The 144,179-nt window shown below is 44.4% G+C and overlaps 2 protein-coding genes and 1 pseudogene across 7 annotated transcripts; 2 read left to right on the top strand and 1 right to left on the bottom strand.

Annotated features, from left to right (window-relative positions):
• The first annotated feature begins 18,465 nt into the window (after positions 1-18,465).
• LOC147431379 (ran-binding protein 1 homolog b-like) lies at positions 18,466-19,307 on the top strand (annotated as a pseudogene).
• Positions 19,308-41,809: 22,502 nt separating this feature from the next.
• Positions 41,810-142,455, bottom strand: LOC147431377 (putative LRR receptor-like serine/threonine-protein kinase At1g67720). Of its 6 annotated transcripts, XM_086493985.1 has the most exons (17): positions 141,849-141,969; positions 141,635-141,763; positions 141,166-141,564; positions 139,416-139,680; positions 138,488-138,731; positions 94,742-94,868; positions 94,112-94,183; positions 93,961-94,029; positions 93,811-93,882; positions 93,639-93,719; positions 92,125-92,369; positions 91,644-91,855; positions 90,633-90,756; positions 90,246-90,308; positions 43,566-43,770; positions 43,297-43,435; positions 41,810-42,569 (listed from the first exon to the last, which is right to left on the bottom strand). In XM_086493985.1, the coding sequence occupies exons 3-17, from the start codon at positions 141,411-141,413 to the stop codon at positions 42,303-42,305; spliced, it is 2,433 nt and encodes an 810-aa protein (XP_086350111.1). In that variant the 5' UTR covers positions 141,414-141,564; positions 141,635-141,763; positions 141,849-141,969; the 3' UTR covers positions 41,810-42,302. The 6 variants fall into 6 exon arrangements, with proteins under 6 accessions (XP_086350111.1, XP_086350108.1, XP_086350109.1 ...); XM_086493982.1 differs by lacking the exon at positions 141,849-141,969 and adding an exon at positions 142,016-142,447 and having other exon boundaries at positions 141,166-141,763; XM_086493983.1 differs by having other exon boundaries at positions 141,166-141,763.
• Positions 96,460-99,166, top strand: LOC147431378 (uncharacterized). The gene is made up of 2 exons (XM_086493988.1): positions 96,460-99,003; positions 99,119-99,166. Exons 1-2 carry the CDS (start codon positions 97,051-97,053, stop codon positions 99,164-99,166), a joined length of 2,001 nt encoding a protein of 666 aa, XP_086350114.1. The 5' UTR covers positions 96,460-97,050.
• Positions 142,456-144,179: the final 1,724 nt, after the last annotated feature.

The raw sequence follows: 144,179 nt of genomic DNA, 5'->3' as shown, positions 1-144,179 counted from the left end.
CCCAAAATTGGCATTTGAACGGTTTCAATGAGATACGATATAACCTACATATCAAACACCTTCCGCAAACATGATAGATGTTCTTTCCAAGAAGAGTAAACACAAAGGTCGTCTAAGAAAGCTTCACAAACTCTCTCAAATATTCTTTAAAAGCAGTGTTTATTAATCGTTGGAATGTAGCAAGGGCATTTGTTAAGCCAAAAGCCATCACACGAAATGCAAACACGCCAAATTCTGTGATGAAGGCAGTTTTAGCTTGGTCCTCTAGCGCTATCGTGATTTGGTTGTAGCCTGAGTACCCATCTAGAAAGCTATAAGCTTCCTTGCCGGCAACTCTTTCGAGTACATGTTCGGAATATGGTAGGGGGTAATGGTCTCTTCTAGTAGCTGCATTAACTTTTTTGAGGTCCACGCACACCCTGAGTTTCCCATTCTTTTTTGGCACGATAACTATTTGAGACACCCATTCAGATTGTTCAATAGGATATATGAACCCACATTTGATAAGCTTTTCTAGTTCTTCTTGAATGATTTTTGTGTACTTAGGATTCATCGGGTAGGGTCTTTGTTGTACGGGCTTCGCAGTGCTAATCATAGGGATTGTATGTTGGACCACAGAAGGTGGAACACCTTTCATATCATGGTATGTCCAAGCGAATATGTCCTTGAATTCCTTGAGAAGCTCTTTGAGGACCGCCTCTTCAACTTCTGTGAGGTCTTGGGGAATAAAAACAGGTTTTGATTCTTCACCGGGGTCGGCTAATTCTATTTCTTTAACTATTGCCGGACCATCATAGATTCCATTATTCCCATCGATAGGTATTCTTTGGGCTTTTGTGTACACAACCTTTGCTTTCCCTGTGGTGTAAGATTTGAAATGTTCTGGTGCAGGATGGAAGTCTATGGATTCTGGTTGTGCTTTGGTCTGTGCTTCTATTTCTGCTTTCTTGTGTTGTCGAGCTAACTCTTGGTTTTGACGCCTCCTTGCAGTGCGGCTCAACTTTGGCTTGTCTATGATCTCTAATTGGGCTATGTCATGGGGTCGTGGTCTACACCACATAAAATTTTGGAGATATTCACCCCAATCGTCTACCAATTTTCGATGAGCATCACATGCTCCTATATAACTGAGCCATTCTGCTGAGGATCTCTTCTTTTTTATCCTAGCACGTACATTGGCTCGATATCCACGCCTCTTAAAGTTTTTCTTTTTCTTATTTGAGACCTGCTTTTGATTTGCATTTAGATCTGGCTCACTAAAGGAGTCCTCGTTGGTGTCCTCTTCACTCTCGAGGAGCTATCATCGGTTGATGTGCTCGGTCCTCTTGAATGTTTTGACTCTGAACTTGCTCCACTCTCTAATTCATGAGATTCAGAATCCGTTTCACTCTGGGAGTCCGTGTCTGAGTCGTGTTGGTCAAAGTCTTCTATTGAGCTATCGGTGTCACTGTCAGATTGGTCCACAATTGCCTTGCCCTTAGAAGATGCATGTATGGCACTTATCATGTTCAGAGGTGCAATTTGTGGTACCTCTTCCCCCTCTGGTGTGACCCAAGTTGTTCCTCTATTTCCCCCGGTATCTATGGTTGCAGCTAGGTGTACCCAGTCCACGTTGTCTGATTCCGTCATACCCGGTAACACATCCATGTAAGGAGAATCTTGGCCAATGTCTGTATCCTTCTTACAAGTGTAACAATATTGTAGTGGGGCCGAGTGAACTGTGGTGTCAGAGCGATGATCAATAATGGTTTTACTCCCTAAGGGATGTACCTTACCAGTCACCAAATCCACTCTAAGGACAGAGTCTTGGAATTGCAAATACACATGATTTTTCGACCAATCATGAACCATTTGTGCTTCCCTCATGAATGGTCGTCCTAAAATCATTTCATATGACATAAGGTGTTTAGAGAAATCCATTACAATGAACGTATGGCGTACCTTGTGTCCTAGAACTTTGATCTTAAGATCCTTGAGCATCCCCATAGGTTTGGCTATGGTACCATTTGCCATCTTTACCACAATGTTAGTAACACTGAGGAGGGGTTTTCCCATGGATTCCCAACAATCTTTTGTAACGATGCTACCTCCCGCACCACCATCAAGAATTCCCTTTATAGTTAATCCCTTGGTAGTGATGGGTAGGGTCGCATTAGACTCGTCGCCTTCAAAATACTTCCCTAATTCGTTAATGGGTACCTCGATCACAGACTCGTGTCCATCTAAGTCAAGTGATTGCACATGATTTTCCTCATCAATCATAATCGAGTCAGGCCTATTTGTTTCTGCAAACTGCGGTAATCCCGTTTGTAGCTCTCCGTTAAGGAATGCTCGAAGTGCAAAGAATAACTCAGGATCTCCATACAGCTTTGCTATGATCGTGGTTCGGAACTCAGAAGAAATGAAGTCCACTAGTTTGGCAACATTCATTGGCATTTTGCAGGGTGTAGGTCCTTGACTAGGAATTGGTGAGGATGGAATCTCATATTCCTCAATGGGATCAGGTATTCCTTCGTTAAACAACCTTTCCAACAAGAAAGGTGTATGCTCACTTTCTGATGTCCCGTCCTCACTCCCTTCTTGCATGATACTAGGTATGGCTAACGGTCTATGGTTCATGTGGGGTGGATGAACTTGCGTGGGAAACACTGTGTCATGAATTTTGACATGCATGGGTTCTGGTTCTAGTTTCCTTTGAGTCTCCTCCACTAAACCTCTTAGATGTTTCACCTGCTCAATCTCATCTACTGGGTTTGGGTACGTCCCAATCTTCTTTTTACGATTCTTCCCATTTTGCCCCTGCGGTTTATCTTGGGGCTCTTGGATTGGATTTGGAAACAATTGTGGTGTTTTCTGAGGCTCTTTATGATTTTCTTTTATTCGGTTTACATTTGGTTCCATGTTACGGTTTTCTTTGTCGAACTTTCCCTTTGTGGTATTGGTTCTAGTCTCCATTGTCTCGATTGAATCTGAATCATCCTCGAGGTCATTCATATACACGGGGTCATCTCCTGTTCCTATGTTTGTTTTGGAACTTGGCTTTGAGTTTCCCGTATTTTGTGACCTCTTCCTTCGTGTCTTCTTTTTCTTTCCTTGGGTAACTGACGCGGTATCTCTCTCTTCGAGGATATGGCCTGGCCCTTGAAGCATGGACCGTGTTATCGCATAAGCGAGTGCGACGGGTGGTATTGGCGATGTCACACTAGCAATTTCGACCAAATTTAGGGGTGTGATTTTAGGCGCATTTGGGTTATAGGGGCATTGGGCAATCAAGTGATCTATGCCACAACGATTACATGTGAGTATTGGCATTGTAGACGTGCTCCCTTGATTCATTTGCATTTTTGCAGCATTATTTTGCAGCCTAATAGGGCACTCCGCTGCCCGATGTGGTCCACCACACTCGTAGCATTGAAGAGGTGGCCTCCTAGCCTGGGTGTTGATATTTTGACCTATGGATGCAAGAGCAGCAGCTTGATAAACCGGCTTGACTTGCCCCCAACAATCTTCCATGTAGTATATAGGACACTCTTCCAATGTATCAAGTCCGTAGGCAATACTAGTGTCTATTTCCTCCTCACAACCATCTGCATAAGCATTAGATGGCTCGCAACCCACTTGGTTCATAGGGGCGACTCTTGGATGCGGGGGCTGCGGTCCTAGCACAGGAGGTGGTAGCGGTGTAGCTTGTACAACATTTTGAGATCTAGGGACCATGTGTTGCGGTAGTTTCTCAACAGGTGGAGCAGACATCAATACAGGAGCTCGAGGCGCATCCGTCCAGGCTATAGGTGGTCTATTTGCCATCATACGTTTGATCATTAAACAATCCTTAGCTTGGTGACCATACCTACCACATGCGTTGCAAGTTCCATTAAATTTTACTCTAAATGTAGGGCACTCACTAGTGCTATGTGGACCTAAGCAAATGGAACACCATTGTTGCTCCCTTCTTGGATACATGTGACTATTTTGAGGGGGTGGATTATCCTTAAGAGACTCTTGGATTGCCTTGGTGAGGTCTGTCAAGAATGTCTCAAATACCTTTGGCTCATTGGCAATGGGCTTTGCAGTCATGGATTCATACTCAATGGCTTGTGAGCTAGTGGATCTCGTGTTAGTAGACACCCTCATGCCTGCTATCATCAAGTTGTCGTCTAATTGGATTGCATTGGCAGTGACATCTTCCCAGGTTGTGATACCTCTAATCACTAGTCCATTATAGATTCCTTCATTGCTCAACCCTCGAATGAATGGATCAAGCAGTTGGTTATTGTTGAAGCGCTCATTTACAGGGTAGCGAGAGTTTAAGTGCTTTAGACGACTAATGAAGTCCCTTACTGACTCTCCTTCCTTACGTTCGGCCTTCTGTAGCTGAGATGCTACACCCCAAAGCACACCTTCTCGTATGTACTCCTTTAGAAACAACCTTCGAAGGGTAGGGTAGATTGTTTTCTTATCCACCCTTAGGGTTCTATACCAATCTCCAGCCTTCCCACTTAATGTCAAGCTTAAGGCATTTCACTTACGTAGTTCGTTGCGTTCCCCTAAGGAATCACATACTTGTTCAAACACTTCAATGTGTTTTCTAGCATCTTCGTCCCCATTGAATTTTTGCGTGAGTTTGGCAATTTGTACTGCCTTACTTCTAGGCTCTCTATCAGATGCATGACGCATATTTTCCGCGATAGATCGACCTATGATTTGAGCAAACGCTGCCAAGTCACCTATGTGTGGAGGCAGGGCCGGTGGAGGTACTCTTGGAATCATATGTGGGAGAGGGACGGGTACCGGTCTTGGCATATGTGTGGATGATGCAGGATATGGAACATAACCGGGCACAGGTCCACTCGGATAGGGGCTAGGGAGCGGCACTCGAGGAGCATAAACGAGTGGTACAATTGGAGGTGTGGGGGCCATGTGTGCATAAGGGGCTAGAGGCACATACGGTCGAGGCCCCATATTAGGTACTACGACACTAGGTAGTGGCACTGCGCTAATCGTAGATGTCATCGGTACATTCTCTGTCAGGTCTATCCCTGGAGTGAGCACTGTGTTTTCCTTAATAGAGGGTTGAGCCAAGTTAGGGAAGCTAAAGTTGTCGCTCGGAGGCTCAGATTGCATAGAGACCCCAGGTGAAATGACGTAAGATGCGTCCATGGGACTCATTAGAGGAGTCTCCATTTGTGATAGAGTAGGCTGTTGAGCCTTGCTCGTATCCAGAAATCTCATGGGGCCAGTTGAGAGTATATTTACCCCTCGGTTTTGCCTTTCTGATTGAATAATGCCATGGATAACATTACAGATCATTTTCTGTTGATCTTCGATGCTCGTGGCACTAGAGGTGGATCGTACAATCTCTATCCATCCTACATGGTAGGCGTGGCCAGAGTGTAGATCCGTCAACACCTTAGTGTGGAGGTCGTATGTCCAATGATCATTAATGAAAAATCCTTCTAGAGTCGACGTGTTAACGGTTTCTTGTGAGGTAGAAGCAATGTTGCTCCCCGTGGTTTTACTTGTCACCAACGGTACTCTAGAGGGAACTTCTGAAGAAGGCAGCTCAACAGGGCCTTCTTGGTAAGAAGTTGGCAGGATATCCACATGGACACTCTTTGGGGGTGTGGGGTCCATGTGCGATGTGAAAGGAGAGTCCACTTCCCCACCCCCTTCGTGTGCTTCATTTGCATCAGGTTCTAAGCGAGTAGCTCTACCTAATGTTTCCATGAAACGGCTAAACATACTAGTACTAGGCTGTGGAGCTTCGGGAGGTGCATGGCCTTCTCTCTCAGTGTTTTGGGTAGGGTATGCTTCCATGAGTCGGAGGAGGAATCACTAGCGGCTATTTTAGGGTCTTGGGTGGTGCTACCTTGTGTCCCCGCTGAGGGTCTAGAGCCTATCGTGGATGGGTAATGGGTGTCCGTATGAACAGAGGCACCCTCAATATGCCCGTGTTCTAGCACCCGCTTAGAGCATAAGTGCATGTGCTTTTGATACCCTAGGGTGTCAAAAAGCTGCTCTAGGAGGCCTTGTGACTAGTTTTTTCCGTGTTTTTTGTTTGTTTTTTTGCTAGATTTTTTAGAGCGTGTCGTGGAATGGGTCGTGTGATAGCTCGAAACAAGCGTATAGCTAGGAGGGACGCGCTGTGCTTTACAGCCCACCGTTTGGTTCTATTTTGCTCCAAAAAAGCCCGAAACAGTCTTTTCCTAACTGAGGAACTAGGCTCCAAATAGCAAGTCCTAGTGTGCAATGAAGGAGAGGAGAGTGTAGGACCTATCCCACATTCCTCACTCCCTCCTTGTGAGTCTAGCCTATATATAAAGGAGTGAGACTACCCTATATCATAAGACAGAGACAGAGCCTGGGCCTGGGATTGGGATTGGGATGGATTGGGATTGGGTCAAATGATCCCGATCCCGATCTCACTTTTATACAAACCAACCCGTCCGTTTTTATAACCTCCCCCTCACTCACGCTTTTATTTTTCGATTTTATATATATTTATTTATTTATTTATTTATTTATTTATTATTATTATTATTATTATTTGGTACGCGTTTTGGTGCGCGTTGACCTCACCTAACTATTTACTGTCTCACCTACCTACTGACCTGCTAATCAGTGGTTCACCTAATTACTAACCTACTTAATTAAATAACTGTGCACAAACCAGAAAATGCAGAAAATTGAAACTTGACAGAACTGTGCAGTGCAAACCAGAAAATGCAGAAAACACAGAAACGCAAGAAATGCTAACTGTGTAAGTTGAAATCTGAGGTTAATAGAACTAGCAAAACAGAGCTTAACAGAACACAGAAAACTTGAATGCAGTCAACAACATTGTGTCTTTCTCTACTGTTTTTGCATAACAACAATAATCAAACTTAAGCCGCGCCTTTCCTACATAAAAAATAGCTTCAATACAATTTACACGTCGCCATTGGAGCTTCACGTGCAGCAGCTCCCCGGCAGCGGCGCCAAAAATGTCATGGCTAGGGACTTGCTACGCGCCATGTGCGAGCCACAAAGGCTCCTAGCACACAGTCATACAACAGACAAGCTCACAAGGAAGAATGGTGTGCCACTCACCTTCCTGCGTAGTTGCGAATGAAGGATTCCCGTGCCGCGAAGAAGAGGGAGACGCCGCTACGCCGCGCTCAACCGCCTCGCGGCCGTCGTGCCGCCGCAACGCTTGATCACACACACACTCTCACTCTCTCTCTCTCTCTCTCTCTCTCTCTCTCTCTCTCTCTCTCTCACACACACACACACACACACACACACACACACGTACACACACACACACACACACACACACACACAAGGAGATGGTGAAGGAGAAGGTGGAGATGCAGCAAGAGCGGCTTCTATTGCACAATGAGAGAATGAGTAAAAATTAGGTTTAGTGGCTTTTATATGAGCTCACCCCATTCACACTTGGACGCCCATACTTAGCCAACTAAATCCTTGAATATTCCAGTTAGAGTGCGCCTGTCATCGACGATCACCCTTACTCTGTTCCTATTGGTCCGACAAGCTCGGTACCTGACTCTAAACAATACAACGTTTATAGATCATAGGGTGTTCGTGTTCCGTGATGGTTAACAAATATCTACAAAGAGCATCATATGGCCATTAAGCCATAGGCTAAAATGTGGGTTTCTTCTAAAACCTATTATCAACACCCTTGTATCAAAGCATACCATGCTATGGTTATAAAACCATACAAAGGGCACCCTATTGCCCTATGCCACCCTATGGCCAGAAGTCCATAGGGTTGTCTAACTAAAATAAAGGGAACCCTTTGGCACTATGATCTATGTTATGTTGAGTAAAAAGATCAAGGGGTTGTGGTGAGATCACCAAAATGTATGCTATGTCCAAAGGCTATATATTTCTGCTAGTTCTCTATAAGGTACCATATAGGTCCTATAGCCCTATGGCTATAGGGTGGTACATATATAAATCATTCTAAAATCTTAGGACTATAATTTCCTCTCCTTTGATACCTGTAGGAAATCCTTTTTGTATGGTCCTAGCTCTATAGGAAGAAATATTTTTGGCTTTCACAGAGTCTTAAAAATACCTACAAAGAGCATCATTTGGCCCTTAGGCCATATGATAAAATTTGGGTTTGTTCTACGAACCTATTATCAACACCCTTGTATTAAAAAATATAGAGTAATATTTATGGTCCTCGGCCCTTAGAGTTCCAATATACCAATACATAAAAATAAGGCCACAATCCCTTAGGCTCAAAACAAAGCATGTTATGGTCATAAAAATCATATAGAGGGTACCCTATGGTTACATGGCCAAAGGATTTCAATATAGATGCTCTAGAAGGACACCTGGTCCACCCATTACCCTTGGGGCCTTCAAATATATTACATTATTCTCTTAATAGGCACCTTAGCTACCCTATGGACTCAGGGAAATAAGTTTCTAACAAGCAGGCACCTTTGTCTTTAGGATCTACATAATGCCAAGTAAATAGGCAAAGGAATTGTTTCATTAAAGTATATAATTTGTTCCAAAGGATATATATTATTTCTCTTTATGTATAAAGTACTTCCTATGGACCTAGCACCATAAAATGGTACATGCAAAGACCACCCTATGGCCCTAGGGCCATAGGGTGCTACAAGAAAAAAGTACCCTACAATGTTGAGGTTATAGAGTTCTCTCTATTCTATACCTACAAAAAGTACCCTACAATTCTGAGGTTGTAGACTACTCCATACATGTCCTTTGGCCTTAGGGCCATAGGGTGACACATGCAAAAAGTACTCTACTACAATCCTAAGGTTATAGAGTTATCTCTATATTATACCTACAAAAAACCCTAACTCTATGGTCCTAAAACCAAAGATAGAAATATTTTAGTCTCCCATAGATTCTTAAAGATATCAAAAAAGATTCATAGTATGAAACATGGTTTTTATCCTATAGACCTAAGGATATAAATTTATCTCCATTTTATATCTATTAAAAATCCTATTCATATAGCCATAAGGCCATGGAAAGGTGTATTATAGGCTTCTGAAAACTCTTAGAGAAACCCATGATTAACATCATGTGTCCCAAAAAATATAGGAATATCAATCCAACAAATCTCTAAGAGCATTTAATCCATTCAAAGGCAACTCCATGGGCACCATGGTAGCCCTATGGCCCTAGGGCCGTAGGATCTCTCAATAAAACGAAGGGAAGCCTATGGCACTTGAGATTATGTATTGGCACCCTATGGCCCTAGGGCCATATGATCTTTCTTTTGAAATGAGGACAACCTAAAGAACTTGAGCCCTATGGATCTAGGGTCAAATGATCTCTCATTACAATCGACATAAATATATGGCCTTTGAGCTTATACATTGGCACCCAAGGATAGAAGGTGGCCTAAGTGTCAATCCAAAACCTCTTTAAAAGCATTTAGACCATTCTAGTGTGCCTACATAGTCACCATGGCAACCCTATGGACCTAGGGCGATAGGATATCTCATTATAATAGAGGACAACTTATGGTCATTGAGCTTATACATTGGCACCATAGGGCCCTAGGCCATATGATCTCTCATTGGAATGGAGGAAACTCTATGGACCTTGAGTCCTATCACCCTAAGGCCATAGAATCTTTCATTATAATAAAGGCTAACCTATGGACCTCGACTTTATACATTAGCACACTATGTACCTATGGGCCATATGATCTCTCATTAGAATAGAAGGCAACCTATGGTCCTAGGGACAAAGGGTGGCCTAGGAGTCAATGTAAAAGCTCTCAAAGAGCAAAGAGTAGTTAGGCCATTCAAGGGAACCTACGTGGGCACCATGTCACCTCTATGTCCCTTGGGTTATAGGATCTTTCATTGGAAGAGAGGGAAACCTATGGCCCATGAACTGGTAGCATATGGACCTAATTCCATAGGATATCTCATCAAATTAGAGCAACATATGGCCCTCTGGTGAGAAGTTTCCCTAGGTTTCAATATAAAAGGTCTCAAAGATCATGTAGGCTATTAGTTGGCACCTACATTGACAACATGGCAACCCTATGTCCCTAGGGCCATAGGGTCTCTGATTATAATGGAGGGAAACTTATGGCCCTTGAGATTATACATTGGAACCCTAGGGCCATAGAATATCTCATCAAAATAAAGGACAAACTATCAATCTAGGGGTAAAGGGTGGCCTAAATGTCAATGTAGAATCTCTCAAAGATCATTTAGGCCATTCAAGGGCACCTACATGGGCACCATGGCAGCCCTATGAGACTAGGGCCATAAGAATTTTGATTGGAATAGAGGGAAACATGTGGTCCTTGAGCTTATACACTTTCACCCATGGATCTAAGGCCATAGGATCTCTCACTATTACAAACGAGGGAAGCTCATGAAACTAGGGCTAGCAAATGGCCTAGGTGTCAATTTAAAAGATCTTAAAGAGCATTTAAGCCATTCAAGGGCACCTACATGGACACCATGGCAACCCTATGTCCCTAGGGCCATTGGATCTCTCATTACAATAGAGGGTAACCTATGGCCCTTAATCTTCTACATTGGCACCCTATGGCGAGGAATCCCAATTCTCGAGCGAGTACTTCCGAGCGCATAAGAAACCGAGCAAGCGTATAAAATGAAAAAGACTTGATGAAGACCTCAATCATTACTCTATAGAGGATAGTGTAGCAAAGTAAATACAAAACCCAACATAACCTTGGCACAGGCCCCCTATGGTTCAACCCGGATGCGGGGTATTTTTTGTGACCCCAAAAACATGGTGTGGAAACCCCATGCATAATATCACGTGAGCCATCATTAATGAATCATACATACCTCGTTCAATTCTTCTATTTTTCCATACCATCTTTGCAACCTTTACCTCGGGCCAATATTCTGTGTATCCCTATGCACAGATGCATATCCTCTCCCACCAATGGGTTCAATGAGCATAACAGACTCAGGCTTATAGCTATCCTCCTCCAATACCACACTTACGTTCACAAAGATTAGCCTCTTCTCCTTCACAACTTTCTCTCTTATATTTGACCTATTCATCTCTTGACTTTGCAAACCCATTTTTGCCATCGAGATATTTTTTCATATTTTTACACTATTTTTGTAAAATTCTAAGCAGGGATTTTCCTTTTCCTTTTGCTCTCAAGCAGCATTTTTTGCTTAAAGGACTTCCCACAATGTGTGTGTGTGTGTGTGTGTGTGTGAGAGAGAGAGAGAGAGAGAGAGAGAGAGAGAGGGAGACTATGAGGCACAACCAGCTAAGTACATATCTCATGAAGTGATTTGATTCCATTCTAGAGGTAGAGTGGTGAAGTGGTTTTCATCTTAGATTCCAAAGAATATAAGGAGAAAAAGAAATTTCTTCTAAATGTTGCAGAATATGTCCTCACGATTCAATGAAATCGTCAAAAGGCAGAATCTTGTGCAAATGCCTTTGTGAAGATTAATGTATCCTTTGCTCCCGGTGCTTGCGTTTTATATAGCCACTCATGCATGGTCCACACGCGCTTGTCCCGATGCCTACGTTTTATATAACAACTCTCTCTCCCTCCCCTCATCGTCTAGAATCTAGATCTTTAAGGTCTCTTGGGATAGTTTCCTACGACGTTAAAACTCTCTTCTTCTTCTCTCTCTCTCTCTCTCTCTCTCTCTCTCTCTCTCTCTCTCTCTCTCTCTCTCTCTCTCTCTCTCTCTCTCTCTCTCTCTCTCTCTCTCTCTCTCTCTCTCTCTCTCTCTCTCTCTCTCTCTCAGGTCGATGTACGCAGAGCGTTAGAACCCAAGACTAGTTGCAAAGAGTATGCCTTTCTCCATATCAGTGTTCGAGAAAAATCATTTTTTCAAACATACAAAATTCCCTTCCTTGAATTTAGCAAGAGAAAATTTCAAAAAATTAGGTTTGTTTGGCCGCTTTTTCCACTATTTCGTTGGAATCTTTCCTTTTCCCCTTGCCCTCAACTCGACGGCACACTATTAACCTGAGACACATTTTTCCCAGACACTGTTCCACATGGAGTAGCCTATGCTCTCACCTGAAGCCCCGGAAGTGGAGGGCATGAAGAGCTCTCTCTCTCTCTCTCTCTCTCTCTCTCTCTCTCTCTCTCTCTCTCTCTCTCTCTCTCTCTCTCTCTCTCTCTCTCTCTCGTTCTCGTTTTTGGGGCTACGTAGATGCAAATGGAACGCCTTTCTCAGTACCGGCTTCAGGTATCGTGCTAAAGCAGCGGTTGAAGAAAGGTGTCGTGCTTTGATCTGTAAGCCAAGGGGGAGGGTGTGTGGCAGGAAAAAATCCCAATTAGATTTTGAGCTTGGCTTGAAAAAGACCAGTAAAATTTTGCAACTTTTTAGTATTAATACCGGCAAACGCTTCAAATTTCAACCCGAAAACATTAAGCTTTCCCTTTCCTTCTTTGGTTGGGAAAAATGTTTTTGGTATGCCCTGCTTAGTAGCAAAACCTTCGCAATTTTCTTACAGTCTCTCCCTCTCTCTCTCTCTCTCTCTCTCTCTCTCTCTCTCTCTCTCTCTCTCTCTCTCTCTCTCTCTCTCTCTCTCTCTCTCTCTCTCTCTCTCTCTCTCTCTCTCTCTCTCTCTCTCTCTCTCTCTCTCTCTCTCTCTCTCTCCACCCCCAGCTCCCACCCAAAACACAGTGTACAAATGTAAACCTCTGTCATACATGATTATTAGGATGTTTGCTAGGTTTTCTGCCAGGAAGGTTTGAGTGGCTCTAGAGCAGTAGCATCAGGACGCTTTGTAGCATGAGAAGTTGTTGAAGATTTTAGGGTAGAGGAAGATGGCGCATTATTTCTTGTAGAGGAAGTGTTGGCCTGCACGATATCTTCCGTTGGAACTTGGCCCTTCTTTATTGTGGTAGTCTCAGTCTAGCAAGCACAGCGTCGTCCTACACTCGGCTTGAAAATGGACTCATTTTGTTGTCAGCGTCCTATAAATTCCAGCTAGCAGCTCCTCATGGTCATTTTAGCTGTCCTTTGCTACTTCTATATTGCAATGTCCAACCTCATCATCAGTTCCAGTTTGCGTAAGTTAGTGGTTTTGTACGTCATCAGTCCAAGTTTCTTGTAGCTCCTCTCAATTCTTACTCAGCCAGTCCTAGCTGCTTCCAACCCTTACAATCCCGCCCCTAGTTCTCCGAATATTTGGGTGCATGCCTGCAAAGAAAAAATCACGTTCTTGAAAGATAGCTCCAAATAACATATCGTCACAATAGGGTCCAGCCTCCAGGGGACAGCTCGCCGCAGTAGGCTCCAAGAAACTCTAGTCAAGTTTTTGAAAAAAACATTTTTTGGGAGATTGTTTACGACCGCGCGCCGGCGCGCGGTCCTTGCAGTACTCTCTCCAGCACTAAAGTTAATAGATTTCATTGTTTTTGGTCCACATCAAGGTCCATTGTTAGACATTAGCTCTCTATCGTATGCATATTTTAATACTCACTACTGCAAGGACCGCACGTCGCCATCTTGTCCTTGCAGTAGTGAGTATTATAATATGCACTATGATAGTGACTAGCCGAGAGAAGCAATCATCTCGCGCACAGGTGGATCTGCCGCTGCGCGTGTCGACGAGATGGTGCATGGCCACTGAGAGTCGTGGAGAGAGAGAGAGAGAGAGAGAGAGAGAGAGAGAGAGAGAGAGAGAGAGAGAGAGAGAGAGAGAGAGAGAGAGATAGATAGATAGATAGATAGATAGATAGATAGTTCTATTATCGTCCTGGGAGGTCAAATATGACCTATGGGACCAAATGAACATGTCACGTGATGTGAGTGGAGTTCATAAGTGACTCTCGATGCTCAAAAATGGCTGAAATGAGCGTCGCAATAGAGAGTCCACATCGTGGTTGGGAGAGGAAGGTATGTAGGGAGAGATCATGGCTGAATATATGGGGAAAATAGGACCTAATGTGGTCAAAAGTTGAGCACTCAAGTAGTGTGTGGTACTCACTCTCTCGCACTTGACGAGGGCATAAGGTGCAAAGTCGATGACACTCCTCGCCAGTGCCCCAACGTCCTGTCTCGCAGCGTAGAGAATGGGAGCTAAGACGAATGGAGGCAATGGTGCGGATCGCACTCAACGGGATGGGCTCAAGGATGTAGGAATGGGTTCGGTTACCTCGTTCCGAGAAGAAGAGAGATTTGTAGTTTGGGGCAACGTGTGTGGTGTAATGGCTGAAGCGAGAACCTCCGGATTTCTCCCAAGCCGTGATACATTGGCGTTGTAAGAAGGCCTCATTAACTTGGGAGTCGATCGACGCATCCTTGACCAAGTGACATGCATCCCATCTTCCAAACCATTTCTTGATATCAAGCATCCACCCCGAACTTAGTATTTTGCTCTTGCATGTCTTTTGAACCATTTGACTTGCTTCATTCTAGGAAGTCGATGCAAAGAGCTACGTTGTGTCTTACGCATGTACTCCACAACCCTTTGCATGCCCAAGACCTCAATGGGAAGCAATCCGGACTCAAGAAGTAAGATCATGTAGGGTGTTTGTGTCTTGACTTGGAGAAAGTTGGTGAGAAAACGCTTTTGGACATTCTCAAACTCTTTTCAAGTAGACTTCCCGATGATTCCACCCCACACCTCCACTCCATAAAGAAGCACCGGTGTCACCAATGTGTCAAAGAGGTACTTTTTGAGAGCCCAACACTTGATCTCTCCTGCATTGCACATGTTCTCAAATGCATAATAGGCCCTCTTTCCGGCTTCCAAGCGACGCATTGCACAATCCTTCCATTTATGATTGGATGGAACCTCAAGGCCAAGGTACTTGAAGTGATCTACCACTTCAAGTTTCTCATTGTTATATACAATGCATGGATTTTCATCATTGAGGGTCTTTACAAGCATAACCTTGGTTTTGGATCCATTCACGATCAGCCCGCTATGTAGGCAAAAGCGTTCCAAGACACTCATAAGCTTTTGTGCATCTTCTAAGGTATGTGCCAAGAGCACTACATCATCGGCATAAAGCAAAAGCATGATCACCGCATTTCCAATCTTAACCTCTTCTATGCCTTCTTGCTGCATAAAGTCAAGAACCATGCATTCCAATTCATCAATGAGTAGCCCAAAGAGGGTTGGGAAAAGTGGGCATCCTTGTTTGACACCAATAGTGCTTGCAAAAAATTCTGAAATTCCATCTCCCATACGTAATCGACATATCACTTTTTGGTAGATGCGAAAGACTGCATGCATAAATTCTCTCGGCACTTGAAGGCTTTGCATACGTCTCCAAAGATTTCCTCGCGGTACCATGTCAAAAGCTCTCTTGAAATCCACAAAGCAACAATACAACTTTTTTCCTTTCAATCGAGACGCTTCCATAAGAACTCGAAGAGTGACAAGGTGATCAATAGTGCTATGATGCTTTTGAAAACCTGCTTGGCCAAGTGCACGTTTGCCATTCTTTTCAGCCCATTCACTTATCTTCATCTCCATGATACATCCAAATAACTTTGCCATTAAAGAACCAACCATTATAGTGCGATAGTTGTTCACATTGTTTACATCTCCTCCTTTGTGCAAAGGTTTGATCCAATTTGCACTCCAATCATGAGGCATGCCATACTGAAGTGCAAGGTTAAACATATCGCATATCCAATATCGTGTTTTCTTGCTTGTCCATTTAATCATTTCATCCTTGACACCTTGAAGGTCACCTGCCTTACGAGTAGCAAGTTTCTCAAGCGCGCGGCATACATCTTCAATGGTAAAGAAGGGAGACATAAATGGAAGGGAGCTACAACACTCCATCTTATCAACATTGGGTTGCTCATAGAGATTCTTACAATGCATATACATATCCTCAAGAGTCAAGTCACCAAAGCTCTCAACGCGCTTGCCTTTTAGATTTTGCCAAAACTTGCCACATGCATGTGCTTTCTCTTGTGCTAAAAGAAGTTGTTTTTCGACTTCCCACCTTCTCCTCTTCTTTTGAACAAGTGCTTTGTATGTGTGTGAACATTCCAAGTAAACTTCCTTGTCTTTGATTGCATCCAATCTTAGCAAGTGTTTTCGGGCTTGACTACATTCCATGTCAAACCATTTCTTCTTGGTGCTACCCTTCTTAGACCTTTTGCAAGACATGTGTTTCACCGAAAAGCATTCCTTCGCACAAGAGAAAATTACTTCTTTGAAAACTTTCCACTTGCATTCTAATGTTGGGCTCTCTTGATGCTCTACCATGCTTAACATTTGGTCCACCATATCAGCATATATAAGTGCTCGTTTGAAGTCTAGACATAGGTACAAATGATTCACATCATGATTGGAGGCTACATGCTCGGGCCGTTTACCACACTTGAGGTCAATACATAACATCCTATGATCCGATTCCGGATTCCATTCACCAAGTGTAAAGCTTTGTATGCATTCTAGAGTGGCTTCCAAGAACAACATATAGTCAATCACGCTAGCACCGTTGTGCTTTCTACATGTAAAGTCATTGGTGCCTTGCCATAGAGATACACCATTTGCAATGAGCATTCCAGTACTATTGCACATATGTAGAAGTGACTTTCCATAGTGATCCACTTCTTTTGCATCATTAGAACTTTGATTATATATGTATGAGTCATCCATTCTTCTTGAGACATGCGGCATGTCTACTTGTTGTGTGTCGTGTTGTAGCATATTTGTGCGAGCATTCATGTCTCCAAAAACAATGACTTCACCTTGATCCTTGTAATGAGCAATGTCTTCCTCTAGTTCAACAAAGGGCTGATCTCTATCCATATTCAAGCAAGCATAAAAGTTGGAGTCATAGTGAGGAATGTAGCAACCGGCCACAAACATGACTTGACCATTTGGTGGGCTGATTTTCAGCCATAAGTAGCGTTTATACTTATCTTCTTTGACAATGGAAACATCTTTCAAACCCTTTTTGGTCATACATGCTACGCCTCCTTGGCCTCTTTGTTGCTTTGCATTTTTGGCCCACATCAAAGAATGCACATCGTATTTGTCAAATCCAAGAATTCGTTGCGCATCATGCTCCCATGTTTCGACAAGAAGTATCACATCGGAGTCATTGGTAAGCTCATCAATGCCAATTCCCGCATTCCATGGATACCCGTTACAATTCCAAAAGCTTATTCGCAATCGTGAGTTGGTCTCATAGATCATGTGTCCCTATTTGTTGGGTGGACTTGCATCCTCCTTAAGTGGCTTTTCTTCTTGAGGTGATACCTTAACCTTCTTGCTTCTTTCCTCATATGCTTTGCGACGTACATTTTGTTGCATAATAGTGCGATCCTCATATACATTACAACCTGTTCCTTTGAGGTAGATCCAACCATTGTCAAGGATGATCTTTCTCTTTACCTCATCAGCCATGGTACATACAATAGGTCTTTCTCCCGAGCGAGGGACTCCTTGTTTTCCAACTCGATGTGCACCATAAGCCATGATTCCTGACATGCCAAAGTGTGTAGCAAAAAACTCTTCGATAGCAACTGCAAGAGATTGGGGTGTTTCCATGCTTTCCTCCTTGATTCCACGAATGACGATGTTCTTTGAGCGTTTTTGTCGTTCGTGCAATTCTTGAGTGTCCACATTCTCTACATTCTTTGCTTGGACAACGGCTTGCGTGATAGGAGATGTAGAAACCACATTATCCTTACATATATCAGCCCATGATTTGGATGCATTTCTCATCTCACATACATCATGTCGTATTGTATCTATTGTTTCCTCTTTCAATACATGATCACTCTCAACTTTGCTCAAGCGCTCTTTCAATACATTCATGTCAACAAGAGAGCGTTTACATTCTTGAACTTCATTCTCAAGATGCATCAAGCGTGTTGTTTGCATTTCAAGAACCTTCTTGAGGTGCTCATTCTCCACAACGAGAACTCTTAAAGTACCATTCTCCATTGCAAGTGCGCGCAACTCTTCACCTTGTTTGTTGACGGTTTCTTGTAACGAGATCAAGTAAGCCATGATCATTGCTTCCGTTGTTGTAGATGATGTGGTTGGATTAGCATCCAAATTCCTTGGAGATTTTGCATCATTCTCCATGGCGAGTGTGGCTTTTCCACCCTTGCGAGTTTTGTCTGACATTGCCTTCAAGTCGGCAACAAAAACGCAAAGTTTTGATGGTTTTTTCAGTTTTAACGAGTCATCGCGCAATCAAACATTCCCAGGAAAACTTTGATGCAAGGCAAACTTGACTCTATAGACTTGTTATTGGTTAAAAAAAGGAAAATTATACAGAGTCAAGTTTGCCTTTTTTTAACCAATAACAAGTCTACAGAGTCAAGTTTGCCTTGCATCAAAGTTTTCCTGGGAATGTTTGATTGCACGATGACTTCCACCAGCCCTAACTCTCTCTCTCTCTCTCTCTCTCTCTCTCTCTCTCTCTCTCTCTCCCCGCCCCTTTTTTTCTCCAAGCTACCACAGCAACACATTCCCTAAAATGCAGCACCTCAAAAAAAAATGAATATACCTACTCTTGTTGGAGGGTCGTGTGCACGTCGACGTGCGGTCCTTGTAGCAAGTAATTATGCAAGGCAAACTTTCATTCTTGCCCTTGCTATAGAGTACTTGGCGCAAAGCTTAACAACAACGAACTCGTTCGTCCTTGTTGTAGGTTGTTCCCCCTCTCTCACCTCTCTCTCTCTCTCTCTCTCTCTCTCAACCCACTTCAGTCCAAATGGATGCTAAGCACTCAACGAAGAGAAAGAGTCTCTAGAAAATGCCCCTACAAAGGAAGTTCAAGTGCAAGACCTAGAGCTGAGGTGGAAGACACAAGTGCCACATCATCAAGCTTGATGCCATTGCTATCAGTATCGGCACGGAGAATGAGGATGTTCTCATTGACCTAAAGGCCAATTAGCTATACCAATTTGATAAGGACAGCAACCAATGGAAAGAGAGAGGTATGGTGCACGTGAAGCTACTCCAACATAAGAAGACCAAAAACGATCGATTGGTCATGAATTCTATGCAAATCACACAATCGTTCCCTCTATAAGCTGCTTGTAGGAACATCACGGTAGTAACAAGGTTTGGGTTTGGCATGCCTCTGATTTTGCAGAAGGAGAGTTGAAAGATGAAATGTTTTGCATTTTCTTTGGGAGTGTGGAAAATGCTCAAGCATTTAAAAAAAGCTTTTGAGCTGCTCAAAAGGAGACGTCGGGCACCCCAAGGGTGTGGGTGAATTTCTTGAGGGGCTAAAAGTTGGCAACAGGGAGGCCAAGAGTGAATAACTGAAGGAGGAAGTTGAGGAGTTGACGCCACCAAAGAAGAAATATATTGCCCCTTCAGAGGAAAAATGAGTGTCACAACCTTCAAGTTTAGTGTGCGTCCTGTGATGGAAGGACGCTCACTAGAGTTACTCAGTGGACACTTTGACACTGGCCATCCTTACTCGGGCCATTACACCCATCCTCACTGGAGACTTACTCGGGCCATCATTGAGTACTACCATAATTGCGATGATGTCCAACTACATAACAAGCACCGGCTAGAGATGGAGATCATATCACTAATCATGCAGGATAAGTAGATAGAAATAGTGTAGTAGTAGACTTTGACACCGGCCATCCTTAATCGGGCCATGACACCCATCCTCGCTGGAGATTTACCGTCGGGCCATCATTGAGTACTACCATAATTGCGATGATGTCCAACTACATGACAAGCACCGGCTAGAGTTGGAGATCATATCACTAATCGTGCAAGATAAGTAGAGAGAAATAGTGTAGTAGTGCTGCCTATATATGACTCCCACACCTTGCACGATGTTGAGGTTGAGCCACATTGCAATGTGCAACAATAATGCTTGTGAGGCCCAATGATGTGCGGCATTGCAAAGGAAAAAAACACCTGAGAACTTTTCACTTATACATGGAATGAAATGATAAATTAAGAGTAAACATATCACAACATTGATAGATGCAATTTAGATATTTGCTCGAGTTTTAGTTGACTTGAGAAATCTTGCTTGGGCTATAGTAAGACTCCCTATGGCCGTAGGGCCATTGGATCTCTCATGAGAATAGAGGAAAACCTATGACCCTAGGGCTAGAGGGTGGCTTAGGTGTCAATGTAAAATCTCTCTAACAACATTTAGGCCATTCAAGGTAACCTAGATATGCACCATGACAGCCCTATGGCCCTAGGGCCATAGGATCTCTCATTGTAATAGAGGACAACCTATGGCCCTTAAGCTTATACATTGACACCCTATGGACCTAGGGCCATAGGATCTCTAATAAGAATAGAGGGAAACCTATGACCATAGGGCCAGACGTGTCAATGTAAAAGCTCTCAAAGAGCATTTAGGAAATTCATGGGAACCTACATGGGCACCATGGTAGCCCTAGGTCCATAGGACCTCTCATTACAATATGAGAAAACCTATGGCACTTGAGCTTATACATTGGCACCCTATGACCCTAGGGCCATATGATCTCTCATTAGAATAGAGGAAATCTATGGTCCTAATGCTAGAGGATGGCCTAGGTGTCAATGTAAAAGCTCTCAAAGAGCATTTAGGCCATTCAAAGGCACTTACATTGGCACCTTGGCAGTCCTAGGACCATACGATCTCTCATTAAAATAGAGGGAAACCTACGACCCTTGAGCTTGTACATTGGCACCCTATGGCCTTGAGGCAATATGATCTCTCATTAGAACAGAGGGAAACCCATAACCTAACTATGATCAAAATTATGTGTCCTAGAAACCATAATGAGAACCCCTACAGCCCTAGGCCATAGAGCGCCAATTGTTAGGTTTTGCAAGCCCGTGGGAACCATGCTTATAGCATGCAGGCATGGCAGCTTTTTTTTTTTGCTATATACATTGTAAGGTTTGTTTTTTACATACAATCAATTAATACAATAGTGTGTCTTTTTCCCATGCACTGTTGACTTTCTCTCTCGCTCTTGTTTCTCAGCACGCCCTCAAGGCCATGGCGATTCTCAAGCAGCATCCCCCATAGCTGTGTGCTCAACACCAATATTATCAACACCTTGTAGTCAAAGTCTAGCATGCGGCCACAAGGCCTTTTGGGGTGGTCCTTAAATTTCCACAAGCTCTATTGCAACGTTATCCTTGGTCTTATTAAATATATTCTCAAAAATCTATTTATTTTCTCAGATGTCAAATTTGTCATTTGGATACTCTCTAATTTTCTTTTTAAGAGTGTGACAAAGCTAACAATAGGTGTTCTTTAAAACTTGCAGTCCTTCAAAACAATATTGTGGTTGATGAAGTTTCACCTGAGATTGTTGGTACAAAGGATTTTCAAGCTATTGAAACTTTTGAGATCACGGTTGACAAAGTTTCACCTAAGATTGCTGGTACAAAGGATTTTCAGTCTATTGAATCTTTTGAGAAAGAGTCCATGGATCTCCATCACAACCATTGCGTTCTTGAAGAAGATCGAAAATCTACAAGTTCCTGAAGGTCAATCATTGCAACCATTGGAGAATAACTTGAAGAGTGATGCTATGGAAGTAGAAGGTGATGCAAGTTCTAATACATATATAAGGTCAGCAGAATAATCCATCCAGAACATCTTAGTAACTCAAGATCTCGGTACTGAGGTGCATGTTGATATGGACCTTTCATCCACTAATAGACCAATGCTAACTATAATAATGAGCTTGGCTGGATTTCTTTTGAGAAGATGTTGGCACAGGTCCCAAAAAATGAAGATCTTAAAGTTTCAACATGAGCATATTGTCCTACGGCCAGGATGCATTGAGTTTCTAAATACTCTACTTAGTAATTTCAATGTTGGGATATGGTCAGCTGCTAATGATACACATGTTATAGACATCATCAAGATTTTAGAGAAGGAGACTGGAAAAAAGCTCCATTCTTTATGATTTGGAGCTAAAGCGATGTCAATCATGTGAAGAATCAAGAATCACTTGCCTAAATAATCCAAGAGTAGAAGCACTTTTCAAACCATTGGCTATTGCATCAATAAAATTTAGGATTGATGCAAAGAGAATGCTTCTAGTAGATGATGCACCATTAAAGGGATGTGTTAATCTTGCATTAAATTGTTTTTTTTTTCCATCATTCAATGTTGATGAGGAGGATAATATCCTCCTTGGGGATCTACTTCCATATACTCAAGATCTTCATCATGTCAATGACATTCGCACAATAACAAGCTCTTATTTGTATGGACAAGCACCCATAGTGCAAGGACATGAACTTTATAATCATGTTCACATGGTTGTTGTAGAGTGGGAGGAGAGAAGTGTGGTTTGTCTGGGAAAAATCTACTCCACACGTAGACTACCAGAAGCTTCCCATCCTCACGAGGACGATGAAAAAGGTGCAGCATCTAGCAAAAGTGGAGTGTCCACTCGAAATTAGGACAAGAAACTCCTAACAACTGATCAAGAAAAAGTGAGGCTTTTAAAGAGTATGAAACCTTTATTATCCTTAAAAGGTATTGAAGCAATTATGCTTGCCCAAATATTGGGATACAAGGAGCCTGCTATCAAAGTACATGAGGCCAAGAATTATAGGGTATAAGCATGTTACCTTGTCATGCTTTTTGGTGTCCGGGACAATGCTAGTAAGAGGTGCTTGTTAGCATCTATTCAAAACCAAAGAGCAAGTGAAGTTTGAAATTTTAATAACCATAAGATATATTATTTGTTCCCTCCCATATGGGGTGTGGACTATGTTTTCAGTTATACGATGACGACGTGGGGTGTGGCCTCTGTTCTCTCTTTCTCTCTCTCTCTCTCTCTCTCTCTCTCTCTCTCTCTCTCTCTCTCTCTCTCTCTCTCTCTCTCTCTCTCTCTCCCTCTCTCTCTCTCTCTCCCCCCCCCCTCCCCCTCCCCCTCCCTCTCTCTCTCTCTCTCTCTCTCTCTCTCTCTCTCTCTCTCTCTCTCTCTCTCTCTCTCTCTCTCTCTACGGAGCAGACTCCCTCTCTGTCTCACTCTCAAACCAGTTTACAGTTTGCCCTGTTCCTACTCCCTCCCTCCCTCCCTCTCCCTCTCCCTCTCTCCCTCTCTCTCTCTCTCTCGCATTTCTTCTTGCCTCGAAGTTGAGTTGTCAAAGCTTAGCAGACTTGCAGATATGGAAAACCAGCAGACAACATTATTGCCACTAGAAATAGAGGCAGAAGGGAGCCATTACAGAAGGGAGCCATTACAGGAAATGAATCACAACTACCGACATCCAACTCTTTCTATTATCAGGAAATATGAGACAGAAAGAAAGCGTAAAGAGCGGGAGCATCGACAGATGACAACTAAACGAGGACATCATGCCGTCGACGATGAGGAGAAAAGGAAAATCTCCTTCGAGATTGTGAAAGCTTTCAAGAGCAGGACTAAAGGTCTCAACAAAGAAGCAAAGTGTGAAATCTAGAATATTGTTGCTCAACATCCGCTTGTTCGGGCAATCCGTGATCAGTCTTTAGAGGAGGAGGCTGCTGTGCAAAGTGTAATTGTCTCCAATGTCCGTAACACACTAGCTATCGTTAAGCAGCCAACTTCTAACGAGGAGCTGTTTTTGAAGAATGCAGCATTGCAGATGATGATAAATTCAAAGGAAAACATGCCTATTGACAAATTCTCCAGGTCCTAAAAGTCAACCATCGCAGCTTGTTCAAAGCAAAATCACGGCAGGTGAAGTCTGGTGTCAATGCTCGACTGTTTTCATTGGCTGAATGTCACAAGCAACACCATCATAGCCCTATCACATATGAAATTAAGGAATTGGTCTACACATTTTGGACAGAGGAGACTCGTGTTTCACCCAACAAGAAGGATGTTTGTCGAAAGAGAGTGGGAAGGAAAAGCTACATAAAACACCCTGTGCACCTTCTGGATGAGTCTCAGGTGATCAATGACATACTTGCGCCATAACTTATGAATTCTAGCATTCTAGTAATCTACCTAACATACAGAGCATGCTAGTTATCACAATATGTTATGCTATGTATGCCACCTAGCATGTGTGCTAGTTAACATAGTCTCACTCCTAGTATGCTAAGTATGTTGTTTAGCATGATAAGTATGCTTTCTAGCACAATATGTAGGCTACTATAACACCCTTTATGCTAGTTAGCATACCTATTATGCTAACTAGCATGCTCTGTATGTTCTTTGACACAATGAGTATGCTAGCTACCTTTCGTAGTATGCTAACTAGCATAATGGGTAAGCTGGTTTATGGTATATGCTAGTTAGCATTCCTGTATGGTGGGTATGGTGTTCAGCATAAATCTTCTGCTAGTTAGCATGCCTAGTGATCTTGAGGACTACGCTGGTTAGCACAATATGTATGCTACTTTAACACCTTTTATGCTAGTGTGCTGGCTATGCTATTCAACATAACAAGTGTGCTGGCTAACACAATATGTATGCTAGTTAGCATACCTTCTATTCTTCTTAGCACACTTTGTGTGGTTAACCATGACTCATATGTTAAACTACACACTGATTTTGCTTGTTAGCACAGCTAGTATGTTAGTTAGCATACTCAGCTGTGCTAACTAGCAATATAGCATGTTAGTAAGAATACTCAGCTAGATAACTAGCATGTTCAGTATGCTAGTTAGCACAGCTAAGAATGCTAAGTAGCATAACGGGTAAGTTGGTTTATGCTAGTATGCTAGTTAGCATATTCAGCTATGCTAACTAGCATACTTAGCATGCTAGTTAGCATACTCAGCATGCTAACTAGCATGCTCATGAGTATGCTAGTTAGCACAGCTGAGAATGCTAAGTAGCATAACGGGTAAGCTGATTTATGCTAGTTAGCATTCATAGTGTGTTGGCTATGCTATTCAACATAATAAGTGTGCTGGTTAGCACAATATGTATGCTAGTTAGCATACCTTCTATTCTTCTTAGCACACATTCATGTGGTTAACAATGACTCATATGCTAAATTACACACTGATTATACTTGTCAGCATAGCTAGTATGCTAGTTAGAAAATTCAGCTATGCTAACTAGCATACTCAGCATGCTAACTAGCATGCTGATGAGTATACTCAGCATGCTAACTAGCATATTGATGAGTATGACTCGTATGCTAAACTACACACTGATTGTGCTTGTTAGCACAGCTAGTATGCTAGTTATCATGCTGATGAGTATGCTAGCTAGTATGCTAATGAGTATGCTAGTTAGCACAGCTAGTATGCTAACTCAACATGCTAGTTAGCATACTCAGTATGCTGATGAGTATACTCAGCATGCTAACTCAGCATGCTAGTTAGCATACTCAGTATGCTGATGAGTATACTCAGCATGCTAACTAGCATGCGTATGCTACACTACACACTGATTGTGCTTGTTAGCACAACTAGTATTCTAGTTAGCATACTCAGCCATGCTAGTTAGCATACTCAGCATGCTAGTTAGCATACTTAGCATGCTAACTAGCATGCTTAGTATACAATGTTATACCCAGTTACATGCATTTTAGGACCATACCAAGACCATACAATGTGTTGTTTAACACACCAATTTGTTTCTATGGTGGATGTATTAAGTAGCAATACATATAGTCCTGTTTGGATTATTTCTCCTAGTAAACATACTGATCAAATATGGATATTGCAGGTTGAGCTCTTTCAAAGATTCAAACAAAAACATCCAGATTGCAAGATTGGCATGAGGATGTTTGAGATGTTAAAGCCATTCTTTTGCAGGAGGCTGAAGGATAGGTACACATGCTGTTGCGAATACCATGTGCAGATGACCTTTTTGAAAGACGCACTGAACCACATGCGCTCTCGTGCTTTTGGGCTGCATGATACATGTTGCAACTGTGTATGCAATATCTGTGCTACAGGCAAGAACATTAGCAACGGCGGCTGCCTAGCTTCACATCACACGTTCAAAGGTGTCACACAGATGTGGGAGTCCGTTCTCTGTCCAAGGCCAGCAGATGCAGTTTTCCATAGAAGGGAATGCCTGATGGGAGACTGTAAGATATGTGGAGTAAAGAAGTTAGAATTATGTTGCTTAGAAACAGCAAAGCTAGGTAAGAGTATTAATGTGAAAGTATTTGCATATGTAGAAGCAAAAGACAGGCATGAAAACAGTAAGAAAAGAAAAGATCTTTTGCATAAAGAAATGCAATGTTGGGAGTTTCTTCGACTGTTGCAAACCAAGTTGAAGCTCTTGATCACTCATAACTATGTGGCATGATGGCAAGGACAAAAATTTAGGGATTGTATACTTCGCTTTTTGAATGATGTCATTGTCTCAAGGAGCAAAATGAAATTACGCCTTCACAATTATGCCTTCAAGGAGAAAAATGAGATTCAGTCAATGCATTGGCACTCTAGTCAAGTAACTATTTTTGTACACGTAACGTACTACCGCAAGGAAGGGGAGGTAGTCAAAACAATCCACTTCTTCATATCAAATGATAGGGTCCATGACACACTGTTTGTGAAACATTGCTTCATGCTACACTGTGACTGGTTACAACAAGAGGGTGTCGCTTGTAAACAACATTGGGTGTGGTCAGATGGTGCGGCCTCGCAATTCAAGGGAGCCAGGCCTTTCTATTTTGTTGCAAGATATGGTGGACTCATAGGGATTTGGATGAGCTGGTTCTTCTTTGGATCAGGGCATGGCAAGGGCGAGCATGATGGTGCAGGAGCAGTTGTGAAAAGAACCTTGACCCATGAACAACTAAAACCTAATGGAGCTATATTGCAGTGTGCAACAGATGTCGTTGCTTATTGCCAGGCCAACCTATCGCATGGAGCACCTGCATCATATCCTTCAAAAGAAAGGGAATGTGCTCGTGTGTTCTGGGAGTTTAAAGAGGGAGATGTTAACAGGGAAGTTAAGTGGAATTGTGCCACTATGGAAAAAACACGCTCTTTGCATGCTATTCGTGGTCACAACCCGCAAGATCCAACTGCCCTTGCAACAAGAAAGTTGGCATGCTTCTGTGATGCATGCATGAACGGAAGGTGGAATTGCTGCATCAATAAAGCTCACGTGGAGGCTTGGGATTATCAGATTCTGCAGCCATTACTTGAGCAAACATATGAAGTTTCGACAGAGAAAGTCGTTGGCTATGATGACTTCACATACAAAGGTCATCATGATGTGTTGAGTAGCGCTCTATGTTCTGGAGACACATTTGCTGTAAATCTAGATGCTTTAACCAATGCCGAAGATGTGGATTTCTATCTGGTCAAGTGTGTTGCAGAAAAGGAGAAGGTGGAGAAGGGGTACATTGATGAATGGAGCAATGTAATTGACAGAGGCTCATATGTTTTGCAAGGACTTTATTACAAGCAATTGGATTCATACACCTTCAAGCTAGACCACAAGCAGCCTATCGTCCACCTACTTTCACATCTGGTGCGATGTATCAAAATACCCATGGAGCACGTCCCAAGGAGAAGGCAGGTGTACACAATCACTCCAGAAAGCTATGAAGCAATCTGTAATAGCATGCCCTTCAGCTTTTAAGTTGTATCCAACACTGGATTTTCTATATACCACTTTGTTGTAAGGGTATGTAGTTTTATTATAAAGTTGGTCAGCATGCTAACTATCAAACTGTTTACATTAATTGCCAGCATCAAATTATTTACATAGGGTTCAATTTTACAATGACAGTCACTGCCCCAAAAACCCTTAAGGCCTCCTCGGAGGGCGCTTGTAGTGACCGGGTTGTCCTCGCTGTTTGTCTTCTTCCTGCTGCCTCTTTTATTTTCTCTCTGCTTCTAGGTTGGCACTATGCTGTTCACTTTCTCTTCTTTCCCTCTCCAGATTTTCTTTCTCACTTTCTGCTTCTAGGTCAGCTTCCCGTTGTTTGCGACGAATTTCTTCCAGTCTTTTAGCCTCTATATCCCTCTTTTGAATGTCAAGCAAACGTTTGACGACTGCATCAGAAAACTCATCTAAGCCTTTCTCAAACACATTATCAGCAACATATGCTTTCCGATCATCCGTTTGCAGCCAAAGAAAAAGCCAGGACTTCAAAGTTTCTATAAGGAACTTTTCCCTCTGCTCAGCACTCTGGTGCTCTAGACTGGGAGTAGCAAGCCAAGTTTGTGGTGGGTTCTGAAACACTTTGTAGAAGCTATTATCGATTATAAGTGTGTTTTGGGTGTTGTACCCCGGAGTGTGTTTCTAGAACAAGGATAAGTCTTTCATAAACACAGGTTTTCTCTGGATCTGCCAGGATTGCTTTGTACAGTGCACTTGAGCAAAAAACCCAATAATCTTTGGCACCTGCTCTTTAAAAATAGTACGGCAAATACTCATGACTTTACTATGGAGGCTTGTGCTCCATATAAACACATTAAAGAACTGCAGGCACCAGTCCAAAAAAAATGGATGTCCTTGCGACAGAACACCTGCTTATCAAGTACATCATTTTCAACATTTCATCTACATATGCCGGGGGCTTTTCACCAAAGCGAGGCTCTACCACTGCCACCAAAAGACCGTTCAGGTCCAGCACCAGAGCCCTTTTTTCATCACATAAACGCTTAGGCACCCATATTAGGTCTGGTAGAGAATACCATTCAACAAAAATAATCGGCCCACTTGGGTGCACATAATTTAGGCGCTCAATAATACTACGGACAAGCTGTGAATATCGTTCAAGGCATTTTTCAATATCCATTTTCTGTCTCCTTAACTGCTTGGCTTTGTGGACTCGCCATCTCCGTAATTTCTGCCATTGCACGGCCGCAGTTGCATCAGGCATGACGATTAATGCCTGTTTCTCTTCCTCTACAGGGAAACCGCGATACGAAATGAACAAGTTTAAAAAAGAAAAACCGCAAAAATTACAATGAACTGCTGCTCAGATTTATATTGCACAAAAATACATTTTCATTGGAAAACAAAATGCATGTCAGTTACAATACGCATTTGGGTTTCAAAATGGTCTAGCATATACAGTGAAGGGCACAACCGGGTAGGGAGCAATAAGTCTTAACACAATTTTTTGCAAGCTCTTGAGCTGGTGGCTTTCTTTTCACCTTTGGAGCTTTCAGCCTTGTCCGAACCACAGGCTGTGTTTGCAATGTCTTCGAGTACCTCTTCAAGGCCAACTTTTCTTTTCAGCTGAGCTTTACACAAAAAACCCTCAAGAGGGTTGTTGTCACCAACTTCTTGCTCATCTTCTATATTGTCATTCTTCAAAGTTTCCCCTGAGCCACTAGCCACTGTCTGCTAAGAAGCTTCTGCTTTGTCAGTTGTAGCAGGCATCACTGACACACGAGGCACACGAGGAGCCATGACAAAAAAATTATCTTCTTTTTCATCTTCTGAGTTCCTACTCACATCACCGCCTTCCTCCGTTGTTTTCATGCTTTCATTTGGCATCTGCTGTGAGCCCTCATCCACCCCTTCACTCCTTGCATCCAGCTCAACACCAGGGTTCTCACCTGTATCCAGCTCATCACTCTCCTCGATCGAAAGGTCCTCCATTACAACCTTTCCCTTGCCCTTCGTGTCATGCACACTGCCCACATCACGGAGGTACTGCCCCAGGCCTGCAACAAAAAACGTGGATTAAGACTCATATAAGCATGTCATGTATGCTAGAAAATGTTTGATATGTTGTGACTATGTGTGCGGCCTGGCATACATTGGAATCCATTATGCTGACAAGCCCAGTATGCTAATTCGAATTGCTGAGTATGCTAACTAGCATATCCAATATGCTAGTTTGCATCTGGAGATGGTAGCTTACTTACTAGATTTGCCATTATGACAAAGTTACTCTAGTTTGTACACTTAGCACAAGTATGCTAATTAGCATACAAGATATGCTAATTAGCATACTAGATATGCTAATTAGCATATTGGGTATGCTAATTAGCATACTAGATATGCTAATTAGCATATTGGGTATGCTAATGAGCATACTGGGTATGCTAATTAGCATACTGGGACTGCTAGTAGCTAGCATACAAGGACTGTCTTCAGTATGCTAATTAGCATACCCAGTATGCTATTTAGTATTCCCAGTATGCTAATTAGCATACCCAGTATGCTAATTAGCATACCCAGTATGCTAATCAGCATACTCAGTACGTGACTCGGCATACCCAGTATGCTAATGAGCATTCCCACTATGCTAATTAGCATACTCAGTATGCTATTTAGCATATCCAGTATGCTAATCAGCATACCCAGTACGCTAATCAGCATACCCAGTATGCTAATCAGCATGTACAGTTTGCTAGTTAGCATTTGGATATGGTAGTTAACTTACTAGATATGCTAATATGCCAAACTTACTCTAATCTATACACTGAGCATAGGGTATGCTAATTAGCATACAAGATATGCTAATTAGCATATCCAATTAACACACTCAATATTCTCACTGGGTATGCTAATTAGCATACCCAGTATGCTAATTAGCAAATCTTGTGTTCTAATTAGCATATCCAGTATGCTAATCAGCATATCTATTTAACACACTAAATATTCTAATTAACACACTGGGTATGCTAATTAGCACACCCTTTACAATCTTACTAGATGTTGGTGTGATTGGATGTCTTTGCCCTGTGGGCTTCCAGCACCATTCTTGTGGTATCCTTTGCTGGCAGGTCACAGCTCTACATTTTGTCGACAAGAAGCATGCAGCTGCAAAGCAGAGAAAGTGGTAGCTATGCCCACAGGGCATCTTGACCGTGGTGGAGATTCCCTTTACTTCAAGTGGCAAACTGCAGCCACTGCACGGGTTGATCATCGTCCCATCGCATACCCCTTCTATACTTTCTATAAAAGTGCCCATAGCCATATTACACAGGGCAATGGGAATGGAGGAGCCTTGTAGCATCTTGCTCATGTGCACTAGGAGCTGCAGTTGACCTTCACATGCATTCACTTTTTCTTCCATAACCTCCACATTAATCTGCACACCAAAAAAAAGAGGAGCATGGTAAGTACATAGGTTTGTTGTGCACATATTCCAATCATACGGTAGAAGCATAAAAGTCACGCACTTACACGCTGACAAGTTGAGTCAGCAGCAAGAGTGTCCTCACTGTCAAGAAATGCCAAACCTTCCAATGTCTCTATTTTTACTTTACACTCTATTTCCCTCTTTGCATCCACGCTGTCGCTCTGTAGTAACCTCTGTAATTCATTTTCAGCGTCGTGAAGCTTTTGTCTCATAGCAAGCACAATTGGGGTGACCCTAGCATTGCTTGCTTGGACAACCCTCGCAGCTTCAAAGTCTGATTTTGCAGTTAGAAGATGTTCTTTAGCATCTTGCAGTTGTTTGCTAAGAATTTCAGAGGCAGCCTTTATGTGCTGCAAATTCTCAACGCCAAAAAATGACAGGCTTTCAGCCTGCTGGTGAGTGTTGTGGCGAGAGATGGGTGTCTCCTTGGTATCCTCCTTCATTTCAGCTTGCGCCTCCTCGATGTTTTGACAGACATTGCGCATCCTCCACTTTTCGACATGGGCCTCGTAGTACCCTTTCTCTCGGAGGTCCTGCAAATGCTGGACAGCGAATTCAGCCCAATTGAATTGCATGGCTGAGCTACTTGCAATTGCCGCCAAGCTGAATTCTTTTACAAACCCCTTGGCGAATGCAGAGTTGATCTCCATGTTTGTTGGGGGCTTCTAGTAAACCTTGTAATGCAGCTGCATCACCAGGTCGAACATATCAGTACGCAAACAACTGCATTTAATGCGATAGTGACTACGATTCTTTGACTCTCTGAAAACACTGAACCACTCCACATCACTGATCTAATCCCACCTCACTAGTTTGTTATTATAATGTTATTCCAAAAAGCGCGTACTATGTGTGGATTGCAATTAGAACTCTTTAGCCTTAATATCATGGGAGGCTAGCTGTAGGCTACATAACATAAGGAACAAGGCTCTTAATTACAAACTACAAAGAAAATACTAACTCTCTTAGGCCACACTTAATATCCATCTATTGGCATCTATGAAGGTGGACCTTAGCCTTTCAAAAAAAAGAAAAATATTTTAGACTTTTATAGAGCATTTATGTCATCTAGAATCAGAGAACCCTATGATCCTAGGTCCACAGAAAGCCAACATATCCATACCATATGGTATCATAACCCTACAAGCTTGTGGCCACAAGACAAAAAGGTACTCTAATTAGAACTCACTATCAGAGGTATCTTATGACCTCAAAGACACTAAGTCTTATATATACATTGTGCTCTATTATTTGTTGAATAAATATTGATTTGCTGTATGTTGGAATGAAGCTATTGAATTGATTTTTTGTTGTCATTCAAGGGGGTATTTAAAAAATTGTTTGGTATTATAATGACATAAATTAGAAGAGTTTCTCATTCAAAGTGAAACAATGATTTGATTACCAACCAACTTCTTTCAAGAAAAAAGAAAAAATCTCATTTACAAAACAGCTTCAAAAAATCGTTAAAATTTTGGATTTATGAAGTGCATCCTATGTGGAGGAGACACCTCTCACTTACGTAGCATTGCTAATATAATTGTTTGATGCTCCTATTGTTCTTTTTAGTACTTTCCTTTTTTGAGGTGATGAAAACTGCCAAAATGATGTTGAAAATTGATAGTGCTACAAAAATGGTGGTTGTTGAACACCCTCTATCTTGAAGATACTATAATCCTTGCACTTAGTACTTTGTTGTACATGAGATAAAGACCATAAATTTTATAAAATGAGTTGTTGTCAATCTTTGTGTACAACTCATAAAGATTTGGTGTAATCAATTCATATGCTTCTAATTAGTCATGTCAATGGTGTTTTTAAACACCTCCTTTTTTGAGACACCGCCTCTAGAAGCTTTATTAAAGTTTTAAAGCATGTATGGAAGTTTTGAGAGACCATGTCTAGAAGCTTTGTTGAAGTTTTAAAGCATGTATTGATGAAAATGGGGCATGTTAATATAGATTCTTTGACACAAAAATATGTTCTTTAACACTATGCCATACATGACTAGTTATGGTCTTAGGACCATAGGCTACTCCACAATATTATTTAGGATTTTTTATCATCAAATGTTAATTTGGGTGTTGTACATACTATAGTGTAGCTAAAACTTGATAGTGTTTTAAAATTGGCACTAGCTATTTTCTCGTACTTGAGATTAACTTGACCAATTTTATGATAAGAGTTGTTGGTTCTTTTTGTGTCCAGATATTATACTTTTGGTTGGCACAATCAATATATATGTTGCTTAGTAACCACACCATTTGGTGTGTTTTGACACATTATCTTTTTTACCATCCATCGTTATGAGTTTTGATTGATGTTTTAAAGCATTTCTCTGATACGAATCCTTTTGCAAAAAATTATATTAAAAGTTTTCTTGATATAGAAAAATCAAAGTTGGGTGCTAGAATCATGACATCTTATCTAAACTAAGGAAAAATTGAGCTAAAAAATAGTAAAATAGCATGATCCTAACACACCAATTTAGCATTTGGGAAACGGGATTTTCCCAATTCATCTAAAATGGTGTTACTAGCTTCTTGAATGCCCTTGTCTCCTTAACCGTACACAACATTAGCCTTAATCCCTGAAAATTAGGATTCCTTACAAGGCCCATGCAAAGTCTATATTTCTCCTAACAAGGCTTCACAGACACAATCTGCAGGTAGGTGTACACATAGTTGGAAACTCCCTTCTTTAGACGCGACCTTGCAACGGGCTCTACGTGTATTAAAAATGAGGATCATTTGGCTGACATCTCCATAGTAAGAGCTATATTATTGAGAGTTGTTTGACAGTCCAAAAACGCATTACTCTTTCAAAAGAAATGCGAGCCTCTCGACACAAATGTTTTTCTAGTAGAAATATGATGGTGGAAAATCCTTTGTAGAATGAATATGAATTAGAAACTACAAAAGAGTAGTCATGGAAGGTCAATTTTCAAGTTTCTCGGCCAATTTTTACATATGCTATTGGAATCAAGAGAAAATGAGGTCCAACTAAACCTTTACAATTGGGCTAGTCTGTGCCCAAATGAATTGAAATTTTAGGACCAGAGATACTAAGCGGTATTATTATCTTGGAGACTAGATTTATAAAATTTTTAACTTTTGGTGATTTCCACAGTTAGTACAAAGTGTTTAAGATTTGTCAAGAGTTTTCATTCACTTTCGATCAGTTTTGGTGTACTTACCTTCACTTACTTGTTGGTCAGAGGTGAAAGTATATCCAACTTAAAATTTGTACACAAATAAGCTCAAGACTTTTGGAACATTTACAAGAGTGTTTATACTTCACGTTAGCAAGATACTTAAAATTCAATCATAGTCTCATACCAAAAAAAAAACGATTATTATCTACAGGCTTGAAATTGCACTTTTTTGGAATTTTGATGTCATTCGGGTCTTTTACAGAGAATTACAAGCACTCCTAGCCAAAAAAACTAAGGCTTGCATGCATTAATCACAAAGGAGATAATAATCTCTTTTTTAGCCAAACTTTGAAAATTTTCTTTGATGCTAGTTTTGGCTTACCACAATGCTCACACAACTTTTCCAAGACTAGTTTCTCACCTGAAGTGTTGTTTAATGTCCTTATAAGCTTTCGTTGGGAGTCCAAAACCTGAAAACTTTGAAATGTAAAGGAACAACTCATTGATAATAGTTTAGAAAGTGAGGTAGATAGGAAATCAACCGAGTTGTCTACTTAACCTTCTCCTAATCAAAATAACACGAAGATAGTGGAAAGTGTCCACAAGCATTGTCTCAACTATGCGGTTTCTAAAAGGTGGTGTTTTTTCTTCAGGTAAACCTACAAGAAGTGGTGGATAACGATATCCAAGCATTGATGTTTTCCCTACTGTAGGTCACCTCGTCCCTCGCAATGACACCAAATGTATGGGGCTACCAAGCCTCACTCTATCTTAGTATACACATAGCACGAAACACGTACATAAATGCCAACTAGTGCATGGAGGCTACAAGAGGTTTTCAATCTCTTGAAAAACACACTCAATCCCTATCTACTCAATGCAACAATGAATTGTATGTTAGACAACAATATCCAATTGTCACATCGATATGAAAATCTTAACAATTCTCCAAGCAAAAGAGCTCCAAACATCACTAAACTCATAGGTCGACTAGATAGTCTAAGTACAAGTGCCCAAGGTTTCAAATCCACATTTCAGTCACTTACCAAAAAAAAACTTATTATCTACATAGCTAATTTGACCTAACCTGTTTCAGCTCAAAATACACTCAATAGCTTAGCATTGATGTCCCAATACCACATGCTATAGCTAAAATGCAGTTTCTATGCTTATTTTGTGAGTTATGAGCCAATTAGCAAGAGGATTAGCAACAACAATTTCAAAGAACTATCGCGAGAAACTTATGTCATTATGTAGACCTTTCACCTGTAAATGCATAGAAATAGACGGCTCTTCAAACAAACAATCCATAAGAGTGATACGAGCATTAGAAGAAAGAGGGAGAATACACAGCAGTCAAACACAATATAATGAACGATTCATTATCCAAAACTTCTAATGTTTTTACAGAAAGTGGCTTTTATACCTTAGTCAAGGTTTTAAAATGTCAAACTGGCTCAAATTTAAGGGAAAAAAAGACTTGAGATCATTTACGGATAATGCTTACTTACAAGAATGGAAGCTTGTAGCCTCAACTACCGACTTTTCAACTCTGAAAAAATAATCAAAAGTACAAGGTTTGGGCATGGGTTTTATTTTTTAAAATGAGATGAAATTGCAACATTTGAGTTGAAAAGAAAGTAGCTTCGTTAGCCTGGTGCTACATGATTCTACTAAGGCAAACAAGATCTTGATGCTACTGACATTGATGCTTATGGAGTGTATAAAAGGTGTAGATTAAAAGAAAAGGATGCCTTGAAGCATACAGCAAGTGAAAGAGTGTCGTCGCATCCTGTCTTCTCTAAAAAAGACAAATAATGGTATCTTGAAGAAAAGCGGGATGACTGAGTGCATTCATCTTAATGACTCACACCAAAAAAAGAAATTTTGAATCAGGAATACAGTATCCTAGACTGTATGGATAGCGCTAACTTAGAGAAGTCAACTTCACAAAAAAAGTATGAAAGCAACAGAAAACTTAAACGGAAGCAAAAATGAGGTATACGAGAAATGATGTCCGTAAGGCAAGTAGAGACAGACTCTAATGAGTCAAGAGGGGGTAGCGAGAGTGCAGGCCCCATTGTAGCTTGTTGCTGGAAAGGTCCTTCTTCGGCTTCCAAGTCTTCCTCATCTTCAACATCTGCGTCTGCTGCTTGCTCTCACCCACATGCACCTCACTCATGTTAGCCTTGGCAGCAACAACCAGAATGTGTTGAAAAGAAGACATAGAGCGAGGATATCAAGCTCCTACTTTAAGGAGAATGGAAGTGAGAGAAAGACGAAGAGATCCACTTCCCTGAGATCTCTCGTTAAAGGATGTGTGAGATACTCCATTTGGAAAATCAGCCAAAATCAATAGGGAGAATCACTTTCAATCTGTGAGATATGGGGAGGGAGGGGGGGGGGGGGGGGGGCTGACGACTATCTGATGCCTCTAGCCTCTCTCCCTACTTTTGTGTGGTTTCTAAAAGGACCCCTACCAGGTAAGGTGAACCAAACCCAGCAAAACACTATGGCCCCGCGATGGGAGGCCAAAAAGAACCCTCTGATTTTTCCTCGATATTCCCCTGCTCTCCCCTCTTCTCCCTTGTTACTAATTGACACGCCCCTAGGCAGGTGGGATCAATGGCCCATCTTAGGCATCATGAGGCGGGTGTAATCCAGGTTGTCTGATCGCTTTTTCAACTAGGTGTGAACTAAGTGTAAACTTAGAAGGTATGTGCACAACACCAAATTTGGTGTGAACTTGATGTGAACTAAGTGTGAGAACTTGGGAGGGTATATACACCACACCAAATTTGGTGTGAACTCAATGTGAACTAAGTGTGAACTATGTCATATGATATGATCGATAAACTTAACACACACACGCACACACACAAGCACACACCTTTTTAGTGGTTAGAGTCAACCCCAAGGGGGGGAGTGGAATGGGTTCAAGCCCTGCATCCATAAACTTGGGAATCTTTCACATTCCCTAGGCAATCCAACAATCACAATCAATTGGCGATCGTGAGCCATTCATCGCACCTCCCAAAAGGAGGTGTCAATTAAGGACATGCCCTCTTCGCCCCAACCATGTGTTCTCTTGGTTGGCCTGAGGTGCAGAGGGGTAAGCCGGTGGAGGTGGTGGCAGGCCCGACGTAGTGTGATTGATTAGTGCAAGCGAGGAAGACAAAGGCGGAACAGCCGTCCATATAGCCTGCTTGATGGAAAAGGAACTTCAACAACCCTTCCATGCGCGCGCGCGTGCACACACACACACACAGAGAGAGAGAGAGAGAGAATCTTGAATGATTCCCTTTATTAAGTTGATTTCTTATGATTCTTCAGGAAGTATTGCCATGACACTAAGTGACACAAGGCATTAAAGGGAGGGGGGGGGGGGGGGGGGGGGGGGGGGGTGTTAAGGGATCCGATGGCTGGGAAGTCCAAGGCGGAACCCCGAGGAGGAATGGAACCCGCACAGAGAAAAAAATCATGCCTCCCACCACCCGAATTTGAACCCAAGACTCGACAGCCCGGCTTTTGTGACGCATGGGCCAGCCATTTCACTCGCACATGTATGTTGTACCCATGTGCACTTTTACAACCCTTTATTGTTAACTTACAGGCGTTGTTCAGGTTTAGTTCGTGGCCAAATCGACAACTGGGAAGTCCAAGGCGCAATCCCGAGGCTAAACAGAACCCGCACACAGCAAAAAATCGCACCTCCTGTCGCCTGAATTTGAACCCAAGACCCCATGACCCGGGTTTTGTGACGCATGGGCTAGCTATTTCACTCGCGCATGCATGTTGTACCCATGTGCACTTTTACAACCCTTTATTGTTAACTTACAGGCGTTGTTCAAGTTTAGTTCGTGGTCGAATCGACGGGGCTGGGAAGTCCAAGGCGGAATCCCAAGGCGGAATCCCAAGGCGGAACAGAACCCGCACAGAGCAAAAAATCGTGCCTCCCGCCGCCCAAATTTGAACCCGAGACCCCTTAGCCCAGGTTTTGTGACGCATGGGCTAGCCATTTCACTCGCACCCGCATGTTGTACCCATGTGCACTTTTACAACCCTTTATTGTTAACTTACAGGCGTTGTTCATGTTTAGTTTGTGGCCGGATCGACGATTGGGAAGTCCAAGGTGGAACGGAACGCGCACATAGCAAAAATTGTGCCTCCCACTGCCCGAATTTGAACCCAAGATCCCATAGCCCTGGTTTTGTGACGCATGAGCTATCCATTTCACTCGCGCACGCATGTTGTACCCATGTGCACTTTTACAACCCTTTATTGTTAACTTACAGGCGTTGTCCAAGTTTAGTTTGTGGTCGGGTTTAGTTTTTGAGTTGATGTTTACGGTTGCGATCTCTCCGACTCTCGTGCGTGGACTTCCCAGCCCTTGATCCGCTTACACCCTCAATGCTATGTGTTACTTAGTCATAAGGAAAGTATTGGACAAGGGATGTGGAATGGCTAATTACCCATACAACAGCCATTAAACATTCATCTTCTCATCTATCACACCCACATCCATCCATGTGCACACACACAACTCTTAAGAAATGGGTAAGCTTACTTTGAGATATTTATGGCCTCTCTCAGTAGGATGACAGCCATATATTAACCATGTAGTAGATCCACATTCTGCTAAGCCAAATGCCAAATCTTGAGTTGCCATCACGCCCATTTCTCAAGCTTGGGTTAGATTCGCTTGTCGTCACGCCCAAGCTTCTACAAAGCAAAGAGCAGGGCGAGCATGCAGAACGGGACCAGGCAAGTGCTATTGCTTGTACACAAAGAATGCCTTCATGAATGAAATGTTACCGACAACTGTGCCTGGAATTTAGAAAATAAACATGGGCAATACAACTTTGCGTCTTTTGTCCCCAAAGAGTTGGTCTAACGGTAAGGCTTTGGCCTCTCAACCTATGGATTGTGGGTTCAAATCCCCCGTTGGGTCACACTCTAGAGGGACACCTTGTGCTCACCTGGTGTTCACGTTGCTAGGGCTCTTGCCCTTGGACACTCGAGTGCATCCTCCTCCTGGGGTGGGTCACCCGAGGAGGAGGTTCCTAGCTGGTTGCTACGAGTTCTCTCCGTCGTTCCCAGCATGTGGTGCATCAATTAGGTGGCCATGGTGATGCCTACGCATGGCTCTTGCCGGATGGTACGCGGCCCTTGCCCGACCATGTAACATGGCTAATATTTGGAAGGGATAAGCACCTCCCCCTGTGGGCCCTATGGTGTGTCGAAAAAAAAAAACTTTGCGTCTTTTAGCGATGGGTGTTAATGGTTTATGGACTTTGAATTTGTGGATCGGCACAAGAAGTTTTGGATAAATTCTCACAATAATTCCCACATTGTGACTTACCTCAACATCATGAGCTTCTGTGAGGGAGGCACCATATACCTAGCTAGGTACGATTGGGGGCAGGGGACCACCGGCCCGCGACCAATCGTACCTAGCTAGGTATGCGGTGCCTCTCGAGCATAAGCTCATGATGTTATGCATTGTATGAAAAACACATGAAAAAGACTCTGTTTTCCTACATGAGAAAAGCTCTAAATCTTCTTGTGCGATTGTCTCCAGAGTCCACAGGATCTAAGATCAGCTATGGAGAAGCTCTATAGTTTGAGAACCCTGCATGAGAAAGGGCTTTTGACAAGGTTGGGAATGTACCCTTTGTGCCACAACAGACTTAAACTCTATTTATGATAAGATTTGTAAATCAACAATGGGAGCATCTAGAAATCGTGGGACAAAACTCTACGTCAACTAGTCGTAAGGTTTTGTTATCTACATCTAGAAAACGTTCTCTGCTTTGCACACTCGAATGGGACACCTACTCCATTACCAGGTTAGTGGTACGGTTCATTCTCTACAAGGATAGCGTGCTAGTTTCTACAAATGAGGACCTTATGTTCGTACAATTAAGAAATAGAAAAATAATGAGACTAGTTGTTTTGTCAACTCTTTACGCATGCAAGCATATAGGGGATGCTAAACGCTTAATTAAGCTCACTGACAACCGATCATCGTGCAACTCTCTTTAATGTTCCTCAAGCAATCCATGGTTCCTCAAGAAATCCACATTGCTTACCATAAGCGTGAGGAACATATTAGAGTGATCAAAAATTTACATAAGAGAGAGGAGCACGGGAGGCTTCCTTCATATAGATATACACAAGGTGGGTATCATATCTCATGTGCTCCATACAAAAAAGAAAGTCTGAAAAAGAGGACAGTAGGATCAAGGGGCTCAAAGCCATTTTGAAAAGCCCCATCCGCCTTCGTGCTTGTGGGGATTGGAGGGCAACACATCAGTTATGCACCAGAGATGCAAGTGGGGGTCATACAACATGAGGTGCTCTCTTGGTAAACCAACTACAAAAGGTGATTTTTCTGACTTTTGTGCACTATATGCGGCTCTAATACTGCATTTATGCTTTAAACTGGCCATTGCCTATCAATAAACACATGTGCTGCAAAATCTTGTTTGCAACCAACTTTTTGTAGGGGCATACATAGACCAGATGTTCTAATGGTCCTTTTTCCTTAACTCATCCATACTATCAATAGTGAAGGGTTAGCTTGCTTAGTTGGGCTGTATTGAAGTGCACATTCATTTCCCTCATGCTCTATCAAAGAGAGCAATCTATGGAGTACATCCTTATGTCACCAACAGCGAGACTTTCCGTTGCCCCATTCTTTGGTTGGTCTCAACTTTCGAACAATGTTCATTCTCCATAATTATGTGACATAATTTAGCTCACTTTCTTCGATCTTGGAGTCTAGATGACAACCATGTTGCTTTTGGTTGTGTTAAATCTAATACATTGAGAGAGAGAGAGAGAGAGAGAGAGAGAGAGAGAGAGAGTTCTTTGGCAAGCCAAAGATTGTCATTGAGCTTTAAGAGCACATGAAAGTTAGAAAGTGTCTCAACACAAGATCAAGGGCATGATGAATTTAACAGCAAGAGAACAAAGCCCTACCTTTGAACCTAGCAAGACCACATTGATCTCAGATAGCAATTGCAGCTAGCATGGGCCACTTACTGTAGGTATCTAAAGCAAGTTGAAGCTTTAGCACAAGAGGGTGCAAAAAGGCCAACAATCAAGAGTAACTAAAAACAGCCACATGGAAGCTCACATTCCCTTCGTTCCGTTTTCAGGTTTCTAAATCAAACCTTAGTGAAGAAGGGAGACAGGCATTTGTGATTGGGTACCAAAACTAGAACATGAAGCGGGCACAAGATGGAAAAGGTGGTGATAATAGGTCGACTAGAGGACGTGGTGGTGGTCTATAGTGTGCAGATTGAGTAACATTCTTCCGCCTATCGGAAGGTGATAAGTACGAATCTTGGTGCTTAAATGAAAGCCAAATGGTTTATTTACAAATGTTTGAAAAAGGGGGGAACATCTGATGTGAACAGGCCATTCCCTCAATACAGTAGCATCCTTTCTCATCTTATAAACACATTCATTCTCCATGCAGGCCTATGGAGACCACCCTTGAGAGGGTCTATGGATGAGCCCTATTACTCATTGGTATATATGAGCATAACAAATGGAATTATAGCAGCACCAAGAATCAACACAACACCATTGACTCTACACATTGGCCTTCTTTCTCATCCTAAAAGCAGATTCATATTCCAACTTTGCTGTTGAGAAATCCTACACTGTATCCCACCAAACAATAATAGAAGCTGATTAATTTCACATCATATGGTCCACGCTACATTGCTCAATGAGCTTAATTTAATCATTAAATGCTGATGATACAAGAAGAAATACTGAAAACCAAATACCAAACAAGGTGAAGCCCTTTAATGCAGGGACCCATTCACTAACTACAAACACACAAAAAACAATTTGTACGCCTTTCTCCCCTCTCCTCTAGGGCATGTTTTGACATGCCAAAAAACCATTGCCTGGATCAATGTAAGTATCACCTTGTTAATGCAAGGGCTTCAATATGAAGAGTTGTGTTAGCCATAAGCTTGTTTGATTCTGACCAACGACCCCAACTACCCTCGTTAATTTGGGTATCAGAAGTGGCTCACAAAGATCTATGTCTCTTCAATTCTGAGAGAAATAAAGTTCTGTCTGGCATACATGTCAGTTGTATCTATTGTCTGTGATGTATCATAAACATCGCTTTAAAGCATTGAAGAAAGAATTTTGTTTTCCATGCGCTTACGACTTGCAGAGTAATATAGCTCTATCTGGCGCATACATCAGTAGCATCCATGAAGTTTGTCTGTGGGTCCGTTGAACTGGTATCAAAACCATTGCTTTGAAGCTCTATGCTAAGTGCAGATTGGAGCTCAAGTTTTATCTCACTCATGTTGGGTCTTCTCTTCCGATCATGTTCCACACACATCATGGCTATATCAATCACCTTCCACATGGAGGATATATTGAAATCCCTTGACACAATTGGATCTATCAAGCTTGATATGTCACCTCTGTCTATGTAAGGTTTTGCCTGCCACCAAGCAGATATTAGCTCCATTAAATAAGGTTTTTCCCGTCACCAATCAGATATTCCTACATAATGACAAAACACTTATCATCTTCAGCACATTAATTCGACATACATTTGAAGGAGTATCAATGACACCTTAAGGTGAGAGTGGGACTTATTATGGACTAGTATCAGTAACACCTCAAGATGGAGAGTGGGACTGCTTAGTTAACCTCTCCTTGAAAGCAGGTGAGCATAGGAGAGAGCACTTCATTGTTTTACACATCCAATCTTTGGGAGATGAGGATGCATAACCTAAATGGAGGATACATCGCCTCATGTCTCTGATTTCCCCAATGTTTCAGACTTTTGCTCATATTTTTATGCGTAGGTGCACTTATTAGAGTACTTCAAGGAGAAAACTAGGTCAGCTGAACTTACACATTCATCTAGATAGGATCTTTATTGGAGGAACATGACAAAATCAAGAATAATGGCCCTCATGAAGCATGAAACACTAAAATTCTGCGCAGAAAAACAAAATACACACAGAACTGCCCTTTACCAAACATTTTAGGAGAGCTAGAATCTTGGTGAAACATTCTGCTGGCCACACACCATGGTGTGGTACACCTTGTCTTCTTGGTTTTCTTATTTCCTTCTCCACTTGCACATTCTTTTCTAATTGATTGGACATGAACACAAAGAGACCCTAAAGGGATGTAGGTTGAGATGAATGAGAACATACCCATAAAATAATGTGCTGGTACTCTCCAGTTCCTGTCATATGTTGAATCATGGGGGGTTTTCCTGTTATCAACTCTAAGAGGACGACGCCAAAAGCATATACATCAATACTATGGTTTGCAATATTTGTTTTTGCGTACCTGAAATCGACCATCAAAGAGCTGATTGGATTAATGGGCTAAGCATCATAGACATAAATTGTAGCATCACTATTTTCAATCAATGAAAAAGAGAGCCCCACTTGATTAAAATCTGGGTGTTAGTACTTACTCAGGATCAAGATAACCAACACTTCCTTGTACAACTGTAAACATTTGTGAATCTCCTGTCATTGTAGTAGTGTTGTGCTGCTTGGCCTTTGAGATGCCGAAGTCAGAAATTCTGCCAACAAATTCTTCATCTAGGAGTATGTTGCTACTCTTCACATCTCGGTGAATGATTGATGGATTGCATCCTCTATGCAAATAGTCCAAACCTACAAGTTTTTCGTGTCAAATCTCTCTCTCTCTCTCTCTCTCTCTCTCTCTCTCTCTCTCTCTCTCTCTCTCTCTCTCTCTCTCTCTCTCGTAAGACTCTCAGCCTCAGCACCAGTGCAACAACAGCAGCGCACGCAGGTCTCATGGCACCAGGGCAGCAGAGTGTGGGCTCTTAGGGCAGTTCTCGCGCCATCTCTATGCTGCTGTGCTGTCCCAGCCCACGCACCGCTGCTGTGCTGCTAGAAGCCTTGCGTCCCGCCCCTGCTGTGCTGCCCCAGCCCACGCGAGTGCCACAGCTTTGCTGTTCCAGCCCTAGCATGCCATTGTTGTGCTGCTATAAATTTCGCTAGCCAAGCTGAGGGTGCCAAGTTGTTTATCAGTTCATTGTGCGTGCCTTTGCCGCTGCATAGGCGGCCGCTAGTTGTCCTTGCCAATTTTTTCTGCCATGGAAACCATCTCCCGTGCTCCACCTTCACAGGACACGGCAACCATGAATGGTTTCACCTACTTGCAAGCCGCGAGCAAAGGCCACCTTCATGCTCACGAACAAGCGGATGACGCAATGGAAAGGGAAATGAAGGAATGGAAAACAGAGATGGAGGGATGGTGGAAGGAGAAGGCCAACCTCCTCAGATGGTTTTCAATGGAGGCACACAATGGAAGAAGGAGAAAGAGAACCTAAACGCAGAGATACAAGCACTCAAGGCGGACTCACAGACACTCAAAGAAGAAGTCTCAGCCCTCAACCGGGGGGTTGTTGACAAAGCAAGCAGTGGACTAGAGGAAAGGTGAATTTCAGCCCTCTGTGATAGAGGAAATCAAGGTAATCAAGGAGCATGTAAGGATGATCAAAGAGGAAGAGAAACTGAATGTGGCGAAGACGTCCTCATGGGCGGATATGATAACAAAGACATAGGAGGAGGACGAGGCCAAAAAATGGATTGAAGTCGCCAAGAAAGGGAAAGGTAAGGAAGCTCCGTGTACACCGACGCTTATCAACATGACCCTTGAAGAGGAACAAAGAAGGCGGATGTGGGCTCTACATGTGAGAGTGACCGGCCTCAAGGACAAACAATGTGGAGAAAGAGATGGGGATGGAGAAGCCTTTGCACACAAAGGCATGGAGAGTAAGCAAGAAAAGTGATGGCCCGGGAGAGTCTTCAAAGGAGAGAACTCTCATACTGCGGTTCCCCTCCTTAGAAGAGAAGAAGGAATTCTTGAGGAAGAGATCTACTCTCAAGAAGACAGGTATTTTCCTCGGCGATGACCTTACTCTCTCACAACTCGCACATATGAGAGAGGTAATGCCAAAGATTACAGTGGCAAGGGAGAAGGGAAAGATAGCCTTCTCCAGGTGGTGATTGTAGAGGGGCGCGTTGCATGACGGTGCGAGACCTATGGGACCACACTGAAGATTGCTACTTGAAATTGTAATGGGTCTATGAGGTTGGACGTTGATGCATTTGAGGACAGTTCAGAGACAGGGACATTGTATTCTTCTCAGAGACTCACCGGGCCCCTAGACAAGTGATGCCACATGTGGTGGGATATAGATAGGAGACAGCCAATATGACAACTACAAGATCTGAGCATGGGATATATGGGAGTTTTCTAGGGATGGTGATATCAATCTCCTAGGGGACTTCAATGCCCGAACGGGTAACTCTCAGACAGTCTTCTACGACACTTCAGATGAGATGCTTAAAGAGCTGGATGTGAGTCAGTTGGGGCTTGACAAACGCTCACATGACAGAGAGCAGACGGAGTATAGGAGATACCTCATAGAGATGACAACTACATGAAACTGGCCCGTAGGGCGGTAGGCTTTGGCTTTCACCCGAAATTCTTTACTTTAGACACACACACAGATCACTTTAAAAAGGTAACCTGCGACGAGAATTAACACTTAAGCGCACACACGGCTCGGAAGCTAGAATGCTCCGAGCATACGCCGACAGCCTGTAGGCCCCAAAATTGGCGCCCCTTTCGGTATTTCTTTATTCTTTAGGAGGGTAAATTACAAAGAAGAGTCCTGGGAATCCTTTAACTGTATCCCGCTAGACCTATTCCGGCAAAATTTCGAGAGCATAACCACCCCAAAACTTGCCCGAAACCAATTCCCCTACTGAAACTCGCTTCTACCGGCATAAACCCTTTGATTCCTGCCCAAAAACAATACATTCAGCACGTTGTATTTACTGGTTTTTCATCTGTTTTCAGCCCTAAACAGTCCCCCGAACTGTCGTCTAGCAGTGGGGCACGGTTTCAAATGCTTCTTGCATCATTGTGGCTTCAAAGCAGTCCAAAAACGGTGCATACACAGCGTTGTAAATACACCTCTTTGGTGAGGTTATGACCCTCACCGGTGCCTGCTTTGGAGTAGCAATTAGCTACTCCTGTTCGTGCTCAAGGAGTCTCTTGCCTCGGCCCAAAAGCATGAAACCACATAGCTGTACATCAGTCAAATAAAGAGCCCTCTTGTGGGGCATCACATAACTGCACGTAGGGGAGAGAGAGAGAGAGAGAGCACTATGTAGTGTGCAGGTCATCACTTTGTACATAGAGAGGAAAGCATGCACTCCATAGCTCTTAACCTGTGACAGAAGACTGCAAATGAGCCTCCCAGCTATAAAAATCAACGCCCATTTTTCTGCAAGAGGAAAGTTGTCACAAGGCAGGCACCACGTGCCAATAGAAAAGAACAGAGTGAACAGACTTTTAGCACTTTAATAACAACTGAACTGAAAGAGAGAGACGACACGCGACAGAGTGGTGGAATTCTACCCCAAAGAGTATTGGCCCCAAACCTTGGCGCCCCTTTTGGTATTTCTTTATATTGCATCAACACAGTACAAGCCGGTACTCCAGACTCTGCACCTTCTCCAGGAAGCATGCCAGAGAATGAGCCCTAACCTCATATTTAAAGGCCCTTGGCCTAAAAAGCAGTTTACATGAAAAGCCTTCAAACTCAAAAGCTTTTGGTCCAAATAGCAATGCCAAAAAGCTACCGACGTGATTTACGAAAATCCGTACAACCTGCCACATCATCAGCCAGCACAAAACGCAGAAATCCGTACAGCCTGCCACGTCATCAGTCAGCGTAATTTTCAAAAATCTGCCACATCATCAGCAGCTACGCAATTTCTTGTGTGTATGTGTGTTGGTCTTGCTTTATTTCCTTTATGTCACTTGGGGCCCCATCGGACGGGGTCCCCATAAGTTGGTAGGACTTCTTCTGTTACTTGTTCTTCTTAGGGTTTAGGCCTCGGACAGCATCTGCAAGTTGGCTCCATTGTTTAGGCTTTGACACGTTAGCAGTTTGTGACATCTCCCCTTCTTGAAAGAGAGTAATCGTCCGCGATTACAACATATTTGCAAAACAACTCAAGTTAGCTCAAAAATTTCCGAGGGTCATTCCGAGGGACATTCAGTTTGCTCTTTTTTTTGTTAAGGAGTTAGCTTCTCCTTTCGTCCAAATTGGAACTCTTGATATTCCGACGTAGTAAAATTAGCCATCACACCCAGACCGTAGTGAACAAGCATTCTCAAACATCATTTCTCACCCTCCATCCGGGAGTAAAATCACCATTCATTGAAACCAGTATTAAAACCAGAGTCAAACATTTCAAATCGGCACCAAGACAGATTCAAAACAGATACCATCCATTTCAAACAAATTTCAAGCCATACTTTCTCAAACAAAGTTCAAAAGTATCTAACTATAAAACAACTAGAAAGTTCATTCAACGTTTCGTTCAGACAAGCGAACTTTGAGGACGATTGGCTTGCCCTTCTGCATCACGGTGATGGTTCGGTTCCGAACCTGGCGAGTCACATCATTCTTGTCATGCCAAGGCATGCCTAATAGAACATCACAATTGCCCAACTTCATAATGTGGAAATTGGCTTTTCCATGATAACCTTGGATATTCATTGGAAGAGCACCAATGAGTGGTACCACTTTTTGAGTTTGCCCTGTGGCTAGCTCAGCTTCAAATTCTCCACCCTCTGTATCATAATCAAAGTGCACCTGCTTTAAGAATCCTGGATGGATGAAGTTCTTTGTAGCTCCTGGGTCAAAGAAAATAAGGGCTTTGAAGCCATTGACTTTGCCATATGCTCGACAATTCATTTGTACTTTCAAGGCATATGCCATAGATGTCAGGTACTAATCCAATAGCCGGTTTAGCTCGTTTGGCTGGAGATGGTACTGGGTTTCTGTCGACCGTCGACGCGAGAGTTGGCTCCGCGGGTCTGTCAGTGCGTTGGGGACAACCAAAATAGTTGTCCTGTTTGAAAGCATCCAAAACATTGGCCTTCTTGTAGTGAGGTGTCTCATTGTTGAGGTGTCAAACGAGGCCTTTCTGGTTGACTTTCACGAGACTCTCGAGAATTTGTTCTTTATTGGCGAGAGTTGTGGTTAGTGGCCGGAGATTCTTCTGTGGTAAACTCTAGCTTTCCCTTCATCAGTTTGTAGCCGACTACGGCAAGGTCCACAAGTTCTTGCATGGTGGAGACTTACTTGGATAGACAATATTCTTAGTTCAATGGTGTATCGCTCGCATTGGGCCTCCAAGGGAACAGATCTAAAGAAGGAAACCGGAAGGTACACGTCGAGAAACCTTTGGTTATATTCGTCCCTAAACCTCCAGGGGTTTGATTTATACCGAGTGGTAATTAAAATCTATTGGGTCATAATCCGATGGTATCTCCCCCTACACAAAGAGGAGTGCAGCTGAGGCATCCTAACAGACCGAGAGGTTTGAACTTTGTTTCTGTAGAACTTGATCAAATCGATCAATCTTGCGAAAGAATATTTGGGCCTACAAAAAGTGGAGAAGAAGCTACTTGCCCGTCCCATTTCATTAATTTCAATGAATTATCGTAGGGAACAAACGTCTATTTCTAAGACTAATTTATCAAATCCCTACGACACCTCTCAACTAGAAAAGTTTATCAAAGAGGTGTTGACTCCCCCTGAAAAGGAGGTGATCCAGCCGCACCTTCGGCCAGAGGAAAGCTGAGGAGGTAGGTCTCATGGTTTTGATGGCAAGCATTTTCAAGTTGCCCCACTTCGCCAAAATCCGGACTTCAAACATAGAAGTCATGTAACTACATGCAAAAACTGTCTTGAAATCTTGTCGGGTCCTTGGAGCATGCGGTTGTGTCGCGATTGAACTCCACCATTGCATAGCATTATCTTTAAGAAATCCTACTGCTCGAGAAAGCTTGGATTCTTCTGTATAGTTCCCTAAAGCATAGATGTTGTCGAATTGCTATAGGAACTGCAATGCTTTCTTGCGATCTTTCACCCCGAAAAAAGTAAAAAATTTAACTGTCGTGCCGCCATCTTTGAAATCTTTGGGTTGGTTAGGCGCATATCCCGGATATGGATAATAAGGGTATCCATATGTAGCCTGGTGGCGGTAGTGGTGGTGGAGGTGGAGGTGGTGGTGGTGGAGGTAGAGGCAATGGCGGCAGCAAAGGCGGTTCAATGGATCAGGGTCAGATGGCTGCACCATATTCCTGAAAACTCCCCCGATCGGAATAGACGGCTGAGAAGGTTGCCGGTTGGAAGCTCTCGTACTTTCTGATGTCGGAGGAGGAGGTACCACCTGGGGCATCAGAGGGGGTAACATGTAGTTCAAAAATTGTTGAAAACTTTGCAGCATCGGAAGATTTTGCTGAAAGTGCCGCGAAAGAATGTTGTGAAGTTCGTTGAGCAGAAACTGCAAATATTCTGTTGAATCCATGAATTCCAAGTCTTGGGTTCTTTATGGCTTATGCCCTGTAAGACATAGCGATGAAGACGGGAGCGCACCCGATGCGCAATGAAGTAAGGATGAGACTGGCTAATAAGTCCGGGGTCGAACGCCGAAGATACCTCAAATAAAATTCCAATGGCTCTGTCTGCTCTTTTGTAGGACCGGTATGCTTTCAGCAAAGCACACGCCTGATGCTCTGATACACTGTCACAAGGCAGGCACCACGTGCCAATAGAAAAGAACAGATTGAACAAATTTTTAGCACTTTAATAACAATTGAACTGAAAGAGAGAGACGACATGCGACACAGGGTGGCGGAATTCCATCCCAGAGAGTATTGGTCCCAAACCTTGAGGCCCCTTTCAGTATTTCTTTATGTTGCATCAGCACAGTACAAGCCGGTACTCCAGACTCTGCACCTTCTCCAGGAAGCATGCCAGAGAATGAGCCCTAACCACATATTTAAAGGCCCTTCGCCTAAAAAGCCACGTCATCAACAGCTACGCAATTTCTTGTGTGTGTGGGTCCTGCTTTATTTCCTTTATGTCACTTAGGGCCTATCGGACGGGGTCCCCAAAAGTTGGTAGGACTTCTTCTGTTACTTGTTCTTCTTAGCCCCTCGGCCAGCATCTGCAAGTTGGCTCCATTCTTTAGGCTTTGACACGTTAGCAGTTTGTGACAAAAGTGCACCCTTTTGTGCCACTTGGCGCAATTACAAGCATTTTCCCGTTTCGGGGTTTTCCGCCTAAAAATCTCCCGATTGGTTGCCTAGTTGACTTTGCAGTAGAGTTCTAAAATGTTCCCCTTGTCATTCAACTGCCAACTGCCGGGTATTTTCTATTCGTGTTCCCGCGTTGAATTTATGCCTTTATTGAGTTCACTTCCTAGTATTCACCAACTTGCTAAGTGCGACAAGGGGACCTACATGATCTTGAATTGAGCCTAGACATCCTCTTACTATACGAATTCCAGTGCCGACCAACTTCCCGTCTGCAGGTGACACTACCGTTCACAATGTCCGACCATTTGCAACTTCAAAAAGAGGGTCTCAAAAATAAAACAAAAATCATTGGAAAGAAACCAACAACTAAAGTTAGCAGTTGCCACGTCCTCATGACATAGTTAACAATTGCTGCGTCCTCGTGACATACCCCCCTCTTGAAATCGCAAACGTCCTCGATTGCATACTAAAAATACACGCCACTGATGATCTTGTGTTATCAGCACTCTTTTATCATCGCATGTATCCGCAAGAAAGGTCGTAACACATAGATACAAATGACTTAATGAGACCTTCATACTTTTTTCATTTCCATCTATTACACTGAATTCATATGTACATTTGATGTGCTAGCCCTATCATTACCCCTCCTTTGCACATGTTGGGTTGGGGCATAAGTAGGTTGTAACCGAAAGGCTTCAAGGTAAAGCTGCAATACGTGTGGTGACTCTGACAGTTCATGCTCTTCCATCCACTTTGCATCCATAGGCGGATAGTTCTTGAACTTCACCACGTAGCGTCTTGCAACCTGTCCTTTAACTTTTTTGTCCTTATGTGCCAAAACTTGCTCACGTACCAGGATCTCATCAAGTTCCTCAACTTCTGGTTGATCCTCATCTGGCATATCTTTTGGCACATCACCCACGAAGGGTCTTAGAAGACTCACGTGAAACGCATTATGAATCTTCCACGCATTAGGCAATTTCAGCCTGTAAGCCACATCGCTGACTTTTCAAGCACTTGAAAAGACCCATAGTAACGCATGCTAAGCTTAGAAAACAGCCGTTCCTTGCCCTTCATCTTCTTTAACCTTGCCTTTTAGAACCTTAACAGAACCCAATTACCAGGTGATAACAGCAATTCACGACGGTGAGGATCAGCAACCTTTTTCAGCTTTGCCTGAGTCTTCTCCAAGGCAACTCTAATTTTCTTATACATTTCATCCATGTTCTCAACATATCGATCTGCCTCAAAAATCTTGTCCTTTGTATGCAAAATGGGAGGAACCTTTTTACCGCCTTCAACAATCTCAAAGGGTGCTTTGCCAGTCGATGAATGCATCATATTATTGTACGCATACTCAAGCATAGGCAAATACTGTTCCCACTTGTCTTTATTATCTGACACATAGCATTTCAGCAGATCTAAGACAGTAGAATTAGCCTGTTTTGACTGTTCATCAGTTTGTGGATGAAACGAAGACGAGAACTTGAGCATAGTGCCCATGTTTTCAAACAATCCTCTCCAGAACAAACTGGTCATGCAAGGATCACTGTCACTGACAATCGATTGTGGCATACCATGGTACTTAAAGACATTGTACATGAACAAGCGTGCCATCTGATCAGATTTCATCTTCTTCCTGACAGGGATAAAATGGGCCTGCTTGCTAAACCTGCAGATAATGGTCCATATACCATCATTCCCTATTATTCTTGGAAGATCAAAGATAAAGTCCATAGAAATGCTTTCCCATGGCTCATCCGGAATCGGCGGTGGTTGTAACAACCCTGGTGCCTTTTGCCTGTCAAACTTGACCTTTTGGCAAATCAGGCATGCTCGCACAAAAACATCCACATCTCTCCTCAAGGTAGGCAAATAGAAGAATGTCTCTACCGCTTTAACTGTCGCATCAATACCACGATGCCCTACATACGGTGGAACATGACTCTCTTCCATTACCTTATGTCACAATGGCCTAGTGACACAAAGTCTGCCGCCATGCATCATCATAAACCAATCTCTGAGGAGGTAGTGCTCATGATGTTGCCCCTCTTGTAGCTGTTCAAAGATCCTTGCAAAATCTCATCAGTAGCATATTGTTCCTTCATGTCATCTAACTTATGATGATAAGAAATTGACACAGCTGAAATTTGTGGCTTCCTTAATAATGCATCAGCCACAACATTCTTCTGGCCTTCCACATGCATAATCTGGAAGTGGAACATAGAAAGAATGTTTGCCCATAGCATATGCGTTTCGGATAACTTTGACTGTGTCAAGAAGTATCGCAAGGTCTGATGGTCTGTCTGGACAACAAAATCAGCACCTAATAGGTAGTGCTTCCACCTAGAAAGCGCATGAATCACAGCCAAGAGCTCTGTCTCATAGACTTGCATAGTCCTCTCTGGCCCTTGCAAAATTCGGCTTTCATAAGCTACTACCCGTCCATCTTGCATTAGCACTGCTCCGATGCTACTGCCACACGCGTCACACTGGACCAAAAATGACTTCCTGAGATCTGGCAAAACAATTACTGGTTCTGAAGTCAACTTTTCCTTTAAGAGACTAAAAGCTGAAATCTCTTTTTGGGTCCATCTGAAAGTGACCTCTTTCTTTTGCAAAGCGTGAAGAGGTGATGCTATCTCTGCAAAATTTCTGATAAACCTTCTATAGTAGGAACACAATCCCAAGAAGCTTCTGACATCGTGCACAGTCTTCAAGTTTGGCCATGTTTTGATAGCTTCGACCTTTGTGGGATCCATTCTAGCACCATCCTTTAAGACTACGTGGCCAAGAAAGTGGATCTCTTCTAGGAATGATTCACTTTTCTTAGGATTGACAAGTAACCAATGACTGCACAGCTCTTCGAACACAGTGATCAAGTGACGCCTATGCTCCTCTTCACTCTTCGAATAGACTATCATGTCATCAAAGAATGTTCCAACAAATTGTTAAAGCAAGCGGAAAATCAGGTCCATGATTCTGTTGAACGTGGCAAGAGCATTTGTTAGACTAAACAGCATCACTAGAAACTCATAAAGACCAAATATCGTTCTAAACGCAGTCTTGTGCACATCCTCTAGCCTTATACGAATCTGATGATACCCACTCTTAAGGTATATCCTGCTGAAAATTGCAGCACCCTCTAAACGGTCGAGAATATCATCAATTCTAGAAATAGAAAACCTATTCTTCTGGTATTCTTATTCAACGCACAATAATCAATACACATGCGCCATGAGCCATCCTTTTTCTGCACTAGGAGCACTGGGGAGCAAAAGGGTGAAGAACTAGGCTAAATCAGCCCCTTCTCTAATAACTCCTCAACTTGGCCCATAATCTCTTTCTGCTGCGCCGTGCTAACCCTGTAGGGCGGTCTATTCGGTGGGCTACACCCTGGCACCAAATCTATCCGATGATTCTCAGATCTCTCTGGCGGCAATTGTGACGGTAATGAATCAAAAAAACAGTCAATAAACTCTCGCAAAAATGCTAACCTTTCTTCATCTAACAAAGATAAATTTGATTGAGAATTATCTGAGACATCACGTGCAAAAATAAAGTACACAAAAAGATGATTCTTTATTACAGAAGTAATAGCCGAAGCAGATACAATAGGGACAGACTCCCCTTTAAGCTTTACATCCAAAACATGAGTTTTGCCCCTATGCTGAAGGGTGATCGTCTTGCCGAAGGCATCCAGCACACCATGTACTCTGAACATCCACAAAATTCCAAGTAGCGCATCGCACCCTTCCAATGGCATGATATAGAACTCTTCTGTGTCCACATACGACTAATATGCAGACGCACCTTTCTAATAATGGGAGTAACACACTCTGAGTGGCCAGGACATGCCAACCCTGCCTCTGTTGGGTACCCCATCTCTTTAGCTCTGATGCCCAGCTTCATAGCTAACTCTAGTAAGATGAAGTATGCTTTGGCACCTAGATCAAAGAAGATGAGTGCCGTCTGATCTCTAACTTTACCCCATGCTCTGCATAACTCGCCGGCATCTGTATTGGGCCTATCACCCACCGTATCTGGCACCAAACCTGTCGTGGGTTTAGGCTTCTTGCCTTTCTGGTCTTCTTTATCATCTAAGTCAGTTGGTCTTTTCCTTTGGGGACAATTTGTAGCAAAGTGACCAAGCTGCTCGTATATAAAGCATTTGTTTTCAGCCATTAGGATCTTCTTTTCCTCGAGAAACTTGCGCATCCTTTTCTATTTCCTTGTCTGCGCTCCAAAAGTGAACTCAATAAAGGCATAAAGTCAAGGTGGGAACACCAATATAAAATACCCGACATTTGGGCCACATTGCATTTTTGGATGCGGTCCCAATGGGGATAGATGGTCAGAAGACCAGTGAGAGCCCAACAGAAGCATCTCCTAAAAATTAGGGAACTGTTATTTTGGGCCATGAAATGTGTTCGCGTCATTACCTTCGGAATGACAAGGGGAACATTTTAGAACTCTTCCGCGAAGTCAACTAGGCAACCAGTCGGGAGATTTTTAGGCGGCAACCTCGAAACGGGAAAATGCTTGTAATCGCGCCAAGTGGCACAAAACGGTGCACTTTCCTCTTGCAGAAAAATGGGCACTGATTTTTATAGCTGGGAGGCTCATATGCAGTCTTCTGTCACAGGTTAGGAGCTATGGAGTGCATGCTTTCCTCTCTATGTACAGTGTGGTGCTAGGAGTGATGATCTGCACACTACACACTGCTCTCTCTCTCCCCTACGTGCAGTTATGTGATGCCCCACAAGAGGGCTCTTCATTTGATTGATGTACAGCTGTGTGGTTTCATGATTTTGTGCCAAGGCAAGAGCCTCTTTGAGCGAGAACAGGAGTAGCTAATTGCTTCTCCAAAGCAAGCACCGGTGAGGGTCATAACCTCACCAAACAGGTGCATTTACAACGCTGTGCACGCGCTGTTTTTGGAATGTTTTGCAGCCGCAATGACGCCAGAAGCATTGGGAACCGTGCCCCTCTGTTAGACGACAGTTCGGGGGCTGTTTAGGGCTGAAAACAGATGATAAACCAGTAAATACAGCGTGCTGAATTTACTGTTTTTGGGCAGAAAACGAGGGTTTATGCCAGTAGAAGCGAGTTCCAGCAGGGGAATTGGTTTCGGGCAAGTTTTGGGGATGTTATGCTCCCGAAATTTTACCAGCACAGGTGGTATCTAGCAGGATACAGTTAAAGGATTCCTAGGACTCTTCTTTGTAATTTACCCTCCTAAAGAATAAAGAAATACCGAAAGGGCCGCCAATTTTGGGGCCTACAGGTTGTCAGCGTACGCTCAGAGCATTCTAGCTTCCGAGCTGTGTGTGCGCTTAAGTGTTAATTCCCGTCGCAGGTTACCTTTCTAAAGTGTTCTCTGTGTGTGTCTAAAGTAAAGAATTTCGGGTGAAAGCCAAAGCCTACCGCCCTTATCTTTGTTGGCCTTTTCCAACCCCTGTGACGCTTTAGGAGCCGTTTTCACAAAGGGCTTCTTCTGCTGCCCTCCTTTATCGTTGCTCGGAAACCCACTGTCCTCTCCTTTCAACAAGGCAAGACCAGTGTTAGCAACTTCCATGAGCTGGGTGAGGGTAGCTACTCTATTCTTGGTACAGTAGTCCCGAAGCCCTTTAGGCAGCCCACAACAGTACTTCTCTATCTGCTCTGTCAATGGCACAAATCTGTAGGTCACTGAGACTAACGCTTTACAAAACCTTCGATTGTACTCCAGCAAGCTCTTGCATGTAGCCGAAGTAAGCTGGTGCCAATCTGTCATGACGTCGGCTTCAAATTCATTTGAGAGCAAAGCAGATGCAAACATTTTCTTGAAGTAGACCCAAATGGCGGGTGCCTCTCCTTGCATTAACAATGTCGTCCACCATGGAAGCGCATTGTCCTTTAAGAAAGTGGCAGCTTTCCTCACCTTAGAGGCCTCTGTAAAATTCCCTCCTGCATAAGCTGTATCAAAGTGCTGGAGGAAAGTGAGAGCCTTTGCCTTATGCTTTTAGCCGTTGGAAGTGCTAAACTTTACAGCTGCACCACCTTCTTTATAAGCTTTCGGCTTTTCTAGTGTTCCCAAATTGTCATAAGGAATGGTCTGCAACATGGGCACTTTAGTAGGAATCATCGGCACGTCTTGGCCATTAACATTTTGCATCAGAGGTGCCATATCTAGCTACTGTCCAAAAAAACCAGCCATGTAGAAATGAGCCTATGGGCCTGTGGCACCCCAAACTGGCCCTAGTTGCTCTGAAAACCTTGCTGCATGTCAATGCTACCATACATGGGGTTTGGCATCATGCCTTGCATACCCCCAAACACTGTTCCTAGCATGTACGGCTGACTTCCACGCGCATAACCAGCCATACTTTGGAACACAGATCCACCCCGAAATACCCAGGATGTACCGTGGGTGGTGGAAAAACTAGGTGCATTGCCTAGTAACCAATCCCCTATCGATTCAAGACAGCATGCAGGCTCTGAAGGTGGCGGGTTGAACTGGCATAGCCTGTGGAATAGGCGTCCTAACCACCTGTTCAAGGACAGGAGGAACCTGTTTTGAAGCCCCTAACTCCGCAACATGCGAGTGTTCCCTATCCTGCTGAGACGCATGAAGTACTTGGGCTTGAGCCTCAACAAGCTCTGTTCGCGGTGTGGGTTGCTGTCACAAAGTGATGACATGGCTACCGACAACAAAAACCCTAATTTCTGCCAGAAACCCTAAAATTCCTGCAAACCCTAATTCCTGCCAGATACGCTAATCTGCAAAAACCCTAATTTTTGGAAACCCTAACCCTAATTTTCTGTCTGAAACCCTAAGGCGGCTGAAACTGCCACGTGGCCAGCGTACGGATTTCCGGAAATCGCAGAAGATGCTTTTTCTCCTTTCTAGTGACGCTATTTGCAGGCTTTTTGCTACGCAAGTGAATTGGAGAGAGAGAGAGAAAGAAAAGAGAGAGAGAGAGAGAGAGAGAGAGAGAGAGAGAGAGAGAGAGAGAGAGAGCTGATTTGCTTTATTTTTGGCTCTCTTGAGAGAGAGAGAGAGAGAGAGAGAGAGAGAGAGAGAGAGAGAGAGAGAGAGAGAGAGAGAGAGAGAGAGAGAATTTTGCTTTTGAACTGAAAGCTTTTGGGGCTCTGCTTTTGGGCATCCCTTGTAAACTTTAAATACGCCGTGAGGAGCTCACTCTGCAGAGCATCTGGACGCAGAGTCTGAGAGTGAAACCCTAACTGCTCTTTGTACTTTGACATTGATTTAATACATAAAGAAATACCGAAAGGGGCGCCAGTCTTTGGGGCCAATATCTCTAGGCACGGAACTCTGCCGGGCCAGTGCAAATCTATTGTGATCTGTGAATTGTTTTGAAGTGGTTATTTGGTGCTGTGGTGATTGATTCTTGACTTGGAGTGTCCAAGTCTATTACAGTGGTATCAGAGCACGGCCGATTTCTCTTCTACGGGAAATCCGATCCCCAATTTATTATTCCACGGCACCTATGGCTTCACGCGAGGATCAGCCGACTCCCTCTGCATCTGGAGATGCGGGCAGGGATCACAACGAAGGTTCAGGCAGAGAGTATGGCCCGCCTCGGCCTACTCAAGCGGAGCGACGCGAGATGGAGCATCGTCAATTGATCGGCGATGCAACGAAGATGATGCTCAATTTTACGAAGGACCCAAAATTTGCAAAGTATATGAGCGAGGCTTCTTTTCAAGAAGTGCATGAGCAATGGCCGAAAACCACTACACCACCCCCGAAACCCGCTCTCAAGAAACCTTTTGCTCACAAGAAATATTCAGAGAAGGAATTACAAGAGGTGGTTGATGCACAGATTGCTCAGCTTTTTGACGCGCAAAGGAAAGCCAAAAAGCACGGCAAAAAGCAAAAGAAGGGCATTGACTTCCCGAGATATTTGGGTCATCAGTCGACATTCCACAAGGCAAAGAAACAGAAGAAGCGTGTTCAATTTGAAGGAGTACCCAGTTCTTCTTCGTCTTCTTCTTCATCTGACAGTTCTTCTAGCTCTTCAGATTCGAGCGAAGAAGATAGAAAAGGTAAAAAGCGAAGCAAGAAACAAAGCTTTGGAAAGGGCAAGAAAAAGGCAAAGAAGGCTAAATCTCGCCCAGAGACTGACAGTTCTATTGAGGACTCGTCTACAGACAGCTCAGATTCCCATGACGGAAAGTTTTATGCGAACAACAAGAATTTTTACAAAGCCAACAAGTATGACTTTCTCGAAGATAAAAGCAAGAAAGTCCGAGAGTTTAAGGAAGGTGGCCATTCGATCAAGTTTGATACTTTTTCACGATACTCAGATGCTTCGCAGGCTTTGTCTTTATACAGCAGTTTGACATCGCTTTCGCGGGAGGACGCTATTCAGAGCACTCCAAGATTCGGAGAGCTACCTCTTACTCTAAGGGGAATGCTCGTACTTGGTGGTCCACGCTTCTTTTAAACAAGACTACGCCAGTTAAATGGCTGAAATTTAAGAAGCTTTTTATTTCTTCTTGGTTGACGCAAGAATATGAACGAGATATACGAGCTGCTTGGAACCATCTTCGGATGACCAAGAAAGATACAATCAATGCTTATTGTGAAAGATTCTGGAGCTCTTTTCTACCCGCCTCTTCATTCAAGAAGATCACGTTCAGAGAACAGATTGAGCGGTTCACCTTGGGTCTACCTACAGAGATCCGAGATCACTGCTTGGAGTAGAAATCACCTTCTATTCAGGAGTTGATGAGTCATGCGAAGCAGGGCTTTGCCATTCACTCAGGCAGCCTGACTTACCCCACAGATGAGAACATGACACAACGAGCCAAACAGACTTCTGGGAATAAAAGTAGAAAGAAAAAGAGCAACCCAGAGAAAAAAGCTGCACGACAGGGACACATCTCCACGAAGTGCCCTAAAAAGGCACAGAAAGAACAGAATGATAAGGATGACGACAGGCCTGGAGTTCGAGAGCAGCTGAGGAACGTGGACGAAAAGGCAAGATGAAAACAGGACTGGTTCCAGATTGTGTGGGTACCGATCTCGACACCATGGATGAGAGTATAGAACTTTGCCGAGCTTGGGGCAAAGTGAAAGATCAAGAGGCCATTGATGGAGGAGCCAAGGCCAACTTCATTTCACCGGAATTGGCGGCGCGGCTCGAGATTACTCCCGATCGGATGGGACCACTTGCAGAGGCAGTTCTAGCGGCACCTGGCAGGGACATAGCCATTACACCTGTCATTGGCAAACTTCGGTTGCATTGTCAGAGGTATTTGGGGCATGAGGACTTCTTCGTAATGCCTTTGGAGGGTTGTGATGTTCTCTTAGGGATTCCCTGGTACCACAAGAACAACGCAGTGGTCGATTATCGGGCGAGAAAAGCGACTTTGACTACAGAAAAGGGTAGAACAATTGTACTTGATATAAAACTGAAGGGCGAGTCTGTCCCTATTGTATCGGCTTCGGCCATTTCAAAATATGACAAATATGTCTAAACTTGATAAAGAATGCCAGGATTTTCTCCACTCTCACGCCAATTGCTTCGCAAAGGGCCTACTCGAAGAGTTACCCCCTACTCGTCCTGAAGATCATACCATTGATCTGATACCTGGAAGCACACCACCAAACCGGCCACCTTACCGTGTGAGCCGAGCACAGAATGAAGAGATTATGAACCAAGTGAAAGACCTCTTGGAAAAGGGTCTTGTCCAGCCTAGTACTTCACCGTATTGCTCTCCAATGTTGTTGGTTTTGAAGAAAGACGGATCTTCGAGGATGTGCATCGATTATAGAGCTCTCAACAAAATCACCATCAGGAACAGATTTCCGATTCCTAGGATCGATGATATACTCGACAGGTTACAGGGATCCTCGTGCTTTAGCAGGATTGACTTGAAGAGTGGATATCATCAGATCCGAATCGCGCCGGGAGACGTCTACAAGACAACCTTTCGGACTACTTTTGGGTTATTTGAGTTTTTGGTGATACCTTTTGGCTTAACCAATGCTCCTGCGACATTTAACCGGATGATGGACAGGATTTTTTGAGAGTACAGACTATTTGTTGGCACTTTCTTTGACGACATCATTGTTTTCTCCAAGAATGAGGCAGAACACAGAGATCATCTGCGTTAGGTCTTTCAGGCATTACGAGATCACCAGTTAGTGATTAATGCAAAGAAAAGTGAATTTTTCCTACCAGAGATACACTTTTTGGGACACATTGTCTCAGCAGCTGGAGTGCAAATGGACCCGGCCAAGATAGAGACTATCCGTGATTGGCCCAATTTGAAGAATGTCCATGAAGTTAGAAGCTTCTTGGGACTGTGTTCGTACTACAGGCGGTTCATACGGAAGTTTGCAGAGGTTGCTTCCCCTTTGCATATCTTGACACAGAAAGGAGTCCCTTTCTCGTGGGGATCCAAAGAGGTGACTGCCTGTAGGACCTTGAAAGAGAAATTGACTACACGACCAGTTTTGACTTTGTCGAACTTGCAGAAGTCATTGAAGTATATTGTGATGCTTGTGGTCGTAGTATGGGTGCGGTCTTGATCCAAGAAGGCCATGTCATTGCTTATGAGAGCCGATTGTTCTCTAGGCCGGAGATGACAGCACAGATATATGAGAAAGAGCTTTTGGCGGTTATTCATGCTCTTACTCAGTGGCGGCATTACCTACTCGGAGCGGATTTTACTGTCTTTACAGACCATCAGAGTTTGCACTACTACTTGACACAGAAGCAGCTTTCGGAAAAGCAGATGCGGTGGGCGAACATCTTGTCAGAGTTTCACTTCCAAATTGTCCACGTGCAGGGACAGAAGAATATGGTGGCAGATGCTTTGTCTCGCAAGCCGTTGGTTCTGGCTATTTCCGCGATACATCATAGGAGCTTCAAGGATATGGTCGACCAATATGTTACAGATACAGATTTTGCAGATATTTTCACACAGATACGGGATGGGGAGATAGTAGCAGGATACTCCATTTGGGAAGGCTACTTGATGAGAAAAACCATGTTGTGCGTTACACAGCCGTTGAGGGAAAAGGTTATGACTGAATGCCACTGTCCACCTTCTACGGGTCACCGTGGCATTGCTACCACCATGAAAGGGTAGAGAGATACTTCTTTTGGCCGAGACTCAAAAAGGATGTGGAAGAGTTTGTGCGCAGTTGCTTAGTATGCCAGAAGGTCGAGTTTGACGGGCATAAGGCACAGGGATTGTTACAGCCTTTACCCACCCACCCCTGGAAAAGTATTGCAATGGATTTCATTTTTGATCTCCCGAGAACACAGAATGGTCACGATGATTTTCCAATAACATGGCATGTCTGAGACGATTGTCTTCGACAGAGACCCGAGATTTATGAGTTTGTTTTGGAAGGCAACTTGGGAGAACATTGGCACGCAGTTGCCCTTCTTGTCATCGTTCCACTTGCAGACTGACGGGCTATTTGAGATTGCCAATTCAGTGGTTTTAGATTTATTGAAGTCTTGTATCTCGGATCAGAAGACTCAATGGGAAGAGTACTTATCTTTGGTGGAATTTGCCTACAATAACATGATACACTCTTCAACGGGGAAGGCGCCATTTGAGATTGTTGAAGGTGCTGCGAAGGTTCCACCCTTCCTAAAGCACGAAAGATAAGATCTTCGAAGCGTATGAATATACGCGAGATTTGGATACAGCTTTTGCCAAGGTTCGCGAGACTTTGCAAAAGTCTCAAGAACGACAGAAAAAGGTAGCGGATCGCCATCGTCGCGACTTGAAATTGAAGGAGTGTGATTGGGGTTTTGAGAAGGCATGCCTAAGAAAGAAAAAGGGAAAGGAGAGGCTTTTATTAAAGCTTAGTATGCGATACTACGGATCTTTCCAGATCACTGAAAAGATAAATGATGTCTCCTTCCGATTGAAATTGCCAGATACTTGAAGGATTCACAATGCATTCCATGTGAGTCTCATGAAACCTTTTAAGGGTGATGCGCTTGATGGTGGGGAGCCTGATGAGCAACCCGAAGTGGAAGAAAACGAGGAGATCCTTGTTCCTGAACAGATTTTGGCACATAAGGATACGAAGAATAAAGGTAAAGTCCGAAGGCGGTTCTTGGTTTAGTTCAAGAACTATCCTACATTGGATGCAAAGTGGATGGAGGAGGAGGACCTAGCGGATACTCCTCAGATAGTGAAACTTTACCTCGATGCTTTTGGTTTAGCATAGTCTATTCCAAACGGAACCCAGAATTCAGCTTGGCCGGAGATCTGGTGCAGTGGGATGCACAAGAGGGGAGTCACTCTACTCCTTTGTCAACAGATGCCTTGATTTTGATACTAAAGTCACTGATGTCTCTTTGAGCTTCAGGGATACTGAGAGCTAACAATATTCTACTGGATGACTTTATGAAATAGAATTTCTGGTTATAATACTGATTTGTTCTTGACTTCTTTTGAGTGCAGGAACTGATAGACGAAATGATTGCAGCATTTTGGTCTGATTGATCTCGAATAGACATGGTTGCAATAGGGGTTAGTCAATCGGACATCGATGAGGTTCCGATTGGATCTAGATGCGATTGCTAGCTACATTGCCGATAAATCATGGTCTAAGATCCGAATGAATGTTGAATGTCATGTGATGTCCTGTGATGTCTAGCGATGTCCTATGATGTCGTGTGTGTTCCTAGTACGTAGGTACTAACAGTCAGTGTTTGCTAAGACGGTTTATGGCTTCTGTCGGTTTTGCAGGCGTAATCGCGGTCGATTACAATGCTTTCAAGAGAGGGGTATGTCACAAAGTGATGACGTGGCTACCGACAGCAGAAACCCTAATTTCTAGCAGAAACCCTAATCTGCAGAAACCCTAATTTTTGAAAACCCTAACCCTAATTTTCTGGCTGAAACCCTAAAGCGGCTGAAACTGCCACATGGCCAGCGTACGAATTTCCGGAAATCGCGGAAGATGCTTTTTCTCCTTTCTAGCGACGCTATTTGCAGGCTTTTTGCTACGCAAGTGAATTGGAGAGAGAGAGAGAGAGAGAGAGAGAGAGAGAGCTGATTTGCTTTATTTTTGGCTCTCTTGAGAGAGAGAGAGAGAGAGAGAGAGAGAGAGAGAGAGAGAGAATTTTTCTTTTGAACTGAAAGCTTTTGGAGCTCTACTTTTGGGCATCCCTTGTAAACTTTAAATACGCCGTGAGAAGCTCACCCTGCAGAGCATCTGGACGCAGAGTCTGAGAGTGAAACCCTAACCGCTCTTTGTACTTTGACATTGATTTAATACATAAAGAAATACCGAAAGGGGCGCCAGTCTTTGGGGCCAATATCTCTAGGCACGGAACTCCGTCGGGCCAGTGCAAATCTATTGTGATCTATGAATTGTTTTGAAGTGGTTATTTGGTGCTGTGGTGATTGATCCTTGACTTGGAGTGTCCAAGTCTGTTACAGTTGCTTATTTTGTTGTAGCACTAGTGGCGCTTGCAAGAACTCCATAAACCTTGGGTTCTGCACGAGTTGCGAAAACACATTCACCGCGGCAACTAATTGAGTCCTGAACGCATCATCCTCTAGTTGCCCATTCATAAAGCCTTGTACTAGAGGGACATTCACATCAACAGGAAGTACAGACTAACGTGGCCATGAGCTCTTGCCAATCTTGAACACCATAGGTGTCCTTCGAAGAGGAACCCTCTTCCATAATGCCCTTCCCTTTGTCGGCCATAGTGTAATCCCGCGTTCCTGTACTCTGTGTCTTTACCCAAAACAACCGAGGCTCACTTCTTGGAGGAAAAAGTGATTGATGTCCCGGCGGAGGAACCTTGAAACCGGCCCGTAGGGCGGTAGGCTTTGGCTTTCACCCGAAATTCTTTACTCACAAAGAGCACTTTAGAAAGGTAACCTGCGACGGGAATTAACACTTAAGCACACACACGGCTCGGAAGCTAGAATGCTCCGAACGTACGCTGACAACCTGTAGGCCCCAAAATTGGCGCCCCTTTCGGTATTTGTTTATTCTTTAGGAGGGTAAATTACAAAGAAGAGTCCCGGGAATCCTTTAACTGTATCCCGCTAGATACCAACCGTTCTGGAAAAATTTTGACAACATAACAGCCCCAAAACTTGCCCAAAACCAATTCCCTTGCTGGAACTCGCTTCTACTGGCATACACCCTCTGATTCCTGCCTAGAAACAGTAAATGCAGCACGCTGTATTTACTGGTTTATCATCTGTTTTCAGCCCTAAACAGCCCCCGAACTGTCGTCTAACAGTGGGGCACGGTCCCCAATGCTTCTGACGTCATTGCGGCTGCAAAACGGTCCAAAAACAGCACGTACACAGCGTTGTAAGCGCACCTGTTTGGTGAGGTTATGACCCTCACCCGTGCCTGCTTTGGAGTAGCAATTAGTTACTCCTGTTCGTGCTCAAGGAGGCTCTTGCCTCGGCACAAAAGCATGAAACCACATAGCTGTACATCAGTCAAATGAAGAGCCCTTTTGTGGGGCATCACATAACCGCACGTAGAGGGGAGAGAGAGAGAGAGAGAGAGAGAGAGAGAGAGAGCATTGTGTAGTGTGCAGGTCATCACTCCTAGCACCACATTGTACATAGAGAAGAAAGCATGCACTCCATAGCTCTTAACCTGTGACAGAAGACTGCAAATGAGCCTCCCAACTATGAAAATCAGCGCCCATTTTTCTACAAGAGGGAAGTGTAACATGTGTGACTTGGCGCGATTATAAGCATTTTCCCGTTTCGGGGTTGCCACCTAAAAATCTCCCAACTGGTTGTCCAGTTGACTTCGCGGCAGAGTTCTAAAATGTTCCCCTTGTCATTCCAAAGGTAATGATGCGAGCACATTTCATGGCCCAAAATAGCAGTTCCCTAATTTTTAGGAGATGCTTCCACTGGGCTCCCACTGGGGTCTTCTGACCATCTATCCCCATTGGGACCGCATCCAAAAATACAATGTGGCCGAACTGTCGGGTATTTTCTTTTGGTGTTCCCACCTTGACTTTATGCCTTTATTGAGTTCACTTCCTAGTATCCACCAACTTGCTAAGTGCGACGACGGGACCTACATGATCTTGAACTGAGCCTAGACATCCTCTTACTATACGAATTCCAGGGCCGACCAACTTCCCGTCTGCAGGTGAAACTTTCACATTGGCCATACAATGTCCGACCATTTGCAACTTCAAAAAGAGGGTTTCAAAAATAAAACAAAAATCATTGGAAAGAAACCAACAACTAAAGTTAGCAGTTGCCACGTCCTCGTGACACTACACATGGGTTAGCCATACTTAATGGCTTGCAGCGATTTCCTGGAGCAGTTGGTTTCACATGCTTTCTACACAGACATGGAGCCAGTACAGTGGACTATGTTATGACACAGCCGAGCTTTGTCCCTCGCATTCAAGATATCACAAGGGAGCCGGGCCAGTGGGCGTAGCAGTGGATCATGCTCTCTTGACACTGTCCGTTTCGTTTCAATATAGTACAACCCAAACATAAGGAGGCACGTCACACACCCGTTATACATTTACACCAGAGACTAATTCCGTTTATACAGAGGAGATCTGGGACCGTGTATGGGAAGGCACACCTGGCACAGCTGATACAGGCCTCTAAGTGGAGGAGTGCACCACTCTATTGACTGAGACACTGCATGATGCTGCATTAGTGGCATACCCACACACTCAGCCGAGCAGGAGACGACATTCTAGGAGCATGCCCCATAATAGTTGGTATGATGAGGAGTGCAAAGAGATGAGAGCCCAGCTTCAGAGGGATCTTCTTTTAGGAGTCATCACTTACAGACAGTCTCGGATTGCTTCCCGACGCCTTGTACGACGGAAGAAGCAAGCTTACCTGGCTCAGATGGAACGAGACTTATATCAGATGTTCTTGAGTAGGGACTCATGAGAGGGATGGCAACTATTTCATGAGCACTCCCCTCCCCTAGTGATTACTTCACCTGATGTGTGGGGCCAATATGCGACATCGTTATATACAGTTCTTGGACACGAACCCCTTCCAGACCCTACAGAGCCATGCCCAGCTACGAGCACCTTCTTTACCACTGGGATAGTATAGAGGGCCATGGACAGGATCATGACGGTCTAGTAGTGGAGTACTTTATGCATGCTAGGGATATGTGGATGGAGGTTCTTGTAGTGTTGTTCAATCGTGCCATGTGTGAGGAATTACCTGAGACTTGGAGGTTGTCTACTATTGTGCCTATCTTCAAGACAGGTGATCCTACAGAGCCTGGGAACTACCACACTATTATGGTTGGACACACATTGGCACGGTTGTATGCATCCATTCTTGAGCAGCACTTGAGTAATTGGGCAGAGGGTGAGGGTGTACAAGAGGGGTTTCTCCACTCTTGATCATATTCTGACACTCAAAGCCATCATTGAGGAGGGCAGGTCACATGGGAGACGGATTTATTGTAGCTTTGTGGATTTCCGCAAAGCATTTGACATGGTACCGAGAGCTCGATTGATGCCTGGACTACATGAGATGGGGTGGCCCAGACAGTTGATTTGGGGGATTATGGCTTTGTACAGATCGGTGATGGGACATGTACGCACTCCGGAAGGGGTATCTGATTTAGTTCACTCTACTATTGGGGTGAAACAGGGCTGCCCATTGTCTCCTACTCTATTTGGTATGTATGTTGATGAGGTGTCTGATTACATTGACAAAGAGGGTGACAGAGGTGCCCAGCTGGATCCCATTGTTGTTATATGCTGATGATATTGTGTTGATATCAGACTCACCACAGGGTATGCAACGACGTTTGGATACACTACACAGTTTTGCCGAGGATAGTGGATTGTGTGTAAACCTTGGTAAAACCAAGGTTATGTTGTTTAACACCACACCACGTGGATCAGGAGATCAGCACCTACTTTCACATATGGTCAAGAGATTGTGGAGTATACAGATGCATACACTTACCTGGGGGTAGTCTTTACTGGGCCTGTTTTTCCTTTGAGAAGAGCAACAGAGACTAGACTAACTAGAACTTATGCGGCTTTAGGAGGATTGAAGAGGATGTGTTCGCACAGGTTCAGTTCCAGGAACCTAGGACAAAGTTATGGCTCTTCGATACTTTGGTTGCCTCTACTATGCTATATGGGGTGCAGGTTTGGGGACCTTCTGTAGGCCAGGATGGTTGGAGACGTATGGAGAGGCCCTTGGTATCTGTGATCTCTCGGTTGATTAGAGCCGAGGCCTCCGTACCGCATGATATCATTCGAGCGGAGTTAGCTGCCCCCCCCCTATGGAGATTGAGGCCCTTACCAGATCAGTCTCCTTTGTACACACCTATGGGATACTACCAGAGATAGATATGCCAAGTTGGCCCTAGAGTCCTCCACACAGTTAGCTCTACAGGGGGATACATCATGCTGGTATGCACACATGACCTCATGGTTTCAGACACATGGTTTCACCATGGACAGGCTACCTCCTTTTCAGTACTCTGTACAGGCACCCTTGATGTCTCTGACACGGGTGGAGAGTACTAGACTCATTCGTCAGGATCTGATCCAGTTGGACACGAGGAGGACATGGATAGAGCCGGTACAGGAGTTGGGCACGAAGATTACTAGACTCATTCGTCAGGATCTGATCCAGCTGGACACGAGGAGGACATGGATAGAGCCGGTACAGGAGTTGGGCACAAAGATGGCTTTCTACAGAGAGCATCTTCTCCACCTCACAAGGGATGGGTTTGTGATTCAACCTAGCTATATGCACACATCTTTCTCATTGTTTGCATTGTGCCATTTGCCAGATACGCACATCCTCACATCAGCTTGAGATTGAGACTAGCACCAGCAAATAGCACGATATGCCACTTATGTCATCTAGAGCCAGAGACAGAGTTACATTACATATGTCATTGCACAGTGTACTATGAGATACAAGGCCGTTTTCATTGTCTATTCAGAGAGGGTTTTGGGCCTCTATCTAGGGTATTGAATTATGAGGATCAAAATGTCTTGGACTGTATCTACTTGAGTTACACAGCATAGAGATACTTTACTAAAGAGAGCTGGCTGCTGGAGAGAGACGGTCCCTGAGACACATTTACAGATTTCTTTACACTAGATATTGGACACCCAGAGGAGCAGCCACTACCACTACTGGCATTCTCATAGACCAAGCATTGGAGCTAGGGAGATCTAGACGACCACAATTGAGGAGAGGAGCTACACAGTAGCGAGGAGACCCCCCCCCCCCCCCCCCCCCCCCCCCCCCCCCCCCCCCCCCTTCTCTCATTGTACTACACACTACTGGGCACCTTTTGTATTAGCTGGCACATCCATACAGTCCCGGCTTGTAGTAGTTGTATTTTTTGTTTCAGTTCTCTTTTTGATTCCGGACATGGTATCAGATTCACTATGTTGTAACTGCTTGGTCTCATACGTCATTTTGGCCTTTTAAAGACGTTAATATATCATTTCCTCCTCTCTCTCTCTCTCTCTCTCTCTCTCTCTCTCTCTCTCTCTCTCTCTCTCTCTCTCTCTCTCTCTCTCTCTCTCTCCTGCATTGCTCACACGCTGCTCCTGCTGCCACCCACGCTGTTGCTACTGCTCACGCTGTTGTTCACCTGCTGCGCCACCCCCAACACCCTCTCGCCCAGCCAGCCCTGCCACACCAAACCCCCCCCCCCCCCCCCCCCCCAACAGGCAGAAATTCAAAATTACGGGGAAAACAGGAAATTCCAAAAAAAATCAGATTGGAGAATTTTGAAAGAAATTATAAGGACCTGCAGATTTACAAAGGGCAGAAATTGCAAGGATTTTTTTGGCAGAAATTACAAGGACCTGCAGATTTACAAATACAAAACAGCTTTGACAAAAACTAGCAGAAAATCAGAAAATCAAATATCAAGAATGTATGATTGATATGAGGAAAACATATGTATGCATTATGCGGGACATGGATGTATGTGTGATGTGGACCTAGTGGGTTGGCCTTGCAGAAGTGCAGATTGTGTTTTTGATGGAGGTCATGAGTGCTTCGCCAGTGTGTCAGCCCCATCCGAAGGCATCCTTTGTGCTTACAAACAAGCAGATAACAAAAATGGAAAGGGAGATGAAAGACCGGAAAGCAAATACGGAGGGATGGTGGAAAGAGAAGGCCAACCTTCTTCAAATGTTTCTCAACGAAAGCGCGCAGTGCAAGAAAGAGAAAGAGGACCTGCACGCATAGCTACAAGCACTTAAGGCAGACTCCAAAGCACTTAAAGAACAGGTCTCAGCCCTCAAGCGAGAGCTTGCTGATAGAGCAAGCAGTGGACTAGAGGAAGGGGAATTCCAGCCTTCGGTGATAGAGGAAATCAAGGTCATCAAGGAGCAGGTACGGATGATCAAAGAGGAGGAGAAACAGAAGGTGGTAAAGACATCTTCGTGGATGGACGTGATCACGAAGACGCAATAGAAGGCGGATGAGGCCGAGAAATGGATAGAAGTCGCTAAGAAAGGGAAAGGAAAAGAAACCACATCTGTCCCCACTCCTATAATCATCACCATGACTCTAGAAGAAAAGCAGCGAAGGAAAACTAGAGCTTTGCATATAAGAGTAACCGGTCTAAAAGACCGAGATGATGTGGGAAGGGGAAGTTGGAGAAGTTCTCCGCATGATGGGTAGTGAGGCTACTCACAGAAAGGCATGGAGGGTGGGGAAGAAGACACAAGGCAATGGGGGATGACCTCACTCTCACACAGCTTGCGTATATGAGAGAGGTAATGCCAGAGATTCAAGCGGCAAGGGAAAACAGAAAGACGGCCTTCTACAGAGATGGCCGGGTGGTGATTATAGAGCGGCGCTCCACATGACGGTGCGAGACCCATGGGACCACACTCAAAGTTGCCACTTGGAATTGTAATGGATCTATGCAACTTGATGTGGGCGTTTTTTCACGAGAAGAGACATCGTCTTCTACTCTGAGACACATTAGGCCCCTGGGCAGTCTATGCCTCACATTAGTGGATACAGATGGGAGACAGCCTGTAAACAGGAGACACGATCAGAGCACATAGGGCGGGGATCAGGAGGAGTGGCAGTGTTATTAAGTGAGGAGTTGCAGCCATTGATACATATAGCCCGCACGAATGAGCAAGCTAGGTACATGTGGGTGAGATTGAGAGCAGAGACAGACAGGTATCTTTACATTGCTATTTTCTACTTTCCCCCGAGCACATCCACCCAGAGGACAGTCCCCCTTTTCTATTTTGGATGATGACATATGGGAGTTCTCTAGAGATGGTGACATCATCATTCTAGGGGATTTCAATGCTAGGACTGCCCATCATCAGACAGTATTTTATGATACTTTAGAGGAAATGCTGAGAGAGCTAGATGTTGCAGAGACTGGCCTATCCAGACTATCACAAGATGAAGAACACACTGAGTATGGACGACACTTGATAGACATGGAGACTGCACGTGGATTGGCCATCTTGAATGGCCTACAGAGATTTCCCGCCTCAGGGGGTTTTACATGCTTTCCACACAGACATGGAGCCAGCACAGTGGATTATTTCATGGCACAGCCAAGCCTCATCTCTAGTATCCAGGATCTCACGGTTGGACCCAGACCTGTTGGTGTGGCAAAGGATCATGCTCTTGTGTCGTTGACCATCTCTTTTCAGTTTAGTGTAGCACACAGGCTACAGACAGCAGCCCCTACTCGCTACACCTTCACACGGGAGACGGACACTGTATACATAGATGGGATCTACAGATGCCTGTGCACAGAGGAGCCAGGGCGACCTCTGGAGGAGCTTACTACTATATTGACACAGACACTACATGATGCAACAGCAGAGGCATACCCACATACCCAGCCTGAGCAGAGACGCCGCTCTCGGAGCATGCTCCAGAACAGTTGGTATGATGAGGAATGCCAGGACACTAGAGCTAGACTTCAGAGGGAGGTGCTTTTGGGGGACATCACTCACAGACAATCACAGATTGACTTCCGACGCCTAGTGTGGCGGAAGAAGAGGGCATTTTTGGCTCGCCTAGAGCAGGATCTATACCAGCTATTCTTGATTCAGGACTCACGTGAGGCATGGCGGCTCTTTCAAGAGCACTCCCCCCCCCCCCCCCCGGCCATCACTTCTACAGAAGACTGGGGCCAATACGCATCATCTCTATACACAGTTCCTGAGTAGCCCCCCCCTTCCCGACCCCCCTGATCCATGCCCACACACATGTGCTTTTTTCACCGCGGAGATGGTGAGGAAGGCAATTGACAGGATGAGGACTGGGAGAGCATACGATCATGATGGCTTAGTGGTTGAGCATTTCACGCATGCCATAGATCTACTAGCAAAGCTTCTAGCAGTTATGTTTAGCCGTGCCATGTGTGAGGGCTTGCCTGATATTTGGAGCCTATCTACTATTGTACCTATCTTCAAGTCGGGAGACCCTATGGAGCCTGGGAATTATCGCACTATCATGATTGGACACACATTGGCACGGTTGTACGCATCTATTCTTGAGCAGTAGCTGAGTAGATAGGCAGAGAGGGTGGGGATACGCGTAGCCGCGCAGGCAAAGTTCAGGAGGGGTTTTTCTACTCTTGACCATATCTTGACACTTAGAGCCATCATTGAGGAGGGCAGATCGCGTGGGAGACGGATCTATTGTAGCTTTGTGGATTTCCACAAAGCATTTGACACAGTGCCCAGAGCTAGATTGATGCGCAGATTACAGCAGATGGGAGTATTCACAGAGCTCATTTGGGGGGTCATGGCATTATACAGGTCAGTAGTGGGGCATGTACGCACCTCAGATGGTCTATCCACACCGATTCACTCCACCATTGGGGTGAAGCAGGGCTGCCCGGTCTCTCCTACTCTATTTCGTATGTATGTGGATGAGGTTTCTGACTACATGGACAGAGATGGTGATAGAGGTGCACAACTGGCAGGGACATGGATTGTTATATGCTGATGATATTGTGTTGATCTCCGACTCTCGGGAGGGGATGCAACGTCACTTGGATGCTTTCCATAGGTTTGCTAAGGAAAGTTAGTGGGTGTTAGACTTACACCACTCTACTGCTTCACAGATCTAGGGCATACATGTACGGTTAGTGTGCCTCTAGGCTGGCCACCCTTTGCATATGCATTTAGACTGCACGGCTTCGGGCATTCCCAAATTAATGAAATCTGGTCTTTTTGTTTACTCGATCTTCTTCAAAGAACTGAATGATGAACAATGATCAAATATGTCTGAAACGGAAAAGGAACGACAAGAATTTCTGCACACACAGGCTGATTGTTTTTCTTAAGGCCTATTAGGCGAGTTACCTCCACCTGAGGACCATACAATTGATTTGATTCCTAAAAGTACACCACTGAAACAGCCACGTTATCGCGTTAGCCGAGCCCAAAGTGAAGAAATAATGAACCAAGTAAAAGAACTTCTATCCAACCTAGCACTCCACCTTTCTGCTCTCCGGTATTGCTAGTATTAAAGAAAGACGGATCTCGTAGGATGTGCATTGACTATAGAGCTCTCAATAAAATCACCATCAAGAACAGATTCCCTATTCCAAGGATCGATGATATACTCGACAGACTACAGGGATCCTCTTGTTTTAGCACAATTGATCTTAGGAGTGGATATCATTAGATTTGAATTGCTCCGGGGGATGTCTATGTTGGGGTCAGCCCAACTTGGGCGGTCAATTGTGTGTGAACCCATTTGTAATGCCTTTATAAGGCTCACTAAAACCTAATGATAACTCTCTCCATCGGTGCCTTATCCGCCATCTCCTCTCTCACTCTCCTTGCTCAATGTTTGTGCATGAGCGTGTAGGCTTCAAGCCCTTGTCTCTCGGATCTCTTTCTGCATAGTATACTTTGTCGTAAGGTAATTAGTTGATTGCTCGGTAGCTACGAAAAGCTTCTATAAATTTCAATGGCCAGATGTCACAAAAAAACGGAAGCGTAAACTGACGTTTAATTGCACTTCAAATACTCAAGAGAATTAGAAAGAGAGAGAAAGCTTGACACTTCATTGGGGACCAGAAGATGGGCTGGTCCCCCCCCATAAAGAGAATATCTTTATTACTAAGGGAGAATCTTTACAAGCACGGGAACGGGGCAAAAGCCCGTCCTCTATTCTTTCTTGGCCTTTTCTGCTTCTGATTGAGAGAGTAGAAGAACTGCTCTCTGACTACCAAGAGGATCTATCCTCTTCTGCGAGATTTTGGGAAGCTCTCGTAGGGGAGAGTCTACCTTCCACAAAACTCATCGGAAGCTCTCACGAATGAGGGTCTATCTTCCGCTAACTGTGCCACTTTGGACATTAATCATTCCTGCAATGTTACCTGAGCGTGTTCCAATGCCAAATTGGAGGTCCTTTTCGCGAAGGAAATGCTCCAAACTTGGTGTATGTGTAGAGTAGGTAGTGGGGAATGAGATTCTATTAAGACTTTGCTGAAATTCACCCTAATACAAGTGATTAGGGGCTGAAAACGGGGAATTTGCAGCAGCTAGACAAGGGAGAAAGAGTGTTTTCTACTACTTTACGCGATGAAACTTCTCCCAAAGCTGCAAGCAACCATGAGAGGCCTTGTTCTAGGTGATGGGTGCTCAGAGGCTCCACATACACCACAAGGTGCTGCTCTCAAGCTTCAATGGAGAGCTTCACTGCGTAGAGGATGGTCAACTTGGGGGGGGGGGTAGTGCATTGCCAACCTAGCAAGAGGGGGAGGGGCTGCTCTCTTATAGCCTCCCAGAAGAGGGGGCGCTAGCATGAAGAGAGAGAGAGAGAGAGAGAGAGAGAGAGAGAGAGAGAGAGATTGCATGGGAAAGTGTGCCACTTGGCACACTTACTTTAAAATTTAAAAACCATTCAACTTTTGACTTTAAGAATCCTATGCTAGTTAATGAAATGTGCAATTAAGTGCACAATTGCACACATAGATGCAACAAATGAAAACGTTAGCTGCTCCCTAGCGCATTGCCGTGCCAGCAATGCTCTGGCATTACCTGTTCGCACTTGTCCGGCCATTTGGTCCAGCGTAAATCATTTAAGAATAACTTATCCTAAGGCCGTAAAATAATCAAGCCTTAGGGTTAATAGTCTAAGGACCCCATCTCATTCCTGTGCTTACACTAGCGCGCGTAATTTTCTGAGCCTGAAATCTGAGGCTACTATCTACCCCTTTATTGAAGACCCGATTTCCCAATCACTAGGGCTTCAGGGTATTTTTCTGCTAGGGTCTCCCTGAGGTGCTCTGGCCCAAACTTGGACGCACCTGAGGCCCCAGAACCTGCTAGATCTATTCTGATGTGCACACAACTAATTAGATAATTCTTTTCTCGTAAATAAATTAATTCTTTACAAAGTCTGACATAGTTACATCCCTCTTGGTTCTAAACAGTTGACCTCAACTGTAGAGCGTCAACATAACTGTGCAAGATGTCTGGGTAGTCCTTAAGATCGGACTCAGTCATCCACTTTGCATTTAAAGGAGTGTAATTCTTGAACTTGACTAAATACTTTCGATGTAGACTCCCCAACTTGAGTTGTCTCTCCGAGTGGTGTATTATTTGTTCAGGTTGAAGGATTTCCTCAGTCTCTTCGACTTCTGGAGTATCTTCTTGTACTGGCGCCACTGGAGAAAGTCCAACATATGGTCGGAGGAGACTGACATGAAAAGCATTATGGATGCGCCAACGAGAAGGCAAATCCAATCTGAAAGTCACGTGATTGACTTTATCTGTAATTTTGAAAGGGCCGTAATATCTATGGAAAAGTTTGACAACTTTCCCTTTTCCGACCCGCTTTTTCAATCTAGCTTTCTCAAACCGAAGCAGGACATATTGTCCTTTTTCTAGATTGAGATTCCTTCTGTGCTTGTCTGCTTTTCTCTTCTGTTGCTCTTGAGTACGAAGAATCGCTTGCTTTACTTGTTGATGGGCAATATCAATATTGCGCACAAATTCATCTGCCGGCGAAGATGTTTTCTTTGGTAACCATAATAGGAAGTAAGAGTGGCTTTCCATAAATAATTTTGAAGGGAGCTTTACAAGTTGAGGAATGTATGGTATTATTATACGCAAACTCAACTATTGGTAAGTACTGTTCCCATTCGGATTGTCGTTCCGACACATAGCACTTGAGGATATCTAAAATAGTGGCATTAGCGATTTTGCTTTGACCATCTGTTTGAGGATGATAAGCTAATGAAAAGTCAAGCTTAGTTCCCAAGTTTTCAAACAATGCCTGCCAAAATAGACTAGTCATGTGGGGATCTCTATCGCTGACAATAGTCTTTGGCAATCCATGGTGTTTAAAAACCTGAGCTAGAAATATTCTAGCCATGTGATCAGCTTTGATCGTCTTCTTTACTGGAAGAAAATGTGCTTGCTTACTGAATCTGTCTACTATAGTCCAGATTGCATCATTTCCATTCTTGGATCGAGCAAGATCCGTAATAAAATCCATGGCAATACTTTCCCATAAAGTGTTAGGCACAGGGAGCGGTTGAAGCTTGCCATAAACTTTATGTCTGTCATATTTTACTTTTTGGCAGACTAAACACTCACGTACATGTTTTTCAATGTCCACACGGAGTGTTGGCCAAAAGAAATACCTTTCGAGGGCACTAGTGGTGGAAGCAATTCCCCGATGCCCGGCATAAGGAGAATTATGTGCTTCATCCATCACCTTCTGTCGTAAGGACTGAGCTATGCATATTGCTTGTTGACGATAGAGTGTATTATCCCTAATGGAATAAGGTGGCCTTGAGTGACCAACTTGAAGATCTGCCTAAATTGTGGCGAAGTTTGGATCTTGAGGATACATCTCGTTGAGAGATTCTAGTTCCTCATGATAAATTGTTGTTAGTGCATTGATCTTTGGACGCCTGGAGAGAGATCTGCAACTGCATTCTTCGTTCCAGAAGTATGTAAAATCTGAAAATGGAACATTGAAAGAATGTTGGCCCATCTCATCTGCTTTTCTGATAACTTTCTCTGTGTGAGAAAGTAGCGAAGACTTTGATGATCTGTCTTGATAATAAAATCAGCTCCTAACAGATAGTGTTTCCAAATGGAAAGAGCATGAATTACTGCCATTAACTCTTTCTCGTATATGGAAACATGCAACTCTGAATCTTTAAGACGCCGACTTTCATAGGCTATCGCGTGACCCTCTTGGTTCAAAACTGCTCCTACACAATCTCCAAATGCATCGCAGTATACCTCGAAAGGTTTGCGAAGATCAAGGACGGTGAGAACAGGTCCATGACTGAGTAGATACTTAAGCTTTTCGAAAGCTTGTTTTTGTCCAGACCCCCAATGGAATGGAATCCGCTTCTTTGTCAAGTCATGGAGGGGACCTGCTATCGCGGCAAAAGCTCGAATGAAACGACGATAATAAGAACAGAGGCCAAGGAAACTTCGTACATCATGTACTGTAGTTGACGTAGGCCATTCTACAACTGCTTGAATCTTATCAGGGTCCATTCTCACCTGATTGTGAGATACTAGATAGCCCAAATAGTGGATTTCTTTTAGAAAGAACTCACTCTTCTTAGCATTCACAAATAATTTGTGTTTGCGTAATTCTTCAAACACTAAAGCGAGATGCTTTTAGTGTTCGTCTTCCGTGTCTGAGAAGATTAAGACGTCATCAAAGAAAACGCCTGTGAAGCTTCTATATGACATCACTAAGAATTCATACAACCAGAAGGTTGTTCTAAATAAAGTCTTATGCACATCCTGAGGAGCTATGCGGATTTGATGATAACCGCTCTTCAAGTCTATACGACTAAAAACACTTGCTCCTTGTAACTTGTCAAGAATGTCGTCAATCCGAGGGATTGGAAATCGATTCTTGATTGTGATCTTGTTTAGAGATCTATAGTCTATGCACATGCGGAATGTGCCATCCTTTTTCTGTACTAGCAAGACAGGTGAACAATATGGAGAAGTACTAGGCCTTATTAAGCCCTTCTCCAAAAGTTCGTTAACCTGCTTGAGAATTTCCTCTTGCTGCATTAGACTAACTCGATAAGGGGGCTGATTTGGAGAAGAACTTCCTGGGATCAAATCAATTTTATGATCCTCAAGTCGAGGAGGTGGGAGTTCATTTGGAAGTTCATCTGCAAAACAATCTTTATAACTTTCTAATAACTTAAGTCTTTTTTGCTCTAAAGAGGAAGAAAGTTGTGAAATAGACACATCTCTCTCTCTTGCAAAAATCAAGTACGCTGAAACACACTTTTTCATTACTTTCTTGATGGCAATGTGATTGGCGATAGGGATACGCCAATCACCTGCATCTGCAAGTACAAGATACTCCTTTCCTTTATGAGCAAAGGATAAGGTTTTCTGAACATAGTTAGGAATGGGATGCATCTTGTAGTGCCAAGGCATTCCTAAGATAACATCGCATCCTTCAAGTGAAGCTAGTAAGAAAGACTCTTGATCCTTGTAGTCGTCGACCTTTAGATTCAACTTCCCTATGATTGGAGTAGAGTTTGAGTTCTGCCCTTTGAAAGCAGATTGTGCTTGAATAGAAACTCTAAAACGATTGAGCTGCAAGTTCAGGTCATCAGCTAGCTTGGTAGAGATGAAGTTGTCTGTACTGCCATGGTCAAACAAAATGAAAGCCCGTTGGTTGTTGATGCACCCATGCTTTAAGAAGAGCTCTTTCTTTTCCATCCTTGGTTGTATTTCCCTGTACATATGGGACTGCATTGGAAGAGGGTGGTTGTGGAGGTTTGGTAGGATAGTCACCCTTCATATGACCAACTTGTCCACACTTGAAGCATCTTCCTTCACTAATGTAAGTTCGCAACTCAGCAGGAGAGAGATATCTCCCTTTCTTGGGCTGATTTGGCTTTGCTTCTGCTTCGAAGGCGGTTCTTTTCTTCTTTTGCGAAGAAGAAGTAGAGGTAGGCTGCTCATGGAGAGCCTTCTGCTTGGCATGGTAAGTGCTTTGCTCCATCTTCCTGGGAGTACCCTTGTCATGTATTCCATCAGCTATGCGGGCTGATTCCATAAGTATCTGCAAGTTACCTCGAGGGTAAAGCTTCATAGCCTTTTGCAAGGCTTCATGGAATCCTGCTTCAAACTTGCGCATCTTTTCCGAATCGTCAATCTTCTTGAATAAAGTGACTTTCCAGAGAACGTCCCAAAACCTATCCACATAGTGTGGAACAGTTTCGTTCTCTGACTGTGAAAGTCGATCCCATTCTTTCTTTACCTCTTCCTCATAGTCTGGAGGAAGGAACTGTGTGTAGAACTCCTTCTTGAAAGGAGTCGAATCTTGGGGTTTACGATCTTCCACGATAAAGGTTAACCACCAACTGCTGACGGTGCCTTTCAGGTACATACTAACATGGCGAAGCTTGGATCTTTCTTTAAAATTCCCTTCAGCAAATGCAACTTCGAATTGGCGGATGAAAGCCAAAGCTTTGTCATTATCACGCCGTCCATTGTAGGTGTCGAATTTCACATCTTTGTCTCCCGACTTGAATGTTTCTGCCTGTGGTGCTTCCTCTTATGATGCTCCTTCTTTCTATGCTTAGACTCCTTATGGACATGAGTCTTTTCCCTTGAATGCACTTCTTGCTGCGACGGATCGTCAAGAAACATGTCTTCCGGAGCAACGATGTCATCCAGATCCTTCATGAAAGAGAATTGACGGGAATCATGGGGATCTTGCTCTTGAATCTTTGGGTTCAACCGCACATGACGTTCTAGAGGTTTCCTATGCCTCTCGTGCATACGGGAGGTTCCAATCAAAGGATCTTTTCTTGGTTCTGGCGCCTTTGGGTTCTGCGGGATTTCTCCCGACCCCATCGGCGTTTTCTCCTTCCCTTTCTCAAGAGTATGGAGAATCTTTTGGACCTTTGGATGGGAGAGAGCTTTTTGCAACTCTTCCACCTGCTGTTGAAGGAGAGAGAACTCTATCTCGCGTCCTCCCATTTCTGCAGTCTGCCAAGAGTCGTCAATCCCTTAAGGAAGAGAGAGATGACCTTGCTCCGATACCACTGTCACAAAAATACAGAAGCGTAAACTGACGTTTAATTGCACTTCAAATACTCAAAAGAATTAGAAAGAGAGAGAAAGCTTGACACTTCATTGGGGACCAGAAGATGGGCTGGTCCCCCCCCCATAAAGAGAATATCTTTATTACTAAGGGAGAATCTTTACAAGCACGGGAACGGGGCAAAAGCCCGTCCTCTATTCTTTCTTGGCCTTTTTTTGCTACTGACTGAGAGAGTAGAAGAACTGCTCTCTGACTACTGAGAGGATCTATCCTCTTCTACGAGATTTTGGGAAGCTCTCGTAGGGGAGAGTCTACCTTCCACAAAACTCATCGGAAGCTCTCACGAATGAGGGTCTATCTTCCGCTAGCTGTGCCACTTTGGACGTAATCATTCCTGCAATTAACCAACCACAGAAACATGCAAAACACACACACATACGCTTGCTGTAATTTTCTGCACATAACCAGAAATTGTTACCTGAGCGTGTTCCAATGCCAAATTGGAGGTCCTTTTCGCGAAGGAAATGCTCCAAACTTGGTGTATGTGTAGAGTAGGTAGTGGGGAATGAGATTCTATTAAGACTTTGCTGAAATTCACTCTAATACAAGTGATTAGGGGCTGAAAACAGGGAATTTGCAGCAGCTAGACAAGGGAGAAAGAGAGTTTTCTACTACTTTACGCGATGAAACTTCTCCCAAAGCTGCAAGCAACCATGAGAGGCCTTGTTCTAGGTGATGGGTGCTCAGAGGCTCCACATACACCACAAGGTGCTGCTCTCAAGCTTCAATGGAGAGCTTCACTGCGTAGAGGATGGTCAACTTGGGGGGGGGTAGTGCATTGCCAACCTAGCAAGAGGGGGAGGGGCTGCACTCTTATAGCCTCCCAGAAGAGGGGGCGCTAGCATGAAGAGAGAGAGAGAGAGAGAGAGAGAGAGAGAGAGAGAGAGAGAGAGAGATTGCATGGAAAAGTGTGCCACTTGGCACACTTACTTTAAAATTTAAAAACCATTCAACTTTTGACTTTAAGAATCCTATGCTAGTTAATGAAATGTGCAATTAAGTGCACAACTGCACACATAGATGCAACAAATGAAAACGTTAGCTGCTCCCTAGCGCATTGCCGTGCCAGCAATGCTCTGGCATTACCTGTTCACACTTGTCCGGCCATTTGGTCCAGCGCAAATCATTTAAGAATAACTTATCCTAAGGCCGTAAAATAATCAAGCCTTAGGGTTAATAGTCTAAGGACCCCATCTCATTCCTATGCTTGCACTAGCGCGCGTAATTTTCTGAGCCTGAAATCTGAGGCTACTATCTACCCCTTTATTGAAGACCCGATTTTCCAATCACTAGGGCTTCAGGGTATTTTTCTGCTAGGGTCTCCCTGAGGTGCTCTGGCCCAAACTTGGGCGCACCTGAGGCCCCAGAACCTGCTAGATCTATTCTAATGTGCACACAACTAATTAGATAATTCTTTTCTCGTAAATAAATTAATTATTTACAAAGTCTGACATAGTTACACCAGATGCCAAACAATTTGCGGACGAAGCTTGGAGAGTGGGTAAGCCTAGTATGAGAGGTTAATGAACCTTATTGGCTGTTGCTGTTGCGAAGGAGATAAGCGGGTGCTTGTTGCATAGTATATGCCAAATGATATTCTTGCAAGATGGAATGATGAAGCACAGCAAAAAGAGAGAAGGCGAACACAAGTCCGTGGCGGAGAAGAGCTGCCAGTGGCAGACTGAGCGGGCATAGCAACAGTTGAAGGAGTAGCCATTCGCTATGTAATAGCCCTATTGGGCAGTGCCCCAAGGAGGCTGGCGATAGCTGATAAAGCGATGACACACACACATGCACTCGTCATCAACAATATGGCATCCAAGAATCGTCAACGATGACGTCCCTGAATGGATTTTTCTTCTATTTTTTCAAAAAAAAAGCTTCATTTAAAAACTAAATGACCATTTTTTAAAGCTTTGAGGTCGTTCCCACACGGTTTTTGCTTAACAGTGGTTCATTAACGATGAACGTTGATCCTTACAAGCATGGGTGTGTTGAAACATGTTAGCATAATGATTTATGATCTATATGCTATTTTTTGTTTTGTTTTCGGAGTCGGGTAGGGCACGCCCAGCCGCTCCCCTCATACACCAAAAAAGTATACAAGAAGAACGACCAGGACTATGCACCCAGAAACCGAAGGCAGACGCTTTTGTCACTAGTTTCCTCTGGACTACGAGAGTCCAAAATTATGTACACTCTTAGGGCCATAACTAATCCCTTGAGAGACCCATTTCGCCAACTTGATTTGGGCGTGACAGCGACCAAGTACCTCTGTTCAGAGGCCCAGGTACTGCAGGACTTGCTTCGGTCTTCTATCATTTTGTGTTTGACGCTTACAAATGTGACATAGCCTTCCTTCAAAGTCAAAACATGAATGCATATTGATGTGTATGTCAACGGACACAGCCGATAAATTTGTATTCGCCTCCATGTAAGTCAAGAAGTCTATGTCAACTCCATATTGTGCCGGATTAGACACTACCCATGCAGTCGTCGATGCGGTAAGATCTTCCCTGTGACAAGCCCTGTTTTGTATTCCGCTCTCGTGAGGTTACTCAGTAAACCTTAAACCCAAGGTTTGGGAGTAAACCAAAAACCCCGCATGTTGGTAGCTCTGAAGTAGCACCAAGTTATAGTAAAACCTAAAACCCTTGGTTGTGAGAAAACGTAAAACTCACAGTTGACGAGTATACCAAAAACTCCTGGGTTCATAAGAGTGTAACACTTAGTTCAAGGGGGCGTATGACTATTTCGTAAACCTAGGATAAGTACTCTTGTGATCCATGGTGATGAATCATATTGAACCACCATGATGTATCAAGTACTAGACCTAGAAATGAACTTATGATGAAGATTATGCCAAGTTTGGCTGAAGGGGGTGATTGTTGGGGTTAGCCCAACTTGGGCGGTCAATTGTGTGTGAACCCATTTGTAATGCCTTTATAAAGCTCACTAAAACCTAATGATAACTCTCTTTTCAATTGCTCCATCAGTGCCTTATCCCCTATCTCCTCTCTCACTCTCCTTGCTCAATGTCTGTGCGTGGACGTGTAGGCTTCAAGCCCTTGTCTCTCAGAGCTTCCGCTCCCTACAGTCTACAAGCCAGCTTTCCGGACAACCTTTGGTTTGTACAAATATTTGGTCATGCCTTTTGGACTTACAAATGCTCCAACAACATTGAACCGAATTATGGATAGGATTTTCAGAAAGTATCGATCTTTTGTGGGCACTTTCTTTGACGACATTATAGTTTTATTCAAGAATGAAGCAAAGCACAAATATCATTTGCTACAGGTCTTTCAAGCATTGCGGAAACATTGGTTATAAGCGCGAAGAAAAGTGAATTTTTCTTGCCCGAGATACATTTCTTGGGTCACATCGTCTCAGCAGAATGAGTACAAATGGACCCGGCCAAAATTGAGACTATTCGCAATTGGCCCGACTTAAGAATACTCATGAAGTTCGAAGCTTTCTCGACTTGTGCTCTTATTATCGATGGTTCATTCGAAAATCTGCAGAGATGGCTTCTCCTTTGCATTTACTGACTCAAAAAAGGAGTCCCTTTCACGTGGGGACCAACAGAGATTATTGCTTTCAGACTCGCAAAGAGAAATTGACTACCAGACCAATGTTGGCCTTGCGAGACTTGCAAAATCCATTTGAAGTTTACTGTGATGCTTGTGGTCGTAGTCTGGGAGAATGTCAGGCCAAAGGCCAAGGGGGCTCAGTACAGCTAAGAGTCGAGGGGTTGGGCAGGCCAAGGGCCAAAGGGCATAATGATCTCCTCCCAGCCTCCCTACTTATAGCCCTTGGCTCTAGTAGGCAGGACCCCTTACCTTATGCCCTATGGCCCTTGGCCTGCCCAACCCTCTGGTCTCACATTTACAAGGCATGCCTTTATAGGGCATGGATGGGTGGAGAGTTGCAGGCTTTAGTCCCCTCTATCTCATACGAAAAAGTTTCGAGTAATGTCAAGCCAAGGGCCAAGGGGGCTCTTTATGGCTAAGAGTCGAGGGCTTGGGCACGCCAAGGGCCAAAGGGCATAAGGTAAGGGAAAGTATGTCAGGCCAAGGGACAAGGGGGCTCGGTACAGTTGAGAGTCGAGGGCTTGGGCAGGCGAAGGGCCAAAGGGCATAAGGTAAGGGGTCCTACTTACTAGAGCCAAGGGCTATAAGTAGGGAGGTTGGGAGGAGATTGTTATGACGGTCCACCCTTTGGTCTCACAGAGCAGTTTTGATGCATGTCATTGCTTACGGGAGCAACATGTTTTCATGCCCAGAGATGGAAGCACAGATTTATGAGAAAGAGCTATTGGCAGTTATCCATGCTCTTACACAATGGCGACGCTATTTACTTGGAGCTGATTTTACAGTCTTTACAGATCATCAGAGTTTACGCTACTTCTTGTCGCAGAAGCAGCTTTCGGAAAAGCAGACGAGGTGGGCTAACATCTTGTCATAGTTTCATTTCCATATAGTCCATGTACACGGACAGAAGAACTTAGTGGCAGATGCGTTGTCTTGGAAGCCTTTTGGGGCACGCATTTTCTATTGAAAGAGGCGCCAGTCTTTGGGGCCAATCTCTAGGCACGGAACTACGTCGGGCCATGTTGACTCAACTGAACTGTGATCTAAGTGTGATTCTCTTGTGTGTCGTGCAAGATTCTAAATTGAAGGTGTCCCAGTCTGTTACAGGGCGACTCCGTCGTCCCCGGATAAAGGGGCCGTCTCGATACGGACAAAGACTACTACAGAGGATCCGCACCATACTAGCACGACACAAGAGGCGCCAGAGTGCTCACCTGGAGAACATTGATGTTACTCTCGGACACTGATGTTCTTTTTATCTTTAATTTTACTTCATTTTATTTTGTACCCAGACAATGTATTAGATCTGCCAACATTGTATCAGTTTGGTCTCATGGGTCATTTTGGCCTTTTGAAGACGTTTAATATAACATTTCATTTCATCTCTCTCTCTCTCTCTCTCTCTCTCTCTCTCTCTCTCTCTCTCTCTCTCTCTCTCTCTCTCTCTCTCTCTCTCTCTCTCTCTCTCTCTCTCTCTCTCTCTCTCTCAGGAAAGAACAGCGAAGGAAAACTAGAGCTTTGCATATAAGAGTAACCGGTCTAAAAGACCGAGATGATGTGGAAGGAGATGTTGAAGAACTTCTCCGCATGATGGGTAGTGAGGCTACTCATACAAAGGCATGGAGGGTGGGGAAGAAGACACAAGGCAATGGGGAGACTACAAAAGGGAGAGCTTTAATCATCCGTTTCCCATCCATGGAGGCAAAGAAGGACTTCTTGAAGAAGTGTCCTACACTAAAGAAAACGGGCATATTCCTTGGAGATGACCTCACACTCACACAGCTTGCGCATATGAGAGAGGTAATGCCAAAGATTCAAGCGGCAAGGGAGAAGGGAAAGATGGCCTTCTACAGAGATGGCCGGGTTGTGATTGTAGAGCGGCACTCCACATGACGGTGCGAGACCCATGGGACCACACTCAAGGTTGCCACGTGGAATTGTAATGGATCTATGCGACTTGATGTGGGCGCTTTTGAGGATAGTTTCAGGGGAAGAGACATCGTCTTCTACTCTGAGACACATCAGGCACCTGGGCACTCTATGCCTCACATTAGTGGATATAGATGGGAGACTGCCTATAGACAAGAGACACGATCAGAGCACATAGGGCGGGCATCAAGAGGAGTGGCAGTGTTATTCAGGGAGGAGTTGCAGCCATTGATACATATAGCCCGCAGAGACGAGCAAGCTAGGTACATGTGGGTGAGACTGAGAGCAGAGATAGACAGATATCTTTACATTGCTATTTGCTACTTTCCCGCGAGCACGTCAGTGTATGCACCACCCAGAGGAAAGTCCCCTTTCTCTATTTTGGATGATGACATATGGGAGTTCTCTAGAGATGGTGACATCATCATTCTAGGGGATTTCAATGCTAGGACTGCCCATCATCAGACAGTATTTTATGATACTTCAGAGGAGATGCTGAGAGAGCTGGATGCCGCAGAGACAGGCCTATCCAGACTATCACAAGATAAAGAACACACTGAGTATGGACAACACTTGATAGACATGGGGACTGCACATGGATTGGCCATCTTGAATGGCCTACAGAGATTTCCCGCTTCAGAGGGTTTTACATGCTTTCCACACAAACATGGAGCTAGCACAGTGGATTATGTCATGGCACAGCCGAGCCTCATCTCTAGTATCCAGGATCTCACGGTTGGACCCAGACCTGTTGGTGTAGCAGTGGATCATGTTCTTGTGTCAATGACCATCTCTTTTCAGTTTAGTGTAGCACACAGGCTACGGACAGTAGCCCCTACTCGCTACACCTTCACGCGGGAGACAGACTCTGTATACATAGATGGGATCTACAGACGCCTATGCACAGAGGAGCCAGGGCGACCTCTGGAGGAGCTTACTACTATATTGACACAGACACTACATGATGCAGCAGCAGAGGCATACCCACATACCCAGCCTAAGCAGAGACGCCGTTCGGGGAGCATGCCCCAGAACAGTTGGTATGATGAGGAATGTCGGGACACTAGAGCTAGACTTCAGAGGGAGGTGCTTTTGGGGGACATCACTCACAGACAGTCACAGATTGACTTCCGACGCCTAGTGCGGCGGAAGAAGAGGGCATTTTTGGCTCGGCTAGAGCACGATCTATATCAGCTATTCTTGAGTCAGGACTCACGTGAGGCATGGCGGCTCCACCCCCCCCCCCCCCCCCCCCCCCCCCCCCGCCATCTCTTCTACAGAGGACTAGGGCCAGTACGCATCATCTCTGTACACAGTTCCTGAGCAGCCCCCCCTTCCCGACCCTCGCGATCCATGCCCACACACATGTGCTTTTTTCACCGCGGAGATGGTGAGGAAGGCCATTCACAGGATGAGGACTGGGAGAGCATACGATCATGATGGTTTAGTGGCTGAGCATTTCACGCATGCCAGAGATCTACTAGCAGAGCTTCTAGCGGTGATGTTTAACCATGCCATGTGTGAGGGCTTGCCTGATATTTGGAGCCTATCTACTATTGTACCTATCTTCAAGTCGGGAGACCCTATGGAGCCTGGGAATTATCGCACTATCATGATTGGACACACATTGGCACGGTTGTACACATCTATTCTTGAGCAGCAGCTGAGTAGATAGGCAGAGAGGGAGGAGATACACGCAGCCGGGCAGGCAGGGTTCAGGAGGGGTTTTTCTACTCTTGTTGACCATATCTTGACACTCAAAGCCATCATTGAGGAGCGTAGATCGCGTGGGAGACGGATCTATTGTAGCTTTGTGGATTTCCGCAAAGCATTTGACACAGTGCCTAGAGCTAGATTGATGCGCAGATTACAGCAGATGGGAGTACCCACAGAGCTCATTTGGGGGGTCATGGCATTATACAGGTCAGTAGTGGGGCAGGTACGCACCTCAAAGGGTCTATCCACACCGATTCACTCCACTATTGGGGTGAAGCAGGGCTGCCGGCTCTCTCCTACTCTGTTTGGTATGTATGTGGATGAGGTTTCTAACTACATTGAGAGAGATGGTGATAGAGGTGCACAGCTGGCAGGGACATGGATTCCATTATTGTTATATGCTGATGATATTGTGTTGATCTCCGACTCTCCGGAGGGGATGCAACGTCACTTGGATGCTTTGAATAGGTTTGCCCAGGAAAGTGGTTTGTCCGTCAACCTTGGTAAAACCAAGGTCATGGTATTTAATACCACCCCACAGTGGATCAGGAGGTCAGCCCTAGCATTCACATACGGCCAGGAGACTGTGGAGTATACAGATGCGTACACTTACCTCGGAGTGGTTTTTAGTGGGCCAGCATTCTCATTGAGGAGGGCAGCAGAGACTAGACTGACCAGAGCCCATGCAGCATTGGGTAGATTGGAAAGGATGTGTTCACAAGTTCAGTTTCAAGAGCCTCGGACGAAGCTCTGGCTCTTTGACACTCTGGTGGCTTCTGCATTGCTTTATGGAGCTGAGATTAGGGGACCTTCATTGGATCATCACGGGAGGACATGCCGCAGTGATGGATGGGGGGACATGGAGAAGCCTCTCGTCTCTATGATCTCGCGGCTCATTAGAGCCAAGGCCTCAGTGCCACGTGCTATTGTTCGAGCAGAGCTAGCGGCCCCCCCACTAGTGGTTGAGGCGCTCACCTGATCTGTCTCCTTCATACACCGCATGTGGGAACTTCCCAGAGACAGATATTCCCGCCTTGCACTTGAGTCCTCTCGACAGTTAGCCATGCAGGGAGATACAGCATGCTGGTATGGGGAGATGACATCATGGTTTCAGGCGCATGGGTTCAGCATAGACAGATTGCCTCCCTTCCAGTACTCACTGGATGCACCCTCTCTGACTCTTACACAGTCCGAGATCACCAAGCTCATCCGTCAGGACTTGACTCAGCTAGACACCAGGAGGACATGGATACAGCCAGCACAGGACCTGGGCACGAAGATGGCTTTCTACAAAGAGCATCTCCTCAAGCTTACGGTTGATGGTTTTGTGACGAGGCCCAGATACATGGACACCCACTTGTCTCATGGGGTACGATGTGCTATCGGCCAGATACGCACATCTTCACACCAACTGCGGATCGAGACTGGGAGATACAACGGAGTACCAACAGAGGCCAGGACATGCCCCCTGTGTGACATCGAGCCTAAGACAGAGTTTCACTACACATGCCATTGCCCCGTGTACTACGAGATACAAGGCCGCTTCCATTGCTTGTTCAGAGAGGGCTTTGGACCATTCTCCAGAGTCATGTAGTACGAGGATCAGAGATGCTTGGGTTTGTTTTTGCTCGAGCTACGCAGACACACAGAGGGCCTGATGAGAGGAGAGGCTAGCCAGTCTCAGAGACAGATCACAGATTTCTTTAGAGCGGCCACTGGACACCCGGAGGAGTTACTACCACAGCAGAGCTCGTCGTCTCACACCAGAGGCACACTGATCGATCGAGCGACTGAGCTGGGGAGATCCAGACGCCCACGACTGCGGAGGACTACACAACATCGGCGGAGGCTACATCAAAGGATTCGGATCACTTTGGCTCGACATGCACGACGCCCGGTCAGACTACTGACCATGGAGGAGATTGATGAGATCCGCCAGCGACCAATGCTGGATCTCTTGTGATCTAGCTATCCCAGCTAGCTGCTTAGTTCACACCTAGTAGTTTAGGATTCCATAGTATTTTATTGTGACATTTGTCATTTCATTTTTGTCATCTTGTTACTCTGACTTTGTATCACATCCACCACATTGTAACTTTATGGTCTCATAGGTCACTTTGGCCTTTTGAAGACGTTAATATAACATTTCATTTCATTTCATTTTTTCTCTCTCTCTTCTCTCTCTCTCTCTCTCTCTCTCTCTCTCTCTCTCTCTCTCTCTCTCTCTCTCTCTTTATATATATATATATATATATATATATATATATATATATATATATATATATATATATATATATATATATATATATACAATTTGTAACATGAGATTGTATCCTACTTGCCTACTAGCTTCATTACCTATCCTAATGGATTTTTTTAGTATCTAGGATGTTTCCTTTCATCCTTTATGTATGATTGTACCACATCTATACAATCTTAACTTTTGGATCATAGGTCATTTTGGCCTTTCAAAGACGTTAATATAACATTTCATTTCTCTCTCTCACCCCTCCACACCCCCCCCCCAACACACACACACACAATTTTTTAGTAAAGATCTATTTTACTATTGATGGGAACCAGCAAAACGGTGAAAACACATTAAGAATATTGCATTGCTATCCAGAGTATGAACTTAAAAGTAGTCAAACTAAACCTCTTAATTTTGAAGCGAAAAGTCATCCAAAAGATTGAAGTTAACTGATTGACACAAAGAACTTTTGAAAAATCCAAGACAATCTGCATCCTACAGATGAAACATGCAGAGATTACGAGATCTCCAACTGTCCAAAACATCCATAATCTGACCAAAGTGAAGAATGGTATGTACTGTAAAAAGATAACGAGACTTCACCAAATAACCAAAAAGGATTCAGACTTTGAATGTCCACTTTCCATTGGGCTGCCTCACTCTTTTAATGGAATCCAATAGTCTGATGTGATGTAGCCTTTTAACAACAGGTTGCTGGTCTGGACCATAGACGTGGTCCCTATAGTGGGCCCCACTGGTCTAGACACAAAAGGTAGGCTGATCCTAGGTTAGTGGTCGCTGATCTAGAGCCTAGAGGTAGTCCTTAGTCGGTCCACTGGTCTAGACAGAAAAGGCAGGCTCAGCCAATGGTTTAGGTTAACTTTCAACTTGGCCTTTATATGTTCGTTTGCGGATGAGCAATCGGTTATGACTACCTTCATATTGGCATTGCTGCATTGCCTACCTTTTGTTCCTTCAAACTCCAAGAGATCCTTTTCGCTTCTTTTAGATGTCAGATTGACAGTTGTTACACTGGTCTGAGTGCAGGATTTTGCTCTATACATCATCTTCTTTGTGGGTCTTCCCTCCTCCTGAGGTTTCCCACCAGTAATACAAGTATCACAAAAAAAAGTGTGCACGCGTGCACGCGAATGAGCTCCGAGAAAAGGACGTGGGCAAGAGCATGCAAGAGGGGGGGGGGGGGGGGGGGGGGGGGGGGGGGGGGGGGGGTTTTAAATGTCGATAGCAGCAATGACCATCTCTTCTTCACGTTCATAATACACATGTTATGCAATGGGGGTTCACTCGTTTTCTCTACCGCTAAGAAGTTGAGAAAACATTTTCATGGGGAAATTATGAACTACACATATTTCTTGTCAAAAGGATAAAGATGGCATTGTATAGTCACCTTCAGCAGCGTCCACAGCTATATGAAGTCGATATCTCCATGCAGTAAGATCAGGCCCTTTACCTACACACATGGGAAATCAAAAAAACACATCAAATGGCACTCACTATCATGTAACTGACTGCTTATAACTTCAAGCCTAAAGTGGTACAACTCTATATAGGGAAGAGATGTCACATAATGAAATGCCGCAAAGTGCATATTTGATTAAAACATAACCACAGATACACTATGTGACAAAATAAACTTCAACATGTGCTAGAAATGCTGCCTTGATCAGAAAAAACAACCAAGAACAACAATTCAAATTTTCCCATAAGTACGACTTTGAGAGCTATGAATCCTTATAGTTAAAACAACTGCGCTGGAAGAAGAATCGATACTTGCCCTTTAAGGCATCAAATAAGGACCCATTGGCCATATACTCGTAAACAAGAACAAGTTGACTTTCTGTGCAATATCCCACTAAGCTGACTAGATTCTTGTGATGAACTCTGGATAATAATTGCACCTGAGAAAATGAAAAGTTGCAAACAAAGTTTAACTTTCCAAATCTTGAAATATATCTTTTGCACAGCTTTAAGAAAATAACTATACTGTTAATGAAGCAAACCAAGTTCTTATATTGACTTTCTGGTATTTTGGACAAGAAGCAGCCATCGTGTGCAGGGTTCTATGCGATTTTTTCTTCCAATGTTTTCCAAGCCATCCCACATGCGGGCCTTAACCTGTAGACTTGGTTTATATTGTATTTATTTTATGGGAGAATTACCAAAATACCCCTGAAAATTGTGAAAATTCCCAAAAAAACCCCTTAAGTTTTAAAAATTCCCAAGAATATCCTTGTATCAAATTTGAAAAGGTTGCTCCTGAGTCCCATTTTTTGGCATACCTTATTCTGTTTGACAATAGAGATCTATCTCCAATTGTTTCAGACACATACACACATATAGACATATACACATGCATACATATGTACACATAAAAGAGGGATTTTTGTCAACAGATAATGAACTATTTCCTCTTGAGAGCCAACTAAAGTCCTACTTCTTTCATCTTCTGGTGAGGGACAAACAATCTTCCCATGAACAGTTGCAAAAAAAATGTTTACAAGATGAACACGGGGTATTTTCGGAATTTTGCAAAAATCTAAGGGCATTTTGGTAATTTCCAGAAATGTCAAGGGCATTTTGGTAATTTTCCCTTGTTTTATGGAGTCCTGTGCCACCATTACTATACTCTCTATGTGGCAAAGAAAGTGTGTGGTAGTTAAGATGGAGAAGGAGCAAGAAGGACATTTAGTCGGCCCAATCTATCACAAATTACCCCTATGAATACCATCATTATCTAGTTTTAAAATGAGCAAACCTAAATATAAGAGTGTTAAAGCTGAAACACCTCATTTATAAACTCCTGCTCTCCCTGGCGTGAATCCTTTGCTAGAAGCTTCACAGCAACAACCTTCCCATTCTGTAGCACTCCATGGTAAACAGGACCGAAACCGCCTTTCCCGATCATCCTCTCAAAGTTTCTGGTCATTGCTTTAACGTTGCTATACAAAAATTCTTGAGCTTGGCTTGAACTGCCAAAAAGTTTGGTATGTGGAAACACTACAAAAGGCAAAAAGAAATATTAATACAGAACCAAAGTCCCCTTTTTGGTCTTGTGCATGTGCATAAAGACATACATTTCCCATTTTGTCATGAGATACATATCTTGTAGATTTGTGCATATGATATTTCCACGTAGGTCATTACTGAATATGAAGGTCACTTTCTGCTGGAGCCAGTGCATAAATAGTCAATACTATGGGCATAAAAAGCTCGTATGTGGATATCTAAGGGGAAGAGAGGAAAACCTGAATATATAGAAGGCTTACCGCTCTCACGGTTGTCTTGGATTCTAGCTTGTTGTGAGGAGCCATTAGTATCAACTACAGTCTTCTTCTTGTGTCTCACAACACAAAATATGAGAGCCCCAATAGCAGCAAGAGCAGCGATTGCACCCACAGCTGCAAGGCCTCCTACTAAAGCACCATTATTCTTCTCCTCCTCCTGACTAGCCGTTGCCTTACAAAACTCTTGACTGTTGTTTGCATCACATATATTTGGGTTCCCTGCAATACTGCAATGAAAATGTAATGAACAACTTTCTCCAATTGCAGATCTTATTTATTTTTTCTTTTCATTTCAAGAATAAAACTCTTGCCATCAGCATGAAATTTCTATATCAGACGTAACTAGAAAAATGAACCTCAAGTTGAAGGTTTCGAAAAATTCTAAGAACCCCAAAGGGAACTTGGTGACCTTTTTTTTTTAAAGCAACATATTTTATTATATTTGATCGTACACACAAAAGCACAATATAAACATGGAGTATGCAATTCACCACAAATTGATGAGACTGTGAGACAATAGCCAACAAGGCAGTGCATACTCCCATCTAATAAATTCCTTGCTCATCTCCCAAAACATCGGCTGATAAACTTCCGGCCACATTTATCACTCCACCAAATGCTACATAAAATCCATGGAGAGCTTCTACAAATCTGCCACAATTCCTGAGAAATCCCGAGGGCACTGTGACCATAAAAAGGAATCTTCGAGCCATGTATCTCAACCATCCAATGCAAAAAGGGAACTCATCACTTCCCTCCCGCTTGAAGTCAGACAATCCTACAAATTTTGCAGGTCTGTGTAACTTGTCATGAACATCGTCAAAGGTAATGAAGTCCCCTCCAGCATTACACATTCACATCAGGCAAGGCACTATCTATACATCTCCAGAAGTTGCATCTTGTTTGTCTATACACACATAGAGTTTGAGAATTCCTGCACGGTATTTTCGACATGAAAGGCCATCCACATACCTACCGCCATAGTCATGGTCATGTACATTATCAAGCCATATCATCGCCACAACAGTGAGTACACCTACACTCTTGGTATGTTATTAGTGGCAATCTGTCGGTATATGTGCCTCTGTCCTGCAAATATGTTTCAACATTGGAATATACGCATCTGATATATGATGTGCATGCAATAATAGTACATCTATTAACCAAAATGTATAGAGCTCTTCCCTCTAGAAGCTTGCATCTACACTAATGACAGCCAACCTAATGTAGAGCCTATTCATTTTATGGCTCATACAGAGTGAAGGGGGTGAACTAGTGCAAGCAATTGAATGATCATAAAACTGAAACCTCTCAATGAGAGCTTGCTTCTAGTTATATTCAAACACATTCAAAGGTATATTGACTCCCATTACAAGCAGCAAGCAAAATGCTGTGCAGAGATTAAACAGACACTAATATTTAATTTAAGTTTCTGAAAAAAAAATCAGCATCAACCATGTGACAAAAAAGCATGTACAGGTAGTAAGAATACAAACCTGAATTTAAGGCCTGAGCTCGATGCCTTGCTTAGCAGCTTTACTGGGATCTCTCCGCTAAAGTTGTTATTGTCGAGAATTCTGGTGTGTGAAGAGAGAAAAAGAATATGGATCAGACATGAGACTAGGTTAGAACACTCAAAAAATCAGCTCAAATATATCTGGACTGTACAGTGTATTGAGGCTGGGTAATTCTGCTAAAAATTCAGGAATTGGGCCAGTCAAATAGTTTCCATGTAAGTCTCTGTATTCAAGACAAAAACGTCATTCACTAACATCAAATTTAAAAAGAATAATAACATCTGGAAACGATCTGGCTTACAAAACTTGTAGATATTGAAGTGTCCTAAGGTCAGGAATTGATCCAGTAAATTTGTTTTCAGCTAGCGACCTGCAGCATTCAAAAGTAGGTTATCATCTTGTTCAGTATCTAATTTTCAGGATGTAGGTTAAAATTACTTTAGTGAACTTACAGTCGAACAAGAGCCTTGAACTTCTCAAACTCAGCAGGTATTTGCCCACCTAAATCATAACGGTCCAAGGATCTACATAATGAAAAAGCAAAAGAGACACCGTGCATTTTAAATATTATAACCAAATGCACTTTGTGGGCATTTTATGCCTAGATGAATCCAGGATAAGCCCAGATTCACCCTTAAAAGAAAGTGCAAGGTATAGACCCATGGTAGTCACCCACAAGACAATATAACCATCAGCTCCATCATGCATGGTGTTGACTAAATACCACGACATCCCCACTAACGTCGTCAGTGCCCAATAGTGGGTATAGAACTAGGTACTAACATATGCTCCCAAACACAACACACACACCACACACACACACATGAGCAATACATCAACACAAAGTTCAGCGTACTGAGTTTCTGTCATAACTCCGGAGATCAAGGGCAGACTCAGCCATAATGAAGCCTAGCACTAAAACAAGCATTAAATCGGAAATTAAATCATATATTTTACTGCTGAATATCAGAGCCATGCACTGAAATCTTTCCACAAAGAACAACACTCGTTTTACAAAAATAAAAGTGAATTAAAATTTACCACACTCAATTCAAAACCCTCCACAAAGAGAAATTGCTTACATATTTGAAATATAAGGCTGCAAATCGCTGGTGCATGAAAGCCAGTTGTATGCATAAGGAAGACATGGGTCCCCACTCCAACTCCCCAAGCTTGGAAAGACACTTGTGATGTTTCTTAAAGTGTGAACTGAAAATCAAATATAGAACATTAATACAAGGGGAAGATAATGGATCTACCCTCTTTTCATCATTATATCTCAATAAAAATCTAAAACTGTTTTTATTTCATTTGTAAGGTCAGAAAAGGCATATGCATCGGTATGCGGGTCCAAAAAATGGCTCAAACTTGAAAATGATCTTTGGACCTGCATGTACCGATCCATATGTATTACCAAACCATATGGCTGACTTGCACATAGCACGGCAAATGAGGGTTTTCAGTGGTGGCACTTTTGTTTAGGGAAGAGCTACATTCCATGAGCCAAGTAGTTTCTGCGAATAGCAGGCCTCACATATGGATTAAAGTGAAGAAGACATGGTATTACATAGTGCTCTAGGGTCATGTGTGAAGGCTTCTTAGAGAGCAAAGTAATAAATCATAGTGCCTATACACAAACTACCTACTTACCGTAACAAACTTGGACACCCCAAGTCTAAATTCTGTCGCGACACAAGAGAGATTCACTTAAAACACTTCACAATTTAATTGATTCGACACGGCCTGGCGTAGTTCTGTGCCAAGAGAGATTGGCCCCAAAGACTTGCCCCCCTTTCGGTATTTCTTTTTGTATTAATCTTTGAGAAAAGTACAACTCTCGTAGGGGACCTCCGCTCTCATACTCTGCGTCCAGATGCTTTAAGAAGTGAGGCCCCTATGGGTCCTTTTATTCTTACAAGGGATGCCAAAAGCAGAGCCCAAAAGCAGTTAAACTCAAAAGCAAAGTAAGCAATCAGCGTAGTTTACAAAAATTCCGTACAGCTATCAGCACAAAAAGCAGAATTCTGTATTGTTCTGCCACGTCAGCAATCAGTGCATCTATACTACTCTACCACGTTAGCATGCCACGTCATCTGTCAATGCAAATCACGAGGGTCTGTACTGCTGTCCACGTGTGTATCCGAGCAAAATTGCCACGTCATCAATTTGTGACACACCCCCCTCTTGAAAGAATTGTAATCGCCCTCGATTACGCCTACAAAAGAGACAGAGGCGATAAACCATTTCAACAGACACAGACTCTAAGTACCGATGCACTAGACACGACACATCTAGCACTTGTATAAAGACGACAGTCACACCACTGCACATGACATCACACGACAAATCAATCACAGAAAAATTCATTCCAAATCTACGACCATGACTGCCAACAACGTATTTAGTAACCGCGCCTAGATCCATCCTGAACCTCACTGATGTCGGATTAACTAATCCTTATTTTGATCATGTCATGTTGGGATCCTCGTGAGAGGGAGCTTTTTCGCGTGCGCCGGCGGTCCCTCCTTGCCCCTAGCGCCCCCACATGGGCTGTCCCTCATGCGGCCCGGCGGTCCACGTTCCCATTTCTAACCTAACTCCCGCTAACCTAACTTCCCTCCGTGGACGGCACTTGAGGGGGACCGAGGCCCCGTTTGGTGAATTGCCCCTCTCCGCAGCCATGCTCCCCGCGGGCCAAAATGACGACTCGTGGACCCGTCGCTCCCGTGGACAAAACACGACTCCGGGAGCCCCCGAAAGACTTTATGCAAGTGAGAGCCCTGCTTGGGCCGTGGCCGGGTCCCCGGGGGTCCCGTGGTCCAAAACGGTCCGGGACGCACCCGCGGGGCCGTTTCGGCATTTTGATCAGTTTTTGGAACCGCGGCTCCTTGACGGGACCGACGGTGATTAATTGAGAGGGATTTCTACCTCAAGGCCATGGGGCTTGGGTGGTATGCCTGAGCGCCCCGAATTAAAGGACTTATATGGGAGTAGTACTCCACTCTTGGTGAACCGTGCGCATCCTGCCGGGTAGCTAAGAGGGGGCCGGTTGTTTAACCGGAGCCGGGGTGGCAGTCCTCACGTCCATAAAACCATCTACCCATTCTAGGTTGGAGTTAGGTCAACCCACTCTTCAGAGGCGCTGGAGAGGCCTCCGTCCCTTTTTGTAATCAACTTTTTGAATCAATACAAAGCGCCCGTCACGGGCTTGTTTCTACAAATCTTGTCTCGCGCGTCCCTTTGAAATACTTGCTCAACTTATTGTGAAGTCGGCTAACTTGTGTTCAAGTGAAGGATCGGCGAACGCGCGCGGCCCCTAAGTCCCATTTACGGGCCGCTCTCCAGGGCCCCGTAACACTTGGTATCAGAGCTAGAAATTCAAAGCTGGCCTATGCCTAACAGAGGGGGACAAAGACCCGCCGAAAGTGACTCCAGCATCACTCCCCTACCCGCTGCAAGATTAGAAGAAATCGCAGCGGACGGTGTAATTGACTCTTGGGAGTATTCCAGGTGGATACATTCGCAAGGGAGACTACAACGCCTAGACCGTATCAGCAAAGCCAGGCCAGAGTTTGAGTCCGCGCCTTCGTCACCCAACACGATGAGTCACGCGGATGGAGACTCATTTCATGGGGAGAGGAACGACCCTCCCCGCGATGACAGAATGGACAGGTGGGAGGCTATACTAGAGTCTCAAGCCGCGCTGGTCCAACAGCTCGTACAGGTAAGTCTGCTGAATGCTCAGAATGCCACAGCAGACAAAGGAAAAGGACCGGCAAGCACGTCGGGAGCACCCGCGAGTGGGAGTGATGGGATGGGGAGTTTCAAGCCTATCAAGCCCACTCCCTACTCGGGCCAACGGGACTCAATGATACTGGAGAAATGGATCCGCGACACAGAGAGTTTCTACCGCACAAGCAAAATGGAAGAACACTTATGGACATCCGTGGTGTCTCATTTCTTAGCAGAGGATGCTTACAGTTGGTTCCTCCTAGAAGAGAGGAAAATCCCCTACATGTCATGGACCCGCCTCAAGGCTGAGATGCGGGACTACTTCGTTCCGAAGAATGAAGACTTCAGACACTTAGACAAATGGAGGGCCATCACCCAAGGCGAAAGCAAGTTGCAGGAGTACGTGTCCAAATACAGGCAGTCCATGCTGAAAGTGGAACAGATGACTTGGGAGAGAGTGAGACTCCATGGTTTCCTCTATGGGCTCAAAGACTGGGCCCGTAGGGAGATCGAAAAGCAGAATCCGGTCGACTACATGGCAGCGCTGGCCATGGCAGAAAGGCTAGTGGACTCCGACTTGCGCCGAAAGGGGGCCACCAACACGAAGTCTGGGGGAAGTGGGAATACCCCTTCCAACTCGAACAAAAATCAGTCTTCAGCTGGGCCTCAAAGAAGTGAGCCCGCAGGCAGCTTGTCAAACCAGCCCCGACTGTACGCGAACTTTCGCAATAATGCGCCAAGCAGCTACAGCGGCTCGTCGAGTAGTAGGAACTTCTCGGTGAACCAGCCTGGAGGGGCTCCTCAACGGACGCTGCCTTGGAGGGCGAATCCTTCCCGCCCATGCCGTAACTGTGGGGGTCCTCACTGGGATAATGATTGTCACAAAGCTAGCTCTCAGTCTCGGGCTCACTCCGCTTGGGCCAATGAGACCAACGCTGACAGGACAGGATCGTCACAAGTGCAGATCACTGAGATCACGGAGCAAGAGTCTGAAAGTGGAAACAAAGAGTCTACCGAAGGGACGGTCCGTGTAGGAGCCATCAAAGCTTCCCTACACTGCCTGGCAGCTCGTATCAAACCGATCCCAAATATGTATGTCAAGACGGTGATCAACGGGCAATCACAATTGGCGATGCTCGACTCGGGAGCGAGTCACAACTTCATCTCACCATCATGTGCCAAACGCTTGGTAGTAAAGACCTGCAAGCCCGGAGGAGGACGAAGCATCTCAGTGGGCTTCGTACAAGGCGAAGACTCGAACACCGCGATGGCGTACGATGTGGCGGTCCAAGTAGGTGAATGGCGAGCCAAAGTGGACTTCATCGTCGTACCCATGGATTCCTACGACATGATGTTTGGCCTGGCCTGGTATGACTCCTATGTGATGGGGTTGTATGCCAAGGGCATGAATCAACTGATGCTGGACATGAATGGTAAGGGGGTGATTGTCCCGATCATCCGACCTATGGACACGCCTCCTGCCCGCAAGACCACTCAAGAAAAAGCTCCGCCTAAGCCACAACCTTACGTACCACCTCAAGCCCGAGGGCAGGTGAACGCAGCTCAGACTAAGACACCGACGCCGACGAAAACGGAAAAAGGGAAGACTCGAGTTAGCTGGGATGACCTAGTCCCAGACTCAATGTGGATCTCGCCAAAGCAAGCAGAGAAGGCTCTCAAACAAGGGGCCCAGGTTCACTGCTGTGTGATGAAAGTAACACTAGCAGATTCAGACGAAGAGTGCACTATCGGGGATAGTCGCATCATCAAGGTGATTGAAGAATTCAAGGACGTGGTACCGCCGCAGCTTCCAGCTGGGCTCCCACCTAAGCGAGCAGTGGACCACAAGATTGACCTAGTGCCTGGCCATTCGCCGCCAGCCCGTCCACCCTACCGAATGGATGCCACACAACTACAAGAACTGAAGAAGCAACTAGGAGAACTACTTGAAGCAGGTTTTATCAGGCCCAGCAAGTCCCCTTACGGGGCCCCGGTGCTTTTTGTCACAAAGAAGGACGGCTCATCCAGGCTCTGCGTCGACTATAGAGCCCTGAATAAAATAACCATCCGGAACAGGTACCCTCTGCCGCACATGGATGATCTAACAGACAGGTTGGCAGGGGCAAAATACTTCACTAAGGTCGATCTGCGATCAGGATACCACCAGATTCGGATCGTGGACGAAGATGTGCACAAGACAGCTTTCAGGTCACGGTATGGAGCTCACGAATGGCTAGTGCTTCCTTTTGGCCTCACCAATGGAGTGGCTACCTTCTCAGCTGGAATGGATACAGATTTCGGCGACATGCTGGATGAATTCCTCATTGTGTACCTGGATGACCTGCTAATCTACAGCAAAACCTTTGAAGAGCACGTAGAGCATGTGCGCCAGGTGCTCCGCAGACTCAGAGAATGCAAGTGGTATGCAAAATTGGAAAAATGCGTCTTCGCAGTACAGGAAGTGGAATTCTTGGGCTTCTTGGTCACTGCAGATGGAATTCGCCTGGATCCTAAAAAAATTGAGGCCGTGGTGAACTGGCCCGCCCCTCGAACAGTTACACAGGTACGCGAGTTCGTGGGTTTCACTCAGTATTGCCGAAAGTCCATCAAAGATTTTTTGAAGATCATGGCTCCCATAACAGACACCACCAAGGGTTCGCTAGCGTTCAAGTGGACAGATGAAGCCCAACGAGCTTTTGAGCACACCAAACAAGTAATGTGTTCCCTACCGGTACTTAAGCTCCCAGAATTCGACAAGCCATTCGAAATTCACACCGATGCCTCACGCATCGCGCTAGGAGGGGTACTAATGCAAGCTGAAAGACCAGTAGCCTACATTTCGAAGAAGTTTACAGACCCACAGAAGAGATGGGCTACGCACGAGCAGGAGATGTATGCAGTGGTATACTGTCTTGACCAATGGCGTCACTACGTATTGGACAAGCACACTAAAGTATATACAGATAATGTTTCCCTGAAGTATTTCCAGACACAACCTAAGCTCTCTCACAAACAGAGTCGGTGGCAAGATCAGCTAGCAGAATATGACATAGAAATCATCCACAAGCCGGGCAAGCAGAATGCGATGCCAGATGCTCTCAGTCGCATGCCCGAGGTTAATGCAGTCAGCGTAATAAGCAGTGATGAAGTACTGGATCAGATTCGCGAGGCCAGTAAGACAGACCCCACAGTATTACAGATGATGCAGAGTTGGCGACAAGGCAAGACCTCCGTGGGGCTGTTCGACTTGCGGGATGGGCTATGGTATGCTCATAACCGCGTGTATGTACCAGACGATCCTACACTCAAGGCAAAACTACCCTGGGAAACCCACGACTGCAAAGTTGCAGGACACGGTGGGCAAAAGAGATCCTTTGACAGGTTAAGCCGCTATTTTTTCTGGCCAAAGATGCAGGAGGATGTGGTGGAATATGTAAGAACTTGCCCAACATGTCAGCTAGTCAAGGCACAGCCAATAAAGCCGGCAGGGCTTTTGATGTCTATGCCTACACCATCTCGACCCTGGGATGTGATAAGCATGGACTTCATTGTCGACTTACCCGAAAGCCACGGATTCACTACCATCTTCGTGATCGTGGACTACTTTTCAAAGCAGGCGCACTTCATTCCCGCAAAGCCGCCCCTTACAGCCTACCAGACGGCGCGGCTTTTCTTCAAGCATGTCTTCAAGAATCACGGACTTCCACTGGCCATTGTTTCGGATCGCGATGGGCGATTCTTAAGCGACATGTGGCGGGAGTTATTCAAGCTCCTAGGCACACAGCTCAGGTTCTCTTCGGCCTATCACCCCCAAACAGATGGGCAGACCGAGCGAATCAATCAAGGCATCAAAGATTACATCCGTTGCTATGTCCAAGCAGATCAAAAGGATTGGGCAGACTTTCTGGAAGTCCTTGAGTTTCAGTACAATAGCAGTGTGCACTCGGGGACAGGTTACACTCCATTTGAACTAGCTACAGGAAAAGAGGTGATTACGCCCATGGCACTTGCTTCGGGCACTATGCATGCAGAAGATCAGGATGCTGAGCAGTTTCTGACGGCTTGGCAGAAACGTTTGGATGTAGCCAGAAAGCACTTGATGAAGTACAAAGATAAGTATGTAGCCCGACATAACGAAAAAGCACGAACAGAGTTCTTTCAGAAGGGTGACTTGGTACTGGTGAGTGCCCAGAACATCAACCTTCCCGAGAACTTAACCCCCAAATTCAACCACCGTTTCTACGGTCCATACCGGGTACTGCAAGATTTCAACAACGTCTCCTACAAGCTGGAGCTACCTTCCAACGTCAAGATCCATAATGTTTTTCACATCAGCCTACTCAAACGGTTTCAGGTTGATGGGAAATACGGCCGCCATGTGCCTCTACTCGACAAAGGAGTAAACCCTTTTGAGCCAGAAATTATCATCAAACACCGCTTCAGGCGCAACAACCTTGAGTTCTATGTCAAGTGGAGAGGGCGGCCAATGTCAGATTGCACTTGGGTGCCAGAAGATAGAGTCATTGCAATGGATAAGCAGTTATTGCTCCGGTACTACAGGATTCCGGACCTCAAACACATGCCTAGGGCATAGAAGACCACAACCATGTACAGCAGTAGTATAGGATGCATTAGTTCAGCACAGCTATGCTCAGTTTTTTTCAGCAGAATAAAGATGCGTTATGCGACAATTATGCGATGTATGCACTATGTGGTCAGATGATTTACAGTCTTGACGAGGACGTCAAGTTCCTTGAGGGGGGGGAGAATGTTGGGATCCTCGTGAGAGGGAGCTTTTTCGCGTGCGCCCCCACATGGGCTGTCCCTCATGCGGCCCGGCGGTCCACGTTCCCATTTCTAACCTAACTCCCGCTAACCTAACTTCCCTCCGTGGACGGCACTTGAGGGGGACCGAGGCCCCGTTTGGTGAATTGCCCCTCTCCGCGGCCATGCTCCCCGCGGGCCAAAATGACGACTCGTGGACCCGTCGCTCCCGTGGACAAAACACGACTCCGGGAGCCCCCGAAAGACTTTATGCAAGTGAGAGCCCTGCTTGGGCCGTGGCCGGGTCCCCGGGGGTCCCGTGGTCCAAAACGGTCCGGGACGCACCCGCGGGGCCGTTTCGGCATTTTGATCAGTTTTTGGAACCGCGGCTCCTTGACGGGACCGACGGTGATTAATTGAGAGGGATTTCTACCTCAAGGCCATGGGGCTTGGGTGGTATGCCTGAGCGCCCCGAATTAAAGGACTTATATGGGAGTAGTACTCCACTCTTGGTGAACCGTGCGCATCCTGCCGGGTAGCTAAGAGGGGGCCGGTTGTTTAACCGGAGCCGGGGTGGCAGTCCTCACGTCCATAAAACCATCTACCCATTCTAGGTTGGAGTTAGGTCAACCCACTCTTCAGAGGCGCTGGAGAGGCCTCCGTCCCTTTTTGTAATCAACTTTTTGAATCAATACAAAGCGCCCGTCACGGGCTTGTTTCTACAAAAGTTAATCCTTATTTTGATCATGTCTATAGAGATTTTTAAGCCCGAAATGCTGCAGTCATTTTGTCTTTCAGTTCCTGCACTCAAACAAGTCACATGAGAGAGTACAAATCATTCATGTTCAATTACGGGAATTCCATTTCATAAAGTCATACAGCAGAATACTGTCAGCACAGCAGTATCCTTGAAACCCAAAGAGATATCAGCGACTCTATTCAATCGAGGTAATCTATGAGAAAGGAGTGGAGTGACTCCCCTCTTATGCAATCCCTCTGCACCAGATTCAACCCTGCTGATCTGCAGGATCTCTCGGAGTAGACACAACTAAACCAAATTCTTCAAGGTAAAGTTCCAAAATCTGAGGAGTATCTGCTAGGTCCTCCTCCTCCATCTACTTAGCATCCAATGACGGATAGTTCTTGAATTTAACTAAGAACCGCCGAATCACTTTACCTTTCACTTTTCTTTCTTGTGTGTCAAAATCTGTTCAGAAACGAGCATCTCCTCACTCTTTTCCACTTTGGTTTGCTCATCAGGCTCCCCATCAACTGGCACCTCACCTTTAAAAGATTTCAAGACTCACATGGAATGCATTGTGAATCTTCCAAGTATTTCGCAGCTTGAGTCGAAAGGAGACGTCATTTATCTTTTCTTTAATCTGGAAAGGGCCATAATACCTCATGCTAAGCTTTGGGAGAAGCCGCTCCTTTCCATTTCGGTTCCTTAGGCGTGCCTTTTCAAAACGTAAGAGCACCCAATCGTCTTTCTTTGATTTCAAGTCGCGTCGATGTCGATGTCGATGTCGATCTGCTACCTTCTTGTGTCGTACTTCAGACTTCTCTAGAGCCTCACGGACCTTAGCAAAGCAGTTTCCAAGTCCCTCGTGTACTGGTCGACTTCAAAAATCTTGTCTTTAGTGCTGAGAAAGGGAGGAACCTTCTGAGCACCTTCAATTACTCAAATGGCGCTTTCCCCATCGAAGAGTGAACCGTGTATTGTAGGCAAATTCCACCAAAGGTAAAAAACATTCCCATTGAGTCTTTTGATCAGAGATGTAAGACTTCAACAAATCCAAAACAACTGAATTTGCAATCTCAGATTGCCCATCTGTCTGCGGGTGGAAAGTTGATGAGAACTACAATCGTGTGCCAATGTTCTCCCAAATAGCCCTCCAGAACAAACTCGTGAATCGGGAATCTCTGTCGGAGACTATTGCCTCAGGCATGCCATGTAACCGAAATATCTGTGCAATGAACAGTCTCACTAAATGGTTCGGCTTGACTGTTTTCTTCATTGGAATGAAGTGAGCTTGCTTGTTAAATCTATCAATGACAGTCCAAATGCCATCGTGCCCAGTTTGTGTCTTCGGGAGATCAAAGATGAAATCCATTGCAATCCTTTCCACGGGTTGGTGGGAATGGGTAAAGCCTGTAGTAATCCTTGTGTCTTATGCCTGTCAAACTTGACCTTTTGGCATACTAAACAACTGCGAACAAAGTCGTCCACATCTTTCTTGAGTCTCGGCCAAAAGAAATAACGCTCTGATACCACTGTAACAAACTTGGACACCCAAAGTCTAAATTCTACCGTGACACAAGAGAGATTTACTTAACACACTTCACAATTTAATTGATTCGACACGGCCCGGTGTAGTTCTGTGCCTAGAGAGATTGGTGTAGAAGTGGATGCGGAGTGTACGAGAGAGGGAAGGAGAGAAGGAGCGAAAGGAGAAGAACCCACAGTGCTTGGTGGAGCTATTGAGAGAATGCCTCTAAACTCCTTATTGATCATTATAACCAAAGTAATGTAAGTGGGTGGGTGCCTGGCCAAACTGGCCACGGGGCGGGTGTGTAAGGCGTAGTAAACTGTCTTCTAATGCCTCGTTTTCTACATCTTCTAATGCCTCGTTTACTGTAGAAATCCTTAAACTCGAAGGACATGTACTCGCCTCCATTGTCACTTCGCAAAGCTTTAAGCTTTCTACCCGATTGGTTCTCGACGCTCTTCTGCTTCAAGAGATAAACCCACACCTTTCTAGTAGAATCATCTATGAATGTCAAGAAGTATAATGCACCCCCTAGAGACTTGACCAGCATAGGTCCGCACAAGTCGCTATGGATGAGATCTAGATGACTCCCTAACTCCTTGTCTGCTAATGTCAATTTAGTCTGTTTGCCATAGATGCAATGCTCACATAAAGAGAATTAGAGTAATCTAACATAGAGATATAACCAGAACGCTGCAAGACTTTCATTCCCTTCTGACTCATATAACCTAGCCGGCTATGCCACAACTTTGTAGACGGCAGCTTGGCTACACGAAAAGAATTTTCTTTCACGGAAGAGGCATAAAGTGAGTACAATGAGCTAGATTTTTGGCCTTTAAGCATGACCAAATTCCCCTTCTTGATAATCCAAGAACCATGAGCAAATATGGTAGTGTAACCCATATCATCCAGCTGTCCAACAGACATCAAACTCTGTCAATTTGGGTATATATCTAGCATTGTGCAGCATAAACTCAATGCCATTATGCATAGAAAACTTGATGCTGCCACACCGCATATATCAAGCTCATAAGAGTTGTCTAGCTTCAATGTGCCATGTTTGGCAGTGTATGTAGAAAACCACTCCTTGTGAGGAGTCACGTGAAATCTAGCACCTGAGTCCACAATCCAATTCTGCGCATAACACTTGTCAAGAGCTAACAATGCATCAGGATTCAAATCCAATATGAAAATCAACACATCATTTGGCACGTCAAAAACTGTCTCAATGACTGGAGACTCAACCACATTAATCTCTTCAATTTTTACGTTGCTTTTAGGTTTGTCAGACTTCGCTTTCTCTTTGCCCTTATCACACTGCAATGTACAGCAATCTTTCTTTAAGTGTCGCTTTTTATGGCAGTAGCAACACTCAACATTTCTCATGTCTTTGCCACGACTCTTGCTACGACCTTGCCTACGTTCCTGAGAACGACCACGGCTACGACCACGTTGCCTTTGCTTGTGACGATTGCCACTAGCCACATACGCATCACCATGCCCTCTCGCATCAAGAGATTGACATCCAATCTCCTCAGTGAGCAACGCACTAGCAACATAATTGAAAACTATCTTGCCATTAGATGCAGAATTGCTTATGGATATGTTGAAGGTATCCCATGATGATGGTAGCGAACATAGCAAGAAAATGGCCTTCATTTTATCATCGAAATTGAGACCTTTTGAAGTAATCTGTGAAAAGATGTTGTTAAACTCGTTCAAGTGAGAACTAACATTAGTGTCCTCTTTAATATTTATGCGCATAAGCTTCTTCATCAAGAAAACCTTGTTCGAGGCATTGTTGTCATCTCATGCTACACATAGAGCATCCCATAAATCTTTGGCATTGGTCTTATCCATTATGGTAAAGTAAATGGATTCACCAAGGTGCAGACGAATGGTCGCCATAGCAAGCTCATTCAAGTCTTCCCACTGTTCATCAGTGAATGCATTCTCTCTTCTTTCACGCAAGGGTGCTATCAAACCTTTGTTGATCAAAACATCTTGCATACGCTGCCGCCAAATAGCAAAGTCTGTATCATCAAACTTTTTGATGTAGTACTCTTCTCTTTCGGAAGCACTACTTGCAGCCATGACTCAAGAGAATGTGGCCAAAAACTATGGAAAATTTCTTGGGATAATTTCGGCAGAGTTTCCCCTATAACAGGAGCAGAAACTTAAACCAAATGTATTGAATCACTGTGTACGAACAGCCAAATGTGCAAAGAACGCATAAAATGGACTCGCGGGAAAAATCCGGCAAAGGCTCCTCTGTATGGGGAGCAAACTCTCAAACCCAACAAGACAAAAGTAAGCGCATAAACTGCTCAAAACAACCACTAGGCATAGACTGCTCAAAACCAATTGTCGTGTGACTGCCAACTCGGTGTCAAAAGCAAAAGAAACCGTCCAGATATATATCCTATGGCGAGGCTACCGTAAAATGACTGCCAAAATCGCATGAAAGACGCTGTGTCTGTAAGTGTCTGGAAACCTGAAGAAACTGGTGTATGTGGACTCGAAAACCCCCTGTAAACCTGCGTGTCGGTGCCAATTGCTGCCAGACGGAAATGCGCTAGTCGAATAGCCGCCAAAGAAGTCAAAGCTGAAAACTATGCCGCTCGGTGCCGATGCCAGGTGTCACTCCTCTATGATAGAGGCACCTCACCCGTGCATGTCGCAAGAACTGGTGTCGAAACCGATGTGCCGTGCCGTCAAAGAATGCGGAGACCGCCTCCCGCCGCCGGATGGGAGTCTCCAATGCCGAGACGAGCAGTGCACTCTCTTGATGTTCGAGAGTGGTGTCGAAGCCCTGCTCTCTCTCTCTCGCTCTCACTCGCTCACTCTCTCTCTCTCACAGCTTCTCTCTCTTTATCTCTCAAGCTCTCTCATGCTCGCTCTCTTTTACTCGCTTTCTCTCACTTGCTTGCTCTCTTTCTCACAGCTCAGGTGTGTTAGTGTGTGTCCTCTACTGCAGAGGGGAGAGAGAGGTGTGAGCGGGGTCGAAGCTTGATTTGTGAAGGACTTGGTGGGAGCGGTGGCTTGCACACGCAATAAATGCATAAGTCATAGTTCAAAAAAAATAACTTTTCTATGTAAATCATTGAAATGTGCAGGCTTGATCTGACGAGCGGGGGAGGGCGAGTACGAGCGAGGTGGGAGTGTGTGGTCTCTGCATGGTTCTTCTTGCTTGACAAGCTACCTTTCAAGCTTTTGATTTCTTGCCTGCAGCGCTGCAGAACTCCCAAAACTACCTGATTTCCTCTCTATTGCAATGGTTGCTTAGCTTTACTGCTTCGATTTGTTGCTTGCAAAGCTCAAAAGCTCTCAAGCCTTCGATTTTCTCCTTGCTCGGTTCTCCTTGGATCTGTTGGACTGCCCTGTTGTAGCTCGATTCCTGCCCGACCTGCTTCTTGTGCTTGATTTGCTCCCGAGCTTTGCTTAATTGCTTCAAGCCTTCAAGGCTTGCAATTCCGATTGTGCTCGCTTTCCCCTGCAGGTGCTCGCTGCTCACGGCCCGATTGAGTTGTGATTCCCAAATTTCCTTTGATTCACTTGCTTCTACCGCCTTGACTTTAACTTGCTTTTTTTCCCCTGTTCAGCTCTGCACATCCCGATTCCTTGCCGACCTTGGCTTGCAGATTCAATGCCCAAATTTCCTTTGATTCACTTGCTTCTACTACCTCGACTTTAACTTGCTTTCATTTCCCCTGATCAGCTCTGCACATCCCGATTCCTTGCCGACCTTGGCTTGCAGATTCAATGCCCGATTCCATCTGCTTGAGTTACCCAACTTCTCCAATTCTGCCGAGCTTGTTGAGCTCTCAAAGATTCCTTCCTCTTTGGGTTAGCTGCACACACGGGGTGGTCGGGGCTCGGGGTCTGATACCACTTGTAGAAGCGGATGCGGAGTGTGCAAGAGAGGGAAGGAGAGAAGGGGGGAAAGTCGAGTCACCTACGCTCTGATACCACTTGTAGAAGCGGATGCGGAGTGTGCAAGAGAGGGAAGGAGAGGAGGAGGGAAAGGAGAAGAACACATAGTGCTTGGTGGAGCTATTGAGAGAATGCCTCTCAACTCCTTATTGATCATTATAACCAAAGTAATGTAAGTGAGCGGGCGCCCGGCCAAACTAGCCACGGGGCCTAAAACCTAACAACTGGCACCCCTTTCAATATTTCTTTTTGTATTAATCTTTGAGTAAAGTACAACTCTTGTAGACGACCTCCGCTCTCAGACTCTACGTCCAAATGCTCTGAGAAGTGAGGCCCCTATGGGTCCTTTTATTCTTACAAGGGATGCCAAAAGCAGAGCCCAAAAGCAGTTAAACTCAAAAGCAAAGTATTTCAAAAACAACTTGGTCCAAAATCTGACAAAAAGCAGTCAACACAATTTACGGAAATTCCGTACAGCTGTCAGTGCAAAAATCGGAATTTCGTGCTGTTTTGCCACGTCAGCAGTCAGCGTGTCCATACTGCTCTGCCACGTCATATGTCGGCGCGAATCACAAGGGTCCTTACTGCTGTCCGCGTGTGTATCCAAGCAAAACTGCCACGTCATCAATTTGTGACACTTACTACCACAGTATCATAATAAGCCATACAATGGCAAAAGTATACACCAGGATAAGAAAGATACAATTGAGACTTCTCTTCACCCACTGTAAAAGGTGGACTTTTGCTGAAGCATACGAAATGGAGATGTAGCTCCATCTCATTGCGGAGCTTCAGAGAGCCACGTACACAGACGCCCGGATCACTGACCCATATATTTGGTACACATACGCCGAGGGATTGTACCATGTCCCCCAGCAGTCGCCCATATCACAGCCACAAGAACCTTGGCCTACCACCAGCACTTCTTTACCAACTCGATGGTAAAGAAAGACATCCGCCAGTGATTTACAAGGGGAGCATCTTGTCTATGTTGTGGATACACTTGCTCCTTTGATTGCATGCCTATATAATAGGACACTAGCAAAGGGTTTACCTATTGAGTAGATGGCGCACACCATTGTGTCGATGCACAAAGCAGGAGATATGCTCGATCCAAGCACCTACAGGAAAATTGTGGTTCGCCTTACCTTGACCAAACTCCATGGAGCAATGCTAGAGCAGGAGCTCAGTTCATATGCTGTGCCGCAGGGCTTGAGATCATCGGGACAAGACAAGCAGACTTCACAAGAGCTTTCTCTACCATTGACCATGTATTCACATTCAGATGTTTGATGAACTAGGCCAAGGTGAGGAAGAGAAAGTTGTGCTTCTTTGTGAATTTCTGCAAAGCCTTTACGAGGAGACGGGCTTTTCTAACACTTCCAAGCACTTGCCATACCATCAAATATGACATGGGGAACTTATGCATTAGAGAACAACTATTTGCTCTCTCCCACACTATTTCAATTATACATAGATGTGATAGCCGATTTCATTACGCTTAGTGAATGCTCTATGCCGATAATATTTCATTACGCTTAGTGTATGCTCTATGCCATACCATCAAATATGACATGGGAAACTTATGCATTAAATGAACAAGTATTTGCTCTCTCCCACACTATTGGGATTATACATAGATGTCAGGGCCGATTTTATTACGCTTAGTGTATGCTCTATGCTGATAATATTATATCAGTTTTTGAGTCTCCAAGGGGTCTTCAATAGCACCTGCATGCATTAGTACAATGAGGGGCCTCATATTCAGCCTCGGGAAGACCAAGGTCATGATCTTTCACAACTCAAGATAGGGCAGAAGCCAATCTACTTTCACTCTTGCAGGAGGTCACATGGAGGTGGTCACTTCATATGTATATTTTGGGGTCACCTCAAGATAGGGCAGGAGCTAGTCTATATTCACTCTTGCAGGAGGTCACTTCATACGTATATCTTGGGTTCATTATGGGCCGGCTGCTAGAGCCAAATTGAGACAAGGATATGCAACTTTGACTATGCTAGAGACATGGGGGACTCAAAGAGAACATTACCCAACCACACCCATTGAGGACCCACAAGCATTGCCTGATTATGCCGAGGTTGTATGAGGTTCCTTGCAACCTCCGATCCTAGAGCCACTTGATCCACAACCTACCATCTCCACTTTCTTCACCACAGATATGGTAATATATGATCTATACGCAAACTACAGCACAACAAATCTGTTGACCACACAAGACTAAAAAAGTGAGCACCTCATTTACACTACCATCTCCAAAGCCCTGTTGATTGCACACATCTTCAATTGGGCTATGGTGAAAGGCTTCCCAAAAGAGTGGACTAGACACACTATTGTGCATATCCACAAGTCTTGAGACACCCTAGACCCAGGGAATTACAAAACCATTATGGCCACACCATGGCCAAACTCTACGGAGCAGTACTTGAGGCAAAGCTCAGCTCACATGCAAAGAGGGAGGGACTCACAGCCCCCCGCCAAGCACGTTTTAGATGAGTCTTCCCTACTATGGATTACATCTTCATTTATGCACTGCCTCATTGATGTGGCAAAAGAGTGGAAGAAGAGACTACACTACTACTTTGTGGAATTCCGAAAAGCATTCGATACACTTCCACATGAGGGGCTCTTTCAATACCTCCAAAACTTGAGTGTATGACATGGGCTATATATGCTTTATATGAGCAAGTGACAGGAAGAGTACGATGCCCCAAAGGCTTATCATACCCTATCACTAGCACCATTGGTGTGAAGCAAGGATGTTTAGTATCCCCAACCCTCCCCATGATCTACATTGATCAAATCCTCAAATTAAATACTACGAGCAGGTGGTGAGGGTCCAAACTTTGGAGTACATACCATGCTTTAAGCTGACGACATTGTTTTCATCTCTAAGTCACGGGAGGGCTTACAACGACACCTCAAAACTCTTGATGAGTTTTACACGCAGAGAGGGCTGACGGTGAATCTTGGGAAAACCAAGGTCATGATCTTTCATACTTCCAGGGTAGTCACGAGTGCGACAAGTTTTATGGTTCCACGTGGTTAGATACAGATGATGGAGTCTTATGTATACTTGAGTCACCTTTGCCAGCCCACTCAAGCGCTTCGCCATGCAAAGGCGGCTACGAACAGACTCACCACAGGATATGCACCTTTGGCCATGCTAAAGAGGAGATGTCAACAGGCACACTTGCATGAGCACCGCACCAAGCGGTGGCTCTTCCAACACTTCGGTCACCCGAGCTTTGATGTATGCTACAACAATTTGCGCCCTTGGATTGTCAACCTCCTCATGGACACAGATTGAGAGACCACAAATATGTATTATATCACACTTGTTCCACAGCAAGCCCTCCATACCACACGACATTATTAGAGGAAAGTTAGCTACTCCACCCATGCTAGTCGAGCCTATTTTCCAGGCACTTTGCTTCATTCAGAGGATGAGAGAGATGCCATCAGATAGACTCACACACAGAGCCTTCAAGGCCTCTAAACAGCTTTCAAAGTCAAGAGCGCAAGAATCTTGGTGCTTGTAGGTGAGAGAGTGGTTTGGACAACATGGACTAGACATGGATAGCTTACCACCCTTCCAATATGACCCAGACTTACCCTTCATCCATTTCTCACACATTGAGGAGAACACAATACTCAAACAGATCTATGGCTCCTCTACATTAGAGAGACATTGATCGCACCTAAACATCCTCTTTCCTCAAAGATGCTATATTACAAGGAGCACTTCTTGACCATGCTAGATAAGGGTTTCATCCAAAGACCATGCTACATGGACACATACATGCCGCATAGCTCACGAGTAGCAATTGGTTGGCTTTAGTTATCACCACCATTACCGGCTAGAGATAGAGATAGGAAGAGCTACTCATGCCGCTCGAGCTGAGAGGCTCTGCTAGCTTTGCACAGAGAGGATGATTGAGAATGAGGAGCACTTTGTCTGAAGGTGTAAAGCATATGAGAGTATCAAAGATAGATCATGGAGTCTAGAGATCAGCATCATTTTGGCTATTTTCTAGTGGAGATACATAGACATAGAGATACTACTGGCACCTGTAGCCGCACCAAAGGGTGGCAAACAGTCACAATTTATAGACTTCTTCCGGAGGACCACAACCCTACCACCACCCGTCACACAAACACAGAGAGGGGCCACCCTACAACAAGTTGAGATAGTCAGATCTAGGAGACGCCCTCGAGCTCCAAGATACAAAGCTCCAAGACTCCATTGCATACAGATCCATGAGATCCAAACTCGCCACCAGTAGCATCCAAACATGATCATACGCAAAACTCTTACACACCATGGGCACACCACCCACCCATGTACCGAATCTTGCACCCCCAGTTTGACATAGGATGGAGCTAGTCAGCTTGAAGCACTTTGTGATTGTTCTTCCCTAAACATATAGATGTGCACCCATTCCCTCCCCCCCCCCCCACCCCCACCCTTTCATATACCATAAATCTTGTATCCTAGCCTTCTATGGATTACCCCCTCCCCCTCCACCACAGGAACACATTTTGTCCTTTCCCCATAGATGGAGGAGACCCACATGTATATTTGATTTGTCTCATAGGCCGACTTCGGCCTCTAAAAGACGTAAGAAGACCTTTCTTTTCTTCTCTCTCTAGAAAAGTGGGGCTTGTGACCCATCGCATTACATAAAATCAACCAAAGGTCCATATACAAGAATTATGATGTGAACACATAGTGGCCATCCTCTCAAGGATATCTCTAGAAATCTCCATGAACCACAAGCAAAGAAATGAGGTGGCAAAGACATGATAACGAGACATTTTCCGGTGATGCAAAACCTGTTGAATAATCAAACTCCTCAACCAACTAAGGAGACCCACTATCCTGCTCTCCACCATAAGTGCCTGCTGTAAGCAGCATTTGCAGCTGAATCTCCAAAGAGTCAACAGGCTGCTGAATTGGCTTATCTTGGGGCACCTCGAGCTGATCCTCATGCTCTCTTTGTCTATCTAGCTGCTTTGAGACATCCTCTTGACTCTGATCCGATAGCCTCTCCTTAGGAGGTCTATCTGAGGGCTCCTCTGCCTCATCAATCCTTGCCTCACTGCGAGTCTAAAAACAAGGATAGGCTACCTACGGGTCTCTATCTCTATGTCTACTCATCATTGTGATGCTATTGATCACTCTATTGCTGTTGACTAATCTATATCATGGTGTCGCATAGGATCTTGTTGATGTGGAGAACTCTACTGGGTATGTTGTGGCTAAGAGGGTTGTCCTCTCTTGCGGTAAGTATGTCTCTGTTGTCGCCCTCTAGGGCAATCCCTCACTAAATAGCCCATGATATGACACCTAAGGCAATGGTTTGGTCTACCTGTAACACAATCCTCTGCGAGCGTAACACAATCCTCTACTAGTGTAACACCCCTTTCCACTCAAAAGTGTTAGAATCTTGAAATCATGTGGAAGGAATGGTAGTCACCTTAATAGATGGCACACATGTGTGAGTCTGCACTAAACACATAAAAGGTATGCCACAGATAGATCTCATCTGCCTCAACATGTCTGGCAACCATAACTATGCAGATAGCTTTAGAAAAGCAATATTTACAAGATACATTAAGACCTGACATTTATCCTCAAAAGCAGCTGAAGTATAATCTTCATACCATGGGATCAAAAATCAAGTTGTTTGCAATGGTGAGAGGAGAATGTACAGCCACTGTGGAGGCAAGCTCCTATGATGAGAAAATAGCAATAAAAGTACCTCTGCCAATTAAAAGATCCTCCACTTTACCTTCATCCGCCGCAACTAATGATCCCATTAGCCACTCTCGGATTCTAACCCGGGTGTAGAAACACTCTACTAGTCGTCCAATAACGCCTCTATGAGAGAACCTCAATACGGTCACCAATCCTCTACTAAAGATCCTCCAAGATAATAACAAAGGAAATTGTAGGAGGGGAGGCAAAGACAAGGAAAGCGAAAAAATGCTGTTGGTGGGGCAAGGCTGGCTGAGTAATGGGCTGCCTTGCCAGGATTGCAGCGGTTAAGTGAAGCGGCAAGAGGAGTTGAAGGGCGGGATGCTGATGACTTGCAATGGCAGCAGCTGCACCTAGCAGGTTAAACATGAGCAGCAGGCTACTTGCATTAGGTCCAGCGTGATGCGTGAAGGCCACAAGTAAGTTGCGGGCAGCTCAGCCGGGCGTGAATGTGCACCTGCGCAATAGGGCGGCAGGGAAAAAAGAAGCCAAAAAAACAGCAAAACCAAACCAAATCAACGCTGCAACTGATGAAGAAGGCCCAAAACAACCCTGTATTAAGGAACGAAACCCTAAAATGACACTAGTGTAAACCTAAAACAAGATAGAAATCCCTACAAAACAGCGTATAGCAAGTAGCAACTCTGAAAAAAGACTCCAACGTTTCAACCTGAAAAACCCTAAAATTGTAAGGTGCAACGGAAGTGAATGTTGATATTGCTCAAGATGAGTGCTCCGAATTGTGCTCAAGGGTTGTAACAAACTTGGACACTCCAAGTAAAGATTCTATCACGACCCAGCAGAGATTCACTTCCAAACAGTTCACAGTTCACAATTGATTCGACACGGCCTGGCGGAGTTCCGTACCTAGAGATATTGGCCCCAAAGACTTGCGCCCCTTTCGGTATTTCTTTTTGTATTAATCTGTGTTCAAAGTACAAGAGAGTGGAAGGGTTCTCACTCTCACACTCTGCATCCAGATGCTCTGTGAAGTAAGGGCCTTGTCCACATATTTAAAGGTTACAAGGGATGCCCAGAAGCAAAGCCCCCAAACGCTATCAACGAAAAGCTTCTTAAAATAAAGCAATAGGTCCAAAAAGCTGTCCAGCATAATTTCAAGAATTCCGTACGCTTTTGCCACGTCATCAGCTGGTCATCGCCAAAGCAAATTTCCGTACAAGCTGTCCCGCTTTTCACGTCGCAAATCACGGAGCTACCACGTCAGCAGTGCAGCAGGTTTTCCGGGCAGGCTGCCACGTGTCACTGTCACTCGTGAGTGTGTGCGAGTCTGCTGCCAATGTGTCCGGGCATGCCACGTCACCGGTTTGTGACATACCCCCCTCTTAAGCATTGTAATCGCCCTCGATTACGCTTGCAAAACAGGCAAAGGCCATAAACTGTTTTAGCAGACATTGACTGTTAGTACCGAAGCACTAGGAAAAACACATCTAGCACACGTACCAATCGATAATCACATCACCGGACATCACTTGACATCACATGACAAATCACATTCAACAATCATTCCAATCTCAGACCATGATTAATCGGAAACGTATTTACCAATCGCATCTAGATCGAGTAGGGACCTCTCAGATGCTCGATTAACTAATCCTTATTGCAATCATGTCTATAGAGATTTATCAAATCGAAATGCTGCAGTCATTTCGTCTATCAATTCCTGCACTTAAACAAGTCAAGTACAAATCAGTATCATATTATCAGGAATTCCAAATCTTAAAGTCATTACAGCAGAATACTGTCAACCCACAGTATCCCTGAAACCCAATAGGGACATCAATGACTCTATTATCAAAAATCGAGGCAATCTGTTGACAAAGGAGCGGAGTGACTCCCCTCTTGTGCAAGCCCACTGCACCAAATTCCGCCCAAGGTGAAATTGGGGTTCTATCGGAGTAGACTATGCTAAATATACTTCGAATGACTTTTGCAAATCCGGCAAAGTCAAAATTGGTCCTGTAGCCAATTTCTCTTTCAATGTCTGAAAGGCAGTCACCTCTGTGGGCCCCCACAAGAAAGGGACTCCTTTCTATGTCAAGATATGCATAGGGAAAGCAACCTCCGCAAACTTTCTAATGAACCGTCGATAGTAAGAACATAAGCCCAAGAAGCTTTTAACTTCATGGATATTCTTCATATTGGGCCAACCACGTATAGTCTCAATCTTGGCCGAGTCCATCTGCACACCTGCTGTTGAGACTATGTGTCCCAAAAAGTGCATCTCTGGTAGGAAAAATTCACTCTTCTTTGCATTTATCACCAATTTGTGATCTCGCAATGCCTGAAAGACTTGTAGAAAATGTTCTCTGTGTTCTGTCTCATCCTTGGAGAAGACAATAATGTCATCACAGAAAGTGCCAACAAAAGATCTATACTCTCTAAAAGTCCTGTCCATCATTCGGTTAAAGGTCGCTGGAGCATTGGTAAGGCCAAAAGGCATCACCAAAACTTCAAATAAACCGAAGGTCGTCCGAAAACTGTCTTGTAGACATCTCCCGGCGCGATTCGGATCTGATGATATCCGCTCTTCAAATCGATCCTGCTGAAACAAGAGGATCCCTGTAGTCGATCAAAAATATCATCGATCTTAAGAATCGGAAATCTGTTCTTGATGGTAATTTTGTTGAGAGCTCTATAATCAATGCACATTCTCCAAGATCAGTCTTTCTTCAAAACCAACAACATCAGGTGTACTCGGCTGGATAAGACCCTTTTCCAAGAGGTCTTTCACTTGGTTCATAATCTCTTCATTCTGGGCTCGGCTCACATGGTAAGGTGGCCGGTTCGGTGATGTGCTTCCAGATATCAGATCAATAGTATGATCCTCAGGACGAGCTAGTGGCAACTCGCCTCGCAGGCCCTCAAAAAAGCAATCGGCATGAGTGTGGAGAAAATCTTGGCGTTCCTTATCAAGTTCAGACATATTTGTCCTATGCTCATCATTCAACTCTTTCAAAAAGATCGAGTAAACAAACAGACTGGATTTCATTAATTTCGAAACGGCCGAAGCCGATACAATAGGGACAGACTCGCCCTTAAGTTTCACATCAAGTACAATGGTTCGGCCCTTTTCAGTAGTCAATGTCGCCTTCTTCGCCCAATAATCGACCCCGGCGTTGTTCTTATGGTACCAAGGGACACCCAGGAGAACATCACAACCTTCCAAGGGCATTATGTAGAAGTCCCCCAAATACCCCTGAGAATGCAACCGAAGTTTGCCAATGACAGGTGTAATGGCCACGTCCCTGTCGGGTGCCGCTAGAATTGCCTCTGCTTGTGGTCCCATCCGATCGGGTGTAATCTCGAGTCGCGCCACCAATTTACGTGAAATGAAGTTGGCCTTGGCTCCTCCATCAAAGAAAATCAGGGTTTCTTGGTCTTTCACTTTGCCCCAAGCTCGGCAAAGTTCTGTACTTTCATCAATCGTGCTTGGGTTAGTACCCATGCAATCTGGAACCAGTCCTGCTTTCATCTTGCCTTTTCGTCCACGTTCCTCGGCTGCTTTCGAACTCTCTGGCCTTTCTTCATCTTGTTCTTTCTGTGCCTTTTTAGGACACTCCACGGAGATGTGCCCATGTTCCCCGCATCCAAAACACTTCCCCTCTTTGATGTAGCTGGCCCTCTCCCGAAGAGTAAGCCGGGGTCGTGCATCCTTATCTTTCTTTTCTTGGAGACTCTTCTTCTTTCTACTTTCATTATTAGAAGTCTGTTCGGTTCTCTGAGTCAGGATCTCATCAATCCTTGAATAGAATCTGACTTTTGTTCTAAGAAGTGATCTCGGATCTTTGTAGGAAGTCTGCAGCAAAACCGCTCAATCTGTTCTTTAAACGAGCTCTTCTTAAATGAAGAAGCTGATAGAAAAGAGCTCCAAAATCTCTCGCAGTATGCATCCAAAGAATCTCTCTTGCTCATCCGAAGATGATTCCAAGCAGTTCGTATATCTCGTTCATACTCTCGAGTCAGCCAAGAAGAAATAAAAAGCGTTCTAAATTTTAGTCATTTAACCCGCGCTTTCTTGTTCAATAGAACCATGTTCGAGCATTTCCCTTGAAGAAAGAGGTAGCCCTCCGAATCTTGGAGTGCTCTGAGTAATGCCCTCCAGAGAAAGCTATATCAAACTGTTGTATGAAGGCCAAAGCCCTCAAAGCATCTCGGAACCCAGAAAAAGTGTCAAACTTAATTGACTGTCCACCTTCTTTAAATTCTCGAACCTTCTTGCTTTTATCTTCGAGAAAGTCATATTGGTTAGCTTTATAAAAATGCTTCTTTTTGGCGAAAAATTTGTGGTCGTCGGAGTTCGAACTATCTGAAGACGAGTCCTCTGTAGAACTGTCAGAAATTGGGTGAAATTTAGGCTTCTTTGCCTTTTTCTTGCCCTTTCCGAAGCTTTGCTTTTTGATTCGCTTTTTCCCTTTCCTGTCTTCTTCGCTTGAGTCAGAAGAGCTAGAAGAACTGTCAAAAGAAGAAGAAGAACTAGATACTCCTTAAAATCGCACACGCTTCTTTTGTTTCTTGCCGAGGCAAAAGTAGATTGACGACCCAAATAACCCGGGAAGTCAGTTCCTTTCTCCTGCTTTTTGTCGTGCTTTTTAGCTTTATTGTTCGCGTCAAAAAGCTGCGTAATCCGTGTATAAACCACCTCTTCCAATTCTTGCTTTGTAAACATCCTCAGAGTAGGAGGTTTCTTGAGTGCCAGTTTGAGGGGTGGCTCTGTGGCCCTCTGCCACTGGGTGTGCACTTCGTCGAAGGATGTCTGAGTCAAAAATTTTGCAAATTTCGGATCCTTCGCAAGGTTGATCATCATCTTTGTTGCGTCGTCAACCAATTGTTGACGTTCCATTTCTTTAATCTCTGCCTGAGTAGGCCGAGGCGGGCCGTACTCTTCGTGAGAATCTTCTTTCGTGATCTCTTCCTGCATCCCTAGATGCAGACGAAGTCGACTATTCGTTGTTGGAATCCATAAGCGCCACGAGAAAAGGATTGGATTTCCCGGTAGAAGAGAAATCGGCCGCGCTCTGATACTACTGTAACAAACTTGGACACTCCAAGTAAAGATTCTACTGCGACACAGCACAGATTCACTTCAAAACAGTTCACAGTTCACAATTGATTCGACACGGCCCGACGGAGTTCCGTGCCTAGAGATATTGGCCCCAAAGATTGGCGCCCCTTTCGATATTTCGTTTTGTATTAATCTGTGTTCAAAGTATAAGAGAGTGGAAGCATTCTCGCTCTCAGACTCTGCATCCATATGCTCTGTGAAGTGAGGGCCCTGCCCACGTATTTAAAGGTTACAAGGGATGCCCAAAAGCAGAGCCCCCAAAAGCTATCAGTGAAAAGCTTCTTAAAATAAAGCAATAGATCCAAAAAGCTGTCCAGCGTAATTTCAGGAATTCCGTACACTTTTGCCACGTCGTCAGCTGGTCATCGCAAAAGCAAATTTTCGTAAAGGCTGTCCCACTTTTCGCGTTGCAAATCACGGAGCTACCACGTCAGCAGTGCAGCGGGTTTTCCAGGCACGCTGCCACGTGTCACTGCCGCCCGTGAGTGTGTCCAGGTCTGCTGCCAGTGTGTCCGGGCATGCCACGTCACCGGTTTGTGACAAGGGTTCCTTTTACTTACAGAAGGGAGAGCCTTCCGTTCCTTTAGAGAGAGAGTACAATGATCACAAACAAAGTGAATGCTACTGTGAATGAAAGTGTTGAGACTGAGAGAAAGAGAGAGAAGAATATGACACCAAACGGTTCTCAAACCCTCCTCTAAGGGCCCCTCTCTCTATGGCAACAGAGGTCTATGCTATAGATTCCACAAATATGGTACAATGGTCTAGAAGCAATGGACTTGCCGACAATGTCGACAACAATGATGACGACGACGAGGACAAGTTGAAAGCTGAAAACGCTAGGGCTTAAATGCTGAAATCTGAAAAACGCTTACTTTCTGCTTAACACTCACACTGCGTCGGCGAGGAGGGTGATGACGACAACGATGCGCTGAAAACGCAGATGCTGAAATCTGAAAACAGCGGGCTGAAACTGTAAACGCTGGCTGCCCTGATAGTACGGTGAGGATCTGCTGCGGTTAGGTGAGGTCTGCGAAGCTAGGGACTGAATCTGCAATGGCTAAGGACTGGAAACTCAAAACGTTACCTGACTTGGCTGATTGGGCGACGGGAAACGGCAAAATGCCAGGCCTGATCTGCAACAGAGAATGCTAGGCCGATCTGCAACAGAAAACGCTAGGCTGATCTTGTTGGCTAAAAACGCTAGGCTCTCTGCCGGTCTTGCTGAGAAGGTACACTGCAAATTGCTGGAACTTTTCTACTGCCTCTTCTGCTGGAATGGAGTGCCCCCTCCTCTGCTTATATACCTGCTGAAGGCTGGATCGAGCAGTCATTCCTACAGTCCCACGACCTTGAAAATGTGGCGTAATACTTAAATAATAAATAAAATGCCTGCACCGACCTGCCCCAAAATGTCATGGAAATTTGGGTGTACTGCCTTGGACAATGAAAATGCTGGGTGGTACTGGGTGTGCAATCAAAGGATATGCAACTACTCGAAGTGCCTGGACATGCACGGCCTGTGCATAAGCTCACAAAGGTGCCAGAACACTTCCTAGGCTAACCTAACCCCTAGACCTAGATAGCTTGTCCACATGCGCATAGGGTTAGATGTGCATGTGACATCCCCTCCTATTCAAAGTGAGATACTGGTACCGAGCTACATGGCTTCCTTGTAGTCTGCCGATAACTCTAGATAATCTTTGAAAAATTCTTCATTGACCTACACTGCCTCGTGGATACCTGGATCCTTGAACTTCAAAAAATACTGTCTGACTTGCTTTTCTGAGCCATGGCGAAAGTGATACAAGACCTGCTCCGGCTCCATGACATCGGCTTCATCGATGATCTCTAGTTCTTCTTCAGAAATGTCCTATGGAGGTGTACCCTGAAACATTTTCAACCAAGAAACATGGAAAACGTTGTGCATTGACCATAAGTTAGGCAATTGTAATTTCATAGAAACCTCATTGATCGTTTTAATGATAGGAAATGGATCATACATTCTGAAAGACAACTTAGGATACTTCTTTCCGACTTGCTTAAGACGTTGCTTCATGATTCTCAAATAGACCCAATCCCCTTCCTTGATAGTAACATCCTGACGATGCTTGTTAGCCTGTCGTGAGTAAGACTCCTGAACCTTGCTTAGCCGAAGCTTCACACACTCAGAAATCTCATCCAACAACTGACTTTCAGCATTGGCATCAGGCATTAGACTGACTGAGCGAGTCAAAAGTGGCTAGAACAGACGGCCAAAAGCTACCTGATACGGAGTTCTACCAATGGCAGAGGAATAAGAGTCATTCAAAATTGCTTGGACCAGTGGGAGATAGAGCTCCCAATGAGACTGTTGATCATGCACATATAACTTAAAACATCAAAATCCAATTGATTGTAAATTTATGTTTGACCATCTAACTGTGGATGAAAAGAAGATGAAAAAATTAACTTTGTGCCAAAATCAAAGAGAGCACGCCAAAATTTTGACGTGAACTTAGCATCCCTGTCTGAAACAATTGACTTTGGCAAACCACAGAGGGGGTACCAATGCTTAATGAACAACCGTGCTACATCTTGTACAGTGACTATGGCCTTGCAAGGAATCAACATGCAAAATTTGTTGAAACGGTCAACAATTGTCAAACATTGAGTATTCCTTGAATGCAAACTAGGTGGAAGGTTAGTCACAAAATCCATAGAAATATCCTGAAAAGGCCCGTCAGGAATAAGCAGCGGTAGCAAGAGGCCTTACTGCTTACCCCAAGGATCTTTTACTTTTTGAGTCTTGACAAATGGTGCATTGTATGACATAAGAAACACATATTTTCGCATTTTAGGCCAATAAAAGAATCTTTCTATTTTTTCCAAAGTGGTGTTCATTCCCCTGTGCCTACCCGTGAGAGAGTCGTGAGTATCGTGCAATATGGCTGGCCTGAGAGAGGACAATACACATAGACGGTGACGAAAGTACAACAAACCTTCACGAATGAGATAGTTGCTCGGCCCTTGGGGAGCAAGAGTCTGCAACCATTGCTTACTAAACTCGAAATCTGCATACTGGTTCTTCATGCTATCGAAAGAGACACCCTGAATAGAAACTGTGGATCTTGAATCAAGAGCCAAGATTTGTCTTTTGCCTCTTAACGCATCTCCAACAAGGTTAGCTTTACCAGGCACATATTCAATTAAACCACCAAATTGCTCAAAAAAATTGTGACCACCGTGCTTGGCGATCGCTCCAATGTGCACTAGGCATAGACTGGAGCCACTTGAGGCTTGATGATCTGTAAGGTACAACGGAATGAATGTTTGAACTTTGCTCAAGACGAGTGCTCCATAATGTACTCAAGGTTCCTTTTTGTTCTTATGGAAGGGAGAGCCTTCCGTTCTTAATGAGAGAGTGCAATGGACACATACAAAGTGAATGAACACGGTGAATGGGAGTGCATGAGACTGAGAGATAGAGAAGAGAATACGACACCAGAGACGTTGTAAAACCCTCCTCCGAAGGCCCCACTCTCTATGGCGAGAGCGGTCTACTTATGATTGCACAAATCTCTACAATGCTTGGACTTGCCGACGATGTCGACGACGAGACGGGCTGAAATCTGAAAATGCTAATGGCTGAAATCTGCAAATCTTTATCTGTTGAATTCTGACTCTATGTCGACAAACGATGCGACGAAGACGCGCTGAAAACGCAGATGCTGAAATCTGCGTTTTCTGGGCTAAAACTGTAAACCTTGCGGAAACTGACCGTGCGGCAAGAAACTGCTGCAGGAAGGTGAGATCTGCAAGGTTCGGGGGTTCTTCTGCGATGTCTAAAGGCTGAAAACTGAAAACGCTGATGGTTCTTGAGGTTCCGTCGCGGAGAATCTACAAAACACTGGGGTATAATGCAGATGCAAAAACGCTAGGACTAAAAATCTGCTGCTGTCGCCGGTTGTTCTGCAAATGCAAAACGCTAGGCTGATCTGCTGTGTCTTGACGACGCCGGGACTGATTTGCCTGAAGGATTCTAATGGATTCTGATGGGAATGCTTATGATCATGCTGTGTGCAACCAGAGGATATGCATCTACACTAAGTGTCTGGACATGCACGGTCTACAAACAGACTCACAAAAGTGTCAGATCACTTCTAACTCTAGACTGACTGGATTGACTGAACCCTTGTCGTACTGTAGCTTGTCCACGGACACATAGGGTTGGATGTGTCACGTGACATCCCCTCCTTTTCAAAGTGAGGTACTGATACCGAACTGTATGGCATCGAGGGAGATCGCCAATAGCATTCGGAATCCTAGAAGGGACTCTTCGCCGGCCCACTCTGATGTGCGGGTCATGCGGTACTTGAACTTCATAAAGGTCTGCAACACTTGCTTCTTTGGGCCGCGCCAAAAGTGACACAAAGTCTTCTGTGGCTCCTTCAATGCTTCAACTTCGTCGAAAGTCATGCTTCTTTCTTCTTCAAGAATCTCCATGGCTAAAAATTCCTAAAACCATTTCCAACACAAAACCATGAACATACCTATTCCATGTAAAGTGAGTGGAAAAAATCATGTCTTCCTCAAAGACTGTGCATGCAATGTAGATGACTAAAGAGACGGAGTGCTAAACCGTTCACCACACATACGCAAACAATGAGATCGAATCTTTCTCTTTTGATCTAGAGCAATCAACGGTGGCAATTCACAACGGAAATGCCCATGCTTGGTGCTCATACTTTCATGTGCTCTTTCTACAACTGTGTCATGCCAAGGAAGAGACATGGAATGGGACTTCCTTGAATGCATACTTTTCACCTTTTCATGAACAATCCGCATACATTCGTGCTCATTCATGAGTGAAACGTGCTCAACGTACAATATGTCATGCCTAGGAAAAAGGATCACATAAAGACGCTGACTAAAATACAGGAAACATTCACGAATGAAACACTCGTACAATGCGTGCTGACGAAGCATTCGAACACATAGTACTTCCTGTAAAGGTTCTTTGGACCTAGACTCAAGAGCCAAGATCGATTCTTCGGAATCTATCGAATCTTCCTGTGGGGGTTCTGTGGACCTCGACCCGAAAGTCAAGATCGATTCTTCGTGATTGATCGAATCTGCAACGAGGTTAGCTTCGCTAGAAAAAGCATCAACAAAACCATCATCCTTGTGGACAACCACGTCATCTTCATGCAGTTCAATCTGTTCTTTTCTATTGGCACGTGGTGCCCGTCTTGTGACAATGGTATTAAAGCATCAGGCGTGTGCTTTTCTGAAAGCATACAGGTACTCCCACCCTTCATACATCGCGCATCGGACACGCTCCCATCTTCACCGCTCATGTCTTACAGGGCATAAGCCAAAAAGAGCACTTGCAAGAGAAGGATCCAAGATTTGTTTTGAGCTATTGTATTTCTCAGAGGCACTGCCATGCAGATGTGAAAGTCTATACCTACCAAGCCGCACACTCTAAGGACTTTGGCAAGCTTTCAAGAAAAATTTTGCCCGAAGTTATATGGTTTCTGACATCTTTCTTCGGAGTGCAACTTCTTGCAGAGTGAGGTATCCTGAAATGCTTGCTATGGAAACCCTAGCAGATTATAACTTGAAATTTCTAAACATCTCTCAGCAGGTGTCTCTTGTTGATAACCTCGGAGGTCCAGTGTGATTGCCAGGTCTTGGGACTACCATCACCGCAACAGGAACATTGCTTGTCGAGGCTTGTTTCGACTATTCAAGAGTTTGTGGATCATGCTGCGATCGGCTATGACCTTATGGAAGGAACCTAACCCTAATTTTTGGTGCAGGTTTCAGGATGGAAAGTTAATTGACTTTTCGAGCTTGACTGATATCAAGATTGCTTTTTAAGTTTGAATTTTGTCTGAGAATCTGTTGAGAACTTGTTTGGTGATCCTATTTGAAATTTGTTTAAAATGGATGGTTTCTGTTTTGAACCTGTCTTGGTGCCGATTTGAATTATTTGACTCTTGTTTTAATACTGGTTTCATTGATTGGTGATTGTACTCCCGAGTGGAGAAGTGAGAAATGTTGTTTTGATATTGTTTAAACCTCGGAGCGACGTAGGCCGATGCCTAGGGAGCGTTTCGTTGTATGTTTGAAAACCTCAGAACGACGTAGGCCGATGTCTGGGGAGCGTTCCGTTGTATGCTAGAAAACCTCCGAACAACGCAGGCCGATGTCTGGGGAGCGTTTGGTTGTATGCTTGGACCTCCAAGCGACGTAGACTGCGGCAGTCTGGGGAGCGTTTGGTTGTACAGTCCTCTAAGCTCATGGCCCGGACCTTCTTAGGTTATTTGCAGGGGGGGGATGACGAGGTAGTTATTGAGTAGCTTCATATTGCAGACTGTTTGTCTCGGGGGAGTGCTCAGTGGCGCTGTTGTTGTGTCTTGTAACATGCATATGTGAGCATTTGTGTTGCATCCATTGAATTGGATGAGATTGCCTGGGTATGTAATTTTAGTGCATCAAGACACATGTTAAAGATCAATGTGGTCTGGGTGTGATGGCTAATTTTACTACGTCGAAATATCAAAAGTTCCGATCTGGATGAAAGGAGAAGCCAACTCCTTGATCAAAAGAGTCGAAAGGAGAAGTCAACTCCTTAACAAAAAAAAAAGAGCAAACAGATTGTCCCTCGGATTGTCCCTCGCAATGACCCTCCGAAATTTTGAGCTAACTTGAAGTGTTTTGCAGATATGTTGTAATCGTGGACGATTTCTTTCTTTCAAGAAGAGAGGATGTCACAAACTGCAGACGTGTCAAGTCAATGAAGAACAGAACCAACCTTCAAATCACGGCCGAGGGGCCTAACCCTAAGAAGAGCAAGCAACAGCAGAAGAAGAAGTCCTACCAACTTATGGGACCCCATCCGACAGGGCCCAAGAGACATAAAACAATTAATATAAAGCAGAACCCACACACACGCACACAAAGGCTTGCGCAGCAGCTGATGACGTGGGAACTGTACGGACGCTCTGGATTTTCCATCGAGTGATGACGTGGCAGACTGCACGGAATTCCACGTTTTGCGTTGACTGCTGACGTGGGAGCTGTACGGATTTCCGTGATTTACGCTGGCAGCTTTTGGGCATCGCTTTTGGACCATACGCATTTGAGTTTGAAGGCTTTTTATGTAAATTGCTTTTGGGCCTAGGGCCTTTAAATATAAGGCCATGGGCTCATTCTGTGGCATGCTTCTGGACAAAGCTGCAGAGGATGAAGTACTGGCTTGTACTTTGATGATGCAATATAAATAAATACCGAAAGGCGCGCCAAGGTTTGGGGCCAATAATCTCTAGGGTGAAATTCCACCAATCCGTGTCGCGTGTCGTCTCTCTTTCAATTCAGTTGTTATTGAAGTGCTAAAAGTTTGTTCAATCTGTTCTTTTCTATTGGCACGTGGTGCCCGTCTTGTGACAAGACAAGACAAATTTTCTACGGAAGGAAGCTTGCTGAACAGTGAATAACACATCAAGGCACTCTTTCGTAATGAGAGAGTCCAAACAAGGAGCAAAGCCTAACACCTCGAGAGGAGTTGTCTGGCTAACCTCCAGGCAGGCTCTCTCTACAAGAGAGACATCAATCACATCATGCATATTGTCTAAATCAAACAATATGACAAAACGTTGACTCTTCACATGACCATAACATTTAAAGAGAGACTCATCAATGTGTGTGTCAGAAACATGTTGGAGACTCAGATTGGTTCACTAAAGTGATTGTGGTAGTTGTCGGTGCTTTGGGTTCTTTAGGTGGTGCTGTTGTCTTAGGACATGCCTTCTTTATATGACCCTTTATGTGACATTGATAACATCAACCTTCCTTTGCATAAATGATTTGTTCTTCTGGCATTATGTATCCTCTTATAGGTCCTTGTGCAGCTTTTTTATATGGGGTTAGCTTAGGTTTAGCATGTGTATTAGCTTTACTCTTAGATTCATTTTGAGAGTTCTTTTCCGAAGGATTAGAGGAAGATGGACTAGAAGAGTTACCATTCTTACCGTCCTGAGGAGTTTGAGAGGTACTGTGAGAAGACTTGTTCTCCTTAGGCTTTTCTTTGTTGTGCTTCATCTCCTGTGCGAAAGCAATCGCTACCGCCTTGTTGAGATCCACGGGGTCGAGTACTTCGACATCAAACTTGATACACTCATCCAACCCGAAAAGGAATGCCTCTTTGCGCTCATCATCCGATTTGCGTAATTGGGCGTCCAGTTGCAAAACACGGTTAGAGAAAGACATAACTGGCATACCATTTTTGAGTTCTTTAGCTTGCAATCGATGTTTGAGAAGGCTTTTCTCTTACCCGAGCTCGACTCTTCCCTACGGCTGCACCCCTTGGCGGCCTTGCGCTCACATCAAAGTTGCTTTTTCCCACCTCACGTCGATTGGCCGGTCGCTAAGTGCACGATCCGCTCTCAATGAGTGAAAAGAGGAACAAGGGGAGGTTGGACAAGCCGGGTTACCTGTCACTCTTCAAAAACACGATTAGAAATCGACACGCCTAAGTGGACTTGGGTTACGTGCGACCGCAACAAACAAAAAAAAATTGTGGTTCTTTCCTTGAGTGATATAAAACACTGCCAAAAAGCTCCGATATCAATGTAAGGTGCAACCGAAGTGAATGTTGATATTGCTCAAGATGAGTGCTTAAAACTATGCTCAAGGGTTCCTTTTACTTACGGAAGGGAGAGCCTTCCGTTCCTTTAGAGAGAGAGTGCAATGATCACAAACAAAGTGAATGCTACTATGAATGAAAGCGCTGAGACTGAGAGAAAGAGAGAGCGAAGAATACAACACCAGACGGTTCTCAAACCCTCCTCCAAGGGCCCCTCTCTCTATGGCGAGAGAGGTCCATGCTATAGGTTGCACAAATCTGGTACAATGGTCTAGATGCAATGGACTTGCCGACGATGTCAACGACAATGATGACGACAAAGAGGACGGGCTGAAAACTGAAAACGCTAGGGCTGAAATGCTGAAATTTGGAAAACGTTGACTTTCTGCTGAAAACTGACACTACGTCGGCAAGGATGGCGATGACGGTGACTCGACGACAATGCGCTGAAAACGCAGATGCTGAAATTTGAAAACAACGGGCTGAAACTGTAAACGCTGGCTGCCCTGATAGTACAGTGAGAATCTGTTGCGGTTAGGTGAGGTCTGCGAAGCTAGGGGCTGAATCTGCAATGGCTGAGGGCTGGAAACTGAAAACGCTACCTGACTTGGCTGATCGGGCGACGGGAAACTGCAAAACGCCAGGCCTAATCTGGATGATCTTGTTGGCTAAAAACGCTTGGCTCTCTGCCGGTCTTGCTAAGAAGGTGCACTGCAAGTTGCTGGAACTTTCTGCTACCTCTTCTGTTGGAAATGAGCGTCCCCCTCCTCTGCTTATATACTTGCTGAAGGCTTGGTCGAGCAGTCATCTCTACAGCCCCACAACCTTGAAAATGTGGCATAATAATTAAATAAATAAATAAAATGTCTATAATTGAAATGCCTGTAATTGAACTGGCCCAAAATGTCATAGAAATTTGGGTGTATTGCCTTGGACAATGCAAATGCTGGGTGGTACTGGGTGTGCAATCAGAGGATATGCAACTACTCTTAAGTGCCTAGACATGCACGGCCTGCGCACAGGCTCACAAAGGAGCCAGAACAATTCTTAGGCTAACGTGAAGCCTAACCTGAAGGCTGAGATAGCTTGTCCACATGCACATAGGGTTAGATGTGCACGTGACAAAAATAGCTCTAGAAACTAGATGACTGAAAAATATATCTTCATAAGGTCAGAACAGTCTGAACTTACAAATTACAAGAGGGAATAAAACACTCAGAAAACTACAAAAGCAAGGAGACAAGAAAAAATTAAATCACTTTAATTGCTACTAAACAAAACTAGATTAAACAAACCATTATTCACTTAAAAATGTTTTTAGAAAAGGCATATTTTATAGCTTGATCACAACAAAGAAAAACAAGAAAACAAAAAACACTCATTATGTAATATCTCCTTCAATGTCTTACAAATTGACCAACGAAAGAGAATGGCAAGGGCGATTGCGCAGATTGGGCACGACAAAGTCATGGACCGGTCTCGAGTATACAAAGATGCGTACAACAATGCTAGATGAGCAGAGGGCTTGATTGACAAAGCTTTGACTCCTATCAACACTGAATGGCAAGAGTTTGGGTGTACACAATTATTTTTGACAGGTGGAGTGACATAAGGGAGCGACACATAATCAACATCCTTGTGTCGTGTTTGGGCACCTACTTCTTGCATGCAGTGGATGCAGGGGTGGCAGGTGAGAGGATTACAGGTGAGTTTATTTATGGCCATATTCGGCAGGCAATAATTGTTGTACAAGTAGTCACAAATAATGCATCAAACCGCAAGGCCATGGGAGAGATGACGGAGGCAGAGTTTCTTACCATTGTGCAATGTGTGGACCCCTTGTGCAACACATTGTTTGGACTTGCTTATGGAGGGCATAGGTAAGTTATCCTGGGTATAACTTATTGTCTCTCATGCTGCAAAGATCAATAACTTCTTTCACAAGAAGCAACGGGTCTTGAATATGAGGTCTTGTCCATATTCACAAGCCATGCTACATTGGACATGATTAGACCCTTCAAGACCAGGTTTGCTTACATGTGCTTCAAAGGCCCTGCAAGGTGAGTGATGCAATACTGCAGATTGTTGTGGATCCAAAGTGGAGGTTGCTACGTCATGCTCAAGACGAGCATAGCAAATACATACAGAGAAGAGTGCTTGACGAGGCTTTTTGGCATCTTGATGATACTTTTTGGCAAGAGGAGCACTAGCTCTTCATCCCATTTATGTTCTCTTGTGCGTTACTCACATAGAGAACTCGACATTGGGTCTAGTTTTTCATCTATTCATGCAGAGGAAAAACCACATCTAATCTTGCAACATGCTGACACCGGAGCAGTAAGATCTTGGCTACTTGCAAATCCTTTGCCTTTTTAATGTTAGCTCTTTTAAATCCTTTGCCTTCTTAATGTTCCGGTCTTCTTTGCAGGGATTGTGATATCTTGGCTATTGTAGAGAGTAGGTGGGCATTCATGAGTCATCCCATTCATGGGATGGCTGCATTGCTTTACCCTCTATACAAGAAGCCTAGCTCGTTCCATGATACCACCTTGCAGACGCACTACATCAACAAAATGTTCTCGCAAGATGAGCAACTCGTCATTGATTTTGAGTTCGTGAGCTACATGAACAATCTTGGTCCGTTATTTGTGAGAGTTGTAGCATTGGAGATACAAGCTTTCTTTGACATGGTGGCAAGTTCATGGAAGGATAGGTCTTCCAAAGCTTATCGCCTCGCTCTTCCTATCCTCTCTCAAGTTAGACTCGCTTTCCCACTTGTTACGACTGGACTATGATCTATCAAGTCACAAGTGTCCACTCTTGTATTTCAGTGTTTGCCACTATGCTTGCACGATTGCTTAGTTGGTGCACGTGAGCGAAACTAGAGCTCATACTCTTTGATTAACACAAAGATCTGCAACAGATTGAGCACTTCTTAGTTAGAGAAGCTAGTCTACTTACGTGCCAACATGAAGCTCATACGTAGTTTCCACGCTTGGGGACCCCAAAGCAGGTGATCAATGTATTGTAGTTTTCATCTCATGAGTCTTGTGAATATTTGTGAGTCTAGACTCTAATACAGCATTGTATTGGATGAACAGGTAGACCCCACATAGTTAAAGATGGTGGATGATCCAAGCACAGAGGAGGTAGATACACAGCTCCACAGTGAGCAGGAGGAGATCCTTCGTCTATTGTGCAAAGAGCTTGAGAGAGTGGAATGATGGGTCACCCGATCCCAGGCACAAGCTCATGGCATTGTCCTTCGTCTTGCAGTTGTGAATCTAGAGAGTAACGCTACACAACGAGAGAGCATTCGTAAGGGAAAGCTCCCTATTCACACTGACCAGAGGCGTGCAAATGAGGCTATTCGTCTCATTCACACAAAGTTCACACACACTTGACCCAAGTGCGGATGATACAAACTTTGCAGAGGAGCAAGTGCAGTGCGCACATGACAATCAAACTCCAATCGTACTTTCATAAGCTTGCAGCGGACCGCAGCATGGTCTATAAGCTCTTGCATAGTAGAAACTTGTTTACACAAAGAGTATTCCTATAGAGGTGATGGCACTCCAATGGTATAGCATTCACACTGGTCCCCCAAGGTTATCAGCTTGAAGAAAGACACCAAAAGGTAGACATTGAGGAACCTTTGGTTGTATACTTTCATGGTTTCCGTGGAAAGCATTTTCAAGTTACCCCATTCTACCAGAAGCTGTACTTCAAGAGGAATGTCATGTGGCTCCAGGAAAAAATATTCTTGAAAGCTTGCCAAGTCCTTGGAGCATGCGGCTTGGTAGCTATAGAACTCCACCACTCCATAGCATTATCTTTGAGAAAAACGATTGTGGCTCAAGAGATCTTTGACTCTTCTGTATCGTTCCCCAGAGCATAGATATTGTCAAACTGTTGCAAAAACTATAAGGCTTTCTTTCTATCTTTCACCCCTAAAAAGGTCAAAATTTTACTTTAGATCCACCATCCTTAAAATCTTTTGGCTAATTCGGAGCAAATCCAAGATGTGGATAGTAGGGGGTAGGCATATGGGCTCCAACCGTTATATCCAGATGGCGGTGGGGAAGGTGATGGTAATGACGATGGCAGAGGCTATTGCATCGGGTATGGTTGCACCATTTTTTTGAAAACTCTCCCGATCCCTCAGAATAGAGGACTGAGTGGGCTGTCAGGTAGAATCCCTCATGCTTTCTAGTGCCGAAGAAGGGGGAACAGCCTGAGGCAACAGAGGAGGCAACATTTAATTCGGAAACTGCTAAAAGTTTTGCAGAATCGAGAGGTTTTTGTTGAGATGCCTTGAGCGGAGTTTGGAAGAGGACTGAGCGGGTTGTCAGGTAGAAGCCCTCATGCTTTCTTGTGCTGAAGAAGGGGGAACAACTTGAGGCAACAGAGGAGACAACATGTAATTCAGAAACTGCTAAGAGTTTTACAGAATCGAGAGGTTTCTGTTGAGGATGCCTCAAGTGGAGTTTGTCAAGGAGGAACTACAAGTACTCTATAGGATCCAGAAGCACCACCTTGCTCTGTCTATTCTTAGAGGGATTGCTATGCTGTCAAAAAAGCACACCCCTGAAGCGCATGATACCACTGTAACGGGATGGCACCACATGCCAACTGAAAAGAACAAATTGAAACTGACTTTTAGCACTTTAGAACAACTGAACTGTGTGTGTGTGTGTGTGAGAGAGAGAGAGAGAGAGAGTCGCGTGCACATCTAACCCTATGTGCATGTGGACAAGCTACTTCAAGTCCAAGGTTAAGGTCAGCTTGGGAAGTGTTATGGCACCTTTGTGAGCCTGTGCGCAGGCCGTGCATGTCGAGGCACTTAGAGTAGTTGCATATCCTCTGGTTGCACACAGCATCATCATCAGCATGATAGTCAGTACCCATCATGAGCATTTTACAGTGCACAGAACCCATTTTCCCGATTTTATCCATTTTAACTCTTTATTAATAAGTGACTTTGTTGGGAAACTGGGTAGGGCAATTCTGCTAAGTTACTATATAAAAAACCTAGTGCTAGCACTTTCTGGCAAAAGAGGCAATAGAAGTTCCAACAACTTACAGTGCACCTTCTCAGCAAGACCGGTAGGAGGCCTAGCGTTTCTAGCCAACAGCAGATAATTTAGCGTTTTTGCTACAGATGAGCATAGCGTTTTCTACAGCAGATCAAGACCAGCATTTTTGCTACAGATTCCCTGGCCTTTCCCAGATTGCAGACCTTGCTAGCGTTTTGCAGTTTGCCGGCGTCAAATCAGCCCTTTACATCAGCATTTTCAGTTTTCAGCACTTACACACCGCAGAATCAGCCCCTAGCCTCACGGATCTCACTTACCCGCAGCAAACTCTCGCCGCACCGTCAGATCAGCCAGCGTTTTCAGATTCAACCCGCTGTCTGCAGATTTCAGCATCTGCGTTTTCAGCGCATCGTCGTCGCATCGTCGCCATCGCCATCCTCGCCGACACACTGTCAGAATTCAGCAGAAGTCAGCGTTTTCAGATTTCAGCCCGTCCTCGTCGTCGTCATCATTGTCGTTGACATCGTTGCAAGTTCATTGCATCTAGACCATTGTACCAGATTTGTGCAATCAATAGCATAGACCTCTCTCGCCATAGAGAGGAGGGCCCTTGGAGGAGGGTTTGAGAACCGTCTGGTGTCGTATTCTTTTCTCTCTCTCTCTCTCTCTCTCTCTCTCTCTCTCTCTCTCTCTCTCTCTCAGGCTCACCACCTTCCTTCACAGTGTCACACTGTCATTCACTTTGTTTGTGATCATTGCACTCTCTCACTAAAGGAACGGAAGGCTCTCCCTTTCGTAAGTAAAAGGAACCTTTGAGCACAGTTCGGAGCACTCATCTTCAGCAAAGTTCAACATTCACTTCCGCAGCACCTTACAAAGAGAGTGGCCGAGTTCCACTCCCAAAAGGCACTGGCCCCAAACCTTGGCACCCCTTTCAATATTTCTTTATATTGCTTCAACAATGGTTACAAGATCCGGGACTCTACTCTGCTCCTCTGCAACTTGGGATGCCAGATAGAGAGCCCCTTGCACATATTTGAAGGCCCTTGGCCCCCAAAAGCATCTCACATGAAAAGCGACTGGAGCCAAAAGCAATAGGTCCAAAATCTGGTGTCCCAAACCTGTCAGCACACATCATGATAATCCATACAATGTGTCAACAAAAAATCTGGAAATTGCCATAGAGGCTACCACGTCAGCATCTCATGCAATTTACGCAATTTTGATGATTTTGCTGGTTCTTTTTAGGTTTTAGGCTCCTCGGCCAGTTCTTCTAAGTCGATAGGGTTAGGATTTTTAATCCTAAACCGTGAGTCTTCAGTTAAAGGTTTTAGGCCCCCCGACCGTCATCATAAAAATCGTAACCCCTACCTAAGTCTTCAGTTGAAGGTTCTAGGCCCCCCAGCTGTCATCAGTAAGTTGGTCAGAACTTCAGGGATTACCACGTCAGCAATTTGTGACAATATCATCCTTTATGCTGACAACATTGTTTTTATCTCTAAGCCACAAGAGGGCTTCTGTACGTTGAGAAGGTTGATACTGAACCTTGGAAAACCAAGGTCACGCTCTTTCACACTTCCAAGACAGTCGAGAGTGCGGCAATAGTGCAGCAATCTTTATGGCTGCACGTGGGCAAGTAGAGGTGATGTAGTCTTATGTATACTTGGGAGTCACCTTTGCCAGCCCACCCACGTGCTTCACGATGGCAAAGGTGGCTACGGACAGACTCACCAAAGGATATGCCATCAAGCACACTTTCGAGAGCCCCCCACCAAGGGGTGGCTCTTGGACACTTTGGTCACCCCAGCTTTGATGTAGGCTGCAACAGTACGGGCCGTTGGACTATCAATCACCTCATGGACAAGACTGAGAAACTCTCTCTCTCTCTCTCTCTCTCTCTCTCTCTCTCTCTCAAATTAGCACTAGTCGTCACAAGACCTTGATATAAAAGTAGACTCCTCATGTCGATATGCACACATGTCAGCTTGGTTTTAGAGATATGGCTTCACTATGGATAGACTACCACCTTTTCCGTACACTTTGGATGTGCCATTGCTCACACTGACACACCAAGAGATTAGCACGACTATCACATACAGCTAGCTAGACACGAGAAGGACATGGTTGTCACTTGAAGAAGAGCTAGGGAAGAAAATGGCTTTCTACAAAGGCCATTTACTCCACACTACTAAGGATGGCTTCATCCTACGGCCGAGCTACATGGATGAGCATCTTTCACATGGGGTTTGATGTGCCATAGGTCAGCTACGTACGTCCTCACACCCGCTCCAGGTAGAGATATACAGATACACATCAGTTCCCCTATACCGAAGGATACACCAGCTATGCCACCTGGAGCCAAAGACAGAGAAGCATTACATGTATAGATGTTGAGTGCATTACAAGATATGAAGCACCTTCCATTGTTTATTTAGAGAGGGTTTTGGTTGACCCTCTTGCTAGAGTGATGAACTACATCAATCAAGGGTGTCTTGGGCTTTTCCTACTAGAGAAACACAAACACAGAGAGACATTTACTTCAAAGTTCAGCTCCAGTCAGAGTATCGACGCAAAGGAAGGTCAATGATTTCTTTAGAGGGGTCCATCCTTCATCGTCAGATTCACGCCATCATTTGAGAGGCACAGAGCGGCTCCTATCAGGTTTTTTGCAGAGGACAAGATTGAGACCATGAGACATAGAGGCCTACGAGAGACTTCATGTGATGTCATTGTTTTGGAGGTTGTTTGGTGTTTTGTTTAGTCTTTTTCATGCCAGGATATTCGGTATCGACCCTCCCCCCCCGAGAGAGCTGACCATGGAGGACATTGAGACCAGACCCATGGGAGAGTTCATGGGATAATCACCATTTCTTCTTTCTCCACTGTGCACCTCATTAGCCCTCATGTGATTGCACGCCTCCCCGTATGTTTTGAGCTGATGTATTATGTGATGAGGATGTAGGTTATGCTTCATAACTACCCACTCTAGCTACCCTCATTTATTTTTATCTTATGTTTCCGTAACACTGTACTAGAGTCACACATGGATGTAACTTTTTGGTCTCGTAGGTCATTTTGGCCTTTTAGAGATGTTAATATAACATTTCATCTCAGAGATCCAGACGGCCATGATTGAGGAGAGAGGCTACACAGCATCGACAGAGACTGCAACAGAGGATTCAAGCCATACTCTCTCGACATCCAAAGTGCAAATGAGGATGGATTCTAGTAGTAGTATCTTTGTTATAGTTCTTTTGTACCCAGACATGGTATTAGATTCACCATTTTGTAACAGATTGGTGTCATAAAATGACCTTTTGAAGATGCTAATATAACATTTCATTTCATCTCTCATCTCTCTCTCTCTCTCTCTCTCTCTCTCTCTCTCTCTCTCTCTCTCTCTCTCTCTCTCTCTCTCTCTCTCTCTCTCTACCTTTTGAAGATGCAAGAGTTAGGGGTCCCCAAAGAGATTATTTGAGGCATCATGGCCTTATACGGATCAGTAACTGGTTATGTACGTACTCCAGAAGGGGATTCCGACGTTGTTCATACCACCGTTGGAGTAAAGCAGGGATGCCCACTGTCCCCTACTTTATTTGGTATGTACATAGATGAGGTATCAGATTACATTGAGAGAGAAGGTGACAGAGGTGATCAACTTCCAGGGTCATGGATCCCTTTGTTGTTGTATGCAGATGATATTGTATTGATAGCAGAATCACCAGATGGAATGCAGAGGCAGCTAGATGCTTTACATAAATTCGCGGAGGACAGTGGACTGTCGGTAAACTTGGGTAAAACCAAAGTTATGGTGTTTAACACCACACCGCAGTGGGTTAGGAGATCGGCACCTACATTTGCATATGGCCAGGATACAGTAGAGTACACAGATGCATACACATACCTTGGGGTGGTATTTGCAGGACCGAAGTTTACTCTTAAGATAGCAGCGGATGCTAGATTATCTAGAGCCTCTGCGGCCTTGGGAGGGCTGGAGAGGATGTGTTCACAAGTGCAGTTTCAGGAACCACGAACAAAACTGTGGCTCTTTGATACTATGGTGGCTTCGGCTATGCTTTATGGGGTCCAGATTTGGGGACCATCTGTGGATCAGGATAATTGGAAGTCAATGGAGAGACCTTTGGTATCTACGATTTCCCGATTGATTAGAGCCAAGGCCTCCGTACCACACGCGATTACCCGAGCGGAACTAGCGGCCCCTTCGATAGAAATTGAAGCTCTTACCAGATCGGTGTCCTTTATGCATGGTTTGTGGGATACAAATAACTGCCGATATACTAGATTAGCCCTCGAATCCTCTCGACAATTGGCAATGAAAGGGGATACATCATGCTGGTATGCGCAACTGTCATCGTGGTTTCAGAGACACGGGTTCAGTATGGAAAGATTACCCCCCTTCCAATACTCACTTGAGGCTCCATCACTGGCAATTACACGAACGGAGATTAATAAAATCATCCGACAGGATCTTATACAGTTGGATACTAAGAGGACATGGGTAGACCCTACACAAGAACTGGGCACGAAGATGGCCGACTACAAAGAAAACTTCCTACAACTATCTGAAGATGGATTTGTGATTCGCCCAAGTTACATGGATACCCACCTGTCTCATGGTTTGAGATGTGCTATTGGTCAGATTCGTACATCCTCACACCAGTTGGAAATTGAATTTGGCAGATTTAGGGGAATCCCACCTGAAAGCAGAATTTGCAAGTTATGCAGAATGGAGCCGGAGACAGAATTACACTACATATGTCACTGCACAATATACTACGAGATACGTGGGCGTTTTCACTGCCTCTTTAAAGAAGGCTTTGGACCTCTAGATAGAATCATGCAATACCAAGATCAAAGATGCTTAGGCTTGTACCTACCGGAACTACATCGGCACACGGATAATCTAATGAGAAGACAAAGAGCACTACAGCCTCAGAGGCAGATCACAGATTTCTTCGAATCGAGTGAAGCAGGAGTGGAAGGGGAAGCAGGAGGCCAGCAGCCAACACAAAGGAGTACCCACATTCATACCAAAGGCACCCTAATTGACAGAGCGATTGAGCTTAGGAAATCGAGACGACCAAGACCAAGAGGCAGAAGCACACTTCACCGGAGGAGGAGCAGGAGCCAGACACCCAGAATGCTCCTAAGAAGTTTATTTAATACTTTGTATTTAGTTTTTCACATTCACTTTCACACTTTTCACACCTAGTACTTTAGTACTAAGGTACCCAGACATTGTAACAGATTCACCACTTTGTATCAGTTTGGTCTCATAGGTCATTCTGGCCTTTTGAAGACGTTAATATAACATTTCATTCTCTCTCTCTCTCTCTCTCTCTCTCTCTCTCTCTCTCTCTCTCTCTCTCTCTCTCTCTCTCTCTCTCTCTCTCTCTCTCTCTCTCTCTCTCTTTGTAAACAGATGTTTCAAGAGCATACCCTCATCATCATCCGTCTCTCTCTCTCTCTCTCTCTCTCTCTCTCTCTCTCTCTCTCTCTCTCTCTCTCTCTCTCTCTCTCTCTCTCTCTCTCTCTCTCTCTCTCTCTCTCTCTTTGTAAACAGATGTTTCAAGAGCATACCCTCATCATCATCCGTCCCGAGAGACATGTCATGATCAAAAAATTGAAGTAGCTCTAGACCGCATACAATTGGACCGTAGGTGGAGTTGCCATCTTTGGTGAAAATTAAATTAAGAAAGCCTTGAATGCCAACATATAAGGGAAATTTGGTGTACGTCATGTACACATTAAATCTTGAGTTATTGTTGAGCTTGAAAAGATCTAGTGTCACCTCACCAAAAAGAGAGCTTGAAGCATTGAAAACCTGCAACTCACCTTTCAAACATTTTTTTCACTTGATCCATTTACAAGACATTTATGCACTACCTTTATTCACACTAGATAAGAGAACTTTCAGCTTGTAATTACTTGTTTTGAAGCATTAATGCATAGCTGATTATTGTTTGTTAACTACGTCAATCATTAGTACAAAGATTTAACTATGTGCCTGTGTGCTGGAATCTGATCCTCAATTAGCAGCTTTTATCCTCTTGCTAAAACCTTCTTTCTTCCACCAAAATGTTAAGGTAATCACAAAACTATAGCATATTAATCAAACAGTCTTTCTTCATTGTTAGTAAAGCTAGTGGGGCCAATGGGTCTCTGTATTTATGTCCAGTGAGAAGGCAATATGGCCAGTATCTTCTATCATTCTTTTGTTATTCAACCGTGACCAATATATATGATGGATTATTAGTCATTTGATTAATGAGCCATTGGCATGATTGGCACATGCAATATTTATTGATTTTTTATTCTGGGTCATGGATAAAGAGGGCATAAGACTGTAATTTTTTATTCTGGGTCATGGATAAAGAGGGCATAAGACTGGGATTTTTGGTTTATTGTCTTGGCAAGTTTTCTTTTTCCCATAACATACATAGGCCTACCTAGAAGTAAATGTTCATCATCCTATAAAATTTCTTTCTATGAGGGAAAGAAAAACCACCTGCAGTTTAAAGACCCTTTGGCCAGGCATGGTCACATTTGTTGAGAGCTCCGCATAATAGAGAGCAAAGTGGTAAAATCGTGAGGATGGCAATGAGAAGGTGAGGTTGAAAGCGTCATCCCTTTCGTAAGCTGTTTGTAAGACCCTTAATGGTGGATGATCCGTAACATTAGTTCCAACCAGCGATGTTGTTGAGAGAATTGGCTCTCGTGAATCAGGTTTCCACACTCGATCATAAGGATCACCCCCACCATCAGCTTGATAACTACAGAACAAGAAACAAAAGTGAGAAAATTTGAGACTGTGCATGTGTTTTGTGAGAAACCAGCTGACTAGTGCATAAAACAGTACTATTCATGCCCAAAATCTCTTGGTGACAAATGAAAGCCTTAAGTGCTTAGATTAGATCAATAATATTAACATACTCAAAAATGCACAGAGTGCATTGTAAAGGTCTTCAGTGACGTTTGCCCAAATGCATTGAGCTCCATTAGAAATTGCATGTGTTCTGTGACAACCATATTTTTATTCAAGTTGCTAAAATGAACATTATGTATATTCAACACAAATCTTATCTACATTAGTCTGTAGGTGCCGCCTTCAGCGGCAGCACGCGGAGGCACCTCTCTCTCTCTCTCTCTCTCTCTCTCTCTCTCTCTCTCTCTCTCTCTCTCTCTCTCTCTCTCTCTCTCTCTCTCTCTCTCTCTCTCTCTCTCTCTCTCTCTCTCTCTCTGAGCGGGCTGCGCGCAATGCATACTGGCCTGAACGCAGGAGAGTTTGACAAGTGGGACAAGGGGCTGCCTGAATCCCTCCCCCCTTTATATATAGTATAGATAGTATAGATAAAAGACCAAGGTTGAAGTGCCCTTTTTGAAATCCAAGGCATCTGCTGGAGCCTTTTGTAGCTAATCTTTTAAGCCATGCAAATGTCATAAATTATGTGTCCATAGATCCAAACGTGCTGTCCCACCCATTCTTTTGGGGGTTGATATGTGCTTCAATGAGACCCAAACCATCATGACTTGAGGTCATGTTCCTTTCATAGCATGAAGCGGATGGGTTGAGTGATTCGAGAAATTGCTTCAGAATTACAAGGCAGCAAGCCTGCAAGGGCATGAAACATGAAAGAATATGAAGTAAGAAAACTATCCATGATCTTGCCAGAGATCCAAGACAGCAACTGATTGACACTAACATCCACACCCATTGTATAGCCAAGGTACCTAAACACAGTATGCTTGTGCACCACATGTCCCTGCCAAGGCCTACAAATGTGCCTCTCTGCAGCTAATAAGGGCACATGTGTACATGTTTATGCACACACAGGACACAAGTGCATAGAGGGACTATGTGTGCATTGCTTTGTTCAACTTTGCTTTGTCCACCTTGAGGAATAAAAAGAATCATCAGCCAATGCTTGGCTTACAACAAGTTGTTGTTCCGAAGGTAAGGAAAGTCCCACAATCTCATTACTCATTGCCAGATGAGAAAGTGCGACAAGCTAGTGACATGGCACCAGTAAAGCAGCAGGAGCAGCTAATGAATGCAGCAGCAGTGTGGTAAATTGGTTATGCCATTTCCTTCTCAAATAACAGGTCTTGAGTTCAACTCTTGTCGGATAGATCTTTGAGGTCTCTTGGGATTGTTAAAATTCTCTTCTTCTTCTTCTTCTTCTCCTCTCTCTCTCTCTCTCTCAAGATCAACAAAGAAACTCAAATGCAAAGAATTATCAGTATCTAAGGAAGCACACCTGATGTAAGTTTCAGAAGAAGGAGCACCATAGTTGATTCTCTGCATGTAAGTGAGAGGTCTGCCTCTAGCTTGCTCAAACATCAATTTAGCAGAGGTCATATCTTTAAGTAAGGGCCTCAAAACCAATGATGAGATAAAGGGAACATCCAAGCCTATACCCTTCCCTGCAAGACACACATCTATTGTCTGCTTCACAGCAATAACATAAATCTCCTTAAATTCTTCCCTGCCTGTTTGAGGCAGCATAATTGACACATCATCCCATTCATCGGCATCTATCAGTAGCTTGAACTTCACTTGATTCTTGACTTGTGTATTGTACGGTAATGCAGCTCCCACCCAAAACGATGCACGTACCAGGTAAGGGCTGCCTTGCTCAACCCCATGATCCTTGTTGCTGAACACATAGCAGTATTTGGTTTGGTTTCCTGGAAAATACCTAATGGTGGTAAATTGAGCTGGCACACCTGCATACTCTAGTGGGGTCACCGCCGTTGCATTTCCAGCAATTGTGTCCAATGCATTATCTGAAATCCAGACCAGGCCATTTGTGTCGGTATATCCTTTGGCCGTGCCACAATCGACGCTCACAAATCCTGAACAAGAGAAAATCAACCGTCAGCCTTACGAACTTCCACATGAAAGTCACATAACTTCTGCACATTGACACAGCATCATAACCGTTGCTAGTACACTGCAGCATGCAATATAATCTTTTCTGCTTCCCAAGGCGCATGACGATGGAGATGCCGTGAGCATGCAACATATGAGAACCAGTTTAAGGTAAAATTTACTTGCGTTGAAGTGAATTTTCATGCAACGCATGTAATTGATGGCATCATAGATACCTTGTTGAGCTTTGGTAGAGCTGCAGCAAAGGTACAGAGCATAAAGGGAAACAAAAGTCCAAATCCTTTTCGCTGTGTTTGCAGCTAGCTGCATCATGAAGGGTGGGTGGATGGGTGTATGTGTTTGGTGGTGGTGGTGGTGGTTTTTTTTTTTTGGGGGTTTGTTGGGGGGGGGGGGGGGGGGGGGGTTGTTGGTTGTCTCTCTCTGTCTCTGCTTCCTGCTGATGATAAACAGCAAGGCAATCGAGCTACTAGCTGCGTGTGTGTGTGTGTGTGTACGTGAGAGAGAGAGAGAGAAAGAGAGAGACAACAGAGAAATTCTCTTGAGGCCGCAAAGCGCACAAGGGTTGCGGTGTGTTGACTAAAAACCACATCAGAGAGACTCACATCAGCACAGTGAGCTTGGTCTTCACGTGATCAAGTTGGCCCTTGGGCCCGGCCTCTTCAACAAGGCTTTCTAAAAAAGCCTTTAAGCGCCTACGGCCTGCCTTCTCAATAGGATGGCCTTGCTGGCAAAAGAAGGTGCAGAGAGGGAGAAAGTGCCTGTCACAACAGGGCTAAGGCTATGGTCACGCAAGGCTTAGTTTCCTCGGACCCTCTCTGACGGCGAACAGCTTTCCACCGGCATAGTTTTGTAACTATGCCAAAAAAGGCATAGTTACAAAACTATGCCCGTCCATTACCGGTCATCGCCATGACTCTCTCTCTTTGCTTTCCCTCTTTTTACCTGCTGCTCACGGTGACACGGTCAGCTCCTGTCAGACGGTGTCTCAGGCCTACGGATAACTAAGCATCGTGTGACCATAGCCTAATCATGGTTCGTGCAATAGGTGGAGCATCGCACTGAATTGGAGGTAGCCGGTTAAGATGCACAAGTGCAGAGGTAGAGGTGGTTCAACCAACCTCTAGTCTAGGGGCTCTTTTCAACGCAGCGGCGTTTTTGGATGGCGTATGGGGACGGGACGACTGTTCAGCTCGGTCGCGTTTTCAGCAGCACCTTTATCAGCGCTATGAGAAGGCGCTCTCAGAGAAGAGTTGAGTTAGGCATACTTTCTATGTTTTTAGTGATGATTGAGACTTACCTTAAATGCTATTTTGGTTGTAAAATATTTGATAAAACTGAAGTCAAAAGGAACACTTGTCTTTTAGCGTGGGAATGGAAACCTTTTTTCTTGGGGCTCGTTTTGAAATGCATTGCGTGAAAGGGTTGTAAAACTCTTGTAGACATGAATAGTGATGGGTAGTGATGAAGTGATTCCCGTGTTGAGGGCTCCCACGTAACTGCCCTTCAGGCTCCAGCTTAGAGACGATTCGCACGAGCGGGAGTTTTAAATCAAGACTCCAACCATAGACACATAGTTGACCCCCTCTGACGTTGGCTGAGCTTCCTCAAATAGTTACACATTGCATCAAATATGTAACTTTGCCAATTTTGGTGGCATTGAGGTCGAGAGGGTAGGGTAAATGAGAGGCCTCTTATCAATTACTAATTCACTAACTAAAATCAAACTGACAATAAGGCTTCGAGGGAATCTCCACATTGAACATGGCATAATTCAGTTGTGTTCCCCTAGTTTGTTCGTTTAAATTGTGAAAGCCGAGTTGGCACAGCCTCCCAACCATAGAGCTAGCCCTCCCCTGCTCCCGGCGCACAGAGGGGAGGGGCCTCATAGGCGGGCCGTCTAGGGGCTGCATACTCACAATGCTTGGGCGGTCGACAGATCTACACGTCGGACACGCTAGCTATGGAAGCTCGGCCTGGTCGAAGGACAGGGGTGGTCCATGAAGTGGGCCCGCGGTTGCCCTTTCTTACATAGTCAGTGGTCTACTCTCTCAGATGTGGCTCTATTTTTGTGCCAAGGGTGCGGTGGCAACGCTACTCCTACTTGGAGTTAATTTGCTCACCATGGAGGGTTCGGGATGGGAAAGCTGGAATCTGGTGGCTGTTGTTGCGGGAGGTGTTCGGAGGCAACTTGGTGGTTCGGCGACAAGAGGTACAGGGTGGCAGGCTGCTGTTTCTTGGTGGCATCGTCGGGTCTCGGTTGTGCCCGTTTGGTGATGGAGCTTCGGCCCCGTTTGGTGATGGAGCTTCTAGGCTCCCCCCATATTGCGGGAATATCTTATCTTTGTGTGATGTCGACTCCTAGTTGTTTAGGGTATGCTA

This window comes from Adiantum capillus-veneris, chromosome 21 (genome assembly GCF_014529385.1).
Source record: "Adiantum capillus-veneris isolate H3 chromosome 21, ASM1452938v2, whole genome shotgun sequence".
In the NCBI taxonomy this organism is placed as follows: Eukaryota; Viridiplantae; Streptophyta; class Polypodiopsida; order Polypodiales; family Pteridaceae; genus Adiantum; species Adiantum capillus-veneris.
This window is presented reverse-complemented; position numbering and strand designations above follow the sequence as displayed.

What these genes read in the sequence shown, in the direction of transcription:
- LOC147431378 (XM_086493988.1), top strand. Translation starts at nt 97,051, where the DNA reads ATGCCTAACAGAGGGGGACAAAGACCCGCCGAAAGTGACTCCAGCATC. An exon ending in CGGAAAAAGGGAAGACTCGA is followed by an intron (nt 99,004 to 99,118) that starts GTTAGCTGGGAT and finishes TAACACTAGCAG; the next exon opens with ATTCAGACGAAGAGTGCACT.
- LOC147431377 (XM_086493982.1), bottom strand. Translation starts at nt 142,112, where the DNA reads ATGATGCAGCTAGCTGCAAACACAGCGAAAAGGATTTGGACTTTTGTT. An exon ending in TTCAAGGCTCTTGTTCGACT is followed by an intron (nt 94,030 to 94,111) that starts GTAAGTTCACTA and finishes TGAATGCTGCAG; the next exon opens with GTCGCTAGCTGAAAACAAAT. An exon ending in CCAAGACAACCGTGAGAGCG is followed by an intron (nt 91,856 to 92,124) that starts GTAAGCCTTCTA and finishes TGCCTTTTGTAG; the next exon opens with TGTTTCCACATACCAAACTT.